This window comes from Haliotis asinina, chromosome 16, assembly GCF_037392515.1.
Source record: "Haliotis asinina isolate JCU_RB_2024 chromosome 16, JCU_Hal_asi_v2, whole genome shotgun sequence".
NCBI lineage: Eukaryota > Metazoa > Mollusca > Gastropoda > Lepetellida > Haliotidae > Haliotis > Haliotis asinina.
The window spans coordinates 47,372,095-47,513,177 of NC_090295.1; positions in this window are offsets into that span (position 1 = coordinate 47,372,095).

The following is a 141,083-nucleotide window of genomic DNA, read 5'->3' on the forward strand; positions in this document are numbered from 1 at the left end:
ATGTGCCGATGCCGCAAGCGCAAAAAACCGCATGCTGGGCACATATTTGGGCACGTTATGGCCTATGTCGGCAGCCTAGGGTTAGGGTTAGATTTTCAGCTAACGGATACTGTTAGGGTAAGAGCTAGGGTTAGGGTTTATTTCCAGCCTGATGGTAGATTTGGGTGCAGATTTCGTTTCTGCGTGTCTGGGGCTTGTGTGCGGAGGTGATCAGCACAAAAAACCGCTTGTTGGGCACTTAACTAGGAACGCTAGGGTTAGGGTTAGAGTTCACCTAGGGTTAGCGTGATTTGGACTAAGTCCACGGCACTTAGTATGACGGGGCAGGGAAGGAGTGTTGGGAGGGGTGCGCTTTTCGTTTGTGCGTGTGCAGGGGCTATGTGCCGATGCCGCAAGCGCAAAAAACCGCATGCTGGGCCCATATTTGGGCACGTTATGGCCTATGTCGGCAGCCTAGGGTTAGGGTTAGATTTTCAGCTAACGGATACTGTTAGGGTAAGAGCTAGGGTTAGGGTTTATTTCCAGCCTGATGGTAGATTTGGGTGCAGATTTCGTTTCTGCGTGTCTGGGGCTTGTGTGCGGAGGTGATCAGCACAAAAAACCGCTTGTTGGGCACTTAACTAGGAACGCTAGGGTTAGGGTTAGAGTGCACCTAGGGTTAGCGTGATTTGGACTAAGTCCACGGCACTTAGTATGACGGGGCAGGGAAGGAGTGTTGGGAGGGGTGTGCTTTTCGTTTGTGCGTGTGCAGGGGCTATGTGCCGATGCCGCAAGCGCAAAAAACCGCATGCTGGGCACATATTTGGGCACGTTATGGCCTATGTCGGCAGCCTAGGGTTAGGGTTAGATTTTCAGCTAACGGATACTGTTAGGGTAAGAGCTAGGGTTAGGGTTTATTTCCAACCTGATGGTAGATTTGGGTGCAGATTTCGTTTGTGCGTGTCTGGGGCTTGTGTGCGGAGGTGATCAGCACAAAAAACCGCTTGTTGGGCACTTAACTAGGAACGCTAGGGTTAGGGTTAGAGTGCACCTAGGGTTAGCGTGATTTGGACTAAGTCCACGGCACTTAGTATGACGGGGCAGGGAAGGAGTGTTGGGAGGGGTGTGCTTTTCGTTTGTGCGTGTGCAGGGGCTATGTGCCGATGCCGCAAGCGCAAAAAACCGCATGCTGGGCACATATTTGGGCACGTTATGGCCTATGTCGGCAGCCTAGGGTTAGGGTTAGATTTTCAGCTAACGGATACTGTTAGGGTAAGAGCTAGGGTTAGGGTTTATTTCCAACCTGATGGTAGATTTGGGTGCAGATTTCGTTTGTGCGTGTCTGGGGCTTGTGTGCGGAGGTGATCAGCACAAAAAACCGCTTGTTGGGCACTTAACTAGGAACGCTAGGGTTAGGGTTAGAGTGCACCTAGGGTTAGCGTGATTTGGACTAAGTCCACGGCACTTAGTATGACGGGGCAGGGAAGGAGTGTTGGGAGGGGTGTGCTTTTCGTTTGTGCGTGTGCAGGGGCTATGTGCCGATGCCGCAAGCGCAAAAAACCGCATGCTGGGCACATATTTGGGCACGTTATGGCCTATGTCGGCAGCCTAGGGTTAGGGTTAGATTTTCAGCTAACGGATACTGTTAGGGTAAGAGCTAGGGTTAGGGTTTATTTCCAACCTGATGGTAGATTTGGGTGCAGATTTCGTTTGTGCGTGTCTGGGGCTTGTGTGCGGAGGTGATCAGCACAAAAAACCGCTTGTTGGGCACTTAACTAGGAACGCTAGGGTTAGGGTTAGAGTGCACCTAGGGTTAGCGTGATTTGGACTAAGTCCACGGCACTTAGTATGACGGGGCAGGGAAGGAGTGTTGGGAGGGGTGTGCTTTTCGTTTGTGCGTGTGCAGGGGCTATGTGCCGATGCCGCAAGCGCAAAAAACCGCATGCTGGGCACATATTTGGGCACGTTATGGCCTATGTCGGCAGCCTAGGGTTAGGGTTAGATTTTCAGCTAACGGATACTGTTAGGGTAAGAGCTAGGGTTAGGGTTTATTTCCAACCTGATGGTAGATTTGGGTGCAGATTTCGTTTGTGCGTGTCTGGGGCTTGTGTGCGGAGGTGATCAGCACAAAAAACCGCTTGTTGGGCACTTAACTAGGAACGCTAGGGTTAGGGTTAGAGTGCACCTAGGGTTAGCGTGATTTGGACTGTCCACGGCACTTAGTATGACGGGGCAGGGAAGGAGTGTTGGGAGGGGTGTGCTTTTCGTTTGTGCGTGTGCAGGGGCTATGTGCCGATGCCGCAAGCGCAAAAAACCGCATGCTGGGCACATATTTGGGCACGTTATGGCCTATGTCGGCAGCCTAGGGTTAGGGTTAGATTTTCAGCTAACGGATACTGTTAGGGTAAGAGCTAGGGTTAGGGTTTATTTCCAGCCTGATGGTAGATTTGGGTGCAGATTTCGTTTCTGCGTGTCTGGGGCTTGTGTGCGGAGGTGATCAGCACAAAAAACCGCTTGTTGGGCACTTAACTAGGAACGCTAGGGTTAGGGTTAGAGTTCACCTAGGGTTAGCGTGATTTGGACTAAGTCCACGGCACTTAGTATGACGGGGCAGGGAAGGAGTGTTGGGAGGGGTGCGCTTTTCGTTTGTGCGTGTGCAGGGGCTATGTGCCGATGCCGCAAGCGCAAAAAACCGCATGCTGGGCCCATATTTGGGCACGTTATGGCCTATGTCGGCAGCCTAGGGTTAGGGTTAGATTTTCAGCTAACGGATACTGTTAGGGTAAGAGCTAGGGTTAGGGTTTATTTCCAGCCTGATGGTAGATTTGGGTGCAGATTTCGTTTCTGCGTGTCTGGGGCTTGTGTGCGGAGGTGATCAGCACAAAAAACCGCTTGTTGGGCACTTAACTAGGAACGCTAGGGTTAGGGTTAGAGTGCACCTAGGGTTAGCGTGATTTGGACTAAGTCCACGGCACTTAGTATGACGGGGCAGGGAAGGAGTGTTGGGAGGGGTGTGCTTTTCGTTTGTGCGTGTGCAGGGGCTATGTGCCGATGCCGCAAGCGCAAAAAACCGCATGCTGGGCACATATTTGGGCACGTTATGGCCTATGTCGGCAGCCTAGGGTTAGGGTTAGATTTTCAGCTAACGGATACTGTTAGGGTAAGAGCTAGGGTTAGGGTTTATTTCCAACCTGATGGTAGATTTGGGTGCAGATTTCGTTTGTGCGTGTCTGGGGCTTGTGTGCGGAGGTGATCAGCACAAAAAACCGCTTGTTGGGCACTTAACTAGGAACGCTAGGGTTAGGGTTAGAGTGCACCTAGGGTTAGCGTGATTTGGACTAAGTCCACGGCACTTAGTATGACGGGGCAGGGAAGGAGTGTTGGGAGGGGTGTGCTTTTCGTTTGTGCGTGTGCAGGGGCTATGTGCCGATGCCGCAAGCGCAAAAAACCGCATGCTGGGCACATATTTGGGCACGTTATGGCCTATGTCGGCAGCCTAGGGTTAGGGTTAGATTTTCAGCTAACGGATACTGTTAGGGTAAGAGCTAGGGTTAGGGTTTATTTCCAACCTGATGGTAGATTTGGGTGCAGATTTCGTTTGTGCGTGTCTGGGGCTTGTGTGCGGAGGTGATCAGCACAAAAAACCGCTTGTTGGGCACTTAACTAGGAACGCTAGGGTTAGGGTTAGAGTGCACCTAGGGTTAGCGTGATTTGGAAGTCCACGGCACTTAGTATGACGGGGCAGGGAAGGAGTGTTGGGAGGGGTGCGCTTTTCGTTTGTGCGTGTGCAGGGGCTATGTGCCGATGCCGCAAGCGCAAAAAACCGCATGCTGGGCCCATATTTGGGCACGTTATGGCCTATGTCGGCAGCCTAGGGTTAGGGTTAGATTTTCAGCTAACGGATACTGTTAGGGTAAGAGCTAGGGTTAGGGTTTATTTCCAACCTGATGGTAGATTTGGGTGCAGATTTCGTTTGTGCGTGTCTGGGGCTTGTGTGCGGAGGTGATCAGCACAAAAAACCGCTTGTTGGGCACTTAACTAGGAACGCTAGGGTTAGGGTTAGAGTGCACCTAGGGTTAGCGTGATTTGGACTAAGTCCACGGCACTTATTATGACGGGGCAGGGAAGGAGTGTTGAGAGGGGTGCGCTTTTCGTTTGTGCGTGTGCAGGGGCTATGTGCCGATGCCGCAAGCGCAAAAAACCGCATGCTGGGCCCATATTTGGGCACGTTATGGCCTATGTCGGCAGCCTAGGGTTAGGGTTAGATTTTCAGCTAACGGATACTGTTAGGGTAAGAGCTAGGGTTAGGGTTTATTTCCAACCTGATGGTAGATTTGGGTGCAGATTTCGTTTGTGCGTGTCTGGGGCTTGTGTGCGGAGGTGATCAGCACAAAAAACCGCTTGTTGGGCACTTAACTAGGAACGCTAGGGTTAGGGTATGACGGGGCAGGGAAGGAGTGTTGGGAGGGGTGCGCTTTTCGTTTGTGCGTGTGCAGGGGCTATGTGCCGATGCCGCAAGCGCAAAAAACCGCATGCTGGGCCCATATTTGGGCACGTTATGGCCTATGTCGGCAGCCTAGGGTTAGGGTTAGATTTTCAGCTAACGGATACTGTTAGGGTAAGAGCTAGGGTTAGGGTTTATTTCCAACCTGATGGTAGATTTGGGTGCAGATTTCGTTTGTGCGTGTCTGGGGCTTGTGTGCGGAGGTGATCAGCACAAAAAACCGCTTGTTGGGCACTTAACTAGGAACGCTAGGGTTAGGGTTAGAGTGCACCTAGGGTTAGCGTGATTTGGACTAAGTCCACGGCACTTATTATGACGGGGCAGGGAAGGAGTGTTGAGAGGGGTGCGCTTTTCGTTTGTGCGTGTGCAGGGGCTATATGCCGATGCCGCAAGCGCAAAAAACCGCATGCTGGGCCCATATTTGGGCACGTTATGGCCTATGTCGGCAGCCTAGGGTTAGGGTTAGATTTTCAGCTAACGGATACTGTTAGGGTAAGAGCTAGGGTTAGGGTTTATTTCCAACCTGATGGTAGATTTGGGTGCAGATTTCGTTTGTGCGTGTCTGGGGCTTGTGTGCGGAGGTGATCAGCACAAAAAACCGCTTGTTGGGCACTTAACTAGGAACGCTAGGGTTAGGGTATGACGGGGCAGGGAAGGAGTGTTGGGAGGGGTGCGCTTTTCGTTTGTGCGTGTGCAGGGGCTATGTGCCGATGCCGCAAGCGCAAAAAACCGCATGCTGGGCCCATATTTGGGCACGTTATGGCCTATGTCGGCAGCCTAGGGTTAGGGTTAGATTTTCAGCTAACGGATACTGTTAGGGTAAGAGCTAGGGTTAGGGTTTATTTCCAACCTGATGGTAGATTTGGGTGCAGATTTCGTTTGTGCGTGTCTGGGGCTTGTGTGCGGAGGTGATCAGCACAAAAAACCGCTTGTTGGGCACTTAACTAGGAACGCTAGGGTTAGGGTTAGAGTGCACCTAGGGTTAGCGTGATTTGGAAGTCCACGGCACTTAGTATGACGGGGCAGGGAAGGAGTGTTGGGAGGGGTGCGCTTTTCGTTTGTGCGTGTGCAGGGGCTATGTGCCGATGCCGCAAGCGCAAAAAACCGCATGCTGGGCCCATATTTGGGCACGTTATGGCCTATGTCGGCAGCCTAGGGTTAGGGTTAGATTTTCAGCTAACGGATACTGTTAGGGTAAGAGCTAGGGTTAGGGTTTATTTCCAACCTGATGGTAGATTTGGGTGCAGATTTCGTTTGTGCGTGTCTGGGGCTTGTGTGCGGAGGTGATCAGCACAAAAAACCGCTTGTTGGGCACTTAACTAGGAACGCTAGGGTTAGGGTTAGAGTGCACCTAGGGTTAGCGTGATTTGGACTAAGTCCACGGCACTTAGTATGACGGGGCAGGGAAGGAGTGTTGGGAGGGGTGCGCTTTTCGTTTGTGCGTGTGCAGGGGCTATGTGCCGATGCCGCAAGCGCAAAAAACCGCATGCTGGGCACATATTTGGGCACGTTATGGCCTATGTCGGCAGCCTAGGGTTAGGGTTAGATTTTCAGCTAACGGATACTGTTAGGGTAAGAGCTAGGGTTAGGGTTTATTTCCAACCTGATGGTAGATTTGGGTGCAGATTTCGTTTGTGCGTGTCTGGGGCTTGTGTGCGGAGGTGATCAGCACAAAAAACCGCTTGTTGGGCACTTAACTAGGAACGCTAGGGTTAGGGTATGACGGGGCAGGGAAGGAGTGTTGGGAGGGGTGTGCTTTTCGTTTGTGCGTGTGCAGGGGCTATGTGCCGATGCCGCAAGCGCAAAAAACCGCATGCTGGGCACATATTTGGGCACGTTATGGCCTATGTCGGCAGCCTAGGGTTAGGGTTAGATTTTCAGCTAACGGATACTGTTAGGGTAAGAGCTAGGGTTAGGGTTTATTTCCAACCTGATGGTAGATTTGGGTGCAGATTTCGTTTGTGCGTGTCTGGGGCTTGTGTGCGGAGGTGATCAGCACAAAAAACCGCTTGTTGGGCACTTAACTAGGAACGCTAGGGTTAGGGTTAGAGTGCACCTAGGGTTAGCGTGATTTGGACTAAGTCCACGGCACTTAATATGACGGGGCAGGGAAGGAGTGTTGGGAGGGGTGCGCTTTTCGTTTGTGCGTGTGCAGGGGCTATGTGCCGATGCCGCAAGCGCAAAAAACCGTATGCTGGGCACATATTTGGGCACGTTATGGCCTATGTCGGCAGCCTAGGGTTAGGGTTAGATTTTCAGCTAACGGATACTGTTAGGGTAAGAGCTAGGGTTAGGGTTTATTTCCAAGCTGATGGTAGATTTGGGTGCAGATTTCGTTTGTGCGTGTCTGGGGCTTGGTTGCGGAGGTGATCAGCACAAAAAACCGCTTGTTGGGCACTTAACTAGGAACGCTAGGGTTAGGGTTAGAGTGCACCTAGGGTTAGCGTGATTTGGACTAAGTCCACGGCACTTAGTATGACGGGGCAGGGAAGGAGTGTTGGGAGGGGTGCGCTTTTCGTTTGTGCGTGTGCAGGGGCTATGTGCCGATGCCGCAAGCGCAAAAAAACCGCATGCTGGGCACATATTTGGGCACGTTATGGCCTATGTCGGCAGCCTAGGGTTAGGGTTAGATTTTCAGCTAACGGATACTGTTAGGGTAAGAGCTAGGGTTAGGGTTTATTTCCAACCTGATGGTAGATTTGGGTGCAGATTTCGTTTGTGCGTGTCTGGGGCTTGTGTGCGGAGGTGATCAGCACAAAAAACCGCTTGTTGGGCACTTAACTAGGAACGCTAGGGTTAGGGTTAGAGTGCACCTAGGGTTAGCGTGATTTGGACTAAGTCCACGGCACTTAGTATGACGGGGCAGGGAAGGAGTGTTGGGAGGGGTGCGCTTTTCGTTTGTGCGTGTGCAGGGGCTATGTGCCGATGCCGCAAGCGCAAAAAACCGCATGCTGGGCACATATTTGGGCACGTTATGGCCTATGTCGGCAGCCTAGGGTTAGGGTTAGATTTTCAGCTAACGGATACTGTTAGGGTAAGAGCTAGGGTTAATGTTTATTTCCAACCTGATGGTAGATTTGGGTGCAGATTTCGTTTGTGCGTGTCTGGGGCTTATGTGTGGAGGTGATCAGCACAAAAAACCGCTTGTTGGGCACTTAACTAGGAACGCTAGGGTTAGGGTTAGAGTGCACCTAGGGTTAGCGTGATTTGGACTAAGTCCACGGCACTTAGTATGACGGGGCAGGGAAGGAGTGTTGGGAGGGGTGTGCTTTTCGTTTGTGCGTGTGCAGGGGCTATGTGCCGATGCCGCAAGCGCAAAAAACCGCATGCTGGGCACATATTTGGGCACGTTATGGCCTATGTCGGCAGCCTAGGGTTAGGGTTAGATTTTCAGCTAACGGATACTGTTAGGGTAAGAGCTAGGGTTAGGGTTTATTTCCAACCTGATGGTAGATTTGGGTGCAGATTTCGTTTGTGCGTGTCTGGGGCTTGTGTGCGGAGGTGATCAGGACAAAAAACCGCTTGTTGGGCACTTAACTAGGAACGCTAGGGTTAGGGTTAGAGTGCACCTAGGGTTAGCGTGATTTGGACTAAGTCCACGGCACTTAGTATGACGGGGCAGGGAAGGAGTGTTGGGAGGGGTGCGCTTTTCGTTTGTGCGTGTGCAGGGGCTATGTGCCGATGCCGCAAGCGCAAAAAACCGCATGCTGGGCACATATTTGGGCACGTTATGGCCTATGTCGGCAGCCTAGGGTTAGGGTTAGATTTTCAGCTAACGGATACTGTTAGGGTAAGAGCTAGGGTTAGGGTTTATTTCCAACCTGATGGTACATCTGGGTGCAGATTTCGTTTGTGCGTGTCTGGGGCTTGTGTGCGGAGGTGATCAGCACAAAAAACCGCTTGTTGGGCACTTAACTAGGAACGCTAGGGTTAGGGTTAGAGTGCACCTAGGGTTAGCGTGATTTGGACTAAGTCCACGGCACTTAATATGACGGGGCAGGGAAGGAGTGTTGGGAGGGGTGCGCTTTTCGTTTGTGCGTGTGCAGGGGCTATGTGCCGATGCCGCAAGCGCAAAAAACCGTATGCTGGGCACATATTTGGGCACGTTATGGCCTATGTCGGCAGCCTAGGGTTAGGGTTAGATTTTCAGCTAACGGATACTGTTAGGGTAAGAGCTAGGGTTAAGGTTTATTTCCAAGCTGATGGTAGATTTGGGTGCAGATTTCGTTTGTGCGTGTCTGGGGCTTGTGTGCGGAGGTGATCAGCACAAAAAACCGCTTGTTGGGCACTTAACTAGGAACGCTAGGGTTAGGGTATGACGGGGCAGGGAAGGAGTGTTGGGAGGGGTGCGCTTTTCGTTTGTGCGTGTGCAGGGGCTATGTGCCGATGCCGCAAGCGCAAAAAACCGCATGCTGGGCCCATATTTGGGCACGTTATGGCCTATGTCGGCAGCCTAGGGTTAGGGTTAGATTTTCAGCTAACGGATACTGTTAGGGTAAGAGCTAGGGTTAGGGTTTATTTCCAACCTGATGGTAGATTTGGGTGCAGATTTCGTTTGTGCGTGTCTGGGGCTTGTGTGCGGAGGTGATCAGCACAAAAAACCGCTTGTTGGGCACTTAACTAGGAACGCTAGGGTTAGGGTTAGAGTGCACCTAGGGTTAGCGTGATTTGGACTAAGTCCACGGCACTTAATATGACGGGGCAGGGAAGGAGTGTTGGGAGGGGTGCGCTTTTCGTTTGTGCGTGTGCAGGGGCTATGTGCCGATGCCGCAAGCGCAAAAAACCGTATGCTGGGCACATATTTGGGCACGTTATGGCCTATGTCGGCAACCTAGGGTTAGGGTTAGATTTTCAGCTAACGGATACTGTTAGGGTAAGAGCTAGGGTTAGGGTTTATTTCCAAGCTGATGGTAGATTTGGGTGCAGATTTCGTTTGTGCGTGTCTGGGGCTTGTGTGCGGAGGTGATCAGCACAAAAAACCGCTTGTTGGGCACTTAACTAGGAACGCTAGGGTTAGGGTTAGAGTGCACCTAGGGTTAGCGTGATTTGGACTAAGTCCACGGCACTTAATATGACGGGGCAGGGAAGGAGTGTTGGGAGGGGTGCGCTTTTCGTTTGTGCGTGTGCAGGGGCTATGTGCCGATGCCGCAAGCGCAAAAAACCGTATGCTGGGCACATATTTGGGCACGTTATGGCCTATGTCGGCAGCCTAGGGTTAGGGTTAGATTTTCAGCTAACGGATACTGTTAGGGTAAGAGCTAGGGTTAAGGTTTATTTCCAACCTGATGGTAGATTTGGGTGCAGATTTCGTTTGTGCGTGTCTGGGGCTTGTGTGCGGAGGTGATCAGCACAAAAAACCGCTTGTTGGGCACTTAACTAGGAACGCTAGGGTTAGGGTTAGAGTGCACCTAGGGTTAGCGTGATTTGGACTAAGTCCACGGCACTTAGTATGACGGGGCAGGGAAGGAGTGTTGGAAGGGGTGCGCTTTTCGTTTGTGCGTGTGCAGGGGCTATGTGCCGATGCCGCAAGCGCAAAAAACCGCATGCTGGGCACATATTTGGGCACGTTATGGCCTATGTCGGCAGCCTAGGGTTAGGGTTAGATTTTCAGCTAACGGATACTGTTAGGGTAAGAGCTAGGGTTAGGGTTTATTTCCAACCTGATGGTAGATCTGGGTGCAGATTTCGTTTGTGCGTGTCTGGGGCTTGTGTGCGGAGGTGATCAGCACAAAAAACCGCTTGTTGGGCACTTAACTAGGAACGCTAGGGTTAGGGTTAGAGTGCACCTAGGGTTAGCGTGATTTGGACTAAGTCCACGGCACTTAATATGACGGGGCAGGGAAGGAGTGTTGGGAGGGGTGCGCTTTTCGTTTGTGCGTGTGCAGGGGCTATGTGCCGATGCCGCAAGCGCAAAAAACCGTATGCTGGGCACATATTTGGGCACGTTATGGCCTATGTCGGCAGCCTAGGGTTAGGGTTAGATTTTCAGCTAACGGATACTGTTAGGGTAAGAGCTAGGGTTAAGGTTTATTTCCAAGCTGATGGTAGATTTGGGTGCAGATTTCGTTTGTGCGTGTCTGGGGCTTGTGTGCGGAGGTGATCAGCACAAAAAACCGCTTGTTGGGCACTTAACTAGGAACGCTAGGGTTAGGGTATGACGGGGCAGGGAAGGAGTGTTGGGAGGGGTGCGCTTTTCGTTTGTGCGTGTGCAGGGGCTATGTGCCGATGCCGCAAGCGCAAAAAACCGCATGCTGGGCCCATATTTGGGCACGTTATGGCCTATGTCGGCAGCCTAGGGTTAGGGTTAGATTTTCAGCTAACGGATACTGTTAGGGTAAGAGCTAGGGTTAGGGTTTATTTCCAACCTGATGGTAGATTTGGGTGCAGATTTCGTTTGTGCGTGTCTGGGGCTTGTGTGCGGAGGTGATCAGCACAAAAAACCGCTTGTTGGGCACTTAACTAGGAACGCTAGGGTTAGGGTTAGAGTGCACCTAGGGTTAGCGTGATTTGGACTAAGTCCACGGCACATAATATGACGGGGCAGGGAAGGAGTGTTGGGAGGGGTGTGCTTTTCGTTTGTGCGTGTGCAGGGGCTATGTGCCGATGCCGCAAGCGCAAAAAACCGTATGCTTGGCACATATTTGGGCACGTTATGGCCTATGTCGGCAACCTAGGGTTAGGGTTAGATTTTCAGCTAACGGATACTGTTAGGGTAAGAGCTAGGGTTAGGGTTTATTTCCAAGCTGATGGTAGATTTGGGTGCAGATTTCGTTTGTGCGTGTCTGGGGCTTGTGTGCGGAGGTGATCAGCACAAAAAACCGCTTGTTGGGCACTTAACTAGGAACGCTAGGGTTAGGGTTAGAGTGCACCTAGGGTTAGCGTGATTTGGACTAAGTCCACGGCACTTAATATGACGGGGCAGGGAAGGAGTGTTGGGAGGGGTGCGCTTTTCGTTTGTGCGTGTGCAGGGGCTATGTGCCGATGCCGCAAGCGCAAAAAACCGTATGCTGGGCACATATTTGGGCACGTTATGGCCTATGTCGGCAGCCTAGGGTTAGGGTTAGATTTTCAGCTAACGGATACTGTTAGGGTAAGAGCTAGGGTTAAGGTTTATTTCCAACCTGATGGTAGATTTGGGTGCAGATTTCGTTTGTGCGTGTCTGGGGCTTGTGTGCGGAGGTGATCAGCACAAAAAACCGCTTGTTGGGCACTTAACTAGGAACGCTAGGGTTAGGGTTAGAGTGCACCTAGGGTTAGCGTGATTTGGACTAAGTCCACGGCACTTAGTATGACGGGGCAGGGAAGGAGTGTTGGGAGGGGTGCGCTTTTCGTTTGTGCGTGTGCAGGGGCTATGTGCCGATGCCGCAAGCGCAAAAAACCGCATGCTGGGCACATATTTGGGCACGTTATGGCCTATGTCGGCAGCCTAGGGTTAGGGTTAGATTTTCAGCTAACGGATACTGTTAGGGTAAGAGCTAGGGTTAGGGTTTATTTCCAAGCTGATGGTAGATTTGGGTGCAGATTTCGTTTGTGCGTGTCTGGGGCTTGTGTGCGGAGGTGATCAGCACAAAAAACCGCTTGTTGGGCACTTAACTAGGAACGCTAGGGTTAGGGTTAGAGTGCACCTAGGGTTAGCGTGATTTGGACTAAGTCCACGGCACTTATTATGACGGGGCAGGGAAGGAGTGTTGAGAGGGGTGCGCTTTTCGTTTGTGCGTGTGCAGGGGCTATGTGCCGATGCCGCAAGCGCAAAAAACCGCATGCTGGGCCCATATTTGGGCACGTTATGGCCTATGTCGGCAGCCTAGGGTTAGGGTTAGATTTTCAGCTAACGGATACTGTTAGGGTAAGAGCTAGGGTTAAGGTTTATTTCCAACCTGATGGTAGATTTGGGTGCAGATTTCGTTTGTGCGTGTCTGGGGCTTGTGTGCGGAGGTGATCAGCACAAAAAACCGCTTGTTGGGCACTTAACTAGGAACGCTAGGGTTAGGGTATGACGGGGCAGGGAAGGAGTGTTGGGAGGGGTGCGCTTTTCGTTTGTGCGTGTGCAGGGGCTATGTGCCGATGCCGCAAGCGCAAAAAACCGCATGCTGGGCCCATATTTGGGCACGTTATGGCCTATGTCGGCAGCCTAGGGTTAGGGTTAGATTTTCAGCTAACGGATACTGTTAGGGTAAGAGCTAGGGTTAGGGTTTATTTCCAACCTGATGGTAGATTTGGGTGCAGATTTCGTTTGTGCGTGTCTGGGGCTTGTGTGCGGAGGTGATCAGCACAAAAAACCGCTTGTTGGGCACTTAACTAGGAACGCTAGGGTTAGGGTTAGAGTGCACCTAGGGTTAGCGTGATTTGGAAGTCCACGGCACTTAGTATGACGGGGCAGGGAAGGAGTGTTGGGAGGGGTGCGCTTTTCGTTTGTGCGTGTGCAGGGGCTATGTGCCGATGCCGCAAGCGCAAAAAACCGCATGCTGGGCCCATATTTGGGCACGTTATGGCCTATGTCGGCAGCCTAGGGTTAGGGTTAGATTTTCAGCTAACGGATACTGTTAGGGTAAGAGCTAGGGTTAGGGTTTATTTCCAACCTGATGGTAGATTTGGGTGCAGATTTCGTTTGTGCGTGTCTGGGGCTTGTGTGCAGAGGTGATCAGCACAAAAAACCGCTTGTTGGGCACTTAACTAGGAACACTAGGGTTAGGGTTAGAGTTCACCTAGGGTTAGCGTGATTTGGACTAAGTCCACGGCACTTAGTATGACGGGGCAGGGAAGGAGTGTTGGGAGGGGTGCGCTTTTCGTTTGTGCGTGTGCAGGGGCTATGTGCCGATGCCGCAAGCGCAAAAAACCGCATGCTGGGCCCATATTTGGGCACGTTATGGCCTATGTCGGCAGCCTAGGGTTAGGGTTAGATTTTCAGCTAACGGATACTGTTAGGGTAAGAGCTAGGGTTAGGGTTTATTTCCAACCTGATGGTAGATTTGGGTGCAGATTTCGTTTGTGCGTGTCTGGGGCTTGTGTGCGGAGGTGATCAGCACAAAAAACCGCTTGTTGGGCACTTAACTAGGAACGCTAGGGTTAGGGTTAGAGTGCACCTAGGGTTAGCGTGATTTGGACTAAGTCCACGGCACTTAGTATGACGGGGCAGGGAAGGAGTGTTGGGAGGGGTGCGCTTTTCGTTTGTGCGTGTGCAGGGGCTATGTGCCGATGCCGCAAGCGCAAAAAACCGCATGCTGGGCCCATATTTGGGCACGTTATGGCCTATGTCGGCAGCCTAGGGTTAGGGTTAGATTTTCAGCTAACGGATACTGTTAGGGTAAGAGCTAGGGTTAGGGTTTATTTCCAACCTGATGGTAGATTTGGGTGCAGATTTCGTTTGTGCGTGTCTGGGGCTTGTGTGTGGAGGTGATCAGCACAAAAAACCGCTTGTTGGGCACTTAACTAGGAACGCTAGGGTTAGGGTTAGAGTGCACCTAGGGTTAGCGTGATTTGGACTAAGTCCACGGCACTTAGTATGACGGGGCAGGGAAGGAGTGTTGGGAGGGGTGCGCTTTTCGTTTGTGCGTGTGCAGGGGCTATGTGCCGATGCCGCAAGCGCAAAAAACCGCATGCTGGGCACATATTTGGGCACGTTATGGCCTATGTCGGCAGCCTAGGGTTAGGGTTAGATTTTCAGCTAACGGATACTGTTAGGGTAAGAGCTAGGGTTAGGGTTTATTTCCAAGCTGATGGTAGATTTGGGTGCAGATTTCGTTTGTGCGTGTCTGGGGCTTGTGTGCGGAGGTGATCAGCACAAAAAACCGCTTGTTGGGCACTTAACTAGGAACGCTAGGGTTAGGGTTAGAGTGCACCTAGGGTTAGCGTGATTTGGACTAAGTCCACGGCACTTAGTATGACGGGGCAGGGAAGGAGTGTTGGGAGGGGTGTGCTTTTCGTTTGTGCGTGTGCAGGGGCTATGTGCCGATGCCGCAAGCGCAAAAAACCGCATGCTGGGCACATATTTGGGCACGTTATGGCCTATGTCGGCAGCCTAGGGTTAGGGTTAGATTTTCAGCTAACGGATACTGTTAGGGTAAGAGCTAGGGTTAGGGTTTATTTCCAACCTGATGGTAGATTTGGGTGCAGATTTCGTTTGTGCGTGTCTGGGGCTTGTGTGCGGAGGTGATCAGCACAAAAAACCGCTTGTTGGGCACTTAACTAGGAACGCTAGGGTTAGGGTTAGAGTGCACCTAGGGTTAGCGTGATTTGGACTAAGTCCACGGCACTTAGTATGACGGGGCAGGGAAGGAGTGTTGGGAGGGGTGTGCTTTTCGTTTGTGCGTGTGCAGGGGCTATGTGCCGATGCCGCAAGCGCAAAAAACCGCATGCTGGGCACATATTTGGGCACGTTATGGCCTATGTCGGCAGCCTAGGGTTAGGGTTAGATTTTCAGCTAACGGATACTGTTAGGGTAAGAGCTAGGGTTAGGGTTTATTTCCAACCTGATGGTAGATTTGGGTGCAGATTTCGTTTGTGCGTGTCTGGGGCTTGTGTGCGGAGGTGATCAGCACAAAAAACCGCTTGTTGGGCACTTAACTAGGAACGCTAGGGTTAGGGTTAGAGTGCACCTAGGGTTAGCGTGATTTGGACTGTCCACGGCACTTAGTATGACGGGGCAGGGAAGGAGTGTTGGGAGGGGTGTGCTTTTCGTTTGTGCGTGTGCAGGGGCTATGTGCCGATGCCGCAAGCGCAAAAAACCGTATGCTGGGCACATATTTGGGCACGTTATGGCCTATGTCGGCAGCCTAGGGTTAGGGTTAGATTTTCAGCTAACGGATACTGTTAGGGTAAGAGCTAGGGTTAGGGTTTATTTCCAGCCTGATGGTAGATTTGGGTGCAGATTTCGTTTCTGCGTGTCTGGGGCTTGTGTGCGGAGGTGATCAGCACAAAAAACCGCTTGTTGGGCACTTAACTAGGAACGCTAGGGTTAGGGTTAGAGTTCACCTAGGGTTAGCGTGATTTGGACTAAGTCCACGGCACTTAGTATGACGGGGCAGGGAAGGAGTGTTGGGAGGGGTGCGCTTTTCGTTTGTGCGTGTGCAGGGGCTATGTGCCGATGCCGCAAGCGCAAAAAACCGCATGCTGGGCCCATATTTGGGCACGTTATGGCCTATGTCGGCAGCCTAGGGTTAGGGTTAGATTTTCAGCTAACGGATACTGTTAGGGTAAGAGCTAGGGTTAGGGTTTATTTCCAGCCTGATGGTAGATTTGGGTGCAGATTTCGTTTCTGCGTGTCTGGGGCTTGTGTGCGGAGGTGATCAGCACAAAAAACCGCTTGTTGGGCACTTAACTAGGAACGCTAGGGTTAGGGTTAGAGTGCACCTAGGGTTAGCGTGATTTGGACTAAGTCCACGGCACTTAGTATGACGGGGCAGGGAAGGAGTGTTGGGAGGGGTGTGCTTTTCGTTTGTGCGTGTGCAGGGGCTATGTGCCGATGCCGCAAGCGCAAAAAACCGCATGCTGGGCACATATTTGGGCACGTTATGGCCTATGTCGGCAGCCTAGGGTTAGGGTTAGATTTTCAGCTAACGGATACTGTTAGGGTAAGAGCTAGGGTTAGGGTTTATTTCCAACCTGATGGTAGATTTGGGTGCAGATTTCGTTTGTGCGTGTCTGGGGCTTGTGTGCGGAGGTGATCAGCACAAAAAACCGCTTGTTGGGCACTTAACTAGGAACGCTAGGGTTAGGGTTAGAGTGCACCTAGGGTTAGCGTGATTTGGACTAAGTCCACGGCACTTAGTATGACGGGGCAGGGAAGGAGTGTTGGGAGGGGTGTGCTTTTCGTTTGTGCGTGTGCAGGGGCTATGTGCCGATGCCGCAAGCGCAAAAAACCGCATGCTGGGCACATATTTGGGCACGTTATGGCCTATGTCGGCAGCCTAGGGTTAGGGTTAGATTTTCAGCTAACGGATACTGTTAGGGTAAGAGCTAGGGTTAGGGTTTATTTCCAACCTGATGGTAGATTTGGGTGCAGATTTCGTTTGTGCGTGTCTGGGGCTTGTGTGCGGAGGTGATCAGCACAAAAAACCGCTTGTTGGGCACTTAACTAGGAACGCTAGGGTTAGGGTTAGAGTGCACCTAGGGTTAGCGTGATTTGGACTGTCCACGGCACTTAGTATGACGAGGCAGGGAAGGAGTGTTGGGAGGGGTGTGCTTTTCGTTTGTGCGTGTGCAGGGGCTATGTGCCGATGCCGCAAGCGCAAAAAACCGCATGCTGGGCACATATTTGGGCACGTTATGGCCTATGTCGGCAGCCTAGGGTTAGGGTTAGATTTTCAGCTAACGGATACTGTTAGGGTAAGAGCTAGGGTTAGGGTTTATTTCCAGCCTGATGGTAGATTTGGGTGCAGATTTCGTTTCTGCGTGTCTGGGGCTTGTGTGCGGAGGTGATCAGCACAAAAAACCGCTTGTTGGGCACTTAACTAGGAACGCTAGGGTTAGGGTTAGAGTTCACCTAGGGTTAGCGTGATTTGGACTAAGTCCACGGCACTTAGTATGACGGGGCAGGGAAGGAGTGTTGGGAGGGGTGCGCTTTTCGTTTGTGCGTGTGCAGGGGCTATGTGCCGATGCCGCAAGCGCAAAAAACCGCATGCTGGGCCCATATTTGGGCACGTTATGGCCTATGTCGGCAGCCTAGGGTTAGGGTTAGATTTTCAGCTAACGGATACTGTTAGGGTAAGAGCTAGGGTTAGGGTTTATTTCCAAGCTGATGGTAGATTTGGGTGCAGATTTCGTTTGTGCGTGTCTGGGGCTTGTGTGCGGAGGTGATCAGCACAAAAAACCGCTTGTTGGGCACTTAACTAGGAACGCTAGGGTTAGGGTTAGAGTGCACCTAGGGTTAGCGTGATTTGGACTAAGTCCACGGCACTTAGTATGACGGGGCAGGGAAGGAGTGTTGGGAGGGGTGCGCTTTTCGTTTGTGCGTGTGCAGGGGCTATGTGCCGATGCCGCAAGCGCAAAAAACCGCATGCTGGGCCCATATTTGGGCACGTTATGGCCTATGTCGGCAGCCTAGGGTTAGGGTTAGATTTTCAGCTAACGGATACTGTTAGGGTAAGAGCTAGGGTTAGGGTTTATTTCCAACCTGATGGTAGATTTGGGTGCAGATTTCGTTTGTGCGTGTCTGGGGCTTGTGTGCGGAGGTGATCAGCACAAAAAACCGCTTGTTGGGCACTTAACTAGGAACGCTAGGGTTAGGGTTAGAGTGCACCTAGGGTTAGCGTGATTTGGACTGTCCACGGCACTTAGTATGACGGGGCAGGGAAGGAGTGTTGGGAGGGGTGTGCTTTTCGTTTGTGCGTGTGCAGGGGCTATGTGCCGATGCCGCAAGCGCAAAAAACCGCATGCTGGGCACATATTTGGGCACGTTATGGCCTATGTCGGCAGCCTAGGGTTAGGGTTAGATTTTCAGCTAACGGATACTGTTAGGGTAAGAGCTAGGGTTAGGGTTTATTTCCAGCCTGATGGTAGATTTGGGTGCAGATTTCGTTTCTGCGTGTCTGGGGCTTGTGTGCGGAGGTGATCAGCACAAAAAACCGCTTGTTGGGCACTTAACTAGGAACGCTAGGGTTAGGGTTAGAGTTCACCTAGGGTTAGCGTGATTTGGACTAAGTCCACGGCACTTAGTATGACGGGGCAGGGAAGGAGTGTTGGGAGGGGTGCGCTTTTCGTTTGTGCGTGTGCAGGGGCTATGTGCCGATGCCGCAAGCGCAAAAAACCGTATGCTGGGCACATATTTGGGCACGTTATGGCCTATGTCGGCAGCCTAGGGTTAGGGTTAGATTTTCAGCTAACGGATACTGTTAGGGTAAGAGCTAGGGTTAAGGTTTATTTCCAACCTGATGGTAGATTTGGGTGCAGATTTCGTTTGTGCGTGTCTGGGGCTTGTGTGCGGAGGTGATCAGCACAAAAAACCGCTTGTTGGGCACTTAACTAGGAACGCTAGGGTTAGGGTTAGAGTGCACCTAGGGTTAGCGTGATTTGGACTAAGTCCACGGCACTTAGTATGACGGGGCAGGGAAGGAGTGTTGGGAGGGGTGCGCTTTTCGTTTGTGCGTGTGCAGGGGCTATGTGCCGATGCCGCAAGCGCAAAAAACCGCATGCTGGGCACATATTTGGGCACGTTATGGCCTATGTCGGCAGCCTAGGGTTAGGGTTAGATTTTCAGCTAACGGATACTGTTAGGGTAAGAGCTAGGGTTAGGGTTTATTTCCAAGCTGATGGTAGATTTGGGTGCAGATTTCGTTTGTGCGTGTCTGGGGCTTGTGTGCGGAGGTGATCAGCACAAAAAACCGCTTGTTGGGCACTTAACTAGGAACGCTAGGGTTAGGGTTAGAGTGCACCTAGGGTTAGCGTGATTTGGACTAAGTCCACGGCACTTATTATGACGGGGCAGGGAAGGAGTGTTGAGAGGGGTGCGCTTTTCGTTTGTGCGTGTGCAGGGGCTATGTGCCGATGCCGCAAGCGCAAAAAACCGCATGCTGGGCCCATATTTGGGCACGTTATGGCCTATGTCGGCAGCCTAGGGTTAGGGTTAGATTTTCAGCTAACGGATACTGTTAGGGTAAGAGCTAGGGTTAAGGTTTATTTCCAACCTGATGGTAGATTTGGGTGCAGATTTCGTTTGTGCGTGTCTGGGGCTTGTGTGCGGAGGTGATCAGCACAAAAAACCGCTTGTTGGGCACTTAACTAGGAACGCTAGGGTTAGGGTATGACGGGGCAGGGAAGGAGTGTTGGGAGGGGTGCGCTTTTCGTTTGTGCGTGTGCAGGGGCTATGTGCCGATGCCGCAAGCGCAAAAAACCGCATGCTGGGCCCATATTTGGGCACGTTATGGCCTATGTCGGCAGCCTAGGGTTAGGGTTAGATTTTCAGCTAACGGATACTGTTAGGGTAAGAGCTAGGGTTAGGGTTTATTTCCAACCTGATGGTAGATTTGGGTGCAGATTTCGTTTGTGCGTGTCTGGGGCTTGTGTGCGGAGGTGATCAGCACAAAAAACCGCTTGTTGGGCACTTAACTAGGAACGCTAGGGTTAGGGTTAGAGTGCACCTAGGGTTAGCGTGATTTGGAAGTCCACGGCACTTAGTATGACGGGGCAGGGAAGGAGTGTTGGGAGGGGTGCGCTTTTCGTTTGTGCGTGTGCAGGGGCTATGTGCCGATGCCGCAAGCGCAAAAAACCGCATGCTGGGCCCATATTTGGGCACGTTATGGCCTATGTCGGCAGCCTAGGGTTAGGGTTAGATTTTCAGCTAACGGATACTGTTAGGGTAAGAGCTAGGGTTAGGGTTTATTTCCAACCTGATGGTAGATTTGGGTGCAGATTTCGTTTGTGCGTGTCTGGGGCTTGTGTGCAGAGGTGATCAGCACAAAAAACCGCTTGTTGGGCACTTAACTAGGAACACTAGGGTTAGGGTTAGAGTTCACCTAGGGTTAGCGTGATTTGGACTAAGTCCACGGCACTTAGTATGACGGGGCAGGGAAGGAGTGTTGGGAGGGGTGCGCTTTTCGTTTGTGCGTGTGCAGGGGCTATGTGCCGATGCCGCAAGCGCAAAAAACCGCATGCTGGGCCCATATTTGGGCACGTTATGGCCTATGTCGGCAGCCTAGGGTTAGGGTTAGATTTTCAGCTAACGGATACTGTTAGGGTAAGAGCTAGGGTTAGGGTTTATTTCCAACCTGATGGTAGATTTGGGTGCAGATTTCGTTTGTGCGTGTCTGGGGCTTGTGTGCGGAGGTGATCAGCACAAAAAACCGCTTGTTGGGCACTTAACTAGGAACGCTAGGGTTAGGGTTAGAGTGCACCTAGGGTTAGCGTGATTTGGACTAAGTCCACGGCACTTAGTATGACGGGGCAGGGAAGGAGTGTTGGGAGGGGTGCGCTTTTCGTTTGTGCGTGTGCAGGGGCTATGTGCCGATGCCGCAAGCGCAAAAAACCGCATGCTGGGCCCATATTTGGGCACGTTATGGCCTATGTCGGCAGCCTAGGGTTAGGGTTAGATTTTCAGCTAACGGATACTGTTAGGGTAAGAGCTAGGGTTAGGGTTTATTTCCAACCTGATGGTAGATTTGGGTGCAGATTTCGTTTGTGCGTGTCTGGGGCTTGTGTGTGGAGGTGATCAGCACAAAAAACCGCTTGTTGGGCACTTAACTAGGAACGCTAGGGTTAGGGTTAGAGTGCACCTAGGGTTAGCGTGATTTGGACTAAGTCCACGGCACTTAGTATGACGGGGCAGGGAAGGAGTGTTGGGAGGGGTGCGCTTTTCGTTTGTGCGTGTGCAGGGGCTATGTGCCGATGCCGCAAGCGCAAAAAACCGCATGCTGGGCACATATTTGGGCACGTTATGGCCTATGTCGGCAGCCTAGGGTTAGGGTTAGATTTTCAGCTAACGGATACTGTTAGGGTAAGAGCTAGGGTTAGGGTTTATTTCCAAGCTGATGGTAGATTTGGGTGCAGATTTCGTTTGTGCGTGTCTGGGGCTTGTGTGCGGAGGTGATCAGCACAAAAAACCGCTTGTTGGGCACTTAACTAGGAACGCTAGGGTTAGGGTTAGAGTGCACCTAGGGTTAGCGTGATTTGGACTAAGTCCACGGCACTTAGTATGACGGGGCAGGGAAGGAGTGTTGGGAGGGGTGTGCTTTTCGTTTGTGCGTGTGCAGGGGCTATGTGCCGATGCCGCAAGCGCAAAAAACCGCATGCTGGGCACATATTTGGGCACGTTATGGCCTATGTCGGCAGCCTAGGGTTAGGGTTAGATTTTCAGCTAACGGATACTGTTAGGGTAAGAGCTAGGGTTAGGGTTTATTTCCAACCTGATGGTAGATTTGGGTGCAGATTTCGTTTGTGCGTGTCTGGGGCTTGTGTGCGGAGGTGATCAGCACAAAAAACCGCTTGTTGGGCACTTAACTAGGAACGCTAGGGTTAGGGTTAGAGTGCACCTAGGGTTAGCGTGATTTGGACTAAGTCCACGGCACTTAGTATGACGGGGCAGGGAAGGAGTGTTGGGAGGGGTGTGCTTTTCGTTTGTGCGTGTGCAGGGGCTATGTGCCGATGCCGCAAGCGCAAAAAACCGCATGCTGGGCACATATTTGGGCACGTTATGGCCTATGTCGGCAGCCTAGGGTTAGGGTTAGATTTTCAGCTAACGGATACTGTTAGGGTAAGAGCTAGGGTTAGGGTTTATTTCCAACCTGATGGTAGATTTGGGTGCAGATTTCGTTTGTGCGTGTCTGGGGCTTGTGTGCGGAGGTGATCAGCACAAAAAACCGCTTGTTGGGCACTTAACTAGGAACGCTAGGGTTAGGGTTAGAGTGCACCTAGGGTTAGCGTGATTTGGACTGTCCACGGCACTTAGTATGACGGGGCAGGGAAGGAGTGTTGGGAGGGGTGTGCTTTTCGTTTGTGCGTGTGCAGGGGCTATGTGCCGATGCCGCAAGCGCAAAAAACCGCATGCTGGGCACATATTTGGGCACGTTATGGCCTATGTCGGCAGCCTAGGGTTAGGGTTAGATTTTCAGCTAACGGATACTGTTAGGGTAAGAGCTAGGGTTAGGGTTTATTTCCAGCCTGATGGTAGATTTGGGTGCAGATTTCGTTTCTGCGTGTCTGGGGCTTGTGTGCGGAGGTGATCAGCACAAAAAACCGCTTGTTGGGCACTTAACTAGGAACGCTAGGGTTAGGGTTAGAGTTCACCTAGGGTTAGCGTGATTTGGACTAAGTCCACGGCACTTAGTATGACGGGGCAGGGAAGGAGTGTTGGGAGGGGTGCGCTTTTCGTTTGTGCGTGTGCAGGGGCTATGTGCCGATGCCGCAAGCGCAAAAAACCGCATGCTGGGCCCATATTTGGGCACGTTATGGCCTATGTCGGCAGCCTAGGGTTAGGGTTAGATTTTCAGCTAACGGATACTGTTAGGGTAAGAGCTAGGGTTAGGGTTTATTTCCAGCCTGATGGTAGATTTGGGTGCAGATTTCGTTTCTGCGTGTCTGGGGCTTGTGTGCGGAGGTGATCAGCACAAAAAACCGCTTGTTGGGCACTTAACTAGGAACGCTAGGGTTAGGGTTAGAGTGCACCTAGGGTTAGCGTGATTTGGACTAAGTCCACGGCACTTAGTATGACGGGGCAGGGAAGGAGTGTTGGGAGGGGTGTGCTTTTCGTTTGTGCGTGTGCAGGGGCTATGTGCCGATGCCGCAAGCGCAAAAAACCGCATGCTGGGCACATATTTGGGCACGTTATGGCCTATGTCGGCAGCCTAGGGTTAGGGTTAGATTTTCAGCTAACGGATACTGTTAGGGTAAGAGCTAGGGTTAGGGTTTATTTCCAACCTGATGGTAGATTTGGGTGCAGATTTCGTTTGTGCGTGTCTGGGGCTTGTGTGCGGAGGTGATCAGCACAAAAAACCGCTTGTTGGGCACTTAACTAGGAACGCTAGGGTTAGGGTTAGAGTGCACCTAGGGTTAGCGTGATTTGGACTAAGTCCACGGCACTTAGTATGACGGGGCAGGGAAGGAGTGTTGGGAGGGGTGTGCTTTTCGTTTGTGCGTGTGCAGGGGCTATGTGCCGATGCCGCAAGCGCAAAAAACCGCATGCTGGGCACATATTTGGGCACGTTATGGCCTATGTCGGCAGCCTAGGGTTAGGGTTAGATTTTCAGCTAACGGATACTGTTAGGGTAAGAGCTAGGGTTAGGGTTTATTTCCAACCTGATGGTAGATTTGGGTGCAGATTTCGTTTGTGCGTGTCTGGGGCTTGTGTGCGGAGGTGATCAGCACAAAAAACCGCTTGTTGGGCACTTAACTAGGAACGCTAGGGTTAGGGTTAGAGTGCACCTAGGGTTAGCGTGATTTGGACTAAGTCCACGGCACTTAGTATGACGGGGCAGGGAAGGAGTGTTGGGAGGGGTGTGCTTTTCGTTTGTGCGTGTGCAGGGGCTATGTGCCGATGCCGCAAGCGCAAAAAACCGCATGCTGGGCACATATTTGGGCACGTTATGGCCTATGTCGGCAGCCTAGGGTTAGGGTTAGATTTTCAGCTAACGGATACTGTTAGGGTAAGAGCTAGGGTTAGGGTTTATTTCCAACCTGATGGTAGATTTGGGTGCAGATTTCGTTTGTGCGTGTCTGGGGCTTGTGTGCGGAGGTGATCAGCACAAAAAACCGCTTGTTGGGCACTTAACTAGGAACGCTAGGGTTAGGGTTAGAGTGCACCTAGGGTTAGCGTGATTTGGACTAAGTCCACGGCACTTAGTATGACGGGGCAGGGAAGGAGTGTTGGGAGGGGTGTGCTTTTCGTTTGTGCGTGTGCAGGGGCTATGTGCCGATGCCGCAAGCGCAAAAAACCGCATGCTGGGCACATATTTGGGCACGTTATGGCCTATGTCGGCAGCCTAGGGTTAGGGTTAGATTTTCAGCTAACGGATACTGTTAGGGTAAGAGCTAGGGTTAGGGTTTATTTCCAACCTGATGGTAGATTTGGGTGCAGATTTCGTTTGTGCGTGTCTGGGGCTTGTGTGCGGAGGTGATCAGCACAAAAAACCGCTTGTTGGGCACTTAACTAGGAACGCTAGGGTTAGGGTTAGAGTGCACCTAGGGTTAGCGTGATTTGGACTGTCCACGGCACTTAGTATGACGGGGCAGGGAAGGAGTGTTGGGAGGGGTGTGCTTTTCGTTTGTGCGTGTGCAGGGGCTATGTGCCGATGCCGCAAGCGCAAAAAACCGCATGCTGGGCACATATTTGGGCACGTTATGGCCTATGTCGGCAGCCTAGGGTTAGGGTTAGATTTTCAGCTAACGGATACTGTTAGGGTAAGAGCTAGGGTTAGGGTTTATTTCCAGCCTGATGGTAGATTTGGGTGCAGATTTCGTTTCTGCGTGTCTGGGGCTTGTGTGCGGAGGTGATCAGCACAAAAAACCGCTTGTTGGGCACTTAACTAGGAACGCTAGGGTTAGGGTTAGAGTTCACCTAGGGTTAGCGTGATTTGGACTAAGTCCACGGCACTTAGTATGACGGGGCAGGGAAGGAGTGTTGGGAGGGGTGCGCTTTTCGTTTGTGCGTGTGCAGGGGCTATGTGCCGATGCCGCAAGCGCAAAAAACCGCATGCTGGGCCCATATTTGGGCACGTTATGGCCTATGTCGGCAGCCTAGGGTTAGGGTTAGATTTTCAGCTAACGGATACTGTTAGGGTAAGAGCTAGGGTTAGGGTTTATTTCCAGCCTGATGGTAGATTTGGGTGCAGATTTCGTTTCTGCGTGTCTGGGGCTTGTGTGCGGAGGTGATCAGCACAAAAAACCGCTTGTTGGGCACTTAACTAGGAACGCTAGGGTTAGGGTTAGAGTGCACCTAGGGTTAGCGTGATTTGGACTAAGTCCACGGCACTTAGTATGACGGGGCAGGGAAGGAGTGTTGGGAGGGGTGTGCTTTTCGTTTGTGCGTGTGCAGGGGCTATGTGCCGATGCCGCAAGCGCAAAAAACCGCATGCTGGGCACATATTTGGGCACGTTATGGCCTATGTCGGCAGCCTAGGGTTAGGGTTAGATTTTCAGCTAACGGATACTGTTAGGGTAAGAGCTAGGGTTAGGGTTTATTTCCAACCTGATGGTAGATTTGGGTGCAGATTTCGTTTGTGCGTGTCTGGGGCTTGTGTGCGGAGGTGATCAGCACAAAAAACCGCTTGTTGGGCACTTAACTAGGAACGCTAGGGTTAGGGTTAGAGTGCACCTAGGGTTAGCGTGATTTGGACTAAGTCCACGGCACTTAGTATGACGGGGCAGGGAAGGAGTGTTGGGAGGGGTGTGCTTTTCGTTTGTGCGTGTGCAGGGGCTATGTGCCGATGCCGCAAGCGCAAAAAACCGCATGCTGGGCACATATTTGGGCACGTTATGGCCTATGTCGGCAGCCTAGGGTTAGGGTTAGATTTTCAGCTAACGGATACTGTTAGGGTAAGAGCTAGGGTTAGGGTTTATTTCCAACCTGATGGTAGATTTGGGTGCAGATTTCGTTTGTGCGTGTCTGGGGCTTGTGTGCGGAGGTGATCAGCACAAAAAACCGCTTGTTGGGCACTTAACTAGGAACGCTAGGGTTAGGGTTAGAGTGCACCTAGGGTTAGCGTGATTTGGAAGTCCACGGCACTTAGTATGACGGGGCAGGGAAGGAGTGTTGGGAGGGGTGCGCTTTTCGTTTGTGCGTGTGCAGGGGCTATGTGCCGATGCCGCAAGCGCAAAAAACCGCATGCTGGGCCCATATTTGGGCACGTTATGGCCTATGTCGGCAGCCTAGGGTTAGGGTTAGATTTTCAGCTAACGGATACTGTTAGGGTAAGAGCTAGGGTTAGGGTTTATTTCCAACCTGATGGTAGATTTGGGTGCAGATTTCGTTTGTGCGTGTCTGGGGCTTGTGTGCGGAGGTGATCAGCACAAAAAACCGCTTGTTGGGCACTTAACTAGGAACGCTAGGGTTAGGGTTAGAGTGCACCTAGGGTTAGCGTGATTTGGACTAAGTCCACGGCACTTATTATGACGGGGCAGGGAAGGAGTGTTGAGAGGGGTGCGCTTTTCGTTTGTGCGTGTGCAGGGGCTATGTGCCGATGCCGCAAGCGCAAAAAACCGCATGCTGGGCCCATATTTGGGCACGTTATGGCCTATGTCGGCAGCCTAGGGTTAGGGTTAGATTTTCAGCTAACGGATACTGTTAGGGTAAGAGCTAGGGTTAGGGTTTATTTCCAACCTGATGGTAGATTTGGGTGCAGATTTCGTTTGTGCGTGTCTGGGGCTTGTGTGCGGAGGTGATCAGCACAAAAAACCGCTTGTTGGGCACTTAACTAGGAACGCTAGGGTTAGGGTATGACGGGGCAGGGAAGGAGTGTTGGGAGGGGTGCGCTTTTCGTTTGTGCGTGTGCAGGGGCTATGTGCCGATGCCGCAAGCGCAAAAAACCGCATGCTGGGCCCATATTTGGGCACGTTATGGCCTATGTCGGCAGCCTAGGGTTAGGGTTAGATTTTCAGCTAACGGATACTGTTAGGGTAAGAGCTAGGGTTAGGGTTTATTTCCAACCTGATGGTAGATTTGGGTGCAGATTTCGTTTGTGCGTGTCTGGGGCTTGTGTGCGGAGGTGATCAGCACAAAAAACCGCTTGTTGGGCACTTAACTAGGAACGCTAGGGTTAGGGTTAGAGTGCACCTAGGGTTAGCGTGATTTGGACTAAGTCCACGGCACTTATTATGACGGGGCAGGGAAGGAGTGTTGAGAGGGGTGCGCTTTTCGTTTGTGCGTGTGCAGGGGCTATATGCCGATGCCGCAAGCGCAAAAAACCGCATGCTGGGCCCATATTTGGGCACGTTATGGCCTATGTCGGCAGCCTAGGGTTAGGGTTAGATTTTCAGCTAACGGATACTGTTAGGGTAAGAGCTAGGGTTAGGGTTTATTTCCAACCTGATGGTAGATTTGGGTGCAGATTTCGTTTGTGCGTGTCTGGGGCTTGTGTGCGGAGGTGATCAGCACAAAAAACCGCTTGTTGGGCACTTAACTAGGAACGCTAGGGTTAGGGTATGACGGGGCAGGGAAGGAGTGTTGGGAGGGGTGCGCTTTTCGTTTGTGCGTGTGCAGGGGCTATGTGCCGATGCCGCAAGCGCAAAAAACCGCATGCTGGGCCCATATTTGGGCACGTTATGGCCTATGTCGGCAGCCTAGGGTTAGGGTTAGATTTTCAGCTAACGGATACTGTTAGGGTAAGAGCTAGGGTTAGGGTTTATTTCCAACCTGATGGTAGATTTGGGTGCAGATTTCGTTTGTGCGTGTCTGGGGCTTGTGTGCGGAGGTGATCAGCACAAAAAACCGCTTGTTGGGCACTTAACTAGGAACGCTAGGGTTAGGGTTAGAGTGCACCTAGGGTTAGCGTGATTTGGAAGTCCACGGCACTTAGTATGACGGGGCAGGGAAGGAGTGTTGGGAGGGGTGCGCTTTTCGTTTGTGCGTGTGCAGGGGCTATGTGCCGATGCCGCAAGCGCAAAAAACCGCATGCTGGGCCCATATTTGGGCACGTTATGGCCTATGTCGGCAGCCTAGGGTTAGGGTTAGATTTTCAGCTAACGGATACTGTTAGGGTAAGAGCTAGGGTTAGGGTTTATTTCCAACCTGATGGTAGATTTGGGTGCAGATTTCGTTTGTGCGTGTCTGGGGCTTGTGTGCGGAGGTGATCAGCACAAAAAACCGCTTGTTGGGCACTTAACTAGGAACGCTAGGGTTAGGGTTAGAGTGCACCTAGGGTTAGCGTGATTTGGACTAAGTCCACGGCACTTAGTATGACGGGGCAGGGAAGGAGTGTTGGGAGGGGTGCGCTTTTCGTTTGTGCGTGTGCAGGGGCTATGTGCCGATGCCGCAAGCGCAAAAAACCGCATGCTGGGCACATATTTGGGCACGTTATGGCCTATGTCGGCAGCCTAGGGTTAGGGTTAGATTTTCAGCTAACGGATACTGTTAGGGTAAGAGCTAGGGTTAGGGTTTATTTCCAACCTGATGGTAGATTTGGGTGCAGATTTCGTTTGTGCGTGTCTGGGGCTTGTGTGCGGAGGTGATCAGCACAAAAAACCGCTTGTTGGGCACTTAACTAGGAACGCTAGGGTTAGGGTATGACGGGGCAGGGAAGGAGTGTTGGGAGGGGTGTGCTTTTCGTTTGTGCGTGTGCAGGGGCTATGTGCCGATGCCGCAAGCGCAAAAAACCGCATGCTGGGCACATATTTGGGCACGTTATGGCCTATGTCGGCAGCCTAGGGTTAGGGTTAGATTTTCAGCTAACGGATACTGTTAGGGTAAGAGCTAGGGTTAGGGTTTATTTCCAACCTGATGGTAGATTTGGGTGCAGATTTCGTTTGTGCGTGTCTGGGGCTTGTGTGCGGAGGTGATCAGCACAAAAAACCGCTTGTTGGGCACTTAACTAGGAACGCTAGGGTTAGGGTTAGAGTGCACCTAGGGTTAGCGTGATTTGGACTAAGTCCACGGCACTTAATATGACGGGGCAGGGAAGGAGTGTTGGGAGGGGTGCGCTTTTCGTTTGTGCGTGTGCAGGGGCTATGTGCCGATGCCGCAAGCGCAAAAAACCGTATGCTGGGCACATATTTGGGCACGTTATGGCCTATGTCGGCAGCCTAGGGTTAGGGTTAGATTTTCAGCTAACGGATACTGTTAGGGTAAGAGCTAGGGTTAGGGTTTATTTCCAAGCTGATGGTAGATTTGGGTGCAGATTTCGTTTGTGCGTGTCTGGGGCTTGGTTGCGGAGGTGATCAGCACAAAAAACCGCTTGTTGGGCACTTAACTAGGAACGCTAGGGTTAGGGTTAGAGTGCACCTAGGGTTAGCGTGATTTGGACTAAGTCCACGGCACTTAGTATGACGGGGCAGGGAAGGAGTGTTGGGAGGGGTGCGCTTTTCGTTTGTGCGTGTGCAGGGGCTATGTGCCGATGCCGCAAGCGCAAAAAAACCGCATGCTGGGCACATATTTGGGCACGTTATGGCCTATGTCGGCAGCCTAGGGTTAGGGTTAGATTTTCAGCTAACGGATACTGTTAGGGTAAGAGCTAGGGTTAGGGTTTATTTCCAACCTGATGGTAGATTTGGGTGCAGATTTCGTTTGTGCGTGTCTGGGGCTTGTGTGCGGAGGTGATCAGCACAAAAAACCGCTTGTTGGGCACTTAACTAGGAACGCTAGGGTTAGGGTTAGAGTGCACCTAGGGTTAGCGTGATTTGGACTAAGTCCACGGCACTTAGTATGACGGGGCAGGGAAGGAGTGTTGGGAGGGGTGCGCTTTTCGTTTGTGCGTGTGCAGGGGCTATGTGCCGATGCCGCAAGCGCAAAAAACCGCATGCTGGGCACATATTTGGGCACGTTATGGCCTATGTCGGCAGCCTAGGGTTAGGGTTAGATTTTCAGCTAACGGATACTGTTAGGGTAAGAGCTAGGGTTAATGTTTATTTCCAACCTGATGGTAGATTTGGGTGCAGATTTCGTTTGTGCGTGTCTGGGGCTTATGTGTGGAGGTGATCAGCACAAAAAACCGCTTGTTGGGCACTTAACTAGGAACGCTAGGGTTAGGGTTAGAGTGCACCTAGGGTTAGCGTGATTTGGACTAAGTCCACGGCACTTAGTATGACGGGGCAGGGAAGGAGTGTTGGGAGGGGTGTGCTTTTCGTTTGTGCGTGTGCAGGGGCTATGTGCCGATGCCGCAAGCGCAAAAAACCGCATGCTGGGCACATATTTGGGCACGTTATGGCCTATGTCGGCAGCCTAGGGTTAGGGTTAGATTTTCAGCTAACGGATACTGTTAGGGTAAGAGCTAGGGTTAGGGTTTATTTCCAACCTGATGGTAGATTTGGGTGCAGATTTCGTTTGTGCGTGTCTGGGGCTTGTGTGCGGAGGTGATCAGGACAAAAAACCGCTTGTTGGGCACTTAACTAGGAACGCTAGGGTTAGGGTTAGAGTGCACCTAGGGTTAGCGTGATTTGGACTAAGTCCACGGCACTTAGTATGACGGGGCAGGGAAGGAGTGTTGGGAGGGGTGCGCTTTTCGTTTGTGCGTGTGCAGGGGCTATGTGCCGATGCCGCAAGCGCAAAAAACCGCATGCTGGGCACATATTTGGGCACGTTATGGCCTATGTCGGCAGCCTAGGGTTAGGGTTAGATTTTCAGCTAACGGATACTGTTAGGGTAAGAGCTAGGGTTAGGGTTTATTTCCAACCTGATGGTACATCTGGGTGCAGATTTCGTTTGTGCGTGTCTGGGGCTTGTGTGCGGAGGTGATCAGCACAAAAAACCGCTTGTTGGGCACTTAACTAGGAACGCTAGGGTTAGGGTTAGAGTGCACCTAGGGTTAGCGTGATTTGGACTAAGTCCACGGCACTTAATATGACGGGGCAGGGAAGGAGTGTTGGGAGGGGTGCGCTTTTCGTTTGTGCGTGTGCAGGGGCTATGTGCCGATGCCGCAAGCGCAAAAAACCGTATGCTGGGCACATATTTGGGCACGTTATGGCCTATGTCGGCAGCCTAGGGTTAGGGTTAGATTTTCAGCTAACGGATACTGTTAGGGTAAGAGCTAGGGTTAAGGTTTATTTCCAAGCTGATGGTAGATTTGGGTGCAGATTTCGTTTGTGCGTGTCTGGGGCTTGTGTGCGGAGGTGATCAGCACAAAAAACCGCTTGTTGGGCACTTAACTAGGAACGCTAGGGTTAGGGTATGACGGGGCAGGGAAGGAGTGTTGGGAGGGGTGCGCTTTTCGTTTGTGCGTGTGCAGGGGCTATGTGCCGATGCCGCAAGCGCAAAAAACCGCATGCTGGGCCCATATTTGGGCACGTTATGGCCTATGTCGGCAGCCTAGGGTTAGGGTTAGATTTTCAGCTAACGGATACTGTTAGGGTAAGAGCTAGGGTTAGGGTTTATTTCCAACCTGATGGTAGATTTGGGTGCAGATTTCGTTTGTGCGTGTCTGGGGCTTGTGTGCGGAGGTGATCAGCACAAAAAACCGCTTGTTGGGCACTTAACTAGGAACGCTAGGGTTAGGGTTAGAGTGCACCTAGGGTTAGCGTGATTTGGACTAAGTCCACGGCACTTAATATGACGGGGCAGGGAAGGAGTGTTGGGAGGGGTGCGCTTTTCGTTTGTGCGTGTGCAGGGGCTATGTGCCGATGCCGCAAGCGCAAAAAACCGTATGCTGGGCACATATTTGGGCACGTTATGGCCTATGTCGGCAACCTAGGGTTAGGGTTAGATTTTCAGCTAACGGATACTGTTAGGGTAAGAGCTAGGGTTAGGGTTTATTTCCAAGCTGATGGTAGATTTGGGTGCAGATTTCGTTTGTGCGTGTCTGGGGCTTGTGTGCGGAGGTGATCAGCACAAAAAACCGCTTGTTGGGCACTTAACTAGGAACGCTAGGGTTAGGGTTAGAGTGCACCTAGGGTTAGCGTGATTTGGACTAAGTCCACGGCACTTAATATGACGGGGCAGGGAAGGAGTGTTGGGAGGGGTGCGCTTTTCGTTTGTGCGTGTGCAGGGGCTATGTGCCGATGCCGCAAGCGCAAAAAACCGTATGCTGGGCACATATTTGGGCACGTTATGGCCTATGTCGGCAGCCTAGGGTTAGGGTTAGATTTTCAGCTAACGGATACTGTTAGGGTAAGAGCTAGGGTTAAGGTTTATTTCCAACCTGATGGTAGATTTGGGTGCAGATTTCGTTTGTGCGTGTCTGGGGCTTGTGTGCGGAGGTGATCAGCACAAAAAACCGCTTGTTGGGCACTTAACTAGGAACGCTAGGGTTAGGGTTAGAGTGCACCTAGGGTTAGCGTGATTTGGACTAAGTCCACGGCACTTAGTATGACGGGGCAGGGAAGGAGTGTTGGAAGGGGTGCGCTTTTCGTTTGTGCGTGTGCAGGGGCTATGTGCCGATGCCGCAAGCGCAAAAAACCGCATGCTGGGCACATATTTGGGCACGTTATGGCCTATGTCGGCAGCCTAGGGTTAGGGTTAGATTTTCAGCTAACGGATACTGTTAGGGTAAGAGCTAGGGTTAGGGTTTATTTCCAACCTGATGGTAGATCTGGGTGCAGATTTCGTTTGTGCGTGTCTGGGGCTTGTGTGCGGAGGTGATCAGCACAAAAAACCGCTTGTTGGGCACTTAACTAGGAACGCTAGGGTTAGGGTTAGAGTGCACCTAGGGTTAGCGTGATTTGGACTAAGTCCACGGCACTTAATATGACGGGGCAGGGAAGGAGTGTTGGGAGGGGTGCGCTTTTCGTTTGTGCGTGTGCAGGGGCTATGTGCCGATGCCGCAAGCGCAAAAAACCGTATGCTGGGCACATATTTGGGCACGTTATGGCCTATGTCGGCAGCCTAGGGTTAGGGTTAGATTTTCAGCTAACGGATACTGTTAGGGTAAGAGCTAGGGTTAAGGTTTATTTCCAAGCTGATGGTAGATTTGGGTGCAGATTTCGTTTGTGCGTGTCTGGGGCTTGTGTGCGGAGGTGATCAGCACAAAAAACCGCTTGTTGGGCACTTAACTAGGAACGCTAGGGTTAGGGTATGACGGGGCAGGGAAGGAGTGTTGGGAGGGGTGCGCTTTTCGTTTGTGCGTGTGCAGGGGCTATGTGCCGATGCCGCAAGCGCAAAAAACCGCATGCTGGGCCCATATTTGGGCACGTTATGGCCTATGTCGGCAGCCTAGGGTTAGGGTTAGATTTTCAGCTAACGGATACTGTTAGGGTAAGAGCTAGGGTTAGGGTTTATTTCCAACCTGATGGTAGATTTGGGTGCAGATTTCGTTTGTGCGTGTCTGGGGCTTGTGTGCGGAGGTGATCAGCACAAAAAACCGCTTGTTGGGCACTTAACTAGGAACGCTAGGGTTAGGGTTAGAGTGCACCTAGGGTTAGCGTGATTTGGACTAAGTCCACGGCACATAATATGACGGGGCAGGGAAGGAGTGTTGGGAGGGGTGTGCTTTTCGTTTGTGCGTGTGCAGGGGCTATGTGCCGATGCCGCAAGCGCAAAAAACCGTATGCTTGGCACATATTTGGGCACGTTATGGCCTATGTCGGCAACCTAGGGTTAGGGTTAGATTTTCAGCTAACGGATACTGTTAGGGTAAGAGCTAGGGTTAGGGTTTATTTCCAAGCTGATGGTAGATTTGGGTGCAGATTTCGTTTGTGCGTGTCTGGGGCTTGTGTGCGGAGGTGATCAGCACAAAAAACCGCTTGTTGGGCACTTAACTAGGAACGCTAGGGTTAGGGTTAGAGTGCACCTAGGGTTAGCGTGATTTGGACTAAGTCCACGGCACTTAATATGACGGGGCAGGGAAGGAGTGTTGGGAGGGGTGCGCTTTTCGTTTGTGCGTGTGCAGGGGCTATGTGCCGATGCCGCAAGCGCAAAAAACCGTATGCTGGGCACATATTTGGGCACGTTATGGCCTATGTCGGCAGCCTAGGGTTAGGGTTAGATTTTCAGCTAACGGATACTGTTAGGGTAAGAGCTAGGGTTAAGGTTTATTTCCAACCTGATGGTAGATTTGGGTGCAGATTTCGTTTGTGCGTGTCTGGGGCTTGTGTGCGGAGGTGATCAGCACAAAAAACCGCTTGTTGGGCACTTAACTAGGAACGCTAGGGTTAGGGTTAGAGTGCACCTAGGGTTAGCGTGATTTGGACTAAGTCCACGGCACTTAGTATGACGGGGCAGGGAAGGAGTGTTGGGAGGGGTGCGCTTTTCGTTTGTGCGTGTGCAGGGGCTATGTGCCGATGCCGCAAGCGCAAAAAACCGCATGCTGGGCACATATTTGGGCACGTTATGGCCTATGTCGGCAGCCTAGGGTTAGGGTTAGATTTTCAGCTAACGGATACTGTTAGGGTAAGAGCTAGGGTTAGGGTTTATTTCCAAGCTGATGGTAGATTTGGGTGCAGATTTCGTTTGTGCGTGTCTGGGGCTTGTGTGCGGAGGTGATCAGCACAAAAAACCGCTTGTTGGGCACTTAACTAGGAACGCTAGGGTTAGGGTTAGAGTGCACCTAGGGTTAGCGTGATTTGGACTAAGTCCACGGCACTTATTATGACGGGGCAGGGAAGGAGTGTTGAGAGGGGTGCGCTTTTCGTTTGTGCGTGTGCAGGGGCTATGTGCCGATGCCGCAAGCGCAAAAAACCGCATGCTGGGCCCATATTTGGGCACGTTATGGCCTATGTCGGCAGCCTAGGGTTAGGGTTAGATTTTCAGCTAACGGATACTGTTAGGGTAAGAGCTAGGGTTAAGGTTTATTTCCAACCTGATGGTAGATTTGGGTGCAGATTTCGTTTGTGCGTGTCTGGGGCTTGTGTGCGGAGGTGATCAGCACAAAAAACCGCTTGTTGGGCACTTAACTAGGAACGCTAGGGTTAGGGTATGACGGGGCAGGGAAGGAGTGTTGGGAGGGGTGCGCTTTTCGTTTGTGCGTGTGCAGGGGCTATGTGCCGATGCCGCAAGCGCAAAAAACCGCATGCTGGGCCCATATTTGGGCACGTTATGGCCTATGTCGGCAGCCTAGGGTTAGGGTTAGATTTTCAGCTAACGGATACTGTTAGGGTAAGAGCTAGGGTTAGGGTTTATTTCCAACCTGATGGTAGATTTGGGTGCAGATTTCGTTTGTGCGTGTCTGGGGCTTGTGTGCGGAGGTGATCAGCACAAAAAACCGCTTGTTGGGCACTTAACTAGGAACGCTAGGGTTAGGGTTAGAGTGCACCTAGGGTTAGCGTGATTTGGAAGTCCACGGCACTTAGTATGACGGGGCAGGGAAGGAGTGTTGGGAGGGGTGCGCTTTTCGTTTGTGCGTGTGCAGGGGCTATGTGCCGATGCCGCAAGCGCAAAAAACCGCATGCTGGGCCCATATTTGGGCACGTTATGGCCTATGTCGGCAGCCTAGGGTTAGGGTTAGATTTTCAGCTAACGGATACTGTTAGGGTAAGAGCTAGGGTTAGGGTTTATTTCCAACCTGATGGTAGATTTGGGTGCAGATTTCGTTTGTGCGTGTCTGGGGCTTGTGTGCAGAGGTGATCAGCACAAAAAACCGCTTGTTGGGCACTTAACTAGGAACACTAGGGTTAGGGTTAGAGTTCACCTAGGGTTAGCGTGATTTGGACTAAGTCCACGGCACTTAGTATGACGGGGCAGGGAAGGAGTGTTGGGAGGGGTGCGCTTTTCGTTTGTGCGTGTGCAGGGGCTATGTGCCGATGCCGCAAGCGCAAAAAACCGCATGCTGGGCCCATATTTGGGCACGTTATGGCCTATGTCGGCAGCCTAGGGTTAGGGTTAGATTTTCAGCTAACGGATACTGTTAGGGTAAGAGCTAGGGTTAGGGTTTATTTCCAACCTGATGGTAGATTTGGGTGCAGATTTCGTTTGTGCGTGTCTGGGGCTTGTGTGCGGAGGTGATCAGCACAAAAAACCGCTTGTTGGGCACTTAACTAGGAACGCTAGGGTTAGGGTTAGAGTGCACCTAGGGTTAGCGTGATTTGGACTAAGTCCACGGCACTTAGTATGACGGGGCAGGGAAGGAGTGTTGGGAGGGGTGCGCTTTTCGTTTGTGCGTGTGCAGGGGCTATGTGCCGATGCCGCAAGCGCAAAAAACCGCATGCTGGGCCCATATTTGGGCACGTTATGGCCTATGTCGGCAGCCTAGGGTTAGGGTTAGATTTTCAGCTAACGGATACTGTTAGGGTAAGAGCTAGGGTTAGGGTTTATTTCCAACCTGATGGTAGATTTGGGTGCAGATTTCGTTTGTGCGTGTCTGGGGCTTGTGTGTGGAGGTGATCAGCACAAAAAACCGCTTGTTGGGCACTTAACTAGGAACGCTAGGGTTAGGGTTAGAGTGCACCTAGGGTTAGCGTGATTTGGACTAAGTCCACGGCACTTAGTATGACGGGGCAGGGAAGGAGTGTTGGGAGGGGTGCGCTTTTCGTTTGTGCGTGTGCAGGGGCTATGTGCCGATGCCGCAAGCGCAAAAAACCGCATGCTGGGCACATATTTGGGCACGTTATGGCCTATGTCGGCAGCCTAGGGTTAGGGTTAGATTTTCAGCTAACGGATACTGTTAGGGTAAGAGCTAGGGTTAGGGTTTATTTCCAAGCTGATGGTAGATTTGGGTGCAGATTTCGTTTGTGCGTGTCTGGGGCTTGTGTGCGGAGGTGATCAGCACAAAAAACCGCTTGTTGGGCACTTAACTAGGAACGCTAGGGTTAGGGTTAGAGTGCACCTAGGGTTAGCGTGATTTGGACTAAGTCCACGGCACTTAGTATGACGGGGCAGGGAAGGAGTGTTGGGAGGGGTGTGCTTTTCGTTTGTGCGTGTGCAGGGGCTATGTGCCGATGCCGCAAGCGCAAAAAACCGCATGCTGGGCACATATTTGGGCACGTTATGGCCTATGTCGGCAGCCTAGGGTTAGGGTTAGATTTTCAGCTAACGGATACTGTTAGGGTAAGAGCTAGGGTTAGGGTTTATTTCCAACCTGATGGTAGATTTGGGTGCAGATTTCGTTTGTGCGTGTCTGGGGCTTGTGTGCGGAGGTGATCAGCACAAAAAACCGCTTGTTGGGCACTTAACTAGGAACGCTAGGGTTAGGGTTAGAGTGCACCTAGGGTTAGCGTGATTTGGACTAAGTCCACGGCACTTAGTATGACGGGGCAGGGAAGGAGTGTTGGGAGGGGTGTGCTTTTCGTTTGTGCGTGTGCAGGGGCTATGTGCCGATGCCGCAAGCGCAAAAAACCGCATGCTGGGCACATATTTGGGCACGTTATGGCCTATGTCGGCAGCCTAGGGTTAGGGTTAGATTTTCAGCTAACGGATACTGTTAGGGTAAGAGCTAGGGTTAGGGTTTATTTCCAACCTGATGGTAGATTTGGGTGCAGATTTCGTTTGTGCGTGTCTGGGGCTTGTGTGCGGAGGTGATCAGCACAAAAAACCGCTTGTTGGGCACTTAACTAGGAACGCTAGGGTTAGGGTTAGAGTGCACCTAGGGTTAGCGTGATTTGGACTGTCCACGGCACTTAGTATGACGGGGCAGGGAAGGAGTGTTGGGAGGGGTGTGCTTTTCGTTTGTGCGTGTGCAGGGGCTATGTGCCGATGCCGCAAGCGCAAAAAACCGTATGCTGGGCACATATTTGGGCACGTTATGGCCTATGTCGGCAGCCTAGGGTTAGGGTTAGATTTTCAGCTAACGGATACTGTTAGGGTAAGAGCTAGGGTTAGGGTTTATTTCCAGCCTGATGGTAGATTTGGGTGCAGATTTCGTTTCTGCGTGTCTGGGGCTTGTGTGCGGAGGTGATCAGCACAAAAAACCGCTTGTTGGGCACTTAACTAGGAACGCTAGGGTTAGGGTTAGAGTTCACCTAGGGTTAGCGTGATTTGGACTAAGTCCACGGCACTTAGTATGACGGGGCAGGGAAGGAGTGTTGGGAGGGGTGCGCTTTTCGTTTGTGCGTGTGCAGGGGCTATGTGCCGATGCCGCAAGCGCAAAAAACCGCATGCTGGGCCCATATTTGGGCACGTTATGGCCTATGTCGGCAGCCTAGGGTTAGGGTTAGATTTTCAGCTAACGGATACTGTTAGGGTAAGAGCTAGGGTTAGGGTTTATTTCCAGCCTGATGGTAGATTTGGGTGCAGATTTCGTTTCTGCGTGTCTGGGGCTTGTGTGCGGAGGTGATCAGCACAAAAAACCGCTTGTTGGGCACTTAACTAGGAACGCTAGGGTTAGGGTTAGAGTGCACCTAGGGTTAGCGTGATTTGGACTAAGTCCACGGCACTTAGTATGACGGGGCAGGGAAGGAGTGTTGGGAGGGGTGTGCTTTTCGTTTGTGCGTGTGCAGGGGCTATGTGCCGATGCCGCAAGCGCAAAAAACCGCATGCTGGGCACATATTTGGGCACGTTATGGCCTATGTCGGCAGCCTAGGGTTAGGGTTAGATTTTCAGCTAACGGATACTGTTAGGGTAAGAGCTAGGGTTAGGGTTTATTTCCAACCTGATGGTAGATTTGGGTGCAGATTTCGTTTGTGCGTGTCTGGGGCTTGTGTGCGGAGGTGATCAGCACAAAAAACCGCTTGTTGGGCACTTAACTAGGAACGCTAGGGTTAGGGTTAGAGTGCACCTAGGGTTAGCGTGATTTGGACTAAGTCCACGGCACTTAGTATGACGGGGCAGGGAAGGAGTGTTGGGAGGGGTGTGCTTTTCGTTTGTGCGTGTGCAGGGGCTATGTGCCGATGCCGCAAGCGCAAAAAACCGCATGCTGGGCACATATTTGGGCACGTTATGGCCTATGTCGGCAGCCTAGGGTTAGGGTTAGATTTTCAGCTAACGGATACTGTTAGGGTAAGAGCTAGGGTTAGGGTTTATTTCCAACCTGATGGTAGATTTGGGTGCAGATTTCGTTTGTGCGTGTCTGGGGCTTGTGTGCGGAGGTGATCAGCACAAAAAACCGCTTGTTGGGCACTTAACTAGGAACGCTAGGGTTAGGGTTAGAGTGCACCTAGGGTTAGCGTGATTTGGACTGTCCACGGCACTTAGTATGACGAGGCAGGGAAGGAGTGTTGGGAGGGGTGTGCTTTTCGTTTGTGCGTGTGCAGGGGCTATGTGCCGATGCCGCAAGCGCAAAAAACCGCATGCTGGGCACATATTTGGGCACGTTATGGCCTATGTCGGCAGCCTAGGGTTAGGGTTAGATTTTCAGCTAACGGATACTGTTAGGGTAAGAGCTAGGGTTAGGGTTTATTTCCAGCCTGATGGTAGATTTGGGTGCAGATTTCGTTTCTGCGTGTCTGGGGCTTGTGTGCGGAGGTGATCAGCACAAAAAACCGCTTGTTGGGCACTTAACTAGGAACGCTAGGGTTAGGGTTAGAGTTCACCTAGGGTTAGCGTGATTTGGACTAAGTCCACGGCACTTAGTATGACGGGGCAGGGAAGGAGTGTTGGGAGGGGTGCGCTTTTCGTTTGTGCGTGTGCAGGGGCTATGTGCCGATGCCGCAAGCGCAAAAAACCGCATGCTGGGCCCATATTTGGGCACGTTATGGCCTATGTCGGCAGCCTAGGGTTAGGGTTAGATTTTCAGCTAACGGATACTGTTAGGGTAAGAGCTAGGGTTAGGGTTTATTTCCAAGCTGATGGTAGATTTGGGTGCAGATTTCGTTTGTGCGTGTCTGGGGCTTGTGTGCGGAGGTGATCAGCACAAAAAACCGCTTGTTGGGCACTTAACTAGGAACGCTAGGGTTAGGGTTAGAGTGCACCTAGGGTTAGCGTGATTTGGACTAAGTCCACGGCACTTAGTATGACGGGGCAGGGAAGGAGTGTTGGGAGGGGTGCGCTTTTCGTTTGTGCGTGTGCAGGGGCTATGTGCCGATGCCGCAAGCGCAAAAAACCGCATGCTGGGCCCATATTTGGGCACGTTATGGCCTATGTCGGCAGCCTAGGGTTAGGGTTAGATTTTCAGCTAACGGATACTGTTAGGGTAAGAGCTAGGGTTAGGGTTTATTTCCAACCTGATGGTAGATTTGGGTGCAGATTTCGTTTGTGCGTGTCTGGGGCTTGTGTGCGGAGGTGATCAGCACAAAAAACCGCTTGTTGGGCACTTAACTAGGAACGCTAGGGTTAGGGTTAGAGTGCACCTAGGGTTAGCGTGATTTGGACTGTCCACGGCACTTAGTATGACGGGGCAGGGAAGGAGTGTTGGGAGGGGTGTGCTTTTCGTTTGTGCGTGTGCAGGGGCTATGTGCCGATGCCGCAAGCGCAAAAAACCGCATGCTGGGCACATATTTGGGCACGTTATGGCCTATGTCGGCAGCCTAGGGTTAGGGTTAGATTTTCAGCTAACGGATACTGTTAGGGTAAGAGCTAGGGTTAGGGTTTATTTCCAGCCTGATGGTAGATTTGGGTGCAGATTTCGTTTCTGCGTGTCTGGGGCTTGTGTGCGGAGGTGATCAGCACAAAAAACCGCTTGTTGGGCACTTAACTAGGAACGCTAGGGTTAGGGTTAGAGTTCACCTAGGGTTAGCGTGATTTGGACTAAGTCCACGGCACTTAGTATGACGGGGCAGGGAAGGAGTGTTGGGAGGGGTGCGCTTTTCGTTTGTGCGTGTGCAGGGGCTATGTGCCGATGCCGCAAGCGCAAAAAACCGCATGCTGGGCCCATATTTGGGCACGTTATGGCCTATGTCGGCAGCCTAGGGTTAGGGTTAGATTTTCAGCTAACGGATACTGTTAGGGTAAGAGCTAGGGTTAGGGTTTATTTCCAGCCTGATGGTAGATTTGGGTGCAGATTTCGTTTCTGCGTGTCTGGGGCTTGTGTGCGGAGGTGATCAGCACAAAAAACCGCTTGTTGGGCACTTAACTAGGAACGCTAGGGTTAGGGTTAGAGTGCACCTAGGGTTAGCGTGATTTGGACTAAGTCCACGGCACTTAGTATGACGGGGCAGGGAAGGAGTGTTGGGAGGGGTGTGCTTTTCGTTTGTGCGTGTGCAGGGGCTATGTGCCGATGCCGCAAGCGCAAAAAACCGCATGCTGGGCACATATTTGGGCACGTTATGGCCTATGTCGGCAGCCTAGGGTTAGGGTTAGATTTTCAGCTAACGGATACTGTTAGGGTAAGAGCTAGGGTTAGGGTTTATTTCCAACCTGATGGTAGATTTGGGTGCAGATTTCGTTTGTGCGTGTCTGGGGCTTGTGTGCGGAGGTGATCAGCACAAAAAACCGCTTGTTGGGCACTTAACTAGGAACGCTAGGGTTAGGGTTAGAGTGCACCTAGGGTTAGCGTGATTTGGACTAAGTCCACGGCACTTAGTATGACGGGGCAGGGAAGGAGTGTTGGGAGGGGTGTGCTTTTCGTTTGTGCGTGTGCAGGGGCTATGTGCCGATGCCGCAAGCGCAAAAAACCGCATGCTGGGCACATATTTGGGCACGTTATGGCCTATGTCGGCAGCCTAGGGTTAGGGTTAGATTTTCAGCTAACGGATACTGTTAGGGTAAGAGCTAGGGTTAGGGTTTATTTCCAACCTGATGGTAGATTTGGGTGCAGATTTCGTTTGTGCGTGTCTGGGGCTTGTGTGCGGAGGTGATCAGCACAAAAAACCGCTTGTTGGGCACTTAACTAGGAACGCTAGGGTTAGGGTTAGAGTGCACCTAGGGTTAGCGTGATTTGGACTGTCCACGGCACTTAGTATGACGAGGCAGGGAAGGAGTGTTGGGAGGGGTGTGCTTTTCGTTTGTGCGTGTGCAGGGGCTATGTGCCGATGCCGCAAGCGCAAAAAACCGCATGCTGGGCACATATTTGGGCACGTTATGGCCTATGTCGGCAGCCTAGGGTTAGGGTTAGATTTTCAGCTAACGGATACTGTTAGGGTAAGAGCTAGGGTTAGGGTTTATTTCCAGCCTGATGGTAGATTTGGGTGCAGATTTCGTTTCTGCGTGTCTGGGGCTTGTGTGCGGAGGTGATCAGCACAAAAAACCGCTTGTTGGGCACTTAACTAGGAACGCTAGGGTTAGGGTTAGAGTTCACCTAGGGTTAGCGTGATTTGGACTAAGTCCACGGCACTTAGTATGACGGGGCAGGGAAGGAGTGTTGGGAGGGGTGCGCTTTTCGTTTGTGCGTGTGCAGGGGCTATGTGCCGATGCCGCAAGCGCAAAAAACCGCATGCTGGGCCCATATTTGGGCACGTTATGGCCTATGTCGGCAGCCTAGGGTTAGGGTTAGATTTTCAGCTAACGGATACTGTTAGGGTAAGAGCTAGGGTTAGGGTTTATTTCCAAGCTGATGGTAGATTTGGGTGCAGATTTCGTTTGTGCGTGTCTGGGGCTTGTGTGCGGAGGTGATCAGCACAAAAAACCGCTTGTTGGGCACTTAACTAGGAACGCTAGGGTTAGGGTTAGAGTGCACCTAGGGTTAGCGTGATTTGGACTAAGTCCACGGCACTTAGTATGACGGGGCAGGGAAGGAGTGTTGGGAGGGGTGCGCTTTTCGTTTGTGCGTGTGCAGGGGCTATGTGCCGATGCCGCAAGCGCAAAAAACCGCATGCTGGGCCCATATTTGGGCACGTTATGGCCTATGTCGGCAGCCTAGGGTTAGGGTTAGATTTTCAGCTAACGGATACTGTTAGGGTAAGAGCTAGGGTTAGGGTTTATTTCCAACCTGATGGTAGATTTGGGTGCAGATTTCGTTTGTGCGTGTCTGGGGCTTGTGTGCAGAGGTGATCAGCACAAAAAACCGCTTGTTGGGCACTTAACTAGGAACACTAGGGTTAGGGTTAGAGTTCACCTAGGGTTAGCGTGATTTGGACTAAGTCCACGGCACTTAGTATGACGGGGCAGGGAAGGAGTGTTGGGAGGGGTGCGCTTTTCGTTTGTGCGTGTGCAGGGGCTATGTGCCGATGCCGCAAGCGCAAAAAACCGCATGCTGGGCCCATATTTGGGCACGTTATGGCCTATGTCGGCAGCCTAGGGTTAGGGTTAGATTTTCAGCTAACGGATACTGTTAGGGTAAGAGCTAGGGTTAGGGTTTATTTCCAACCTGATGGTAGATTTGGGTGCAGATTTCGTTTGTGCGTGTCTGGGGCTTGTGTGCGGAGGTGATCAGCACAAAAAACCGCTTGTTGGGCACTTAACTAGGAACGCTAGGGTTAGGGTTAGAGTGCACCTAGGGTTAGCGTGATTTGGACTAAGTCCACGGCACTTAGTATGACGGGGCAGGGAAGGAGTGTTGGGAGGGGTGCGCTTTTCGTTTGTGCGTGTGCAGGGGCTATGTGCCGATGCCGCAAGCGCAAAAAACCGCATGCTGGGCCCATATTTGGGCACGTTATGGCCTATGTCGGCAGCCTAGGGTTAGGGTTAGATTTTCAGCTAACGGATACTGTTAGGGTAAGAGCTAGGGTTAGGGTTTATTTCCAACCTGATGGTAGATTTGGGTGCAGATTTCGTTTGTGCGTGTCTGGGGCTTGTGTGCGGAGGTGATCAGGACAAAAAACCGCTTGTTGGGCACTTAACTAGGAACGCTAGGGTTAGGGTTAGAGTGCACCTAGGGTTAGCGTGATTTGGACTAAGTCCACGGCACTTAGTATGACGGGGCAGGGAAGGAGTGTTGGGAGGGGTGCGCTTTTCGTTTGTGCGTGTGCAGGGGCTATGTGCCGATGCCGCAAGCGCAAAAAACCGCATGCTGGGCCCATATTTGGGCACGTTATGGCCTATGTCGGCAGCCTAGGGTTAGGGTTAGATTTTCAGCTAACGGATACTGTTAGGGTAAGAGCTAGGGTTAGGGTTTATTTCCAACCTGATGGTAGATTTGGGTGCAGATTTCGTTTGTGCGTGTCTGGGGCTTGTGTGCGGAGGTGATCAGGACAAAAAACCGCTTGTTGGGCACTTAACTAGGAACGCTAGGGTTAGGGTTAGAGTGCACCTAGGGTTAGCGTGATTTGGACTGTCCACGGCACTTAGTATGACGGGGCAGGGAAGGAGTGTTGGGAGGGGTGTGCTTTTCGTTTGTGCGTGTGCAGGGGCTATGTGCCGATGCCGCAAGCGCAAAAAACCGCATGCTGGGCACATATTTGGGCACGTTATGGCCTATGTCGGCAGCCTAGGGTTAGGGTTAGATTTTCAGCTAACGGATACTGTTAGGGTAAGAGCTAGGGTTAGGGTTTATTTCCAGCCTGATGGTAGATTTGGGTGCAGATTTCGTTTCTGCGTGTCTGGGGCTTGTGTGCGGAGGTGATCAGCACAAAAAACCGCTTGTTGGGCACTTAACTAGGAACGCTAGGGTTAGGGTTAGAGTGCACCTAGGGTTAGCGTGATTTGGACTAAGTCCACGGCACTTAGTATGACGGGGCAGGGAAGAAGTGTTGGGAGGGGTGTGCTTTTCGTTTGTGCGTGTGCAGGGGCTATGTGCCGATGCCGCAAGCGCAAAAAACCGCATGCTGGGCACATATTTGGGCACGTTATGGCCTATGTCGGCAGCCTAGGGTTAGGGTTAGATTTTCAGCTAACGGATACTGTTAGGGTAAGAGCTAGGGTTAGGGTTTATTTCCAACCTGATGGTAGATTTGGGTGCAGATTTCGTTTGTGCGTGTCTGGGGCTTGTGTGCGGAGGTGATCAGGACAAAAAACCGCTTGTTGGGCACTTAACTAGGAACGCTAGGGTTAGGGTTAGAGTGCACCTAGGGTTAGCGTGATTTGGACTAAGTCCACGGCACTTAGTATGACGGGGCAGGGAAGGAGTGTTGGGAGGGGTGCGCTTTTCGTTTGTGCGTGTGCAGGGGCTATGTGCCGATGCCGCAAGCGCAAAAAACCGCATGCTGGGCACATATTTGGGCACGTTATGGCCTATGTCGGCAGCCTAGGGTTAGGGTTAGATTTTCAGCTAACGGATACTGTTAGGGTAAGAGCTAGGGTTAGGGTTTATTTCCAACCTGATGGTAGATCTGGGTGCAGATTTCGTTTGTGCGTGTCTGGGGCTTGTGTGCGGAGGTGATCAGCACAAAAAACCGCTTGTTGGGCACTTAACTAGGAACGCTAGGGTTAGGGTTAGAGTGCACCTAGGGTTAGCGTGATTTGGACTAAGTCCACGGCACTTAATATGACGGGGCAGGGAAGGAGTGTTGGGAGGGGTGCGCTTTTCGTTTGTGCGTGTGCAGGGGCTATGTGCCGATGCCGCAAGCGCAAAAAACCGTATGCTGGGCACATATTTGGGCACGTTATGGCCTATGTCGGCAGCCTAGGGTTAGGGTTAGATTTTCAGCTAACGGATACTGTTAGGGTAAGAGCTAGGGTTAAGGTTTATTTCCAAGCTGATGGTAGATTTGGGTGCAGATTTCGTTTGTGCGTGTCTGGGGCTTGTGTGCGGAGGTGATCAGCACAAAAAACCGCTTGTTGGGCACTTAACTAGGAACGCTAGGGTTAGGGTATGACGGGGCAGGGAAGGAGTGTTGGGAGGGGTGCGCTTTTCGTTTGTGCGTGTGCAGGGGCTATGTGCCGATGCCGCAAGCGCAAAAAACCGCATGCTGGGCCCATATTTGGGCACGTTATGGCCTATGTCGGCAGCCTAGGGTTAGGGTTAGATTTTCAGCTAACGGATACTGTTAGGGTAAGAGCTAGGGTTAGGGTTTATTTCCAACCTGATGGTAGATTTGGGTGCAGATTTCGTTTGTGCGTGTCTGGGGCTTGTGTGCGGAGGTGATCAGCACAAAAAACCGCTTGTTGGGCACTTAACTAGGAACGCTAGGGTTAGGGTTAGAGTGCACCTAGGGTTAGCGTGATTTGGACTAAGTCCACGGCACTTAATATGACGGGGCAGGGAAGGAGTGTTGGGAGGGGTGCGCTTTTCGTTTGTGCGTGTGCAGGGGCTATGTGCCGATGCCGCAAGCGCAAAAAACCGTATGCTGGGCACATATTTGGGCACGTTATGGCCTATGTCGGCAACCTAGGGTTAGGGTTAGATTTTCAGCTAACGGATACTGTTAGGGTAAGAGCTAGGGTTAGGGTTTATTTCCAAGCTGATGGTAGATTTGGGTGCAGATTTCGTTTGTGCGTGTCTGGGGCTTGTGTGCGGAGGTGATCAGCACAAAAAACCGCTTGTTGGGCACTTAACTAGGAACGCTAGGGTTAGGGTTAGAGTGCACCTAGGGTTAGCGTGATTTGGACTAAGTCCACGGCACTTAATATGACGGGGCAGGGAAGGAGTGTTGGGAGGGGTGCGCTTTTCGTTTGTGCGTGTGCAGGGGCTATGTGCCGATGCCGCAAGCGCAAAAAACCGTATGCTGGGCACATATTTGGGCACGTTATGGCCTATGTCGGCAGCCTAGGGTTAGGGTTAGATTTTCAGCTAACGGATACTGTTAGGGTAAGAGCTAGGGTTAGGGTTTATTTCCAAGCTGATGGTAGATTTGGGTGCAGATTTCGTTTGTGCGTGTCTGGGGCTTGTGTGCGGAGGTGATCAGCACAAAAAACCGCTTGTTGGGCACTTAACTAGGAACGCTAGGGTTAGGGTTAGAGTGCACCTAGGGTTAGCGTGATTTGGACTAAGTCCACGGCACTTAATATGACGGGGCAGGGAAGGAGTGTTGGGAGGGGTGCGCTTTTCGTTTGTGCGTGTGCAGGGGCTATGTGCCGATGCCGCAAGCGCAAAAAACCGTATGCTGGGCACATATTTGGGCACGTTATGGCCTATGTCGGCAACCTAGGGTTAGGGTTAGATTTTCAGCTAACGGATACTGTTAGGGTAAGAGCTAGGGTTAGGGTTTATTTCCAAGCTGATGGTAGATTTGGGTGCAGATTTCGTTTGTGCGTGTCTGGGGCTTGTGTGCGGAGGTGATCAGCACAAAAAACCGCTTGTTGGGCACTTAACTAGGAACGCTAGGGTTAGGGTTAGAGTGCACCTAGGGTTAGCGTGATTTGGACTAAGTCCACGGCACTTAATATGACGGGGCAGGGAAGGAGTGTTGGGAGGGGTGCGCTTTTCGTTTGTGCGTGTGCAGGGGCTATGTGCCGATGCCGCAAGCGCAAAAAACCGTATGCTGGGCACATATTTGGGCACGTTATGGCCTATGTCGGCAGCCTAGGGTTAGGGTTAGATTTTCAGCTAACGGATACTGTTAGGGTAAGAGCTAGGGTTAGGGTTTATTTCCAAGCTGATGGTAGATTTGGGTGCAGATTTCGTTTGTGCGTGTCTGGGGCTTGTGTGCGGAGGTGATCAGCACAAAAAACCGCTTGTTGGGCACTTAACTAGGAACGCTAGGGTTAGGGTTAGAGTGCACCTAGGGTTAGCGTGATTTGGACTAAGTCCACGGCACTTATTATGACGGGGCAGGGAAGGAGTGTTGAGAGGGGTGCGCTTTTCGTTTGTGCGTGTGCAGGGGCTATGTGCCGATGCCGCAAGCGCAAAAAACCGCATGCTGGGCCCATATTTGGGCACGTTATGGCCTATGTCGGCAGCCTAGGGTTAGGGTTAGATTTTCAGCTAACGGATACTGTTAGGGTAAGAGCTAGGGTTAAGGTTTATTTCCAACCTGATGGTAGATTTGGGTGCAGATTTCGTTTGTGCGTGTCTGGGGCTTGTGTGCGGAGGTGATCAGCACAAAAAACCGCTTGTTGGGCACTTAACTAGGAACGCTAGGGTTAGGGTATGACGGGGCAGGGAAGGAGTGTTGGGAGGGGTGCGCTTTTCGTTTGTGCGTGTGCAGGGGCTATGTGCCGATGCCGCAAGCGCAAAAAACCGCATGCTGGGCCCATATTTGGGCACGTTATGGCCTATGTCGGCAGCCTAGGGTTAGGGTTAGATTTTCAGCTAACGGATACTGTTAGGGTAAGAGCTAGGGTTAGGGTTTATTTCCAACCTGATGGTAGATTTGGGTGCAGATTTCGTTTGTGCGTGTCTGGGGCTTGTGTGCGGAGGTGATCAGCACAAAAAACCGCTTGTTGGGCACTTAACTAGGAACGCTAGGGTTAGGGTTAGAGTGCACCTAGGGTTAGCGTGATTTGGAAGTCCACGGCACATAGTATGACGGGGCAGGGAAGGAGTGTTGGGAGGGGTGCGCTTTTCGTTTGTGCGTGTGCAGGGGCTATGTGCCGATGCCGCAAGCGCAAAAAACCGCATGCTGGGCCCATATTTGGGCACGTTATGGCCTATGTCGGCAGCCTAGGGTTAGGGTTAGATTTTCAGCTAACGGATACTGTTAGGGTAAGAGCTAGGGTTAGGGTTTATTTCCAACCTGATGGTAGATTTGGGTGCAGATTTCGTTTGTGCGTGTCTGGGGCTTGTGTGCAGAGGTGATCAGCACAAAAAACCGCTTGTTGGGCACTTAACTAGGAACACTAGGGTTAGGGTTAGAGTTCACCTAGGGTTAGCGTGATTTGGACTAAGTCCACGGCACTTAGTATGACGGGGCAGGGAAGGAGTGTTGGGAGGGGTGCGCTTTTCGTTTGTGCGTGTGCAGGGGCTATGTGCCGATGCCGCAAGCGCAAAAAACCGCATGCTGGGCCCATATTTGGGCACGTTATGGCCTATGTCGGCAGCCTAGGGTTAGGGTTAGATTTTCAGCTAACGGATACTGTTAGGGTAAGAGCTAGGGTTAGGGTTTATTTCCAACCTGATGGTAGATTTGGGTGCAGATTTCGTTTGTGCGTGTCTGGGGCTTGTGTGCGGAGGTGATCAGCACAAAAAACCGCTTGTTGGGCACTTAACTAGGAACGCTAGGGTTAGGGTTAGAGTGCACCTAGGGTTAGCGTGATTTGGACTAAGTCCACGGCACTTAGTATGACGGGGCAGGGAAGGAGTGTTGGGAGGGGTGCGCTTTTCGTTTGTGCGTGTGCAGGGGCTATGTGCCGATGCCGCAAGCGCAAAAAACCGCATGCTGGGCCCATATTTGGGCACGTTATGGCCTATGTCGGCAGCCTAGGGTTAGGGTTAGATTTTCAGCTAACGGATACTGTTAGGGTAAGAGCTAGGGTTAGGGTTTATTTCCAACCTGATGGTAGATTTGGGTGCAGATTTCGTTTGTGCGTGTCTGGGGCTTGTGTGCGGAGGTGATCAGGACAAAAAACCGCTTGTTGGGCACTTAACTAGGAACGCTAGGGTTAGGGTTAGAGTGCACCTAGGGTTAGCGTGATTTGGACTAAGTCCACGGCACTTAGTATGACGGGGCAGGGAAGGAGTGTTGGGAGGGGTGCGCTTTTCGTTTGTGCGTGTGCAGGGGCTATGTGCCGATGCCGCAAGCGCAAAAAACCGCATGCTGGGCACATATTTGGGCACGTTATGGCCTATGTCGGCAGCCTAGGGTTAGGGTTAGATTTTCAGCTAACGGATACTGTTAGGGTAAGAGCTAGGGTTAGGGTTTATTTCCAACCTGATGGTAGATTTGGGTGCAGATTTCGTTTGTGCGTGTCTGGGGCTTGTGTGCGGAGGTGATCAGGACAAAAAACCGCTTGTTGGGCACTTAACTAGGAACGCTAGGGTTAGGGTTAGAGTGCACCTAGGGTTAGCGTGATTTGGACTAAGTCCACGGCACTTAGTATGACGGGGCAGGGAAGGAGTGTTGGGAGGGGTGCGCTTTTCGTTTGTGCGTGTGCAGGGGCTATGTGCCGATGCCGCAAGCGCAAAAAACCGCATGCTGGGCACATATTTGGGCACGTTATGGCCTATGTCGGCAGCCTAGGGTTAGGGTTAGATTTTCAGCTAACGGATACTGTTAGGGTAAGAGCTAGGGTTAGGGTTTATTTCCAACCTGATGGTAGATCTGGGTGCAGATTTCGTTTGTGCGTGTCTGGGGCTTGTGTGCGGAGGTGATCAGCACAAAAAACCGCTTGTTGGGCACTTAACTAGGAACGCTAGGGTTAGGGTTAGAGTGCACCTAGGGTTAGGGTTTATTTCCAACCTGATGGTAGATTTGGGTGCAGATTTCGTTTGTGCGTGTCTGGGGCTTGTGTGCGGAGGTGATCAGCACAAAAAAACCGCTTGTTGGGCACTTAACTAGGAACGCTAGGGTTAGGGTTAGAGTGCACCTAGGGTTAGCGGGATTTGGACTAAGTCCACGGCACTTAGTATGACGGGGCAGGGAAGGAGTGTTGGGAGGGGTGCGCTTTTCGTTTGTGCGTGTGCAGGGGCTATGTGCCGATGCCGCAAGCGCAAAAAACCGCATGCTGGGCACATATTTGGGCACGTTATGGCCTATGTCGGCAGCCTAGGGTTAGATTTTCAGCTAACGGATACTGTTAGGGTAAGAGCTAGGGTTAGGGTTTATTTCCAACCTGATGGTAGATTTGGGTGCAGATTTCGTTTGTGCGTGTCTGGGGCTTGTGTGCGGAGGTGATCAGCACAAAAAACCGCTTGTTGGGCACTTAACTAGGAACGCTAGGGTTAGGGTTAGAGTGCACCTAGGGTTAGGGTTTATTTCCAACCTGATGGTAGATTTGGGTGCAGATTTCGTTTGTGCGTGTCTGGGGCTTGTGTGCGGAGGTGATCAGCACAAAAAAACCGCTTGTTGGGCACTTAACTAGGAACGCTAGGGTTAGGGTTAGAGTGCACCTAGGGTTAGCGTGATTTGGACTAAGTCCACGGCACTTAGTATGACGGGGCAGGGAAGGAGTGTTGGGAGGGGTGCGCTTTTCGTTTGTGCGTGTGCAGGGGCTATGTGCCGATGCCGCAAGCGCAAAAAACCGCATGCTGGGCACATATTTGGGCACGTTATGGCCTATGTCGGCAGCCTAGGGTTAGGGTTAGATTTTCAGCTAACGGATACTGTTAGGGTAAGAGCTAGGGTTAGGGTTTATTTCCAACCTGATGGTAGATTTGGGTGCAGATTTCGTTTGTGCGTGTCTGGGGCTTGTGTGCGGAGGTGATCAGCACAAAAAAACCGCTTGTTGGGCACTTAACTAGGAACGCTAGGGTTAGGGTTAGAGTGCACCTAGGGTTAGCGTGATTTGGACTAAGTCCACGGCACTTAGTATGACGGGGCAGGGAAGGAGTGTTGGGAGGGGTGTGCTTTTCGTTTGTGCGTGTGCAGGGGCTATGTGCCGATGCCGCAAGCGCAAAAAACCGCATGCTGGGCACATATTTGGGCACGTTATGGCCTATGTCGGCAGCCTAGGGTTAGGGTTAGATTTTCAGCTAACGGATACTGTTAGGGTAAGAGCTAGGGTTAGGGTTTATTTCCAACCTGATGGTAGATTTGGGTGCAGATTTCGTTTGTGCGTGTCTGGGGCTTGTGTGCGGAGGTGATCAGCACAAAAAACCGCTTGTTGGGCACTTAACTAGGAACGCTAGGGTTAGGGTTAGAGTGCACCTAGGGTTAGCGTGATTTGGACTAAGTCCACGGCACTTAGTATGACGGGGCAGGGAAGGAGTGTTGGGAGGGGTGCGCTTTTCGTTTGTGCGTGTGCAGGGGCTATGTGCCGATGCCGCAAGCGCAAAAAACCGCATGCTGGGCACATATTTGGGCACGTTATGGCCTATGTCGGCAGCCTAGGGTTAGGGTTAGATTTTCAGCTAACGGATACTGTTAGGGTAAGAGCTAGGGTTAGGGTTTATTTCCAACCTGATGGTAGATTTGGGTGCAGATTTCGTTTGTGCGTGTCTGGGGCTTGTGTGCGGAGGTGATCAGCACAAAAAAACCGCTTGTTGGGCACTTAACTAGGAACGCTAGGGTTAGGGTTAGAGTGCACCTAGGGTTAGCGTGATTTGGACTAAGTCCACGGCACTTAGTATGACGGGGCAGGGAAGGAGTGTTGGGAGGGGTGTGCTTTTCGTTTGTGCGTGTGCAGGGGCTATGTGCCGATGCCGCAAGCGCAAAAAACCGCATGCTGGGCACATATTTGGGCACGTTATGGCCTATGTCGGCAGCCTAGGGTTAGGGTTAGATTTTCAGCTAACGGATACTGTTAGGGTAAGAGCTAGGGTTAGGGTTTATTTCCAACCTGATGGTAGATTTGGGTGCAGATTTCGTTTGTGCGTGTCTGGGGCTTGTGTGCGGAGGTGATCAGCACAAAAAACCGCTTGTTGGGCACTTAACTAGGAACGCTAGGGTTAGGGTTAGAGTGCACCTAGGGTTAGCGTGATTTGGACTAAGTCCACGGCACTTAGTATGATGGGGCAGGGAAGGAGTGTTGGGAGGGGTGTGCTTTTCGTTTGTGCGTGTGCAGGGGCTATGTGCCGATGCCGCAAGCGCAAAAAACCGCATGCTGGGCACATATTTGGGCACGTTATGGCCTATGTCGGCAGCCTAGGGTTAGGGTTAGATTTTCAGCTAACGGATACTGTTAGGGTAAGAGCTAGGGTTAGGGTTTATTTCCAACCTGATGGTAGATTTGGGTGCAGATTTCGTTTGTGCGTGTCTGGGGCTTGTGTGCGGAGGTGATCAGCACAAAAAACCGCTTGTTGGGCACTTAACTAGGAACACTAGGGTTAGGGTTAGAGTGCACCTAGGGTTAGGGTTTATTTCCAACCTGATGGTAGATTTGGGTGCAGATTTCGTTTGTGCGTGTCTGGGGCTTGTGTGCGGAGGTGATCAGCACAAAAAAAACCGCTTGTTGGGCACTTAACTAGGAACGCTAGGGTTAGGGTTAGAGTGCACCTAGGGTTAGCGTGATTTGGACTAAGTCCACGGCACTTAGTATGACGGGGCAGGGAAGGAGTGTTGGGAGGGGTGCGCTTTTCGTTTGTGCGTGTGCAGGGGCTATGTGCCGATGCCGCAAGCGCAAAAAACCGCATGCTGGGCACATATTTGGGCACGTTATGGCCTATGTCGGCAGCCTAGGGTTAGGGTTAGATTTTCAGCTAACGGATACTGTTAGGGTAAGAGCTAGGGTTAGGGTTTATTTCCAACCTGATGGTAGATTTGGGTGCAGATTTCGTTTGTGCGTGTCTGGGGCTTGTGTGCGGAGGTGATCAGCACAAAAAACCGCTTGTTGGGCACTTAACTAGGAACGCTAGGGTTAGGGTTAGAGTGCACCTAGGGTTAGCGTGATTTGGACTAAGTCCACTGCACTTAGTATGATGGGACAGGGAAGGAGTGTTGGGAGGGGTGTGCTTTTCGTTTGTGCGTGTGCAGGGGCTATGTGCCGATGCCGCAAGCGCAAAAAACCGCATGCTGGGCACATATTTGGGCACGTTATGGCCTATGTCGGCAGCCTAGGGTTAGGGTTAGATTTTCAGCTAACGGATACTGTTAGGGTAAGAGCTAGGGTTAGGGTTTATTTCCAACCTGATGGTAGATTTGGGTGCAGATTTCGTTTGTGCGTGTCTGGGGCTTGTGTGCGGAGGTGATCAGCACAAAAAACCGCTTGTTGGGCACTTAACTAGGAACGCTAGGGTTAGGGTTAGAGTGCACCTAGGGTTAGGGTTTATTTCCAACCTGATGGTAGATTTGGGTGCAGATTTCGTTTGTGCGTGTCTGGGGCTTGTGTGCGGAGGTGATCAGCACAAAAAAACCGCTTGTTGGGCACTTAACTAGGAACGCTAGGGTTAGGGTTAGAGTGCACCTAGGGTTAGCGTGATTTGGCATTTAGTATGACGGGGCAGGGAAGGAGTGTTGGGAGGGGTGTGCTTTTCGTTTGTGCGTGTGCAGGGGCTATGTGCCGATGCCGCAAGCGCAAAAAACCGCATGCTGGGCACATATTTGGGCACGTTATGGCCTATGTCGGCAGCCTAGGGTTAGGGTTAGATTTTCAGCTAACGGATACTGTTAGGGTAAGAGCTAGGGTTAGGGTTTATTTCCAACCTGATGGTAGATTTGGGTGCAGATTTCGTTTGTGCGTGTCTGGGGCTTGTGTGCGGAGGTGATCAGCACAAAAAACCGCTTGTTGGGCACTTAACTAGGAACGCTAGGGTTAGGGTTAGAGTGCACCTAGGGTTAGCGTGATTTGGACTAAGTCCACGGCACTTAGTATGACGGGGCAGGGAAGGAGTGTTGGGAGGGGTGCGCTTTTCGTTTGTGCGTGTGCAGGGGCTATGTGTCGATGCCGCAAGCGCAAAAAAACCGCATGCTGGGCACATATTTGGGCACGTTGTGGCCTATGTCGGCAGCCTAGGGTTAGGGTTAGATTTTCAGCTAACGGATACTGTTAGGGTAAGAGCTAGGGTTAGGGTTTATTTCCAACCTGATGGTAGATTTGGGTGCAGTTTTCGTTTGTGCGTGTCTGGGGCTTGTGTGCGGAGGTGATCAGCACAAAAAACCGCTTGTTGGGCACTTAACTAGGAACGCTAGGGTTAGGGTTAGAGTGCACCTAGGGTTAGCGTGATTTGGACTAAGTCCACGGCACTTAGTATGACGGGGCAGGGAAGGAGTGTTGGGAGGGGTGTGCTTTTCGTTTGTGCGTGTGCAGGGGCTATGTGCCGATGCCGCAAGCGCAAAAAACCGCATGCTGGGCACATATTTGGGCACGTTATGGCCTATGTCGGCAGCCTAGGGTTAGGGTTAGATTTTCAGCTAACGGATACTGTTAGGGTAAGAGCTAGGGTTAGGGTTTATTTCCAGCCTGATGGTAGATTTGGGTGCAGATTTCGTTTGTGCGTGTCTGGGGCTTGTGTGCGGAGGTGATCAGCACAAAAAACCGCTTGTTGGGCACTTAACTAGGAACGCTAGGGTTAGGGTTAGAGTGCACCTAGGGTTAGGGTTTATTTCCAACCTGATGGTAGATTTGGGTGCAGATTTCGTTTGTGCGTGTCTGGGGCTTGTGTGCGGAGGTGATCAGCACAAAAAACCGCTTGTTGGGCACTTAACTAGGAACGCTAGGGTTAGGGTTAGAGTGCACCTAGGGTTAGCGTGATTTGGACTAAGTCCACGGCACTTAGTATGACGGGGCAGGGAAGGAGTGTTGGGAGGGGTGTGCTTTTCGTTTGTGCGTGTGCAGGGGCTATGTGCCGATGCCGCAAGCGCAAAAAACCGCATGCTGGGCACATATTTGGGCACGTTATGGCCTATGTCGGCAGCCTAGGGTTAGGGTTAGATTTTCAGCTAACGGATACTGTTAGGGTAAGAGCTAGGGTTAGGGTTTATTTCCAACCTGATGGTAGATTTGGGTGCAGATTTCGTTTGTGCGTGTCTGGGGCTTGTGTGCGGAGGTGATCAGCACAAAAAACCGCTTGTTGGGCACTTAACTAGGAACGCTAGGGTTAGGGTTAGAGTGCACCTAGGGTTAGGGTTTATTTCCAACCTGATGGTAGATTTGGGTGCAGATTTCGTTTGTGCGTGTCTGGGGCTTGTGTGCGGAGGTGATCAGCACAAAAAAACCGCTTGTTGGGCACTTAACTAGGAACGCTAGGGTTAGGGTTAGAGTGCACCTAGGGTTAGCGGGATTTGGACTAAGTCCACGGCACTTAGTATGACGGGGCAGGGAAGGAGTGTTGGGAGGGGTGCGCTTTTCGTTTGTGCGTGTGCAGGGGCTATGTGCCGATGCCGCAAGCGCAAAAAACCGCATGCTGGGCACATATTTGGGCACGTTATGGCCTATGTCGGCAGCCTAGGGTTAGATTTTCAGCTAACGGATACTGTTAGGGTAAGAGCTAGGGTTAGGGTTTATTTCCAACCTGATGGTAGATTTGGGTGCAGATTTCGTTTGTGCGTGTCTGGGGCTTGTGTGCGGAGGTGATCAGCACAAAAAACCGCTTGTTGGGCACTTAACTAGGAACACTAGGGTTAGGGTTAGAGTGCACCTAGGGTTAGGGTTTATTTCCAACCTGATGGTAGATTTGGGTGCAGATTTCGTTTGTGCGTGTCTGGGGCTTGTGTGCGGAGGTGATCAGCACAAAAAAACCGCTTGTTGGGCACTTAACTAGGAACGCTAGGGTTAGGGTTAGAGTGCACCTAGGGTTAGCGTGATTTGGACTAAGTCCACGGCACTTAGTATGACGGGGCAGGGAAGGAGTGTTGGGAGGGGTGCGCTTTTCGTTTGTGCGTGTGCAGGGGCTATGTGCCGATGCCGCAAGCGCAAAAAACCGCATGCTGGGCACATATTTGGGCACGTTATGGCCTATGTCGGCAGCCTAGGGTTAGGGTTAGATTTTCAGCTAACGGATACTGTTAGGGTAAGAGCTAGGGTTAGGGTTTATTTCCAACCTGATGGTAGATTTGGGTGCAGATTTCGTTTGTGCGTGTCTGGGGCTTGTGTGCGGAGGTGATCAGCACAAAAAAACCGCTTGTTGGGCACTTAACTAGGAACGCTAGGGTTAGGGTTAGAGTGCACCTAGGGTTAGCGTGATTTGGACTAAGTCCACGGCACTTAGTATGACGGGGCAGGGAAGGAGTGTTGGGAGGGGTGTGCTTTTCGTTTGTGCGTGTGCAGGGGCTATGTGCCGATGCCGCAAGCGCAAAAAACCGCATGCTGGGCACATATTTGGGCACGTTATGGCCTATGTCGGCAGCCTAGGGTTAGGGTTAGATTTTCAGCTAACGGATACTGTTAGGGTAAGAGCTAGGGTTAGGGTTTATTTCCAACCTGATGGTAGATTTGGGTGCAGATTTCGTTTGTGCGTGTCTGGGGCTTGTGTGCGGAGGTGATCAGCACAAAAAACCGCTTGTTGGGCACTTAACTAGGAACGCTAGGGTTAGGGTTAGAGTGCACCTAGGGTTAGCGTGATTTGGACTAAGTCCACGGCACTTAGTATGATGGGGCAGGGAAGGAGTGTTGGGAGGGGTGTGCTTTTCGTTTGTGCGTGTGCAGGGGCTATGTGCCGATGCCGCAAGCGCAAAAAACCGCATGCTGGGCACATATTTGGGCACGTTATGGCCTATGTCGGCAGCCTAGGGTTAGGGTTAGATTTTCAGCTAACGGATACTGTTAGGGTAAGAGCTAGGGTTAGGGTTTATTTCCAACCTGATGGTAGATTTGGGTGCAGATTTCGTTTGTGCGTGTCTGGGGCTTGTGTGCGGAGGTGATCAGCACAAAAAACCGCTTGTTGGGCACTTAACTAGGAACACTAGGGTTAGGGTTAGAGTGCACCTAGGGTTAGGGTTTATTTCCAACCTGATGGTAGATTTGGGTGCAGATTTCGTTTGTGCGTGTCTGGGGCTTGTGTGCGGAGGTGATCAGCACAAAAAAACCGCTTGTTGGGCACTTAACTAGGAACGCTAGGGTTAGGGTTAGAGTGCACCTAGGGTTAGCGTGATTTGGACTAAGTCCACGGCACTTAGTATGACGGGGCAGGGAAGGAGTGTTGGGAGGGGTGCGCTTTTCGTTTGTGCGTGTGCAGGGGCTATGTGCCGATGCCGCAAGCGCAAAAAACCGCATGCTGGGCACATATTTGGGCACGTTATGGCCTATGTCGGCAGCCTAGGGTTAGGGTTAGATTTTCAGCTAACGGATACTGTTAGGGTAAGAGCTAGGGTTAGGGTTTATTTCCAACCTGATGGTAGATTTGGGTGCAGTTTTCGTTTGTGCGTGTCTGGGGCTTGTGTGCGGAGGTGATCAGCACAAAAAACCGCTTGTTGGGCACTTAACTAGGAACGCTAGGGTTAGGGTTAGAGTGCACCTAGGGTTAGCGTGATTTGGACTAAGTCCACGGCACTTAGTATGACGGGGCAGGGAAGGAGTGTTGGGAGGGGTGTGCTTTTCGTTTGTGCGTGTGCAGGGGCTATGTGCCGATGCCGCAAGCGCAAAAAACCGCATGCTGGGCACATATTTGGGCACGTTATGGCCTATGTCGGCAGCCTAGGGTTAGGGTTAGATTTTCAGCTAACGGATACTGTTAGGGTAAGAGCTAGGGTTAGGGTTTATTTCCAGCCTGATGGTAGATTTGGGTGCAGATTTCGTTTGTGCGTGTCTGGGGCTTGTGTGCGGAGGTGATCAGCACAAAAAACCGCTTGTTGGGCACTTAACTAGGAACGCTAGGGTTAGGGTTAGAGTGCACCTAGGGTTAGGGTTTATTTCCAACCTGATGGTAGATTTGGGTGCAGATTTCGTTTGTGCGTGTCTGGGGCTTGTGTGCGGAGGTGATCAGCACAAAAAACCGCTTGTTGGGCACTTAACTAGGAACGCTAGGGTTAGGGTTAGAGTGCACCTAGGGTTAGCGTGATTTGGACTAAGTCCACGGCACTTAGTATGACGGGGCAGGGAAGGAGTGTTGGGAGGGGTGTGCTTTTCGTTTGTGCGTGTGCAGGGGCTATGTGCCGATGCCGCAAGCGCAAAAAACCGCATGCTGGGCACATATTTGGGCACGTTATGGCCTATGTCGGCAGCCTAGGGTTAGGGTTAGATTTTCAGCTAACGGATACTGTTAGGGTAAGAGCTAGGGTTAGGGTTTATTTCCAACCTGATGGTAGATTTGGGTGCAGATTTCGTTTGTGCGTGTCTGGGGCTTGTGTGCGGAGGTGATCAGCACAAAAAACCGCTTGTTGGGCACTTAACTAGGAACGCTAGGGTTAGGGTTAGAGTGCACCTAGGGTTAGCGTGATTTGGACTAAGTCCACGGCACTTAGTATGATGGGGCAGGGAAGGAGTGTTGGGAGGGGTGCGCTTTTCGTTTGTGCGTGTGCAGGGGCTATGTGCCGATGCCGCAAGCGCAAAAAACCGCATGCTGGGCACATATTTGGGCACGTTATGGCCTATGTCGGCAGCCTAGGGTTAGGGTTAGATTTTCAGCTAACGGATACTGTTAGGGTAAGAGCTAGGGTTAGGGTTTATTTCCAACCTGATGGTAGATTTGGGTGCAGATTTCGTTTGTGCGTGTCTGGGGCTTGTGTGCGGAGGTGATCAGCACAAAAAACCGCTTGTTGGGCACTTAACTAGGAACGCTAGGGTTAGGGTTAGAGTGCACCTAGGGTTAGGGTTTATTTCCAACCTGATGGTAGATTTGGGTGCAGATTTCGTTTGTGCGTGTCTGGGGCTTGTGTGCGGAGGTGATCAGCACAAAAAAACCGCTTGTTGGGCACTTAACTAGGAACGCTAGGGTTAGGGTTAGAGTGCACCTAGGGTTAGCGGGATTTGGACTAAGTCCACGGCACTTAGTATGACGGGGCAGGGAAGGAGTGTTGGGAGGGGTGCGCTTTTCGTTTGTGCGTGTGCAGGGGCTATGTGCCGATGCCGCAAGCGCAAAAAACCGCATGCTGGGCACATATTTGGGCACGTTATGGCCTATGTCGGCAGCCTAGGGTTAGATTTTCAGCTAACGGATACTGTTAGGGTAAGAGCTAGGGTTAGGGTTTATTTCCAACCTGATGGTAGATTTGGGTGCAGATTTCGTTTGTGCGTGTCTGGGGCTTGTGTGCGGAGGTGATCAGCACAAAAAACCGCTTGTTGGGCACTTAACTAGGAACACTAGGGTTAGGGTTAGAGTGCACCTAGGGTTAGGGTTTATTTCCAACCTGATGGTAGATTTGGGTGCAGATTTCGTTTGTGCGTGTCTGGGGCTTGTGTGCGGAGGTGATCAGCACAAAAAAACCGCTTGTTGGGCACTTAACTAGGAACGCTAGGGTTAGGGTTAGAGTGCACCTAGGGTTAGCGTGATTTGGACTAAGTCCACGGCACTTAGTATGACGGGGCAGGGAAGGAGTGTTGGGAGGGGTGCGCTTTTCGTTTGTGCGTGTGCAGGGGCTATGTGCCGATGCCGCAAGCGCAAAAAACCGCATGCTGGGCACATATTTGGGCACGTTATGGCCTATGTCGGCAGCCTAGGGTTAGGGTTAGATTTTCAGCTAACGGATACTGTTAGGGTAAGAGCTAGGGTTAGGGTTTATTTCCAACCTGATGGTAGATTTGGGTGCAGATTTCGTTTGTGCGTGTCTGGGGCTTGTGTGCGGAGGTGATCAGCACAAAAAAACCGCTTGTTGGGCACTTAACTAGGAACGCTAGGGTTAGGGTTAGAGTGCACCTAGGGTTAGCGTGATTTGGACTAAGTCCACGGCACTTAGTATGACGGGGCAGGGAAGGAGTGTTGGGAGGGGTGTGCTTTTCGTTTGTGCGTGTGCAGGGGCTATGTGCCGATGCCGCAAGCGCAAAAAACCGCATGCTGGGCACATATTTGGGCACGTTATGGCCTATGTCGGCAGCCTAGGGTTAGGGTTAGATTTTCAGCTAACGGATACTGTTAGGGTAAGAGCTAGGGTTAGGGTTTATTTCCAACCTGATGGTAGATTTGGGTGCAGATTTCGTTTGTGCGTGTCTGGGGCTTGTGTGCGGAGGTGATCAGCACAAAAAACCGCTTGTTGGGCACTTAACTAGGAACGCTAGGGTTAGGGTTAGAGTGCACCTAGGGTTAGCGTGATTTGGACTAAGTCCACGGCACTTAGTATGATGGGGCAGGGAAGGAGTGTTGGGAGGGGTGTGCTTTTCGTTTGTGCGTGTGCAGGGGCTATGTGCCGATGCCGCAAGCGCAAAAAACCGCATGCTGGGCACATATTTGGGCACGTTATGGCCTATGTCGGCAGCCTAGGGTTAGGGTTAGATTTTCAGCTAACGGATACTGTTAGGGTAAGAGCTAGGGTTAGGGTTTATTTCCAACCTGATGGTAGATTTGGGTGCAGATTTCGTTTGTGCGTGTCTGGGGCTTGTGTGCGGAGGTGATCAGCACAAAAAACCGCTTGTTGGGCACTTAACTAGGAACACTAGGGTTAGGGTTAGAGTGCACCTAGGGTTAGGGTTTATTTCCAACCTGATGGTAGATTTGGGTGCAGATTTCGTTTGTGCGTGTCTGGGGCTTGTGTGCGGAGGTGATCAGCACAAAAAAACCGCTTGTTGGGCACTTAACTAGGAACGCTAGGGTTAGGGTTAGAGTGCACCTAGGGTTAGCGTGATTTGGACTAAGTCCACGGCACTTAGTATGACGGGGCAGGGAAGGAGTGTTGGGAGGGGTGCGCTTTTCGTTTGTGCGTGTGCAGGGGCTATGTGCCGATGCCGCAAGCGCAAAAAACCGCATGCTGGGCACATATTTGGGCACGTTATGGCCTATGTCGGCAGCCTAGGGTTAGGGTTAGATTTTCAGCTAACGGATACTGTTAGGGTAAGAGCTAGGGTTAGGGTTTATTTCCAACCTGATGGTAGATTTGGGTGCAGTTTTCGTTTGTGCGTGTCTGGGGCTTGTGTGCGGAGGTGATCAGCACAAAAAACCGCTTGTTGGGCACTTAACTAGGAACGCTAGGGTTAGGGTTAGAGTGCACCTAGGGTTAGCGTGATTTGGACTAAGTCCACGGCACTTAGTATGACGGGGCAGGGAAGGAGTGTTGGGAGGGGTGTGCTTTTCGTTTGTGCGTGTGCAGGGGCTATGTGCCGATGCCGCAAGCGCAAAAAACCGCATGCTGGGCACATATTTGGGCACGTTATGGCCTATGTCGGCAGCCTAGGGTTAGGGTTAGATTTTCAGCTAACGGATACTGTTAGGGTAAGAGCTAGGGTTAGGGTTTATTTCCAGCCTGATGGTAGATTTGGGTGCAGATTTCGTTTGTGCGTGTCTGGGGCTTGTGTGCGGAGGTGATCAGCACAAAAAACCGCTTGTTGGGCACTTAACTAGGAACGCTAGGGTTAGGGTTAGAGTGCACCTAGGGTTAGGGTTTATTTCCAACCTGATGGTAGATTTGGGTGCAGATTTCGTTTGTGCGTGTCTGGGGCTTGTGTGCGGAGGTGATCAGCACAAAAAACCGCTTGTTGGGCACTTAACTAGGAACGCTAGGGTTAGGGTTAGAGTGCACCTAGGGTTAGCGTGATTTGGACTAAGTCCACGGCACTTAGTATGACGGGGCAGGGAAGGAGTGTTGGGAGGGGTGTGCTTTTCGTTTGTGCGTGTGCAGGGGCTATGTGCCGATGCCGCAAGCGCAAAAAACCGCATGCTGGGCACATATTTGGGCACGTTATGGCCTATGTCGGCAGCCTAGGGTTAGGGTTAGATTTTCAGCTAACGGATACTGTTAGGGTAAGAGCTAGGGTTAGGGTTTATTTCCAACCTGATGGTAGATTTGGGTGCAGATTTCGTTTGTGCGTGTCTGGGGCTTGTGTGCGGAGGTGATCAGCACAAAAAACCGCTTGTTGGGCACTTAACTAGGAACGCTAGGGTTAGGGTTAGAGTGCACCTAGGGTTAGCGTGATTTGGACTAAGTCCACGGCACTTAGTATGATGGGGCAGGGAAGGAGTGTTGGGAGGGGTGCGCTTTTCGTTTGTGCGTGTGCAGGGGCTATGTGCCGATGCCGCAAGCGCAAAAAACCGCATGCTGGGCACATATTTGGGCACGTTATGGCCTATGTCGGCAGCCTAGGGTTAGGGTTAGATTTTCAGCTAACGGATACTGTTAGGGTAAGAGCTAGGGTTAGGGTTTATTTCCAACCTGATGGTAGATTTGGGTGCAGATTTCGTTTGTGCGTGTCTGGGGCTTGTGTGCGGAGGTGATCAGCACAAAAAACCGCTTGTTGGGCACTTAACTAGGAACGCTAGGGTTAGGGTTAGAGTGCACCTAGGGTTAGGGTTTATTTCCAACCTGATGGTAGATTTGGGTGCAGATTTCGTTTGTGCGTGTCTGGGGCTTGTGTGCGGAGGTGATCAGCACAAAAGAACCGCTTGTTGGGCACTTAACTAGGAACGCTAGGGTTAGGGTTAGAGTGCACCTAGGGTTAGCGGGATTTGGACTAAGTCCACGGCACTTAGTATGACGGGGCAGGGAAGGAGTGTTGGGAGGGGTGCGCTTTTCGTTTGTGCGTGTGCAGGGGCTATGTGCCGATGCCGCAAGCGCAAAAAACCGCATGCTGGGCACATATTTGGGCACGTTATGGCCTATGTCGGCAGCCTAGGGTTAGATTTTCAGCTAACGGATACTGTTAGGGTAAGAGCTAGGGTTAGGGTTTATTTCCAACCTGATGGTAGATTTGGGTGCAGATTTCGTTTGTGCGTGTCTGGGGCTTGTGTGCGGAGGTGATCAGCACAAAAAACCGCTTGTTGGGCACTTAACTAGGAACGCTAGGGTTAGGGTTAGAGTGCACCTAGGGTTAGGGTTTATTTCCAACCTGATGGTAGATTTGGGTGCAGATTTCGTTTGTGCGTGTCTGGGGCTTGTGTGCGGAGGTGATCAGCACAAAAAAACCGCTTGTTGGGCACTTAACTAGGAACGCTAGGGTTAGGGTTAGAGTGCACCTAGGGTTAGCGTGATTTGGACTAAGTCCACGGCACTTAGTATGACGGGGCAGGGAAGGAGTGTTGGGAGGGGTGCGCTTTTCGTTTGTGCGTGTGCAGGGGCTATGTGCCGATGCCGCAAGCGCAAAAAACCGCATGCTGGGCACATATTTGGGCACGTTATGGCCTATGTCGGCAGCCTAGGGTTAGGGTTAGATTTTCAGCTAACGGATACTGTTAGGGTAAGAGCTAGGGTTAGGGTTTATTTCCAACCTGATGGTAGATTTGGGTGCAGATTTCGTTTGTGCGTGTCTGGGGCTTGTGTGCGGAGGTGATCAGCACAAAAAAACCGCTTGTTGGGCACTTAACTAGGAACGCTAGGGTTAGGGTTAGAGTGCACCTAGGGTTAGCGTGATTTGGACTAAGTCCACGGCACTTAGTATGACGGGGCAGGGAAGGAGTGTTGGGAGGGGTGTGCTTTTCGTTTGTGCGTGTGCAGGGGCTATGTGCCGATGCTGCAAGCGCAAAAAACCGCATGCTGGGCACATATTTGGGCACGTTATGGCCTATGTCGGCAGCCTAGGGTTAGGGTTAGATTTTCAGCTAACGGATACTGTTAGGGTAAGAGCTAGGGTTAGGGTTTATTTCCAACCTGATGGTAGATTTGGGTGCAGATTTCGTTTGTGCGTGTCTGGGGCTTGTGTGCGGAGGTGATCAGCACAAAAAACCGCTTGTTGGGCACTTAACTAGGAACGCTAGGGTTAGGGTTAGAGTGCACCTAGGGTTAGCGTGATTTGGACTAAGTCCACGGCACTTAGTATGATGGGGCAGGGAAGGAGTGTTGGGAGGGGTGTGCTTTTCGTTTGTGCGTGTGCAGGGGCTATGTGCCGATGCCGCAAGCGCAAAAAACCGCATGCTGGGCACATATTTGGGCACGTTATGGCCTATGTCGGCAGCCTAGGGTTAGGGTTAGATTTTCAGCTAACGGATACTGTTAGGGTAAGAGCTAGGGTTAGGGTTTATTTCCAACCTGATGGTAGATTTGGGTGCAGATTTCGTTTGTGCGTGTCTGGGGCTTGTGTGCGGAGGTGATCAGCACAAAAAACCGCTTGTTGGGCACTTAACTAGGAACACTAGGGTTAGGGTTAGAGTGCACCTAGGGTTAGGGTTTATTTCCAACCTGATGGTAGATTTGGGTGCAGATTTCGTTTGTGCGTGTCTGGGGCTTGTGTGCGGAGGTGATCAGCACAAAAAAAACCGCTTGTTGGGCACTTAACTAGGAACGCTAGGGTTAGGGTTAGAGTGCACCTAGGGTTAGCGTGATTTGGACTAAGTCCACGGCACTTAGTATGACGGGGCAGGGAAGGAGTGTTGGGAGGGGTGCGCTTTTCGTTTGTGCGTGTGCAGGGGCTATGTGCCGATGCCGCAAGCGCAAAAAACCGCATGCTGGGCACATATTTGGGCACGTTATGGCCTATGTCGGCAGCCTAGGGTTAGGGTTAGATTTTCAGCTAACGGATACTGTTAGGGTAAGAGCTAGGGTTAGGGTTTATTTCCAACCTGATGGTAGATTTGGGTGCAGATTTCGTTTGTGCGTGTCTGGGGCTTGTGTGCGGAGGTGATCAGCACAAAAAACCGCTTGTTGGGCACTTAACTAGGAACGCTAGGGTTAGGGTTAGAGTGCACCTAGGGTTAGCGTGATTTGGACTAAGTCCACGGCACTTAGTATGATGGGACAGGGAAGGAGTGTTGGGAGGGGTGTGCTTTTCGTTTGTGCGTGTGCAGGGGCTATGTGCCGATGCCGCAAGCGCAAAAAACCGCATGCTGGGCACATATTTGGGCACGTTATGGCCTATGTCGGCAGCCTAGGGTTAGGGTTAGATTTTCAGCTAACGGATACTGTTAGGGTAAGAGCTAGGGTTAGGGTTTATTTCCAACCTGATGGTAGATTTGGGTGCAGATTTCGTTTGTGCGTGTCTGGGGCTTGTGTGCGGAGGTGATCAGCACAAAAAACCGCTTGTTGGGCACTTAACTAGGAACGCTAGGGTTAGGGTTAGAGTGCACCTAGGGTTAGGGTTTATTTCCAACCTGATGGTAGATTTGGGTGCAGATTTCGTTTGTGCGTGTCTGGGGCTTGTGTGCGGAGGTGATCAGCACAAAAAAACCGCTTGTTGGGCACTTAACTAAGAACGCTAGGGTTAGGGTTAGAGTGCACCTAGGGTTAGCGTGATTTGGACTAAGTCCACGGCACTTAGTATGACGGGGCAGGGAAGGAGTGTTGGGAGGGGTGTGCTTTTCGTTTGTGCGTGTGCAGGGGCTATGTGCCGATGCCGCAAGCGCAAAAAACCGCATGCTGGGCACATATTTGGGCACGTTATGGCCTATGTCGGCAGCCTAGGGTTAGGGTTAGATTTTCAGCTAACGGATACTGTTAGGGTAAGAGCTAGGGTTAGGGTTTATTTCCAACCTGATGGTAGATTTGGGTGCAGATTTCGTTTGTGCGTGTCTGGGGCTTGTGTGCGGAGGTGATCAGCACAAAAAACCGCTTGTTGGGCACTTAACTAGGAACGCTAGGGTTAGGGTTAGAGTGCACCTAGGGTTAGGGTTTATTTCCAACCTGATGGTAGATTTGGGTGCAGATTTCGTTTGTGCGTGTCTGGGGCTTGTGTGCGGAGGTGATCAGCACAAAAGAACCGCTTGTTGGGCACTTAACTAGGAACGCTAGGGTTAGGGTTAGAGTGCACCTAGGGTTAGCGGGATTTGGACTAAGTCCACGGCACTTAGTATGACGGGGCAGGGAAGGAGTGTTGGGAGGGGTGCGCTTTTCGTTTGTGCGTGTGCAGGGGCTATGTGCCGATGCCGCAAGCGCAAAAAACCGCATGCTGGGCACATATTTGGGCACGTTATGGCCTATGTCGGCAGCCTAGGGTTAGATTTTCAGCTAACGGATACTGTTAGGGTAAGAGCTAGGGTTAGGGTTTATTTCCAACCTGATGGTAGATTTGGGTGCAGATTTCGTTTGTGCGTGTCTGGGGCTTGTGTGCGGAGGTGATCAGCACAAAAAACCGCTTGTTGGGCACTTAACTAGGAACGCTAGGGTTAGGGTTAGAGTGCACCTAGGGTTAGGGTTTATTTCCAACCTGATGGTAGATTTGGGTGCAGATTTCGTTTGTGCGTGTCTGGGGCTTGTGTGCGGAGGTGATCAGCACAAAAAAACCGCTTGTTGGGCACTTAACTAGGAACGCTAGGGTTAGGGTTAGAGTGCACCTAGGGTTAGCGTGATTTGGACTAAGTCCACGGCACTTAGTATGACGGGGCAGGGAAGGAGTGTTGGGAGGGGTGCGCTTTTCGTTTGTGCGTGTGCAGGGGCTATGTGCCGATGCCGCAAGCGCAAAAAACCGCATGCTGGGCACATATTTGGGCACGTTATGGCCTATGTCGGCAGCCTAGGGTTAGGGTTAGATTTTCAGCTAACGGATACTGTTAGGGTAAGAGCTAGGGTTAGGGTTTATTTCCAACCTGATGGTAGATTTGGGTGCAGATTTCGTTTGTGCGTGTCTGGGGCTTGTGTGCGGAGGTGATCAGCACAAAAAAACCGCTTGTTGGGCACTTAACTAGGAACGCTAGGGTTAGGGTTAGAGTGCACCTAGGGTTAGCGTGATTTGGACTAAGTCCACGGCACTTAGTATGACGGGGCAGGGAAGGAGTGTTGGGAGGGGTGTGCTTTTCGTTTGTGCGTGTGCAGGGGCTATGTGCCGATGCCGCAAGCGCAAAAAACCGCATGCTGGGCACATATTTGGGCACGTTATGGCCTATGTCGGCAGCCTAGGGTTAGGGTTAGATTTTCAGCTAACGGATACTGTTAGGGTAAGAGCTAGGGTTAGGGTTTATTTCCAACCTGATGGTAGATTTGGGTGCAGATTTCGTTTGTGCGTGTCTGGGGCTTGTGTGCGGAGGTGATCAGCACAAAAAACCGCTTGTTGGGCACTTAACTAGGAACGCTAGGGTTAGGGTTAGAGTGCACCTAGGGTTAGCGTGATTTGGACTAAGTCCACGGCACTTAGTATGATGGGGCAGGGAAGGAGTGTTGGGAGGGGTGTGCTTTTCGTTTGTGCGTGTGCAGGGGCTATGTGCCGATGCCGCAAGCGCAAAAAACCGCATGCTGGGCACATATTTGGGCACGTTATGGCCTATGTCGGCAGCCTAGGGTTAGGGTTAGATTTTCAGCTAACGGATACTGTTAGGGTAAGAGCTAGGGTTAGGGTTTATTTCCAACCTGATGGTAGATTTGGGTGCAGATTTCGTTTGTGCGTGTCTGGGGCTTGTGTGCGGAGGTGATCAGCACAAAAAACCGCTTGTTGGGCACTTAACTAGGAACACTAGGGTTAGGGTTAGAGTGCACCTAGGGTTAGGGTTTATTTCCAACCTGATGGTAGATTTGGGTGCAGATTTCGTTTGTGCGTGTCTGGGGCTTGTGTGCGGAGGTGATCAGCACAAAAAAAACCGCTTGTTGGGCACTTAACTAGGAACGCTAGGGTTAGGGTTAGAGTGCACCTAGGGTTAGCGTGATTTGGACTAAGTCCACGGCACTTAGTATGACGGGGCAGGGAAGGAGTGTTGGGAGGGGTGCGCTTTTCGTTTGTGCGTGTGCAGGGGCTATGTGCCGATGCCGCAAGCGCAAAAAACCGCATGCTGGGCACATATTTGGGCACGTTATGGCCTATGTCGGCAGCCTAGGGTTAGGGTTAGATTTTCAGCTAACGGATACTGTTAGGGTAAGAGCTAGGGTTAGGGTTTATTTCCAACCTGATGGTAGATTTGGGTGCAGTTTTCGTTTGTGCGTGTCTGGGGCTTGTGTGCGGAGGTGATCAGCACAAAAAACCGCTTGTTGGGCACTTAACTAGGAACGCTAGGGTTAGGGTTAGAGTGCACCTAGGGTTAGCGTGATTTGGACTAAGTCCACGGCACTTAGTATGACGGGGCAGGGAAGGAGTGTTGGGAGGGGTGTGCTTTTCGTTTGTGCGTGTGCAGGGGCTATGTGCCGATGCCGCAAGCGCAAAAAACCGCATGCTGGGCACATATTTGGGCACGTTATGGCCTATGTCGGCAGCCTAGGGTTAGGGTTAGATTTTCAGCTAACGGATACTGTTAGGGTAAGAGCTAGGGTTAGGGTTTATTTCCAGCCTGATGGTAGATTTGGGTGCAGATTTCGTTTGTGCGTGTCTGGGGCTTGTGTGCGGAGGTGATCAGCACAAAAAACCGCTTGTTGGGCACTTAACTAGGAACGCTAGGGTTAGGGTTAGAGTGCACCTAGGGTTAGGGTTTATTTCCAACCTGATGGTAGATTTGGGTGCAGATTTCGTTTGTGCGTGTCTGGGGCTTGTGTGCGGAGGTGATCAGCACAAAAAAACCGCTTGTTGGGCACTTAACTAGGAACGCTAGGGTTAGGGTTAGAGTGCACCTAGGGTTAGCGGGATTTGGACTAAGTCCACGGCACTTAGTATGACGGGGCAGGGAAGGAGTGTTGGGAGGGGTGCGCTTTTCGTTTGTGCGTGTGCAGGGGCTATGTGCCGATGCCGCAAGCGCAAAAAACCGCATGCTGGGCACATATTTGGGCACGTTATGGCCTATGTCGGCAGCCTAGGGTTAGATTTTCAGCTAACGGATACTGTTAGGGTAAGAGCTAGGGTTAGGGTTTATTTCCAACCTGATGGTAGATTTGGGTGCAGATTTCGTTTGTGCGTGTCTGGGGCTTGTGTGCGGAGGTGATCAGCACAAAAAACCGCTTGTTGGGCACTTAACTAGGAACACTAGGGTTAGGGTTAGAGTGCACCTAGGGTTAGGGTTTATTTCCAACCTGATGGTAGATTTGGGTGCAGATTTCGTTTGTGCGTGTCTGGGGCTTGTGTGCGGAGGTGATCAGCACAAAAAAACCGCTTGTTGGGCACTTAACTAGGAACGCTAGGGTTAGGGTTAGAGTGCACCTAGGGTTAGCGTGATTTGGACTAAGTCCACGGCACTTAGTATGACGGGGCAGGGAAGGAGTGTTGGGAGGGGTGCGCTTTTCGTTTGTGCGTGTGCAGGGGCTATGTGCCGATGCCGCAAGCGCAAAAAACCGCATGCTGGGCACATATTTGGGCACGTTATGGCCTATGTCGGCAGCCTAGGGTTAGGGTTAGATTTTCAGCTAACGGATACTGTTAGGGTAAGAGCTAGGGTTAGGGTTTATTTCCAACCTGATGGTAGATTTGGGTGCAGATTTCGTTTGTGCGTGTCTGGGGCTTGTGTGCGGAGGTGATCAGCACAAAAAAACCGCTTGTTGGGCACTTAACTAGGAACGCTAGGGTTAGGGTTAGAGTGCACCTAGGGTTAGCGTGATTTGGACTAAGTCCACGGCACTTAGTATGACGGGGCAGGGAAGGAGTGTTGGGAGGGGTGTGCTTTTCGTTTGTGCGTGTGCAGGGGCTATGTGCCGATGCCGCAAGCGCAAAAAACCGCATGCTGGGCACATATTTGGGCACGTTATGGCCTATGTCGGCAGCCTAGGGTTAGGGTTAGATTTTCAGCTAACGGATACTGTTAGGGTAAGAGCTAGGGTTAGGGTTTATTTCCAACCTGATGGTAGATTTGGGTGCAGATTTCGTTTGTGCGTGTCTGGGGCTTGTGTGCGGAGGTGATCAGCACAAAAAACCGCTTGTTGGGCACTTAACTAGGAACGCTAGGGTTAGGGTTAGAGTGCACCTAGGGTTAGCGTGATTTGGACTAAGTCCACGGCACTTAGTATGATGGGGCAGGGAAGGAGTGTTGGGAGGGGTGTGCTTTTCGTTTGTGCGTGTGCAGGGGCTATGTGCCGATGCCGCAAGCGCAAAAAACCGCATGCTGGGCACATATTTGGGCACGTTATGGCCTATGTCGGCAGCCTAGGGTTAGGGTTAGATTTTCAGCTAACGGATACTGTTAGGGTAAGAGCTAGGGTTAGGGTTTATTTCCAACCTGATGGTAGATTTGGGTGCAGATTTCGTTTGTGCGTGTCTGGGGCTTGTGTGCGGAGGTGATCAGCACAAAAAACCGCTTGTTGGGCACTTAACTAGGAACACTAGGGTTAGGGTTAGAGTGCACCTAGGGTTAGGGTTTATTTCCAACCTGATGGTAGATTTGGGTGCAGATTTCGTTTGTGCGTGTCTGGGGCTTGTGTGCGGAGGTGATCAGCACAAAAAAACCGCTTGTTGGGCACTTAACTAGGAACGCTAGGGTTAGGGTTAGAGTGCACCTAGGGTTAGCGTGATTTGGACTAAGTCCACGGCACTTAGTATGACGGGGCAGGGAAGGAGTGTTGGGAGGGGTGCGCTTTTCGTTTGTGCGTGTGCAGGGGCTATGTGCCGATGCCGCAAGCGCAAAAAACCGCATGCTGGGCACATATTTGGGCACGTTATGGCCTATGTCGGCAGCCTAGGGTTAGGGTTAGATTTTCAGCTAACGGATACTGTTAGGGTAAGAGCTAGGGTTAGGGTTTATTTCCAACCTGATGGTAGATTTGGGTGCAGTTTTCGTTTGTGCGTGTCTGGGGCTTGTGTGCGGAGGTGATCAGCACAAAAAACCGCTTGTTGGGCACTTAACTAGGAACGCTAGGGTTAGGGTTAGAGTGCACCTAGGGTTAGCGTGATTTGGACTAAGTCCACGGCACTTAGTATGACGGGGCAGGGAAGGAGTGTTGGGAGGGGTGTGCTTTTCGTTTGTGCGTGTGCAGGGGCTATGTGCCGATGCCGCAAGCGCAAAAAACCGCATGCTGGGCACATATTTGGGCACGTTATGGCCTATGTCGGCAGCCTAGGGTTAGGGTTAGATTTTCAGCTAACGGATACTGTTAGGGTAAGAGCTAGGGTTAGGGTTTATTTCCAGCCTGATGGTAGATTTGGGTGCAGATTTCGTTTGTGCGTGTCTGGGGCTTGTGTGCGGAGGTGATCAGCACAAAAAACCGCTTGTTGGGCACTTAACTAGGAACGCTAGGGTTAGGGTTAGAGTGCACCTAGGGTTAGGGTTTATTTCCAACCTGATGGTAGATTTGGGTGCAGATTTCGTTTGTGCGTGTCTGGGGCTTGTGTGCGGAGGTGATCAGCACAAAAAACCGCTTGTTGGGCACTTAACTAGGAACGCTAGGGTTAGGGTTAGAGTGCACCTAGGGTTAGCGTGATTTGGACTAAGTCCACGGCACTTAGTATGACGGGGCAGGGAAGGAGTGTTGGGAGGGGTGTGCTTTTCGTTTGTGCGTGTGCAGGGGCTATGTGCCGATGCCGCAAGCGCAAAAAACCGCATGCTGGGCACATATTTGGGCACGTTATGGCCTATGTCGGCAGCCTAGGGTTAGGGTTAGATTTTCAGCTAACGGATACTGTTAGGGTAAGAGCTAGGGTTAGGGTTTATTTCCAACCTGATGGTAGATTTGGGTGCAGATTTCGTTTGTGCGTGTCTGGGGCTTGTGTGCGGAGGTGATCAGCACAAAAAACCGCTTGTTGGGCACTTAACTAGGAACGCTAGGGTTAGGGTTAGAGTGCACCTAGGGTTAGCGTGATTTGGACTAAGTCCACGGCACTTAGTATGATGGGGCAGGGAAGGAGTGTTGGGAGGGGTGCGCTTTTCGTTTGTGCGTGTGCAGGGGCTATGTGCCGATGCCGCAAGCGCAAAAAACCGCATGCTGGGCACATATTTGGGCACGTTATGGCCTATGTCGGCAGCCTAGGGTTAGGGTTAGATTTTCAGCTAACGGATACTGTTAGGGTAAGAGCTAGGGTTAGGGTTTATTTCCAACCTGATGGTAGATTTGGGTGCAGATTTCGTTTGTGCGTGTCTGGGGCTTGTGTGCGGAGGTGATCAGCACAAAAAACCGCTTGTTGGGCACTTAACTAGGAACGCTAGGGTTAGGGTTAGAGTGCACCTAGGGTTAGGGTTTATTTCCAACCTGATGGTAGATTTGGGTGCAGATTTCGTTTGTGCGTGTCTGGGGCTTGTGTGCGGAGGTGATCAGCACAAAAGAACCGCTTGTTGGGCACTTAACTAGGAACGCTAGGGTTAGGGTTAGAGTGCACCTAGGGTTAGCGGGATTTGGACTAAGTCCACGGCACTTAGTATGACGGGGCAGGGAAGGAGTGTTGGGAGGGGTGCGCTTTTCGTTTGTGCGTGTGCAGGGGCTATGTGCCGATGCCGCAAGCGCAAAAAACCGCATGCTGGGCACATATTTGGGCACGTTATGGCCTATGTCGGCAGCCTAGGGTTAGATTTTCAGCTAACGGATACTGTTAGGGTAAGAGCTAGGGTTAGGGTTTATTTCCAACCTGATGGTAGATTTGGGTGCAGATTTCGTTTGTGCGTGTCTGGGGCTTGTGTGCGGAGGTGATCAGCACAAAAAACCGCTTGTTGGGCACTTAACTAGGAACGCTAGGGTTAGGGTTAGAGTGCACCTAGGGTTAGGGTTTATTTCCAACCTGATGGTAGATTTGGGTGCAGATTTCGTTTGTGCGTGTCTGGGGCTTGTGTGCGGAGGTGATCAGCACAAAAAAACCGCTTGTTGGGCACTTAACTAGGAACGCTAGGGTTAGGGTTAGAGTGCACCTAGGGTTAGCGTGATTTGGACTAAGTCCACGGCACTTAGTATGACGGGGCAGGGAAGGAGTGTTGGGAGGGGTGCGCTTTTCGTTTGTGCGTGTGCAGGGGCTATGTGCCGATGCCGCAAGCGCAAAAAACCGCATGCTGGGCACATATTTGGGCACGTTATGGCCTATGTCGGCAGCCTAGGGTTAGGGTTAGATTTTCAGCTAACGGATACTGTTAGGGTAAGAGCTAGGGTTAGGGTTTATTTCCAACCTGATGGTAGATTTGGGTGCAGATTTCGTTTGTGCGTGTCTGGGGCTTGTGTGCGGAGGTGATCAGCACAAAAAAACCGCTTGTTGGGCACTTAACTAGGAACGCTAGGGTTAGGGTTAGAGTGCACCTAGGGTTAGCGTGATTTGGACTAAGTCCACGGCACTTAGTATGACGGGGCAGGGAAGGAGTGTTGGGAGGGGTGTGCTTTTCGTTTGTGCGTGTGCAGGGGCTATGTGCCGATGCTGCAAGCGCAAAAAACCGCATGCTGGGCACATATTTGGGCACGTTATGGCCTATGTCGGCAGCCTAGGGTTAGGGTTAGATTTTCAGCTAACGGATACTGTTAGGGTAAGAGCTAGGGTTAGGGTTTATTTCCAACCTGATGGTAGATTTGGGTGCAGATTTCGTTTGTGCGTGTCTGGGGCTTGTGTGCGGAGGTGATCAGCACAAAAAACCGCTTGTTGGGCACTTAACTAGGAACGCTAGGGTTAGGGTTAGAGTGCACCTAGGGTTAGCGTGATTTGGACTAAGTCCACGGCACTTAGTATGATGGGGCAGGGAAGGAGTGTTGGGAGGGGTGTGCTTTTCGTTTGTGCGTGTGCAGGGGCTATGTGCCGATGCCGCAAGCGCAAAAAACCGCATGCTGGGCACATATTTGGGCACGTTATGGCCTATGTCGGCAGCCTAGGGTTAGGGTTAGATTTTCAGCTAACGGATACTGTTAGGGTAAGAGCTAGGGTTAGGGTTTATTTCCAACCTGATGGTAGATTTGGGTGCAGATTTCGTTTGTGCGTGTCTGGGGCTTGTGTGCGGAGGTGATCAGCACAAAAAACCGCTTGTTGGGCACTTAACTAGGAACACTAGGGTTAGGGTTAGAGTGCACCTAGGGTTAGGGTTTATTTCCAACCTGATGGTAGATTTGGGTGCAGATTTCGTTTGTGCGTGTCTGGGGCTTGTGTGCGGAGGTGATCAGCACAAAAAAAACCGCTTGTTGGGCACTTAACTAGGAACGCTAGGGTTAGGGTTAGAGTGCACCTAGGGTTAGCGTGATTTGGACTAAGTCCACGGCACTTAGTATGACGGGGCAGGGAAGGAGTGTTGGGAGGGGTGCGCTTTTCGTTTGTGCGTGTGCAGGGGCTATGTGCCGATGCCGCAAGCGCAAAAAACCGCATGCTGGGCACATATTTGGGCACGTTATGGCCTATGTCGGCAGCCTAGGGTTAGGGTTAGATTTTCAGCTAACGGATACTGTTAGGGTAAGAGCTAGGGTTAGGGTTTATTTCCAACCTGATGGTAGATTTGGGTGCAGATTTCGTTTGTGCGTGTCTGGGGCTTGTGTGCGGAGGTGATCAGCACAAAAAACCGCTTGTTGGGCACTTAACTAGGAACGCTAGGGTTAGGGTTAGAGTGCACCTAGGGTTAGCGTGATTTGGACTAAGTCCACGGCACTTAGTATGATGGGACAGGGAAGGAGTGTTGGGAGGGGTGTGCTTTTCGTTTGTGCGTGTGCAGGGGCTATGTGCCGATGCCGCAAGCGCAAAAAACCGCATGCTGGGCACATATTTGGGCACGTTATGGCCTATGTCGGCAGCCTAGGGTTAGGGTTAGATTTTCAGCTAACGGATACTGTTAGGGTAAGAGCTAGGGTTAGGGTTTATTTCCAACCTGATGGTAGATTTGGGTGCAGATTTCGTTTGTGCGTGTCTGGGGCTTGTGTGCGGAGGTGATCAGCACAAAAAACCGCTTGTTGGGCACTTAACTAGGAACGCTAGGGTTAGGGTTAGAGTGCACCTAGGGTTAGGGTTTATTTCCAACCTGATGGTAGATTTGGGTGCAGATTTCGTTTGTGCGTGTCTGGGGCTTGTGTGCGGAGGTGATCAGCACAAAAAAACCGCTTGTTGGGCACTTAACTAGGAACGCTAGGGTTAGGGTTAGAGTGCACCTAGGGTTAGCGTGATTTGGACTAAGTCCACGGCACTTAGTATGACGGGGCAGGGAAGGAGTGTTGGGAGGGGTGTGCTTTTCGTTTGTGCGTGTGCAGGGGCTATGTGCCGATGCCGCAAGCGCAAAAAACCGCATGCTGGGCACATATTTGGGCACGTTATGGCCTATGTCGGCAGCCTAGGGTTAGGGTTAGATTTTCAGCTAACGGATACTGTTAGGGTAAGAGCTAGGGTTAGGGTTTATTTCCAACCTGATGGTAGATTTGGGTGCAGATTTCGTTTGTGCGTGTCTGGGGCTTGTGTGCGGAGGTGATCAGCACAAAAAACCGCTTGTTGGGCACTTAACTAGGAACGCTAGGGTTAGGGTTAGAGTGCACCTAGGGTTAGGGTTTATTTCCAACCTGATGGTAGATTTGGGTGCAGATTTCGTTTGTGCGTGTCTGGGGCTTGTGTGCGGAGGTGATCAGCACAAAAGAACCGCTTGTTGGGCACTTAACTAGGAACGCTAGGGTTAGGGTTAGAGTGCACCTAGGGTTAGCGGGATTTGGACTAAGTCCACGGCACTTAGTATGACGGGGCAGGGAAGGAGTGTTGGGAGGGGTGCGCTTTTCGTTTGTGCGTGTGCAGGGGCTATGTGCCGATGCCGCAAGCGCAAAAAACCGCATGCTGGGCCCATATTTGGGCACGTTATGGCCTATGTCGGCAGCCTAGGGTTAGATTTTCAGCTAACGGATACTGTTAGGGTAAGAGCTAGGGTTAGGGTTTATTTCCAACCTGATGGTAGATTTGGGTGCAGATTTCGTTTGTGCGTGTCTGGGGCTTGTGTGCGGAGGTGATCAGCACAAAAAACCGCTTGTTGGGCACTTAACTAGGAACGCTAGGGTTAGGGTTAGAGTGCACCTAGGGTTAGGGTTTATTTCCAACCTGATGGTAGATTTGGGTGCAGATTTCGTTTGTGCGTGTCTGGGGCTTGTGTGCGGAGGTGATCAGCACAAAAAAACCGCTTGTTGGGCACTTAACTAGGAACGCTAGGGTTAGGGTTAGAGTGCACCTAGGGTTAGCGTGATTTGGACTAAGTCCACGGCACTTAGTATGACGGGGCAGGGAAGGAGTGTTGGGAGGGGTGCGCTTTTCGTTTGTGCGTGTGCAGGGGCTATGTGCCGATGCCGCAAGCGCAAAAAACCGCATGCTGGGCACATATTTGGGCACGTTATGGCCTATGTCGGCAGCCTAGGGTTAGGGTTAGATTTTCAGCTAACGGATACTGTTAGGGTAAGAGCTAGGGTTAGGGTTTATTTCCAACCTGATGGTAGATTTGGGTGCAGATTTCGTTTGTGCGTGTCTGGGGCTTGTGTGCGGAGGTGATCAGCACAAATAACCGCTTGTTGGGCACTTAACTAGGAACGCTAGGGTTAGGGTTAGAGTGCACCTAGGGTTAGGGTTTATTTCCAACCTGATGGTAGATTTGGGTGCAGATTTCGTTTGTGCGTGTCTGGGGCTTGTGTGCGGAGGTGATCAGCACAAAAAAACCGCTTGTTGGGCACTTAACTAGGAACGCTAGGGTTAGGGTTAGAGTGCACCTAGGGTTAGCGTGATTTGGACTAAGTCCACGGCACTTAGTATGACGGGGCAGGGAAGGAGTGTTGGGAGGGGTGTGCTTTTCGTTTGTGCGTGTGCAGGGGCTATGTGCCGATGCCGCAAGCGCAAAAAACCGCATGCTGGGCACATATTTGGGCACGTTATGGCCTATGTCGGCAGCCTAGGGTTAGGGTTAGATTTTCAGCTAACGGATACTGTTAGGGTAAGAGCTAGGGTTAGGGTTTATTTCCAACCTGATGGTAGATTTGGGTGCAGATTTCGTTTGTGCGTGTCTGGGGCTTGTGTGCGGAGGTGATCAGCACAAAAAACCGCTTGTTGGGCACTTAACTAGGAACGCTAGGGTTAGGGTTAGAGTGCACCTAGGGTTAGGGTTTATTTCCAACCTGATGGTAGATTTGGGTGCAGATTTCGTTTGTGCGTGTCTGGGGCTTGTGTGCGGAGGTGATCAGCACAAAAGAACCGCTTGTTGGGCACTTAACTAGGAACGCTAGGGTTAGGGTTAGAGTGCACCTAGGGTTAGCGGGATTTGGACTAAGTCCACGGCACTTAGTATGACGGGGCAGGGAAGGAGTGTTGGGAGGGGTGCGCTTTTCGTTTGTGCGTGTGCAGGGGCTATGTGCCGATGCCGCAAGCGCAAAAAACCGCATGCTGGGCACATATTTGGGCACGTTATGGCCTATGTCGGCAGCCTAGGGTTAGATTTTCAGCTAACGGATACTGTTAGGGTAAGAGCTAGGGTTAGGGTTTATTTCCAACCTGATGGTAGATTTGGGTGCAGATTTCGTTTGTGCGTGTCTGGGGCTTGTGTGCGGAGGTGATCAGCACAAAAAACCGCTTGTTGGGCACTTAACTAGGAACGCTAGGGTTAGGGTTAGAGTGCACCTAGGGTTAGGGTTTATTTCCAACCTGATGGTAGATTTGGGTGCAGATTTCGTTTGTGCGTGTCTGGGGCTTGTGTGCGGAGGTGATCAGCACAAAAAAACCGCTTGTTGGGCACTTAACTAGGAACGCTAGGGTTAGGGTTAGAGTGCACCTAGGGTTAGCGTGATTTGGACTAAGTCCACGGCACTTAGTATGACGGGGCAGGGAAGGAGTGTTGGGAGGGGTGCGCTTTTCGTTTGTGCGTGTGCAGGGGCTATGTGCCGATGCCGCAAGCGCAAAAAACCGCATGCTGGGCACATATTTGGGCACGTTATGGCCTATGTCGGCAGCCTAGGGTTAGGGTTAGATTTTCAGCTAACGGATACTGTTAGGGTAAGAGCTAGGGTTAGGGTTTATTTCCAACCTGATGGTAGATTTGGGTGCAGATTTCGTTTGTGCGTGTCTGGGGCTTGTGTGCGGAGGTGATCAGCACAAAAAAACCGCTTGTTGGGCACTTAACTAGGAACGCTAGGGTTAGGGTTAGAGTGCACCTAGGGTTAGCGTGATTTGGACTAAGTCCACGGCACTTAGTATGACGGGGCAGGGAAGGAGTGTTGGGAGGGGTGTGCTTTTCGTTTGTGCGTGTGCAGGGGCTATGTGCCGATGCCGCAAGCGCAAAAAACCGCATGCTGGGCACATATTTGGGCACGTTATGGCCTATGTCGGCAGCCTAGGGTTAGGGTTAGATTTTCAGCTAACGGATACTGTTAGGGTAAGAGCTAGGGTTAGGGTTTATTTCCAACCTGATGGTAGATTTGGGTGCAGATTTCGTTTGTGCGTGTCTGGGGCTTGTGTGCGGAGGTGATCAGCACAAAAAACCGCTTGTTGGGCACTTAACTAGGAACGCTAGGGTTAGGGTTAGAGTGCACCTAGGGTTAGCGTGATTTGGACTAAGTCCACGGCACTTAGTATGATGGGGCAGGGAAGGAGTGTTGGGAGGGGTGTGCTTTTCGTTTGTGCGTGTGCAGGGGCTATGTGCCGATGCCGCAAGCGCAAAAAACCGCATGCTGGGCACATATTTGGGCACGTTATGGCCTATGTCGGCAGCCTAGGGTTAGGGTTAGATTTTCAGCTAACGGATACTGTTAGGGTAAGAGCTAGGGTTAGGGTTTATTTCCAACCTGATGGTAGATTTGGGTGCAGATTTCGTTTGTGCGTGTCTGGGGCTTGTGTGCGGAGGTGATCAGCACAAAAAACCGCTTGTTGGGCACTTAACTAGGAACACTAGGGTTAGGGTTAGAGTGCACCTAGGGTTAGGGTTTATTTCCAACCTGATGGTAGATTTGGGTGCAGATTTCGTTTGTGCGTGTCTGGGGCTTGTGTGCGGAGGTGATCAGCACAAAAAAAACCGCTTGTTGGGCACTTAACTAGGAACGCTAGGGTTAGGGTTAGAGTGCACCTAGGGTTAGCGTGATTTGGACTAAGTCCACGGCACTTAGTATGACGGGGCAGGGAAGGAGTGTTGGGAGGGGTGCGCTTTTCGTTTGTGCGTGTGCAGGGGCTATGTGCCGATGCCGCAAGCGCAAAAAACCGCATGCTGGGCACATATTTGGGCACGTTATGGCCTATGTCGGCAGCCTAGGGTTAGGGTTAGATTTTCAGCTAACGGATACTGTTAGGGTAAGAGCTAGGGTTAGGGTTTATTTCCAACCTGATGGTAGATTTGGGTGCAGATTTCGTTTGTGCGTGTCTGGGGCTTGTGTGCGGAGGTGATCAGCACAAAAAACCGCTTGTTGGGCACTTAACTAGGAACGCTAGGGTTAGGGTTAGAGTGCACCTAGGGTTAGCGTGATTTGGACTAAGTCCACGGCACTTAGTATGATGGGACAGGGAAGGAGTGTTGGGAGGGGTGTGCTTTTCGTTTGTGCGTGTGCAGGGGCTATGTGCCGATGCCGCAAGCGCAAAAAACCGCATGCTGGGCACATATTTGGGCACGTTATGGCCTATGTCGGCAGCCTAGGGTTAGGGTTAGATTTTCAGCTAACGGATACTGTTAGGGTAAGAGCTAGGGTTAGGGTTTATTTCCAACCTGATGGTAGATTTGGGTGCAGATTTCGTTTGTGCGTGTCTGGGGCTTGTGTGCGGAGGTGATCAGCACAAAAAACCGCTTGTTGGGCACTTAACTAGGAACGCTAGGGTTAGGGTTAGAGTGCACCTAGGGTTAGGGTTTATTTCCAACCTGATGGTAGATTTGGGTGCAGATTTCGTTTGTGCGTGTCTGGGGCTTGTGTGCGGAGGTGATCAGCACAAAAAAACCGCTTGTTGGGCACTTAACTAGGAACGCTAGGGTTAGGGTTAGAGTGCACCTAGGGTTAGCGTGATTTGGCATTTAGTATGACGGGGCAGGGAAGGAGTGTTGGGAGGGGTGTGCTTTTCGTTTGTGCGTGTGCAGGGGCTATGTGCCGATGCCGCAAGCGCAAAAAACCGCATGCTGGGCACATATTTGGGCACGTTATGGCCTATGTCGGCAGCCTAGGGTTAGGGTTAGATTTTCAGCTAACGGATACTGTTAGGGTAAGAGCTAGGGTTAGGGTTTATTTCCAACCTGATGGTAGATTTGGGTGCAGATTTCGTTTGTGCGTGTCTGGGGCTTGTGTGCGGAGGTGATCAGCACAAAAAACCGCTTGTTGGGCACTTAACTAGGAACGCTAGGGTTAGGGTTAGAGTGCACCTAGGGTTAGCGTGATTTGGACTAAGTCCACGGCACTTAGTATGACGGGGCAGGGAAGGAGTGTTGGGAGGGGTGCGCTTTTCGTTTGTGCGTGTGCAGGGGCTATGTGCCGATGCCGCAAGCGCAAAAAAACCGCATGCTGGGCACATATTTGGGCACGTTATGGCCTATGTCGGCAGCCTAGGGTTAGGGTTAGATTTTCAGCTAACGGATACTGTTAGGGTAAGAGCTAGGGTTAGGGTTTATTTCCAACCTGATGGTAGATTTGGGTGCAGATTTCGTTTGTGCGTGTCTGGGGCTTGTGTGCGGAGGTGATCAGCACAAAAAACCGCTTGTTGGGCACTTAACTAGGAACACTAGGGTTAGGGTTAGAGTGCACCTAGGGTTAGGGTTTATTTCCAACCTGATGGTAGATTTGGGTGCAGATTTCGTTTGTGCGTGTCTGGGGCTTGTGTGCGGAGGTGATCAGCACAAAAAAAACCGCTTGTTGGGCACTTAACTAGGAACGCTAGGGTTAGGGTTAGAGTGCACCTAGGGTTAGCGTGATTTGGACTAAGTCCACGGCACTTAGTATGACGGGGCAGGGAAGGAGTGTTGGGAGGGGTGCGCTTTTCGTTTGTGCGTGTGCAGGGGCTATGTGCCGATGCCGCAAGCGCAAAAAACCGCATGCTGGGCACATATTTGGGCACGTTATGGCCTATGTCGGCAGCCTAGGGTTAGGGTTAGATTTTCAGCTAACGGATACTGTTAGGGTAAGAGCTAGGGTTAGGGTTTATTTCCAACCTGATGGTAGATTTGGGTGCAGATTTCGTTTGTGCGTGTCTGGGGCTTGTGTGCGGAGGTGATCAGCACAAAAAACCGCTTGTTGGGCACTTAACTAGGAACGCTAGGGTTAGGGTTAGAGTGCACCTAGGGTTAGCGTGATTTGGACTAAGTCCACGGCACTTAGTATGATGGGACAGGGAAGGAGTGTTGGGAGGGGTGTGCTTTTCGTTTGTGCGTGTGCAGGGGCTATGTGCCGATGCCGCAAGCGCAAAAAACCGCATGCTGGGCACATATTTGGGCACGTTATGGCCTATGTCGGCAGCCTAGGGTTAGGGTTAGATTTTCAGCTAACGGATACTGTTAGGGTAAGAGCTAGGGTTAGGGTTTATTTCCAACCTGATGGTAGATTTGGGTGCAGATTTCGTTTGTGCGTGTCTGGGGCTTGTGTGCGGAGGTGATCAGCACAAAAAACCGCTTGTTGGGCACTTAACTAGGAACGCTAGGGTTAGGGTTAGAGTGCACCTAGGGTTAGGGTTTATTTCCAACCTGATGGTAGATTTGGGTGCAGATTTCGTTTGTGCGTGTCTGGGGCTTGTGTGCGGAGGTGATCAGCACAAAAAAACCGCTTGTTGGGCACTTAACTAGGAACGCTAGGGTTAGGGTTAGAGTGCACCTAGGGTTAGCGTGATTTGGCATTTAGTATGACGGGGCAGGGAAGGAGTGTTGGGAGGGGTGTGCTTTTCGTTTGTGCGTGTGCAGGGGCTATGTGCCGATGCCGCAAGCGCAAAAAACCGCATGCTGGGCACATATTTGGGCACGTTATGGCCTATGTCGGCAGCCTAGGGTTAGGGTTAGATTTTCAGCTAACGGATACTGTTAGGGTAAGAGCTAGGGTTAGGGTTTATTTCCAACCTGATGGTAGATTTGGGTGCAGATTTCGTTTGTGCGTGTCTGGGGCTTGTGTGCGGAGGTGATCAGCACAAAAAACCGCTTGTTGGGCACTTAACTAGGAACGCTAGGGTTAGGGTTAGAGTGCACCTAGGGTTAGCGTGATTTGGACTAAGTCCACGGCACTTAGTATGACGGGGCAGGGAAGGAGTGTTGGGAGGGGTGCGCTTTTCGTTTGTGCGTGTGCAGGGGCTATGTGCCGATGCCGCAAGCGCAAAAAAACCGCATGCTGGGCACATATTTGGGCACGTTATGGCCTATGTCGGCAGCCTAGGGTTAGGGTTAGATTTTCAGCTAACGGATACTGTTAGGGTAAGAGCTAGGGTTAGGGTTTATTTCCAACCTGATGGTAGATTTGGGTGCAGATTTCGTTTGTGCGTGTCTGGGGCTTTGTTGCGGAGGTGATCAGCACAAAAAACCGCTTGTTGGGCACTTAACTAGGAACGCTAGGGTTAGGGTTAGAGTGCACCTAGGGTTAGCGTGATTTGGACTGTCCACGGCACTTAGTATGACGGGGCAGGGAAGGAGTGTTGGGAGGGGTGCGCTTTTCGTTTGTGCGTGTGCAGGGGCTATGTGCCGATGCCGCAAGCGCAAAAAACCGCATGCTGGGCACATATTTGGGCACGTTATGGCCTATGTCGGCAGCCTAGGGTTAGGGTTAGATTTTCAGCTAACGGATACTGTTAGGGTAAGAGCTAGGGTTAGGGTTTATTTCCAACCTGATGGTAGATTTGGGTGCAGATTTCGTTTGTGCGTGTCTGGGGCTTGTGTGCGGAGGTGATCAGCACAAAAAACCGCTTGTTGGGCACTTAACTAGGAACGCTAGGGTTAGGGTTAGAGTGCACCTAGGGTTAGCGTGATTTGGACTAAGTCCACGGCACTTAGTATGATGGGGCAGGGAAGGAGTGTTGGGAGGGGTGCGCTTTTCGTTTGTGCGTGTGCAGGGGCTATGTGCCGATGCCGCAAGCGCAAAAAACCGCATGCTGGGCACATATTTGGGCACGTTATGGCCTATGTCGGCAGCCTAGGGTTAGGGTTAGATTTTCAGCTAACGGATACTGTTAGGGTAAGAGCTAGGGTTAGGGTTTATTTCCAACCTGATGGTAGATTTGGGTGCAGATTTCGTTTGTGCGTGTCTGGGGCTTGTGTGCGGAGGTGATCAGCACAAAAAACCGCTTGTTGGGCACTTAACTAGGAACGCTAGGGTTAGGGTTAGAGTGCACCTAGGGTTAGGGTTTATTTCCAACCTGATGGTAGATTTGGGTGCAGATTTCGTTTGTGCGTGTCTGGGGCTTGTGTGCGGAGGTGATCAGCACAAAAGAACCGCTTGTTGGGCACTTAACTAGGAACGCTAGGGTTAGGGTTAGAGTGCACCTAGGGTTAGCGGGATTTGGACTAAGTCCACGGCACTTAGTATGACGGGGCAGGGAAGGAGTGTTGGGAGGGGTGCGCTTTTCGTTTGTGCGTGTGCAGGGGCTATGTGCCGATGCCGCAAGCGCAAAAAACCGCATGCTGGGCACATATTTGGGCACGTTATGGCCTATGTCGGCAGCCTAGGGTTAGATTTTCAGCTAACGGATACTGTTAGGGTAAGAGCTAGGGTTAGGGTTTATTTCCAACCTGATGGTAGATTTGGGTGCAGATTTCGTTTGTGCGTGTCTGGGGCTTGTGTGCGGAGGTGATCAGCACAAAAAACCGCTTGTTGGGCACTTAACTAGGAACGCTAGGGTTAGGGTTAGAGTGCACCTAGGGTTAGGGTTTATTTCCAACCTGATGGTAGATTTGGGTGCAGATTTCGTTTGTGCGTGTCTGGGGCTTGTGTGCGGAGGTGATCAGCACAAAAAAACCGCTTGTTGGGCACTTAACTAGGAACGCTAGGGTTAGGGTTAGAGTGCACCTAGGGTTAGCGTGATTTGGACTAAGTCCACGGCACTTAGTATGACGGGGCAGGGAAGGAGTGTTGGGAGGGGTGCGCTTTTCGTTTGTGCGTGTGCAGGGGCTATGTGCCGATGCCGCAAGCGCAAAAAACCGCATGCTGGGCACATATTTGGGCACGTTATGGCCTATGTCGGCAGCCTAGGGTTAGGGTTAGATTTTCAGCTAACGGATACTGTTAGGGTAAGAGCTAGGGTTAGGGTTTATTTCCAACCTGATGGTAGATTTGGGTGCAGATTTCGTTTGTGCGTGTCTGGGGCTTGTGTGCGGAGGTGATCAGCACAAAAAAACCGCTTGTTGGGCACTTAACTAGGAACGCTAGGGTTAGGGTTAGAGTGCACCTAGGGTTAGCGTGATTTGGACTAAGTCCACGGCACTTAGTATGACGGGGCAGGGAAGGAGTGTTGGGAGGGGTGTGCTTTTCGTTTGTGCGTGTGCAGGGGCTATGTGCCGATGCCGCAAGCGCAAAAAACCGCATGCTGGGCACATATTTGGGCACGTTATGGCCTATGTCGGCAGCCTAGGGTTAGGGTTAGATTTTCAGCTAACGGATACTGTTAGGGTAAGAGCTAGGGTTAGGGTTTATTTCCAACCTGATGGTAGATTTGGGTGCAGATTTCGTTTGTGCGTGTCTGGGGCTTGTGTGCGGAGGTGATCAGCACAAAAAACCGCTTGTTGGGCACTTAACTAGGAACGCTAGGGTTAGGGTTAGAGTGCACCTAGGGTTAGCGTGATTTGGACTAAGTCCACGGCACTTAGTATGATGGGGCAGGGAAGGAGTGTTGGGAGGGGTGTGCTTTTCGTTTGTGCGTGTGCAGGGGCTATGTGCCGATGCCGCAAGCGCAAAAAACCGCATGCTGGGCACATATTTGGGCACGTTATGGCCTATGTCGGCAGCCTAGGGTTAGGGTTAGATTTTCAGCTAACGGATACTGTTAGGGTAAGAGCTAGGGTTAGGGTTTATTTCCAACCTGATGGTAGATTTGGGTGCAGATTTCGTTTGTGCGTGTCTGGGGCTTGTGTGCGGAGGTGATCAGCACAAAAAACCGCTTGTTGGGCACTTAACTAGGAACACTAGGGTTAGGGTTAGAGTGCACCTAGGGTTAGGGTTTATTTCCAACCTGATGGTAGATTTGGGTGCAGATTTCGTTTGTGCGTGTCTGGGGCTTGTGTGCGGAGGTGATCAGCACAAAAAAAACCGCTTGTTGGGCACTTAACTAGGAACGCTAGGGTTAGGGTTAGAGTGCACCTAGGGTTAGCGTGATTTGGACTAAGTCCACGGCACTTAGTATGATGGGGCAGGGAAGGAGTGTTGGGAGGGGTGTGCTTTTCGTTTGTGCGTGTGCAGGGGCTATGTGCCGATGCCGCAAGCGCAAAAAACCGCATGCTGGGCACATATTTGGGCACGTTATGGCCTATGTCGGCAGCCTAGGGTTAGGGTTAGATTTTCAGCTAACGGATACTGTTAGGGTAAGAGCTAGGGTTAGGGTTTATTTCCAACCTGATGGTAGATTTGGGTGCAGATTTCGTTTGTGCGTGTCTGGGGCTTGTGTGCGGAGGTGATCAGCACAAAAAACCGCTTGTTGGGCACTTAACTAGGAACACTAGGGTTAGGGTTAGAGTGCACCTAGGGTTAGGGTTTATTTCCAACCTGATGGTAGATTTGGGTGCAGATTTCGTTTGTGCGTGTCTGGGGCTTGTGTGCGGAGGTGATCAGCACAAAAAAAACCGCTTGTTGGGCACTTAACTAGGAACGCTAGGGTTAGGGTTAGAGTGCACCTAGGGTTAGCGTGATTTGGACTAAGTCCACGGCACTTAGTATGACGGGGCAGGGAAGGAGTGTTGGGAGGGGTGCGCTTTTCGTTTGTGCGTGTGCAGGGGCTATGTGCCGATGCCGCAAGCGCAAAAAACCGCATGCTGGGCACATATTTGGGCACGTTATGGCCTATGTCGGCAGCCTAGGGTTAGGGTTAGATTTTCAGCTAACGGATACTGTTAGGGTAAGAGCTAGGGTTAGGGTTTATTTCCAACCTGATGGTAGATTTGGGTGCAGATTTCGTTTGTGCGTGTCTGGGGCTTGTGTGCGGAGGTGATCAGCACAAAAAACCGCTTGTTGGGCACTTAACTAGGAACGCTAGGGTTAGGGTTAGAGTGCACCTAGGGTTAGCGTGATTTGGACTAAGTCCACGGCACTTAGTATGATGGGGCAGGGAAGGAGTGTTGGGAGGGGTGCGCTTTTCGTTTGTGCGTGTGCAGGGGCTATGTGCCGATGCCGCAAGCGCAAAAAACCGCATGCTGGGCACATATTTGGGCACGTTATGGCCTATGTCGGCAGCCTAGGGTTAGGGTTAGATTTTCAGCTAACGGATACTGTTAGGGTAAGAGCTAGGGTTAGGGTTTATTTCCAACCTGATGGTAGATTTGGGTGCAGATTTCGTTTGTGCGTGTCTGGGGCTTGTGTGCGGAGGTGATCAGCACAAAAAACCGCTTGTTGGGCACTTAACTAGGAACGCTAGGGTTAGGGTTAGAGTGCACCTAGGGTTAGGGTTTATTTCCAACCTGATGGTAGATTTGGGTGCAGATTTCGTTTGTGCGTGTCTGGGGCTTGTGTGCGGAGGTGATCAGCACAAAAGAACCGCTTGTTGGGCACTTAACTAGGAACGCTAGGGTTAGGGTTAGAGTGCACCTAGGGTTAGCGGGATTTGGACTAAGTCCACGGCACTTAGTATGACGGGGCAGGGAAGGAGTGTTGGGAGGGGTGCGCTTTTCGTTTGTGCGTGTGCAGGGGCTATGTGCCGATGCCGCAAGCGCAAAAAACCGCATGCTGGGCACATATTTGGGCACGTTATGGCCTATGTCGGCAGCCTAGGGTTAGATTTTCAGCTAACGGATACTGTTAGGGTAAGAGCTAGGGTTAGGGTTTATTTCCAACCTGATGGTAGATTTGGGTGCAGATTTCGTTTGTGCGTGTCTGGGGCTTGTGTGCGGAGGTGATCAGCACAAAAAACCGCTTGTTGGGCACTTAACTAGGAACGCTAGGGTTAGGGTTAGAGTGCACCTAGGGTTAGGGTTTATTTCCAACCTGATGGTAGATTTGGGTGCAGATTTCGTTTGTGCGTGTCTGGGGCTTGTGTGCGGAGGTGATCAGCACAAAAAAACCGCTTGTTGGGCACTTAACTAGGAACGCTAGGGTTAGGGTTAGAGTGCACCTAGGGTTAGCGTGATTTGGACTAAGTCCACGGCACTTAGTATGACGGGGCAGGGAAGGAGTGTTGGGAGGGGTGCGCTTTTCGTTTGTGCGTGTGCAGGGGCTATGTGCCGATGCCGCAAGCGCAAAAAACCGCATGCTGGGCACATATTTGGGCACGTTATGGCCTATGTCGGCAGCCTAGGGTTAGGGTTAGATTTTCAGCTAACGGATACTGTTAGGGTAAGAGCTAGGGTTAGGGTTTATTTCCAACCTGATGGTAGATTTGGGTGCAGATTTCGTTTGTGCGTGTCTGGGGCTTGTGTGCGGAGGTGATCAGCACAAAAAAACCGCTTGTTGGGCACTTAACTAGGAACGCTAGGGTTAGGGTTAGAGTGCACCTAGGGTTAGCGTGATTTGGACTAAGTCCACGGCACTTAGTATGACGGGGCAGGGAAGGAGTGTTGGGAGGGGTGTGCTTTTCGTTTGTGCGTGTGCAGGGGCTATGTGCCGATGCCGCAAGCGCAAAAAACCGCATGCTGGGCACATATTTGGGCACGTTATGGCCTATGTCGGCAGCCTAGGGTTAGGGTTAGATTTTCAGCTAACGGATACTGTTAGGGTAAGAGCTAGGGTTAGGGTTTATTTCCAACCTGATGGTAGATTTGGGTGCAGATTTCGTTTGTGCGTGTCTGGGGCTTGTGTGCGGAGGTGATCAGCACAAAAAACCGCTTGTTGGGCACTTAACTAGGAACACTAGGGTTAGGGTTAGAGTGCACCTAGGGTTAGGGTTTATTTCCAACCTGATGGTAGATTTGGGTGCAGATTTCGTTTGTGCGTGTCTGGGGCTTGTGTGCGGAGGTGATCAGCACAAAAAAAACCGCTTGTTGGGCACTTAACTAGGAACGCTAGGGTTAGGGTTAGAGTGCACCTAGGGTTAGCGTGATTTGGACTAAGTCCACGGCACTTAGTATGACGGGGCAGGGAAGGAGTGTTGGGAGGGGTGCGCTTTTCGTTTGTGCGTGTGCAGGGGCTATGTGCCGATGCCGCAAGCGCAAAAAACCGCATGCTGGGCACATATTTGGGCACGTTATGGCCTATGTCGGCAGCCTAGGGTTAGGGTTAGATTTTCAGCTAACGGATACTGTTAGGGTAAGAGCTAGGGTTAGGGTTTATTTCCAACCTGATGGTAGATTTGGGTGCAGATTTCGTTTGTGCGTGTCTGGGGCTTGTGTGCGGAGGTGATCAGCACAAAAAACCGCTTGTTGGGCACTTAACTAGGAACGCTAGGGTTAGGGTTAGAGTGCACCTAGGGTTAGCGTGATTTGGACTAAGTCCACGGCACTTAGTATGATGGGACAGGGAAGGAGTGTTGGGAGGGGTGTGCTTTTCGTTTGTGCGTGTGCAGGGGCTATGTGCCGATGCCGCAAGCGCAAAAAACCGCATGCTGGGCACATATTTGGGCACGTTATGGCCTATGTCGGCAGCCTAGGGTTAGGGTTAGATTTTCAGCTAACGGATACTGTTAGGGTAAGAGCTAGGGTTAGGGTTTATTTCCAACCTGATGGTAGATTTGGGTGCAGATTTCGTTTGTGCGTGTCTGGGGCTTGTGTGCGGAGGTGATCAGCACAAAAAACCGCTTGTTGGGCACTTAACTAGGAACGCTAGGGTTAGGGTTAGAGTGCACCTAGGGTTAGGGTTTATTTCCAACCTGATGGTAGATTTGGGTGCAGATTTCGTTTGTGCGTGTCTGGGGCTTGTGTGCGGAGGTGATCAGCACAAAAAAACCGCTTGTTGGGCACTTAACTAGGAACGCTAGGGTTAGGGTTAGAGTGCACCTAGGGTTAGCGTGATTTGGCATTTAGTATGACGGGGCAGGGAAGGAGTGTTGGGAGGGGTGTGCTTTTCGTTTGTGCGTGTGCAGGGGCTATGTGCCGATGCCGCAAGCGCAAAAAACCGCATGCTGGGCACATATTTGGGCACGTTATGGCCTATGTCGGCAGCCTAGGGTTAGGGTTAGATTTTCACCTAACGGATACTGTTAGGGTAAGAGCTAGGGTTAGGGTTTATTTCCAACCTGATGGTAGATTTGGGTGCAGATTTCGTTTGTGCGTGTCTGGGGCTTGTGTGCGGAGGTGATCAGCACAAAAAACCGCTTGTTGGGCACTTAACTAGGAACGCTAGGGTTAGGGTTAGAGTGCACCTAGGGTTAGCGTGATTTGGACTAAGTCCACGGCACTTAGTATGACGGGGCAGGGAAGGAGTGTTGGGAGGGGTGCGCTTTTCGTTTGTGCGTGTGCAGGGGCTATGTGCCGATGCCGCAAGCGCAAAAAAACCGCATGCTGGGCCCATATTTGGGCACGTTATGGCCTATGTCGGCAGCCTAGGGTTAGGGTTAGATTTTCAGCTAACGGATACTGTTAGGGTAAGAGCTAGGGTTAGGGTTTATTTCCAACCTGATGGTAGATTTGGGTGCAGATTTCGTTTGTGCGTGTCTGGGGCTTTGTTGCGGAGGTGATCAGCACAAAAAACCGCTTGTTGGGCACTTAACTAGGAACGCTAGGGTTAGGGTTAGAGTGCACCTAGGGTTAGCGTGATTTGGACTGTCCACGGCACTTAGTATGACGGGGCAGGGAAGGAGTGTTGGGAGGGGTGCGCTTTTCGTTTGTGCGTGTGCAGGGGCTATGTGCCGATGCCGCAAGCGCAAAAAACCGCATGCTGGGCACATATTTGGGCACGTTATGGCCTATGTCGGCAGCCTAGGGTTAGGGTTAGATTTTCAGCTAACGGATACTGTTAGGGTAAGAGCTAGGGTTAGGGTTTATTTCCAACCTGATGGTAGATTTGGGTGCAGATTTCGTTTGTGCGTGTCTGGGGCTTGTGTGCGGAGGTGATCAGCACAAAAAACCGCTTGTTGGGCACTTAACTAGGAACGCTAGGGTTAGGGTTAGAGTGCACCTAGGGTTAGCGTGATTTGGACTAAGTCCACGGCACTTAGTATGATGGGGCAGGGAAGGAGTGTTGGGAGGGGTGCGCTTTTCGTTTGTGCGTGTGCAGGGGCTATGTGCCGATGCCGCAAGCGCAAAAAACCGCATGCTGGGCACATATTTGGGCACGTTATGGCCTATGTCGGCAGCCTAGGGTTAGGGTTAGATTTTCAGCTAACGGATACTGTTAGGGTAAGAGCTAGGGTTAGGGTTTATTTCCAACCTGATGGTAGATTTGGGTGCAGATTTCGTTTGTGCGTGTCTGGGGCTTGTGTGCGGAGGTGATCAGCACAAAAAACCGCTTGTTGGGCACTTAACTAGGAACGCTAGGGTTAGGGTTAGAGTGCACCTAGGGTTAGGGTTTATTTCCAACCTGATGGTAGATTTGGGTGCAGATTTCGTTTGTGCGTGTCTGGGGCTTGTGTGCGGAGGTGATCAGCACAAAAGAACCGCTTGTTGGGCACTTAACTAGGAACGCTAGGGTTAGGGTTAGAGTGCACCTAGGGTTAGCGGGATTTGGACTAAGTCCACGGCACTTAGTATGACGGGGCAGGGAAGGAGTGTTGGGAGGGGTGCGCTTTTCGTTTGTGCGTGTGCAGGGGCTATGTGCCGATGCCGCAAGCGCAAAAAACCGCATGCTGGGCACATATTTGGGCACGTTATGGCCTATGTCGGCAGCCTAGGGTTAGATTTTCAGCTAACGGATACTGTTAGGGTAAGAGCTAGGGTTAGGGTTTATTTCCAACCTGATGGTAGATTTGGGTGCAGATTTCGTTTGTGCGTGTCTGGGGCTTGTGTGCGGAGGTGATCAGCACAAAAAACCGCTTGTTGGGCACTTAACTAGGAACGCTAGGGTTAGGGTTAGAGTGCACCTAGGGTTAGGGTTTATTTCCAACCTGATGGTAGATTTGGGTGCTGATTTCGTTTGTGCGTGTCTGGGGCTTGTGTGCGGAGGTGATCAGCACAAAAAAACCGCTTGTTGGGCACTTAACTAGGAACGCTAGGGTTAGGGTTAGAGTGCACCTAGGGTTAGCGTGATTTGGACTAAGTCCACGGCACTTAGTATGACGGGGCAGGGAAGGAGTGTTGGGAGGGGTGCGCTTTTCGTTTGTGCGTGTGCAGGGGCTATGTGCCGATGCCGCAAGCGCAAAAAACCGCATGCTGGGCACATATTTGGGCACGTTATGGCCTATGTCGGCAGCCTAGGGTTAGGGTTAGATTTTCAGCTAACGGATACTGTTAGGGTAAGAGCTAGGGTTAGGGTTTATTTCCAACCTGATGGTAGATTTGGGTGCAGATTTCGTTTGTGCGTGTCTGGGGCTTGTGTGCGGAGGTGATCAGCACAAAAAAACCGCTTGTTGGGCACTTAACTAGGAACGCTAGGGTTAGGGTTAGAGTGCACCTAGGGTTAGCGTGATTTGGACTAAGTCCACGGCACTTAGTATGACGGGGCAGGGAAGGAGTGTTGGGAGGGGTGTGCTTTTCGTTTGTGCGTGTGCAGGGGCTATGTGCCGATGCCGCAAGCGCAAAAAACCGCATGCTGGGCACATATTTGGGCACGTTATGGCCTATGTCGGCAGCCTAGGGTTAGGGTTAGATTTTCAGCTAACGGATACTGTTAGGGTAAGAGCTAGGGTTAGGGTTTATTTCCAACCTGATGGTAGATTTGGGTGCAGATTTCGTTTGTGCGTGTCTGGGGCTTGTGTGCGGAGGTGATCAGCACAAAAAACCGCTTGTTGGGCACTTAACTAGGAACGCTAGGGTTAGGGTTAGAGTGCACCTAGGGTTAGCGTGATTTGGACTAAGTCCACGGCACTTAGTATGATGGGGCAGGGAAGGAGTGTTGGGAGGGGTGTGCTTTTCGTTTGTGCGTGTGCAGGGGCTATGTGCCGATGCCGCAAGCGCAAAAAACCGCATGCTGGGCACATATTTGGGCACGTTATGGCCTATGTCGGCAGCCTAGGGTTAGGGTTAGATTTTCAGCTAACGGATACTGTTAGGGTAAGAGCTAGGGTTAGGGTTTATTTCCAACCTGATGGTAGATTTGGGTGCAGATTTCGTTTGTGCGTGTCTGGGGCTTGTGTGCGGAGGTGATCAGCACAAAAAACCGCTTGTTGGGCACTTAACTAGGAACACTAGGGTTAGGGTTAGAGTGCACCTAGGGTTAGGGTTTATTTCCAACCTGATGGTAGATTTGGGTGCAGATTTCGTTTGTGCGTGTCTGGGGCTTGTGTGCGGAGGTGATCAGCACAAAAAAAACCGCTTGTTGGGCACTTAACTAGGAACGCTAGGGTTAGGGTTAGAGTGCACCTAGGGTTAGCGTGATTTGGACTAAGTCCACGGCACTTAGTATGACGGGGCAGGGAAGGAGTGTTGGGAGGGGTGCGCTTTTCGTTTGTGCGTGTGCAGGGGCTATGTGCCGATGCCGCAAGCGCAAAAAACCGCATGCTGGGCACATATTTGGGCACGTTATGGCCTATGTCGGCAGCCTAGGGTTAGGGTTAGATTTTCAGCTAACGGATACTGTTAGGGTAAGAGCTAGGGTTAGGGTTTATTTCCAACCTGATGGTAGATTTGGGTGCAGATTTCGTTTGTGCGTGTCTGGGGCTTGTGTGCGGAGGTGATCAGCACAAAAAACCGCTTGTTGGGCACTTAACTAGGAACGCTAGGGTTAGGGTTAGAGTGCACCTAGGGTTAGCGTGATTTGGACTAAGTCCACGGCACTTAGTATGATGGGACAGGGAAGGAGTGTTGGGAGGGGTGTGCTTTTCGTTTGTGCGTGTGCAGGGGCTATGTGCCGATGCCGCAAGCGCAAAAAACCGCATGCTGGGCACATATTTGGGCACGTTATGGCCTATGTCGGCAGCCTAGGGTTAGGGTTAGATTTTCAGCTAACGGATACTGTTAGGGTAAGAGCTAGGGTTAGGGTTTATTTCCAACCTGATGGTAGATTTGGGTGCAGATTTCGTTTGTGCGTGTCTGGGGCTTGTGTGCGGAGGTGATCAGCACAAAAAACCGCTTGTTGGGCACTTAACTAGGAACACTAGGGTTAGGGTTAGAGTGCACCTAGGGTTAGGGTTTATTTCCAACCTGATGGTAGATTTGGGTGCAGATTTCGTTTGTGCGTGTCTGGGGCTTGTGTGCGGAGGTGATCAGCACAAAAAAAACCGCTTGTTGGGCACTTAACTAGGAACGCTAGGGTTAGGGTTAGAGTGCACCTAGGGTTAGCGTGATTTGGACTAAGTCCACGGCACTTAGTATGACGGGGCAGGGAAGGAGTGTTGGGAGGGGTGCGCTTTTCGTTTGTGCGTGTGCAGGGGCTATGTGCCGATGCCGCAAGCGCAAAAAACCGCATGCTGGGCACATATTTGGGCACGTTATGGCCTATGTCGGCAGCCTAGGGTTAGGGTTAGATTTTCAGCTAACGGATACTGTTAGGGTAAGAGCTAGGGTTAGGGTTTATTTCCAACCTGATGGTAGATTTGGGTGCAGATTTCGTTTGTGCGTGTCTGGGGCTTGTGTGCGGAGGTGATCAGCACAAAAAACCGCTTGTTGGGCACTTAACTAGGAACGCTAGGGTTAGGGTTAGAGTGCACCTAGGGTTAGCGTGATTTGGACTAAGTCCACGGCACTTAGTATGATGGGACAGGGAAGGAGTGTTGGGAGGGGTGTGCTTTTCGTTTGTGCGTGTGCAGGGGCTATGTGCCGATGCCGCAAGCGCAAAAAACCGCATGCTGGGCACATATTTGGGCACGTTATGGCCTATGTCGGCAGCCTAGGGTTAGGGTTAGATTTTCAGCTAACGGATACTGTTAGGGTAAGAGCTAGGGTTAGGGTTTATTTCCAACCTGATGGTAGATTTGGGTGCAGATTTCGTTTGTGCGTGTCTGGGGCTTGTGTGCGGAGGTGATCAGCACAAAAAACCGCTTGTTGGGCACTTAACTAGGAACGCTAGGGTTAGGGTTAGAGTGCACCTAGGGTTAGGGTTTATTTCCAACCTGATGGTAGATTTGGGTGCAGATTTCGTTTGTGCGTGTCTGGGGCTTGTGTGCGGAGGTGATCAGCACAAAAAAACCGCTTGTTGGGCACTTAACTAGGAACGCTAGGGTTAGGGTTAGAGTGCACCTAGGGTTAGCGTGATTTGGCATTTAGTATGACGGGGCAGGGAAGGAGTGTTGGGAGGGGTGTGCTTTTCGTTTGTGCGTGTGCAGGGGCTATGTGCCGATGCCGCAAGCGCAAAAAACCGCATGCTGGGCACATATTTGGGCACGTTATGGCCTATGTCGGCAGCCTAGGGTTAGGGTTAGATTTTCAGCTAACGGATACTGTTAGGGTAAGAGCTAGGGTTAGGGTTTATTTCCAACCTGATGGTAGATTTGGGTGCAGATTTCGTTTGTGCGTGTCTGGGGCTTGTGTGCGGAGGTGATCAGCACAAAAAACCGCTTGTTGGGCACTTAACTAGGAACGCTAGGGTTAGGGTTAGAGTGCACCTAGGGTTAGCGTGATTTGGACTAAGTCCACGGCACTTAGTATGACGGGGCAGGGAAGGAGTGTTGGGAGGGGTGCGCTTTTCGTTTGTGCGTGTGCAGGGGCTATGTGCCGATGCCGCAAGCGCAAAAAAACCGCATGCTGGGCACATATTTGGGCACGTTATGGCCTATGTCGGCAGCCTAGGGTTAGGGTTAGATTTTCAGCTAACGGATACTGTTAGGGTAAGAGCTAGGGTTAGGGTTTATTTCCAACCTGATGGTAGATTTGGGTGCAGATTTCGTTTGTGCGTGTCTGGGGCTTTGTTGCGGAGGTGATCAGCACAAAAAACCGCTTGTTGGGCACTTAACTAGGAACGCTAGGGTTAGGGTTAGAGTGCACCTAGGGTTAGCGTGATTTGGACTGTCCACGGCACTTAGTATGACGGGGCAGGGAAGGAGTGTTGGGAGGGGTGCGCTTTTCGTTTGTGCGTGTGCAGGGGCTATGTGCCGATGCCGCAAGCGCAAAAAACCGCATGCTGGGCACATATTTGGGCACGTTATGGCCTATGTCGGCAGCCTAGGGTTAGGGTTAGATTTTCAGCTAACGGATACTGTTAGGGTAAGAGCTAGGGTTAGGGTTTATTTCCAACCTGATGGTAGATTTGGGTGCAGATTTCGTTTGTGCGTGTCTGGGGCTTGTGTGCGGAGGTGATCAGCACAAAAAACCGCTTGTTGGGCACTTAACTAGGAACGCTAGGGTTAGGGTTAGAGTGCACCTAGGGTTAGCGTGATTTGGACTAAGTCCACGGCACTTAGTATGACGGGGCAGGGAAGGAGTGTTGGGAGGGGTGCGCTTTTCGTTTGTGCGTGTGCAGGGGCTATGTGCCGATGCCGCAAGCGCAAAAAAACCGCATGCTGGGCACATATTTGGGCACGTTATGGCCTATGTCGGCAGCCTAGGGTTAGGGTTAGATTTTCAGCTAACGGATACTGTTAGGGTAAGAGCTAGGGTTAGGGTTTATTTCCAACCTGATGGTAGATCTGGGTGCAGATTTCGTTTGTGCGTGTCTGGGGCTTGCGTGCGGAGGTGATCAGCACAAAAAACCGCTTGTTGGGCACTTAACTAGGAACGCTAGGGTTAGGGTTAGAGTGCACCTAGGGTTAGCGTGATTTTTCTGTCCACGGCACTTAGTATGACGGGGCAGGGAGTTAGTGTTGGGAGGGGTGTGCTTTTCGTTTGTGCGTGTGCAGGGGCTATGTGCAGGGTTTAGGGTTTATTTCCAACCTGATGGTAGATTTGGGTGCAGTTTTCGTTTGTGCGTGTCTGGGGCTTGTGTGTGGGGGTGATAAGCGCAAAAAAGCGCTTGTTGGGCACTTAACTGCGAAAGTTTGGGTTAGGGTTAGAGTGCACCTAGGGTTAGCGTGATTTGGACTAAGTCCACGGCACTTAGTATGACGGGGCAGGGAAGGAGTGTTGGGAGGGGTGTGCTTTTCGTTTGTGCGTGTGCAGGGGCTATGTGCCGATGCCGCAAGCGCAAAAAACCGCATGCTGGGCACATATTTGGGCACGTTATGGCCTATGTCGGCAGCCTAGGGTTAGGGTTAGATTTTCAGCTAACGGATACTGTTAGGGTAAGAGCTAGGATTAGGGTTTATTTCCAACCTGATGGTAGATTTGGGTGCAGATTTCGTTTGTGCGTGTCTGGGGCTTGTGTGCGGAGGTGATCAGCACAAAAAACCGCTTGTTGGGCACTTAACTAGGAACGCTAGGGTTAGGGTTAGAGTGCACCTAGGGTTAGCGTGATTTGGACTAAGTCCACGGCACTTAGTATGACGGGGCAGGGAAGGAGTGTTGGGAGGGGTGCGCTTTTCGTTTGTGCGTGTGCAGGGGCTATGTGCCGATGCCGCAAGCGCAAAAAACCGCATGCTGGGCACATATTTGGGCACGTTATGGCCTATGTCGGCAGCCTAGGGTTAGGGTTAGATTTTCAGCTAACGGATACTGTTAGGGTAAGAGCTAGGGTTAGGGTTTATTTCCAGCCTGATGGTAGATTTGGGTGCAGATTTCGTTTGTGCGTGTCTGGGGCTTGTGTGTGGAGGTGATCAGCACAAAAAACCGCTTGTTGGGCACTTAACTAGGAACGCTAGGGTTAGGGTTAGAGTGCACCTAGGGTTAGCGTGATTTGGACTAAGTCCACGGCACTTAGTATGACGGGGCAGGGAAGGAGTGTTGGGAGGGGTGCGCTTTTCGTTTGTGCGTGTGCAGGGGCTATGTGCCGATGCCGCAAGCGCAAAAAAACCGCATGCTGGGCACATATTTGGGCACGTTATGGCCTATGTCGGCAGCCTAGGGTTAGGGTTAGATTTTCAGCTAACGGATACTGTTAGGGTAAGAGCCAGGGTTAGGGTTTATTTCCAACCTGATGGTAGATTTGGGTGCAGATTTCGTTTGTGCGTGTCTGGGGGTTGTGTGCGGAGGTGATCAGCACAAAAAACCGCTTGTTGGGCACTTAACTAGGAACGCTAGGGTTAGGGTTAGAGTGCACCTAGGGTTAGCGTGATTTGGACTAAGTCCACGGCACTTAGTATGACGGGGCAGGGAAGGAGTGTTGGGAGGGGTGTGCTTTTCGTTTGTGCGTGTGCAGGGGCTATGTGCCGATGCCGCAAGCGCAAAAAACCGCATGCTGGGCACATATTTGGGCACGTTATGGCCTATGTCGGCAGCCTAGGGTTAGGGTTAGATTTTCAGCTAACGGATACTGTTAGGGTAAGAGCTAGGGTTAGGGTTTATTTCCAACCTGATGGTAGATTTGGGTGCAGATTTCGTTTGTGCGTGTCTGGGGCTTGTGTGCGGAGGTGATCAGCACAAAAAACCGCTTGTTGGGCACTTAACTAGGAACGCTAGGGTTAGGGTTAGAGTGCACCTAGGGTTAGCGTGATTTGGACTAAGTCCACGGCACTTAGTATGACGGGGCAGGGAAGGAGTGTTGGGAGGGGTGCGCTTTTCGTTTGTGCGTGTGCAGGGGCTATGTGCCGATGCCGCAAGCGCAAAAAAACGCATGCTGGGCACATATTTGGGCACGTTATGGCCTATGTCGGCAGCCTAGGGTTAGGGTTAGATTTTCAGCTAACGGATACTGTTAGGGTAAGAGCTAGGGTTAGGGTTTATTTCCAGCCTGATGGTAGATTTGGGTGCAGATTTCGTTTGTGCGTGTCTGGGGCTTGTGTGCGGAGGTGATCAGCACAAAAAACCGCTTGTTGGGCACTTAACTAGGAACTCTAGGGTTAGGGTTAGAGTGCACCTAGGGTTAGCGTGATTTGGACTAAGTCCACGGCACTTAGTATGACGGGGCAGGGAAGGAGTGTTGGGAGGGGTGTGCTTTTCGTTTGTGCGTGTGCAGGGGCTATGTGCCGATGCCGCAAGCGCAAAAAAACCGCATGCTGGGCACATATTTGGGCACGTTATGGCCTATGTCGGCAGCCTAGGGTTAGGGTTAGATTTTCAGCTAACGGATACTGTTAGGGTAAGAGCTAGGATTAGGGTTTATTTCCAACCTGATGGTAGATTTGGGTGCAGATTTCGTTTGTGCGTGTCTGGGGCTTGTGTGTGGAGGTGATCAGCACAAAAAACCGCTTGTTGGGCACTTAACTAGGAACGCTAGGGTTAGGGTTAGAGTGCACCCAGGGTTAGCGTGATTTGGACGGCACTTAGTATGACGGGGCAGGGAAGGAGTGTTGGGAGGGGTGCGCTTTTCGTTTGTGCGTGTGCAGGGGCTATGTGCCGATGCCGCAAGCGCAAAAAAACCGCATGCTGGGCACATATTTGGGCACGTTATGGCCTATGTCGGCAGCCTAGGGTTAGGGTTAGATTTTCAGCTAACGGATACTGTTAGGGTAAGAGCCAGGGTTAGGGTTTATTTCCAACCTGATGGTAGATTTGGGTGCAGATTTCGTTTGTGCGTGTCTGGGGCTTGTGTGCGGAGGTGATCAGCACAAAAAACCGCTTGTTGGGCACTTAACTAGAAACGCTAGGGTTAGGGTTAGAGTGCACCTAGGGTTAGCGTGATTTGGACTAAGTCCACGGCACTTAGTATGACGGGGCAGGGAAGGAGTGTTGGGAGGGGTGTGCTTTTCGTTTGTGCGTGTGCAGGGGCTATGTGCCGATGCCGCAAGCGCAAAAAACCGCATGCTGGGCACATATTTGGGCACGTTATGGCCTATGTCGGCAGCCTAGGGTTAGGGTTAGATTTTCAGCTAACGGATACTGTTAGGGTAAGAGCTAGGGTTAGGGTTTATTTCCAACCTGATGGTAGATTTGGGTGCAGATTTCGTTTGTGCGTGTCTGGGGCTTGTGTGCGGAGGTGATCAGCACAAAAAACCGCTTGTTGGGCACTTAACTAGGAACGCTAGGGTTAGGGTTAGAGTGCACCTAGGGTTAGCGTGATTTGGACTAAGTCCACGGCACTTAGTATGACGGGGCAGGGAAGGAGTGTTGGGAGGGGTGCGCTTTTCGTTTGTGCGTGTGCAGGGGCTATGTGCCGATGCCGCAAGCGCAAAAAAACGCATGCTGGGCACATATTTGGGCACGTTATGGCCTATGTCGGCAGCCTAGGGTTAGGGTTAGATTTTCAGCTAACGGATACTGTTAGGGTAAGAGCTAGGGTTAGGGTTTATTTCCAGCCTGATGGTAGATTTGGGTGCAGATTTCGTTTGTGCGTGTCTGGGGCTTGTGTGCGGAGGTGATCAGCACAAAAAACCGCTTGTTGGGCACTTAACTAGGAACGCTAGGGTTAGGGTTAGAGTGCACCTAGGGTTAGCGTGATTTGGACTAAGTCCACGGCACTTAGTATGACGGGGCAGGGAAGGAGTGTTGGGAGGGGTGTGCTTTTCGTTTGTGCGTGTGCAGGGGCTATGTGCCGATGCCGCAAGCGCAAAAAACCGCATGCTGGGCACATATTTGGGCACGTTATGGCCTATGTCGGCAGCCTAGGGTTAGGGTTAGATTTTCAGCTAACGGATACTGTTAGGGTAAGAGCTAGGATTAGGGTTTATTTCCAACCTGATGGTAGATTTGGGTGCAGATTTCGTTTGTGCGTGTCTGGGGCTTGTGTGCGGAGGTGATCAGCACAAAAAACCGCTTGTTGGGCACTTAACTAGGAACGCTAGGGTTAGGGTTAGAGTGCACCTAGGGTTAGCGTGATTTGGACTAAGTCCACGGCACTTAGTATGACGGGGCAGGGAAGGAGTGTTGGGAGGGGTGCGCTTTTCGTTTGTGCGTGTGCAGGGGCTATGTGCCGATGCCGCAAGCGCAAAAAACCGCATGCTGGGCACATATTTGGGCACGTTATGGCCTATGTCGGCAGCCTAGGGTTAGGGTTAGATTTTCAGCTAACGGATACTGTTAGGGTAAGAGCTAGGGTTAGGGTTTATTTCCAGCCTGATGGTAGATTTGGGTGCAGATTTCGTTTGTGCGTGTCTGGGGCTTGTGTGCGGAGGTGATCAGCACAAAAAACCGCTTGTTGGGCACTTAACTAGGAACGCTAGGGTTAGGGTTAGAGTGCACCTAGGGTTAGCGTGATTTGGACTAAGTCCACGGCACTTAGTATGACGGGGCAGGGAAGGAGTGTTGGGAGGGGTGCGCTTTTCGTTTGTGCGTGTGCAGGGGCTATGTGCCGATGCCGCAAGCGCAAAAAAACCGCATGCTGGGCACATATTTGGGCACGTTATGGCCTATGTCGGCAGCCTAGGGTTAGGGTTAGATTTTCAGCTAACGGATACTGTTAGGGTAAGAGCCAGGGTTAGGGTTTATTTCCAACCTGATGGTAGATTTGGGTGCAGATTTCGTTTGTGCGTGTCTGGGGCTTGTGTGCGGAGGTGATCAGCACAAAAAACCGCTTGTTGGGCACTTAACTAGAAACGCTAGGGTTAGGGTTAGAGTGCACCTAGGGTTAGCGTGATTTGGACTAAGTCCACGGCACTTAGTATGACGGGGCAGGGAAGGAGTGTTGGGAGGGGTGTGCTTTTCGTTTGTGCGTGTGCAGGGGCTATGTGCCGATGCCGCAAGCGCAAAAAACCGCATGCTGGGCACATATTTGGGCACGTTATGGCCTATGTCGGCAGCCTAGGGTTAGGGTTAGATTTTCAGCTAACGGATACTGTTAGGGTAAGAGCTAGGGTTAGGGTTTATTTCCAACCTGATGGTAGATTTGGGTGCAGATTTCGTTTGTGCGTGTCTGGGGCTTGTGTGCGGAGGTGATCAGCACAAAAAACCGCTTGTTGGGCACTTAACTAGGAACGCTAGGGTTAGGGTTAGAGTGCACCTAGGGTTAGCGTGATTTGGACTAAGTCCACGGCACTTAGTATGACGGGGCAGGGAAGGAGTGTTGGGAGGGGTGCGCTTTTCGTTTGTGCGTGTGCAGGGGCTATGTGCCGATGCCGCAAGCGCAAAAAAACGCATGCTGGGCACATATTTGGGCACGTTATGGCCTATGTCGGCAGCCTAGGGTTAGGGTTAGATTTTCAGCTAACGGATACTGTTAGGGTAAGAGCTAGGGTTAGGGTTTATTTCCAGCCTGATGGTAGATTTGGGTGCAGATTTCGTTTGTGCGTGTCTGGGGCTTGTGTGCGGAGGTGATCAGCACAAAAAACCGCTTGTTGGGCACTTAACTAGGAACGCTAGGGTTAGGGTTAGAGTGCACCTAGGGTTAGCGTGATTTGGACTAAGTCCACGGCACTTAGTATGACGGGGCAGGGAAGGAGTGTTGGGAGGGGTGTGCTTTTCGTTTGTGCGTGTGCAGGGGCTATGTGCCGATGCCGCAAGCGCAAAAAACCGCATGCTGGGCACATATTTGGGCACGTTATGGCCTATGTCGGCAGCCTAGGGTTAGGGTTAGATTTTCAGCTAACGGATACTGTTAGCGTAAGAGCTAGGATTAGGGTTTATTTCCAACCTGATGGTAGATTTGGGTGCAGATTTCGTTTGTGCGTGTCTGGGGCTTGTGTGCGGAGGTGATCAGCACAAAAAACCGCTTGTTGGGCACTTAACTAGGAACGCTAGGGTTAGGGTTAGAGTGCACCTAGGGTTAGCGTGATTTGGACTAAGTCCACGGCACTTAGTATGACGGGGCAGGGAAGGAGTGTTGGGAGGGGTGCGCTTTTCGTTTGTGCGTGTGCAGGGGCTATGTGCCGATGCCGCAAGCGCAAAAAACCGCATGCTGGGCACATATTTGGGCACGTTATGGCCTATGTCGGCAGCCTAGGGTTAGGGTTAGATTTTCAGCTAACGGATACTGTTAGGGTAAGAGCTAGGGTTAGGGTTTATTTCCAGCCTGATGGTAGATTTGGGTGCAGATTTCGTTTGTGCGTGTCTGGGGCTTGTGTGTGGAGGTGATCAGCACAAAAAACCGCTTGTTGGGCACTTAACTAGGAACGCTAGGGTTAGGGTTAGAGTGCACCTAGGGTTAGCGTGATTTGGACTAAGTCCACGGCACTTAGTATGACGGGGCAGGGAAGGAGTGTTGGGAGGGGTGCGCTTTTCGTTTGTGCGTGTGCAGGGGCTATGTGCCGATGCCGCAAGCGCAAAAAAACCGCATGCTGGGCACATATTTGGGCACGTTATGGCCTATGTCGGCAGCCTAGGGTTAGGGTTAGATTTTCAGCTAACGGATACTGTTAGGGTAAGAGCTAGGGTTAGGGTTTATTTCCAGCCTGATGGTAGATTTGGGTGCAGATTTCGTTTGTGCGTGTCTGGGGCTTGTGTGCGGAGGTGATCAGCACAAAAAACCGCTTGTTGGGCACTTAAATAGGAACGCTAGGGTTAGGGTTAGAGTGCACCTAGGGTTAGGGTTTATTTCCAACCTGATGGTAGATTTGGGTGCAGATTTCGTTTGTGCGTGTCTGGGGCTTGTGTGCGGAGGTGATCAGCACAAAAAACCGCTTGTTGGGCACTTAACTAGGAACGCTAGGGTTAGGGTTAGAGTGCACCTAGGGTTAGCGTGATTTGGACTAAGTCCACGGCACTTAGTATGACGGGGCAGGGAAGGAGTGTTGGGAGGGGTGTGCTTTTCGTTTGTGCGTGTGCAGGGGCTATGTGCCGATGCCGCAAGCGCAAAAAACCGCATGCTGGGCACATATTTGGGCACGTTATGGCCTATGTCGGCAGCCTAGGGTTAGGGTTAGATTTTCAGCTAACGGATACTGTTAGGGTAAGAGCTAGGGTTAGGGTTTATTTCCAACCTGATGGTAGATTTGGGTGCAGATTTCGTTTGTGCGTGTCTGGGGCTTGTGTGCGGAGGTGATCAGCACAAAAAACCGCTTGTTGGGCACTTAACTAGGAACGCTAGGGTTAGGGTTAGAGTGCACCTAGGGTTAGCGTGATTTGGACTGTCCACGGCACTTAGTATGATGGGGCAGGGAAGGAGTGTTGGGAGGGGTGCGCTTTTCGTTTGTGCGTGTGCAGGGGCTATGTGCCGATGCCGCAAGCGCAAAAAACCGCATGCTGGGCACATATTTGGGCACGTTATGGCCTATGTCGGCAGCCTAGGGTTAGGGTTAGATTTTCAGCTAACGGATACTGTTAGGGTAAGAGCTAGGGTTAGGGTTTATTTCCAACCTGATGGTAGATTTGGGTGCAGATTTCGTTTGTGCGTGTCTGGGGCTTGTGTGCGGAGGTGATCAGCACAAAAAACCGCTTGTTGGGCACTTAACTAGGAACGCTAGGGTTAGGGTTAGAGTGCACCTAGGGTTAGGGTTTATTTCCAACCTGATGGTAGATTTGGGTGCAGATTTCGTTTGTGCGTGTCTGGGGCTTGTGTGCGGAGGTGATCAGCACAAAAAAACCGCTTGTTGGGCACTTAACTAGGAACGCTAGGGTTAGGGTTAGAGTGCACCTAGGGTTAGCGTGATTTGGACTAAGTCCACGGCACTTAGTATGACGGGGCAGGGAAGGAGTGTTGGGAGGGGTGCGCTTTTCGTTTGTGCGTGTGCAGGGGCTATGTGCCGATGCCGCAAGCGCAAAAAACCGCATGCTGGGCACATATTTGGGCACGTTATGGCCTATGTCGGCAGCCTAGGGTTAGATTTTCAGCTAATGGATACTGTTAGGGTAAGAGCTAGGGTTAGGGTTTATTTCCAACCTGATGGTAGATTTGGGTGCAGATTTCGTTTGTGCGTGTCTGGGGCTTGTGTGCGGAGGTGATCAGCACAAAAAACCGCTTGTTGGGCACTTAACTAGGAACGCTAGGGTTAGGGTTAGAGTGCACCTAGGGTTAGGGTTTATTTCCAACCTGATGGTAGATTTGGGTGCAGATTTCGTTTGTGCGTGTCTGGGGCTTGTGTGCGGAGGTGATCAGCACAAAAAAACCGCTTGTTGGGCACTTAACTAGGAACGCTAGGGTTAGGGTTAGAGTGCACCTAGGGTTAGCGTGATTTGGACTAAGTCCACGGCACTTAGTATGACGGGGCAGGGAAGGAGTGTTGGGAGGGGTGCGCTTTTCGTTTGTGCGTGTGCAGGGGCTATGTGCCGATGCCGCAAGCGCAAAAAAACCGCATGCTGGGCACATATTTGGGCACGTTATGGCCTATGTCGGCAGCCTAGGGTTAGGGTTAGATTTTCAGCCAACGGATACTGTTAGGGTAAGAGCTAGGGTTAGGGTTTATTTCCAGCCTGATGGTAGATTTGGGTGCAGATTTCGTTTGTGCGTGTCTGGGGCTTGTGTGCGGAGGTGATCAGCACAAAAAACCGCTTGTTGGGCACTTAACTAGGAACGCTAGGGTTAGGGTTAGAGTGCACCTAGGGTTAGCGTGATTTGGACTAAGTCCACGGCACTTAGTATGACGGGGCAGGGAAGGAGTGTTGGGAGGGGTGCGCTTTTCGTTTGTGCGTGTGCAGGGGCTATGTGCCGATGCCGCAAGCGCAAAAAAACGCATGCTGGGCACATATTTGGGCACGTTATGGCCTATGTCGGCAGCCTAGGGTTAGGGTTAGATTTTCAGCTAACGGATACTGTTAGGGTAAGAGCTAGGGTTAGGGTTTATTTCCAGCCTGATGGTAGATTTGGGTGCAGATTTCGTTTGTGCGTGTCTGGGGCTTGTGTGCGGAGGTGATCAGCACAAAAAACCGCTTGTTGGGCACTTAACTAGGAACTCTAGGGTTAGGGTTAGAGTGCACCTAGGGTTAGCGTGATTTGGACTAAGTCCACGGCACTTAGTATGACGGGGCAGGGAAGGAGTGTTGGGAGGGGTGTGCTTTTCGTTTGTGCGTGTGCAGGGGCTATGTGCCGATGCCGCAAGCGCAAAAAAACCGCATGCTGGGCACATATTTGGGCACGTTATGGCCTATGTCGGCAGCCTAGGGTTAGGGTTAGATTTTCAGCTAACGGATACTGTTAGGGTAAGAGCTAGGATTAGGGTTTATTTCCAACCTGATGGTAGATTTGGGTGCAGATTTCGTTTGTGCGTGTCTGGGGCTTGTGTGTGGAGGTGATCAGCACAAAAAACCGCTTGTTGGGCACTTAACTAGGAACGCTAGGGTTAGGGTTAGAGTGCACCCAGGGTTAGCGTGATTTGGACGGCACTTAGTATGACGGGGCAGGGAAGGAGTGTTGGGAGGGGTGCGCTTTTCGTTTGTGCGTGTGCAGGGGCTATGTGCCGATGCCGCAAGCGCAAAAAAACCGCATGCTGGGCACATATTTGGGCACGTTATGGCCTATGTCGGCAGCCTAGGGTTAGGGTTAGATTTTCAGCTAACGGATACTGTTAGGGTAAGAGCCAGGGTTAGGGTTTATTTCCAACCTGATGGTAGATTTGGGTGCAGATTTCGTTTGTGCGTGTCTGGGGCTTGTGTGCGGAGGTGATCAGCACAAAAAACCGCTTGTTGGGCACTTAACTAGAAACGCTAGGGTTAGGGTTAGAGTGCACCTAGGGTTAGCGTGATTTGGACTAAGTCCACGGCACTTAGTATGACGGGGCAGGGAAGGAGTGTTGGGAGGGGTGTGCTTTTCGTTTGTGCGTGTGCAGGGGCTATGTGCCGATGCCGCAAGCGCAAAAAACCGCATGCTGGGCACATATTTGGGCACGTTATGGCCTATGTCGGCAGCCTAGGGTTAGGGTTAGATTTTCAGCTAACGGATACTGTTAGGGTAAGAGCTAGGGTTAGGGTTTATTTCCAACCTGATGGTAGATTTGGGTGCAGATTTCGTTTGTGCGTGTCTGGGGCTTGTGTGCGGAGGTGATCAGCACAAAAAACCGCTTGTTGGGCACTTAACTAGGAACGCTAGGGTTAGGGTTAGAGTGCACCTAGGGTTAGCGTGATTTGGACTAAGTCCACGGCACTTAGTATGACGGGGCAGGGAAGGAGTGTTGGGAGGGGTGCGCTTTTCGTTTGTGCGTGTGCAGGGGCTATGTGCCGATGCCGCAAGCGCAAAAAAACGCATGCTGGGCACATATTTGGGCACGTTATGGCCTATGTCGGCAGCCTAGGGTTAGGGTTAGATTTTCAGCTAACGGATACTGTTAGGGTAAGAGCTAGGGTTAGGGTTTATTTCCAGCCTGATGGTAGATTTGGGTGCAGATTTCGTTTGTGCGTGTCTGGGGCTTGTGTGCGGAGGTGATCAGCACAAAAAACCGCTTGTTGGGCACTTAACTAGGAACGCTAGGGTTAGGGTTAGAGTGCACCTAGGGTTAGCGTGATTTGGACTAAGTCCACGGCACTTAGTATGACGGGGCAGGGAAGGAGTGTTGGGAGGGGTGTGCTTTTCGTTTGTGCGTGTGCAGGGGCTATGTGCCGATGCCGCAAGCGCAAAAAACCGCATGCTGGGCACATATTTGGGCACGTTATGGCCTATGTCGGCAGCCTAGGGTTAGGGTTAGATTTTCAGCTAACGGATACTGTTAGGGTAAGAGCTAGGATTAGGGTTTATTTCCAACCTGATGGTAGATTTGGGTGCAGATTTCGTTTGTGCGTGTCTGGGGCTTGTGTGCGGAGGTGATCAGCACAAAAAACCGCTTGTTGGGCACTTAACTAGGAACGCTAGGGTTAGGGTTAGAGTGCACCTAGGGTTAGCGTGATTTGGACTAAGTCCACGGCACTTAGTATGACGGGGCAGGGAAGGAGTGTTGGGAGGGGTGCGCTTTTCGTTTGTGCGTGTGCAGGGGCTATGTGCCGATGCCGCAAGCGCAAAAAACCGCATGCTGGGCACATATTTGGGCACGTTATGGCCTATGTCGGCAGCCTAGGGTTAGGGTTAGATTTTCAGCTAACGGATACTGTTAGGGTAAGAGCTAGGGTTAGGGTTTATTTCCAGCCTGATGGTAGATTTGGGTGCAGATTTCGTTTGTGCGTGTCTGGGGCTTGTGTGTGGAGGTGATCAGCACAAAAAACCGCTTGTTGGGCACTTAACTAGGAACGCTAGGGTTAGGGTTAGAGTGCACCTAGGGTTAGCGTGATTTGGACTAAGTCCACGGCACTTAGTATGACGGGGCAGGGAAGGAGTGTTGGGAGGGGTGCGCTTTTCGTTTGTGCGTGTGCAGGGGCTATGTGCCGATGCCGCAAGCGCAAAAAAACCGCATGCTGGGCACATATTTGGGCACGTTATGGCCTATGTCGGCAGCCTAGGGTTAGGGTTAGATTTTCAGCTAACGGATACTGTTAGGGTAAGAGCCAGGGTTAGGGTTTATTTCCAACCTGATGGTAGATTTGGGTGCAGATTTCGTTTGTGCGTGTCTGGGGCTTGTGTGCGGAGGTGATCAGCACAAAAAACCGCTTGTTGGGCACTTAACTAGAAACGCTAGGGTTAGGGTTAGAGTGCACCTAGGGTTAGCGTGATTTGGACTAAGTCCACGGCACTTAGTATGACGGGGCAGGGAAGGAGTGTTGGGAGGGGTGTGCTTTTCGTTTGTGCGTGTGCAGGGGCTATGTGCCGATGCCGCAAGCGCAAAAAACCGCATGCTGGGCACATATTTGGGCACGTTATGGCCTATGTCGGCAGCCTAGGGTTAGGGTTAGATTTTCAGCTAACGGATACTGTTAGGGTAAGAGCTAGGGTTAGGGTTTATTTCCAAGCTGATGGTAGATTTGGGTGCAGATTTCGTTTGTGCGTGTCTGGGGCTTGTGTGCGGAGGTGATCAGCACAAAAAACCGCTTGTTGGGCACTTAACTAGGAACGCTAGGGTTAGGGTTAGAGTGCACCTAGGGTTAGCGTGATTTGGACTAAGTCCACGGCACTTAGTATGACGGGGCAGGGAAGGAGTGTTGGGAGGGGTGCGCTTTTCGTTTGTGCGTGTGCAGGGGCTATGTGCCGATGCCGCAAGCGCAAAAAAACGCATGCTGGGCACATATTTGGGCACGTTATGGCCTATGTCGGCAGCCTAGGGTTAGGGTTAGATTTTCAGCTAACGGATACTGTTAGGGTAAGAGCTAGGGTTAGGGTTTATTTCCAGCCTGATGGTAGATTTGGGTGCAGATTTCGTTTGTGCGTGTCTGGGGCTTGTGTGCGGAGGTGATCAGCACAAAAAACCGCTTGTTGGGCACTTAACTAGGAACGCTAGGGTTAGGGTTAGAGTGCACCTAGGGTTAGCGTGATTTGGACTAAGTCCACGGCACTTAGTATGACGGGGCAGGGAAGGAGTGTTGGGAGGGGTGTGCTTTTCGTTTGTGCGTGTGCAGGGGCTATGTGCCGATGCCGCAAGCGCAAAAAACCGCATGCTGGGCACATATTTGGGCACGTTATGGCCTATGTCGGCAGCCTAGGGTTAGGGTTAGATTTTCAGCTAACGGATACTGTTAGCGTAAGAGCTAGGATTAGGGTTTATTTCCAACCTGATGGTAGATTTGGGTGCAGATTTCGTTTGTGCGTGTCTGGGGCTTGTGTGCGGAGGTGATCAGCACAAAAAACCGCTTGTTGGGCACTTAACTAGGAACGCTAGGGTTAGGGTTAGAGTGCACCTAGGGTTAGCGTGATTTGGACTAAGTCCACGGCACTTAGTATGACGGGGCAGGGAAGGAGTGTTGGGAGGGGTGCGCTTTTCGTTTGTGCGTGTGCAGGGGCTATGTGCCGATGCCGCAAGCGCAAAAAACCGCATGCTGGGCACATATTTGGGCACGTTATGGCCTATGTCGGCAGCCTAGGGTTAGGGTTAGATTTTCAGCTAACGGATACTGTTAGGGTAAGAGCTAGGGTTAGGGTTTATTTCCAGCCTGATGGTAGATTTGGGTGCAGATTTCGTTTGTGCGTGTCTGGGGCTTGTGTGTGGAGGTGATCAGCACAAAAAACCGCTTGTTGGGCACTTAACTAGGAACGCTAGGGTTAGGGTTAGAGTGCACCTAGGGTTAGCGTGATTTGGACTAAGTCCACGGCACTTAGTATGACGGGGCAGGGAAGGAGTGTTGGGAGGGGTGCGCTTTTCGTTTGTGCGTGTGCAGGGGCTATGTGCCGATGCCGCAAGCGCAAAAAAACCGCATGCTGGGCACATATTTGGGCACGTTATGGCCTATGTCGGCAGCCTAGGGTTAGGGTTAGATTTTCAGCTAACGGATACTGTTAGGGTAAGAGCTAGGGTTAGGGTTTATTTCCAGCCTGATGGTAGATTTGGGTGCAGATTTCGTTTGTGCGTGTCTGGGGCTTGTGTGCGGAGGTGATCAGCACAAAAAACCGCTTGTTGGGCACTTAAATAGGAACGCTAGGGTTAGGGTTAGAGTGCACCTAGGGTTAGGGTTTATTTCCAACCTGATGGTAGATTTGGGTGCAGATTTCGTTTGTGCGTGTCTGGGGCTTGTGTGCGGAGGTGATCAGCACAAAAAACCGCTTGTTGGGCACTTAACTAGGAACGCTAGGGTTAGGGTTAGAGTGCACCTAGGGTTAGCGTGATTTGGACTAAGTCCACGGCACTTAGTATGACGGGGCAGGGAAGGAGTGTTGGGAGGGGTGTGCTTTTCGTTTGTGCGTGTGCAGGGGCTATGTGCCGATGCCGCAAGCGCAAAAAACCGCATGCTGGGCACATATTTGGGCACGTTATGGCCTATGTCGGCAGCCTAGGGTTAGGGTTAGATTTTCAGCTAACGGATACTGTTAGGGTAAGAGCTAGGGTTAGGGTTTATTTCCAACCTGATGGTAGATTTGGGTGCAGATTTCGTTTGTGCGTGTCTGGGGCTTGTGTGCGGAGGTGATCAGCACAAAAAACCGCTTGTTGGGCACTTAACTAGGAACGCTAGGGTTAGGGTTAGAGTGCACCTAGGGTTAGCGTGATTTGGACTAAGTCCACGGCACTTAGTATGATGGGGCAGGGAAGGAGTGTTGGGAGGGGTGCGCTTTTCGTTTGTGCGTGTGCAGGGGCTATGTGCCGATGCCGCAAGCGCAAAAAACCGCATGCTGGGCACATATTTGGGCACGTTATGGCCTATGTCGGCAGCCTAGGGTTAGGGTTAGATTTTCAGCTAACGGATACTGTTAGGGTAAGAGCTAGGGTTAGGGTTTATTTCCAAGCTGATGGTAGATTTGGGTGCAGATTTCGTTTGTGCGTGTCTGGGGCTTGTGTGCGGAGGTGATCAGCACAAAAAACCGCTTGTTGGGCACTTAACTAGGAACGCTAGGGTTAGGGTTAGAGTGCACCTAGGGTTAGGGTTTATTTCCAACCTGATGGTAGATTTGGGTGCAGATTTCGTTTGTGCGTGTCTGGGGCTTGTGTGCGGAGGTGATCAGCACAAAAAAACCGCTTGTTGGGCACTTAACTAGGAACGCTAGGGTTAGGGTTAGAGTGCACCTAGGGTTAGCGTGATTTGGACTAAGTCCACGGCACTTAGTATGACGGGGCAGGGAAGGAGTGTTGGGAGGGGTGCGCTTTTCGTTTGTGCGTGTGCAGGGGCTATGTGCCGATGCCGCAAGCGCAAAAAACCGCATGCTGGGCACATATTTGGGCACGTTATGGCCTATGTCGGCAGCCTAGGGTTAGATTTTCAGCTAATGGATACTGTTAGGGTAAGAGCTAGGGTTAGGGTTTATTTCCAACCTGATGGTAGATTTGGGTGCAGATTTCGTTTGTGCGTGTCTGGGGCTTGTGTGCGGAGGTGATCAGCACAAAAAACCGCTTGTTGGGCACTTAACTAGGAACGCTAGGGTTAGGGTTAGAGTGCACCTAGGGTTAGGGTTTATTTCCAACCTGATGGTAGATTTGGGTGCAGATTTCGTTTGTGCGTGTCTGGGGCTTGTGTGCGGAGGTGATCAGCACAAAAAAACCGCTTGTTGGGCACTTAACTAGGAACGCTAGGGTTAGGGTTAGAGTGCACCTAGGGTTAGCGTGATTTGGACTAAGTCCACGGCACTTAGTATGACGGGGCAGGGAAGGATTGTTGGGAGGGGTGCGCTTTTCGTTTGTGCGTGTGCAGGGGCTATGTGCCGATGCCGCAAGCGCAAAAAAACCGCATGCTGGGCACATATTTGGGCACGTTATGGCCTATGTCGGCAGCCTAGGGTTAGGGTTAGATTTTCAGCTAACGGATACTGTTAGGGTAAGAGCTAGGGTTAGGGTTTATTTCCAGCCTGATGGTAGATTTGGGTGCAGATTTCGTTTGTGCGTGTCTGGGGCTTGTGTGCGGAGGTGATCAGCACAAAAAACCGCTTGTTGGGCACTTAAATAGGAACGCTAGGGTTAGGGTTAGAGTGCACCTAGGGTTAGGGTTTATTTCCAACCTGATGGTAGATTTGGGTGCAGATTTCGTTTGTGCGTGTCTGGGGCTTGTGTGCGGAGGTGATCAGCACAAAAAACCGCTTGTTGGGCACTTAACTAGGAACGCTAGGGTTAGGGTTAGAGTGCACCTAGGGTTAGCGTGATTTGGACTAAGTCCACGGCACTTAGTATGACGGGGCAGGGAAGGAGTGTTGGGAGGGGTGTGCTTTTCGTTTGTGCGTGTGCAGGGGCTATGTGCCGATGCCGCAAGCGCAAAAAACCGCATGCTGGGCACATATTTGGGCACGTTATGGCCTATGTCGGCAGCCTAGGGTTAGGGTTAGATTTTCAGCTAACGGATACTGTTAGGGTAAGAGCTAGGGTTAGGGTTTATTTCCAACCTGATGGTAGATTTGGGTGCAGATTTCGTTTGTGCGTGTCTGGGGCTTGTGTGCGGAGGTGATCAGCACAAAAAACCGCTTGTTGGGCACTTAACTAGGAACGCTAGGGTTAGGGTTAGAGTGCACCTAGGGTTAGCGTGATTTGGACTGTCCACGGCACTTAGTATGATGGGGCAGGGAAGGAGTGTTGGGAGGGGTGCGCTTTTCGTTTGTGCGTGTGCAGGGGCTATGTGCCGATGCCGCAAGCGCAAAAAACCGCATGCTGGGCACATATTTGGGCACGTTATGGCCTATGTCGGCAGCCTAGGGTTAGGGTTAGATTTTCAGCTAACGGATACTGTTAGGGTAAGAGCTAGGGTTAGGGTTTATTTCCAACCTGATGGTAGATTTGGGTGCAGATTTCGTTTGTGCGTGTCTGGGGCTTGTGTGCGGAGGTGATCAGCACAAAAAACCGCTTGTTGGGCACTTAACTAGGAACGCTAGGGTTAGGGTTAGAGTGCACCTAGGGTTAGGGTTTATTTCCAACCTGATGGTAGATTTGGGTGCAGATTTCGTTTGTGCGTGTCTGGGGCTTGTGTGCGGAGGTGATCAGCACAAAAAAACCGCTTGTTGGGCACTTAACTAGGAACGCTAGGGTTAGGGTTAGAGTGCACCTAGGGTTAGCGTGATTTGGACTAAGTCCACGGCACTTAGTATGACGGGGCAGGGAAGGAGTGTTGGGAGGGGTGCGCTTTTCGTTTGTGCGTGTGCAGGGGCTATGTGCCGATGCCGCAAGCGCAAAAAACCGCATGCTGGGCACATATTTGGGCACGTTATGGCCTATGTCGGCAGCCTAGGGTTAGATTTTCAGCTAATGGATACTGTTAGGGTAAGAGCTAGGGTTAGGGTTTATTTCCAACCTGATGGTAGATTTGGGTGCAGATTTCGTTTGTGCGTGTCTGGGGCTTGTGTGCGGAGGTGATCAGCACAAAAAACCGCTTGTTGGGCACTTAACTAGGAACGCTAGGGTTAGGGTTAGAGTGCACCTAGGGTTAGGGTTTATTTCCAACCTGATGGTAGATTTGGGTGCAGATTTCGTTTGTGCGTGTCTGGGGCTTGTGTGCGGAGGTGATCAGCACAAAAAAACCGCTTGTTGGGCACTTAACTAGGAACGCTAGGGTTAGGGTTAGAGTGCACCTAGGGTTAGCGTGATTTGGACTAAGTCCACGGCACTTAGTATGACGGGGCAGGGAAGGAGTGTTGGGAGGGGTGCGCTTTTCGTTTGTGCGTGTGCAGGGGCTATGTGCCGATGCCGCAAGCGCAAAAAAACCGCATGCTGGGCACATATTTGGGCACGTTATGGCCTATGTCGGCAGCCTAGGGTTAGGGTTAGATTTTCAGCCAACGGATACTGTTAGGGTAAGAGCTAGGGTTAGGGTTTATTTCCAGCCTGATGGTAGATTTGGGTGCAGATTTCGTTTGTGCGTGTCTGGGGCTTGTGTGCGGAGGTGATCAGCACAAAAAACCGCTTGTTGGGCACTTAAATAGGAACGCTAGGGTTAGGGTTAGAGTGCACCTAGGGTTAGGGTTTATTTCCAACCTGATGGTAGATTTGGGTGCAGATTTCGTTTGTGCGTGTCTGGGGCTTGTGTGCGGAGGTGATCAGCACAAAAAACCGCTTGTTGGGCACTTAACTAGGAACGCTAGGGTTAGGGTTAGAGTGCACCTAGGGTTAGCGTGATTTGGACTAAGTCCACGGCACTTAGTATGACGGGGCAGGGAAGGAGTGTTGGGAGGGGTGTGCTTTTCGTTTGTGCGTGTGCAGGGGCTATGTGCCGATGCCGCAAGCGCAAAAAACCGCATGCTGGGCACATATTTGGGCACGTTATGGCCTATGTCGGCAGCCTAGGGTTAGGGTTAGATTTTCAGCTAACGGATACTGTTAGGGTAAGAGCTAGGGTTAGGGTTTATTTCCAACCTGATGGTAGATTTGGGTGCAGATTTCGTTTGTGCGTGTCTGGGGCTTGTGTGCGGAGGTGATCAGCACAAAAAACCGCTTGTTGGGCACTTAACTAGGAACGCTAGGGTTAGGGTTAGAGTGCACCTAGGGTTAGCGTGATTTGGACTAAGTCCACGGCACTTAGTATGATGGGGCAGGGAAGGAGTGTTGGGAGGGGTGCGCTTTTCGTTTGTGCGTGTGCAGGGGCTATGTGCCGATGCCGCAAGCGCAAAAAACCGCATGCTGGGCACATATTTGGGCACGTTATGGCCTATGTCGGCAGCCTAGGGTTAGGGTTAGATTTTCAGCTAACGGATACTGTTAGGGTAAGAGCTAGGGTTAGGGTTTATTTCCAACCTGATGGTAGATTTGGGTGCAGATTTCGTTTGTGCGTGTCTGGGGCTTGTGTGCGGAGGTGATCAGCACAAAAAACCGCTTGTTGGGCACTTAACTAGGAACGCTAGGGTTAGGGTTAGAGTGCACCTAGGGTTAGGGTTTATTTCCAACCTGATGGTAGATTTGGGTGCAGATTTCGTTTGTGCGTGTCTGGGGCTTGTGTGCGGAGGTGATCAGCACAAAAAAACCGCTTGTTGGGCACTTAACTAGGAACGCTAGGGTTAGGGTTAGAGTGCACCTAGGGTTAGCGTGATTTGGACTAAGTCCACGGCACTTAGTATGACGGGGCAGGGAAGGAGTGTTGGGAGGGGTGCGCTTTTCGTTTGTGCGTGTGCAGGGGCTATGTGCCGATGCCGCAAGCGCAAAAAACCGCATGCTGGGCACATATTTGGGCACGTTATGGCCTATGTCGGCAGCCTAGGGTTAGATTTTCAGCTAATGGATACTGTTAGGGTAAGAGCTAGGGTTAGGGTTTATTTCCAACCTGATGGTAGATTTGGGTGCAGATTTCGTTTGTGCGTGTCTGGGGCTTGTGTGCGGAGGTGATCAGCACAAAAAACCGCTTGTTGGGCACTTAACTAGGAACGCTAGGGTTAGGGTTAGAGTGCACCTAGGGTTAGGGTTTATTTCCAACCTGATGGTAGATTTGGGTGCAGATTTCGTTTGTGCGTGTCTGGGGCTTGTGTGCGGAGGTGATCAGCACAAAAAAACCGCTTGTTGGGCACTTAACTAGGAACGCTAGGGTTAGGGTTAGAGTGCACCTAGGGTTAGCGTGATTTGGACTAAGTCCACGGCACTTAGTATGACGGGGCAGGGAAGGAGTGTTGGGAGGGGTGCGCTTTTCGTTTGTGCGTGTGCAGGGGCAATGTGCCGATGCCGCAAGCGCAAAAAACCGCATGCTGGGCACATATTTGGGCACGTTATGGCCTATGTCGGCAGCCTAGGGTTAGGGTTAGATTTTCAGCTAACGGATACTGTTAGGGTAAGAGCTAGGGTTAGGGTTTATTTCCAACCTGATGGTAGATTTGGGTGCAGATTTCGTTTGTGCGTGTCTGGGGCTTGTGTGCGGAGGTGATCAGCACAAAAAAACCGCTTGTTGGGCACTTAACTAGGAACGCTAGGGTTAGGGTTAGAGTGCACCTAGGGTTAGCGTGATTTGGACTAAGTCCACGGCACTTAGTATGACGGGGCAGGGAAGGAGTGTTGGGAGGGGTGTGCTTTTCGTTTGTGCGTGTGCAGGGGCTATGTGCCGATGCCGCAAGCGCAAAAAACCGCATGCTGGGCACATATTTGGGCACGTTATGGCCTATGTCGGCAGCCTAGGGTTAGGGTTAGATTTTCAGCTAACGGATACTGTTAGGGTAAGAGCTAGGGTTAGGGTTTATTTCCAACCTGATGGTAGATTTGGGTGCAGATTTCGTTTGTGCGTGTCTGGGGCTTGTGTGCGGAGGTGATCAGCACAAAAAACCGCTTGTTGGGCACTTAACTAGGAACGCTAGGGTTAGGGTTAGAGTGCACCTAGGGTTAGCGTGATTTGGACTGTCCACGGCACTTAGTATGACGGGGCAGGGAAGGAGTGTTGGGAGGGGTGTGCTTTTCGTTTGTGCGTGTGCAGGGGCTATGTGCCGATGCCGCAAGCGCAAAAAACCGCATGCTGGGCACATATTTGGGCACGTTATGGCCTATGTCGGCAGCCTAGGGTTAGGGTTAGATTTTCAGCTAACGGATACTGTTAGGGTAAGAGCTAGGGTTAGGGTTTATTTCCAACCTGATGGTAGATTTGGGTGCAGATTTCGTTTGTGCGTGTCTGGGGCTTGTGTGCGGAGGTGATCAGCACAAAAAACCGCTTGTTGGGCACTTAACTAGGAACACTAGGGTTAGGGTTAGAGTGCACCTAGGGTTAGGGTTTATTTCCAGCCTGATGGTAGATTTGGGTGCAGATTTCGTTTGTGCGTGTCTGGGGCTTGTGTGCGGAGGTGATCAGCACAAAAAAAAACGCTTGTTGGGCACTTAACTAGGAACGCTAGGGTTAGGGTTAGAGTGCACCTAGGGTTAGCGTGATTTGGACTAAGTCCACGGCACTTAGTATGACGGGGCAGGGAAGGAGTGTTGGGAGGGGTGCGCTTTTCGTTTGTGCGTGTGCAGGGGCTATGTGCCGATGCCGCAAGCGCAAAAAACCGCATGCTGGGCACATATTTGGGCACGTTATGGCCTATGTCGGCAGCCTAGGGTTAGGGTTAGATTTTCAGCTAACGGATACTGTTAGGGTAAGAGCTAGGGTTAGGGTTTATTTCCAACCTGATGGTAGATTTGGGTGCAGATTTCGTTTGTGCGTGTCTGGGGCTTGTGTGCGGAGGTGATCAGCACAAAAAACCGCTTGTTGGGCACTTAACTAGGAACGCTAGGGTTAGGGTTAGAGTGCACCTAGGGTTAGCGTGATTTGGACTAAGTCCACGGCACTTAGTATGATGGGACAGGGAAGGAGTGTTGGGAGGGGTGTGCTTTTCGTTTGTGCGTGTGCAGGGGCTATGTGCCGATGCCGCAAGCGCAAAAAACCGCATGCTGGGCACATATTTGGGCACGTTATGGCCTATGTCGGCAGCCTAGGGTTAGGGTTAGATTTTCAGCTAACGGATACTGTTAGGGTAAGAGCTAGGGTTAGGGTTTATTTCCAACCTGATGGTAGATTTGGGTGCAGATTTCGTTTGTGCGTGTCTGGGGCTTGTGTGCGGAGGTGATCAGCACAAAAAACCGCTTGTTGGGCACTTAACTAGGAACGCTAGGGTTAGGGTTAGAGTGCACCTAGGGTTAGGGTTTATTTCCAACCTGATGGTAGATTTGGGTGCAGATTTCGTTTGTCCGTGTCTGGGGCTTGTGTGCGGAGGTGATCAGCACAAAAAAACCGCTTGTTGGGCACTTAACTAGGAACGCTAGGGTTAGGGTTAGAGTGCACCTAGGGTTAGCGTGATTTGGACTAAGTCCACGGCACTTAGTATGACGGGGCAGGGAAGGAGTGTTGGGAGGGGTGCGCTTTTCGTTTGTGCGTGTGCAGGGGCTATGTGCCGATGCCGCAAGCGCAAAAAACCGCATGCTGGGCACATATTTGGGCACGTTATGGCCTATGTCGGCAGCCTAGGGTTAGATTTTCAGCTAACGGATACTGTTAGGGTAAGAGCTAGGGTTAGGGTTTATTTCCAACCTGATGGTAGATTTGGGTGCAGATTTCGTTTGTGCGTGTCTGGGGCTTGTGTGCGGAGGTGATCAGCACAAAAAACCGCTTGTTGGGCACTTAACTAGGAACGCTAGGGTTAGGGTTAGAGTGCACCTAGGGTTAGGGTTTATTTCCAACCTGATGGTAGATTTGGGTGCAGATTTCGTTTGTGCGTGTCTGGGGCTTGTGTGCGGAGGTGATCAGCACAAAAAAACCGCTTGTTGGGCACTTAACTAGGAACGCTAGGGTTAGGGTTAGAGTGCACCTAGGGTTAGCGTGATTTGGACTAAGTCCACGGCACTTAGTATGACGGGGCAGGGAAGGAGTGTTGGGAGGGGTGCGCTTTTCGTTTGTGCGTGTGCAGGGGCTATGTGCCGATGCCGCAAGCGCAAAAAACCGCATGCTGGGCACATATTTGGGCACGTTATGGCCTATGTCGGCAGCCTAGGGTTAGGGTTAGATTTTCAGCTAACGGATACTGTTAGGGTAAGAGCTAGGGTTAGGGTTTATTTCCAACCTGATGGTAGATTTGGGTGCAGATTTCGTTTGTGCGTGTCTGGGGCTTGTGTGCGGAGGTGATCAGCACAAAAAAACCGCTTGTTGGGCACTTAACTAGGAACGCTAGGGTTAGGGTTAGAGTGCACCTAGGGTTAGCGTGATTTGGACTAAGTCCACGGCACTTAGTATGACGGGGCAGGGAAGGAGTGTTGGGAGGGGTGTGCTTTTCGTTTGTGCGTGTGCAGGGGCTATGTGCCGATGCCGCAAGCGCAAAAAACCGCATGCTGGGCACATATTTGGGCACGTTATGGCCTATGTCGGCAGCCTAGGGTTAGGGTTAGATTTTCAGCTAACGGATACTGTTAGGGTAAGAGCTAGGGTTAGGGTTTATTTCCAACCTGATGGTAGATTTGGGTGCAGATTTCGTTTGTGCGTGTCTGGGGCTTGTGTGCGGAGGTGATCAGCACAAAAAACCGCTTGTTGGGCACTTAACTAGGAACGCTAGGGTTAGGGTTAGAGTGCACCTAGGGTTAGCGTGATTTGGACTAAGTCCACGGCACTTAGTATGACGGGGCAGGGAAGGAGTGTTGGGAGGGGTGTGCTTTTCGTTTGTGCGTGTGCAGGGGCTATGTGCCGATGCCGCAAGCGCAAAAAACCGCATGCTGGGCACATATTTGGGCACGTTATGGCCTATGTCGGCAGCCTAGGGTTAGGGTTAGATTTTCAGCTAACGGATACTGTTAGGGTAAGAGCTAGGGTTAGGGTTTATTTCCAACCTGATGGTAGATTTGGGTGCAGATTTCGTTTGTGCGTGTCTGGGGCTTGTGTGCGGAGGTGATCAGCACAAAAAACCGCTTGTTGGGCACTTAACTAGGAACGCTAGGGTTAGGGTTAGAGTGCACCTAGGGTTAGCGTGATTTGGACTAAGTCCACGGCACTTAGTATGATGGGGCAGGGAAGGAGTGTTGGGAGGGGTGCGCTTTTCGTTTGTGCGTGTGCAGGGGCTATGTGCCGATGCCGCAAGCGCAAAAAACCGCATGCTGGGCACATATTTGGGCACGTTATGGCCTATGTCGGCAGCCTAGGGTTAGGGTTAGATTTTCAGCTAACGGATACTGTTAGGGTAAGAGCTAGGGTTAGGGTTTATTTCCAACCTGATGGTAGATTTGGGTGCAGATTTCGTTTGTGCGTGTCTGGGGCTTGTGTGCGGAGGTGATCAGCACAAAAAACCGCTTGTTGGGCACTTAACTAGGAACGCTAGGGTTAGGGTTAGAGTGCACCTAGGGTTAGGGTTTATTTCCAACCTGATGGTAGATTTGGGTGCAGATTTCGTTTGTGCGTGTCTGGGGCTTGTGTGCGGAGGTGATCAGCACAAAAAAACCGCTTGTTGGGCACTTAACTAGGAACGCTAGGGTTAGGGTTAGAGTGCACCTAGGGTTAGCGTGATTTGGACTAAGTCCACGGCACTTAGTATGACGGGGCAGGGAAGGAGTGTTGGGAGGGGTGCGCTTTTCGTTTGTGCGTGTGCAGGGGCTATGTGCCGATGCCGCAAGCGCAAAAAACCGCATGCTGGGCACATATTTGGGCACGTTATGGCCTATGTCGGCAGCCTAGGGTTAGATTTTCAGCTAATGGATACTGTTAGGGTAAGAGCTAGGGTTAGGGTTTATTTCCAACCTGATGGTAGATTTGGGTGCAGATTTCGTTTGTGCGTGTCTGGGGCTTGTGTGCGGAGGTGATCAGCACAAAAAACCGCTTGTTGGGCACTTAACTAGGAACGCTAGGGTTAGGGTTAGAGTGCACCTAGGGTTAGGGTTTATTTCCAACCTGATGGTAGATTTGGGTGCAGATTTCGTTTGTGCGTGTCTGGGGCTTGTGTGCGGAGGTGATCAGCACAAAAAAACCGCTTGTTGGGCACTTAACTAGGAACGCTAGGGTTAGGGTTAGAGTGCACCTAGGGTTAGCGTGATTTGGACTAAGTCCACGGCACTTAGTATGACGGGGCAGGGAAGGAGTGTTGGGAGGGGTGCGCTTTTCGTTTGTGCGTGTGCAGGGGCTATGTGCCGATGCCGCAAGCGCAAAAAACCGCATGCTGGGCACATATTTGGGCACGTTATGGCCTATGTCGGCAGCCTAGGGTTAGGGTTAGATTTTCAGCTAACGGATACTGTTAGGGTAAGAGCTAGGGTTAGGGTTTATTTCCAACCTGATGGTAGATTTGGGTGCAGATTTCGTTTGTGCGTGTCTGGGGCTTGTGTGCGGAGGTGATCAGCACAAAAAAACCGCTTGTTGGGCACTTAACTAGGAACGCTAGGGTTAGGGTTAGAGTGCACCTAGGGTTAGCGTGATTTGGACTAAGTCCACGGCACTTAGTATGACGGGGCAGGGAAGGAGTGTTGGGAGGGGTGTGCTTTTCGTTTGTGCGTGTGCAGGGGCTATGTGCCGATGCCGCAAGCGCAAAAAACCGCATGCTGGGCACATATTTGGGCACGTTATGGCCTATGTCGGCAGCCTAGGGTTAGGGTTAGATTTTCAGCTAACGGATACTGTTAGGGTAAGAGCTAGGGTTAGGGTTTATTTCCAACCTGATGGTAGATTTGGGTGCAGATTTCGTTTGTGCGTGTCTGGGGCTTGTGTGCGGAGGTGATCAGCACAAAAAACCGCTTGTTGGGCACTTAACTAGGAACGCTAGGGTTAGGGTTAGAGTGCACCTAGGGTTAGCGTGATTTGGACTAAGTCCACGGCACTTAGTATGACGGGGCAGGGAAGGAGTGTTGGGAGGGGTGTGCTTTTCGTTTGTGCGTGTGCAGGGGCTATGTGCCGATGCCGCAAGCGCAAAAAACCGCATGCTGGGCACATATTTGGGCACGTTATGGCCTATGTCGGCAGCCTAGGGTTAGGGTTAGATTTTCAGCTAACGGATACTGTTAGGGTAAGAGCTAGGGTTAGGGTTTATTTCCAACCTGATGGTAGATTTGGGTGCAGATTTCGTTTGTGCGTGTCTGGGGCTTGTGTGCGGAGGTGATCAGCACAAAAAACCGCTTGTTGGGCACTTAACTAGGAACACTAGGGTTAGGGTTAGAGTGCACCTAGGGTTAGGGTTTATTTCCAGCCTGATGGTAGATTTGGGTGCAGATTTCGTTTGTGCGTGTCTGGGGCTTGTGTGCGGAGGTGATCAGCACAAAAAAAACCGCTTGTTGGGCACTTAACTAGGAACGCTAGGGTTAGGGTTAGAGTGCACCTAGGGTTAGCGTGATTTGGACTAAGTCCACGGCACTTAGTATGACGGGGCAGGGAAGGAGTGTTGGGAGGGGTGCGCTTTTCGTTTGTGCGTGTGCAGGGGCTATGTGCCGATGCCGCAAGCGCAAAAAACCGCATGCTGGGCACATATTTGGGCACGTTATGGCCTATGTCGGCAGCCTAGGGTTAGGGTTAGATTTTCAGCTAACGGATACTGTTAGGGTAAGAGCTAGGGTTAGGGTTTATTTCCAACCTGATGGTAGATTTGGGTGCAGATTTCGTTTGTGCGTGTCTGGGGCTTGTGTGCGGAGGTGATCAGCACAAAAAACCGCTTGTTGGGCACTTAACTAGGAACGCTAGGGTTAGGGTTAGAGTGCACCTAGGGTTAGCGTGATTTGGACTAAGTCCACGGCACTTAGTATGATGGGACAGGGAAGGAGTGTTGGGAGGGGTGTGCTTTTCGTTTGTGCGTGTGCAGGGGCTATGTGCCGATGCCGCAAGCGCAAAAAACCGCATGCTGGGCACATATTTGGGCACGTTATGGCCTATGTCGGCAGCCTAGGGTTAGGGTTAGATTTTCAGCTAACGGATACTGTTAGGGTAAGAGCTAGGGTTAGGGTTTATTTCCAACCTGATGGTAGATTTGGGTGCAGATTTCGTTTGTGCGTGTCTGGGGCTTGTGTGCGGAGGTGATCAGCACAAAAAACCGCTTGTTGGGCACTTAACTAGGAACGCTAGGGTTAGGGTTAGAGTGCACCTAGGGTTAGCGTGATTTGGACTAAGTCCACGGCACTTAGTATGATGGGACAGGGAAGGAGTGTTGGGAGGGGTGTGCTTTTCGTTTGTGCGTGTGCAGGGGCTATGTGCCGATGCCGCAAGCGCAAAAAACCGCATGCTGGGCACATATTTGGGCACGTTATGGCCTATGTCGGCAGCCTAGGGTTAGGGTTAGATTTTCAGCTAACGGATACTGTTAGGGTAAGAGCTAGGGTTAGGGTTTATTTCCAACCTGATGGTAGATTTGGGTGCAGATTTCGTTTGTGCGTGTCTGGGGCTTGTGTGCGGAGGTGATCAGCACAAAAAACCGCTTGTTGGGCACTTAACTAGGAACGCTAGGGTTAGGGTTAGAGTGCACCTAGGGTTAGGGTTTATTTCCAACCTGATGGTAGATTTGGGTGCAGATTTCGTTTGTCCGTGTCTGGGGCTTGTGTGCGGAGGTGATCAGCACAAAAAAACCGCTTGTTGGGCACTTAACTAGGAACGCTAGGGTTAGGGTTAGAGTGCACCTAGGGTTAGCGTGATTTGGACTAAGTCCACGGCACTTAGTATGACGGGGCAGGGAAGGAGTGTTGGGAGGGGTGCGCTTTTCGTTTGTGCGTGTGCAGGGGCTATGTGCCGATGCCGCAAGCGCAAAAAACCGCATGCTGGGCACATATTTGGGCACGTTATGGCCTATGTCGGCAGCCTAGGGTTAGATTTTCAGCTAACGGATACTGTTAGGGTAAGAGCTAGGGTTAGGGTTTATTTCCAACCTGATGGTAGATTTGGGTGCAGATTTCGTTTGTGCGTGTCTGGGGCTTGTGTGCGGAGGTGATCAGCACAAAAAACCGCTTGTTGGGCACTTAACTAGGAACGCTAGGGTTAGGGTTAGAGTGCACCTAGGGTTAGGGTTTATTTCCAACCTGATGGTAGATTTGGGTGCAGATTTCGTTTGTGCGTGTCTGGGGCTTGTGTGCGGAGGTGATCAGCACAAAAAAACCGCTTGTTGGGCACTTAACTAGGAACGCTAGGGTTAGGGTTAGAGTGCACCTAGGGTTAGCGTGATTTGGACTAAGTCCACGGCACTTAGTATGACGGGGCAGGGAAGGAGTGTTGGGAGGGGTGCGCTTTTCGTTTGTGCGTGTGCAGGGGCTATGTGCCGATGCCGCAAGCGCAAAAAACCGCATGCTGGGCACATATTTGGGCACGTTATGGCCTATGTCGGCAGCCTAGGGTTAGGGTTAGATTTTCAGCTAACGGATACTGTTAGGGTAAGAGCTAGGGTTAGGGTTTATTTCCAACCTGATGGTAGATTTGGGTGCAGATTTCGTTTGTGCGTGTCTGGGGCTTGTGTGCGGAGGTGATCAGCACAAAAAACCGCTTGTTGGGCACTTAACTAGGAACGCTAGGGTTAGGGTTAGAGTGCACCTAGGGTTAGCGTGATTTGGACTAAGTCCACGGCACTTAGTATGATGGGACAGGGAAGGAGTGTTGGGAGGGGTGTGCTTTTCGTTTGTGCGTGTGCAGGGGCTATGTGCCGATGCCGCAAGCGCAAAAAACCGCATGCTGGGCACATATTTGGGCACGTTATGGCCTATGTCGGCAGCCTAGGGTTAGGGTTAGATTTTCAGCTAACGGATACTGTTAGGGTAAGAGCTAGGGTTAGGGTTTATTTCCAACCTGATGGTAGATTTGGGTGCAGATTTCGTTTGTGCGTGTCTGGGGCTTGTGTGCGGAGGTGATCAGCACAAAAAACCGCTTGTTGGGCACTTAACTAGGAACGCTAGGGTTAGGGTTAGAGTGCACCTAGGGTTAGGGTTTATTTCCAACCTGATGGTAGATTTGGGTGCAGATTTCGTTTGTCCGTGTCTGGGGCTTGTGTGCGGAGGTGATCAGCACAAAAAAACCGCTTGTTGGGCACTTAACTAGGAACGCTAGGGTTAGGGTTAGAGTGCACCTAGGGTTAGCGTGATTTGGACTAAGTCCACGGCACTTAGTATGACGGGGCAGGGAAGGAGTGTTGGGAGGGGTGCGCTTTTCGTTTGTGCGTGTGCAGGGGCTATGTGCCGATGCCGCAAGCGCAAAAAACCGCATGCTGGGCACATATTTGGGCACGTTATGGCCTATGTCGGCAGCCTAGGGTTAGATTTTCAGCTAACGGATACTGTTAGGGTAAGAGCTAGGGTTAGGGTTTATTTCCAACCTGATGGTAGATTTGGGTGCAGATTTCGTTTGTGCGTGTCTGGGGCTTGTGTGCGGAGGTGATCAGCACAAAAAACCGCTTGTTGGGCACTTAACTAGGAACGCTAGGGTTAGGGTTAGAGTGCACCTAGGGTTAGGGTTTATTTCCAACCTGATGGTAGATTTGGGTGCAGATTTCGTTTGTGCGTGTCTGGGGCTTGTGTGCGGAGGTGATCAGCACAAAAAAACCGCTTGTTGGGCACTTAACTAGGAACGCTAGGGTTAGGGTTAGAGTGCACCTAGGGTTAGCGTGATTTGGACTAAGTCCACGGCACTTAGTATGACGGGGCAGGGAAGGAGTGTTGGGAGGGGTGCGCTTTTCGTTTGTGCGTGTGCAGGGGCTATGTGCCGATGCCGCAAGCGCAAAAAACCGCATGCTGGGCACATATTTGGGCACGTTATGGCCTATGTCGGCAGCCTAGGGTTAGGGTTAGATTTTCAGCTAACGGATACTGTTAGGGTAAGAGCTAGGGTTAGGGTTTATTTCCAACCTGATGGTAGATTTGGGTGCAGATTTCGTTTGTGCGTGTCTGGGGCTTGTGTGCGGAGGTGATCAGCACAAAAAAACCGCTTGTTGGGCACTTAACTAGGAACGCTAGGGTTAGGGTTAGAGTGCACCTAGGGTTAGCGTGATTTGGACTAAGTCCACGGCACTTAGTATGACGGGGCAGGGAAGGAGTGTTGGGAGGGTGTGCTTTTCGTTTGTGCGTGTGCAGGGGCTATGTGCCGATGCCGCAAGCGCAAAAAACCGCATGCTGGGCACATATTTGGGCACGTTATGGCCTATGTCGGCAGCCTAGGGTTAGGGTTAGATTTTCAGCTAACGGATACTGTTAGGGTAAGAGCTAGGGTTAGGGTTTATTTCCAACCTGATGGTAGATTTGGGTGCAGATTTCGTTTGTGCGTGTCTGGGGCTTGTGTGCGGAGGTGATCAGCACAAAAAACCGCTTGTTGGGCACTTAACTAGGAACGCTAGGGTTAGGGTTAGAGTGCACCTAGGGTTAGCGTGATTTGGACTAAGTCCACGGCACTTAGTATGACGGGGCAGGGAAGGAGTGTTGGGAGGGGTGTGCTTTTCGTTTGTGCGTGTGCAGGGGCTATGTGCCGATGCCGCAAGCGCAAAAAACCGCATGCTGGGCACATATTTGGGCACGTTATGGCCTATGTCGGCAGCCTAGGGTTAGGGTTAGATTTTCAGCTAACGGATACTGTTAGGGTAAGAGCTAGGGTTAGGGTTTATTTCCAACCTGATGGTAGATTTGGGTGCAGATTTCGTTTGTGCGTGTCTGGGGCTTGTGTGCGGAGGTGATCAGCACAAAAAACCGCTTGTTGGGCACTTAACTAGGAACGCTAGGGTTAGGGTTAGAGTGCACCTAGGGTTAGCGTGATTTGGACTAAGTCCACGGCACTTAGTATGATGGGGCAGGGAAGGAGTGTTGGGAGGGGTGCGCTTTTCGTTTGTGCGTGTGCAGGGGCTATGTGCCGATGCCGCAAGCGCAAAAAACCGCATGCTGGGCACATATTTGGGCACGTTATGGCCTATGTCGGCAGCCTAGGGTTAGGGTTAGATTTTCAGCTAACGGATACTGTTAGGGTAAGAGCTAGGGTTAGGGTTTATTTCCAACCTGATGGTAGATTTGGGTGCAGATTTCGTTTGTGCGTGTCTGGGGCTTGTGTGCGGAGGTGATCAGCACAAAAAACCGCTTGTTGGGCACTTAACTAGGAACGCTAGGGTTAGGGTTAGAGTGCACCTAGGGTTAGGGTTTATTTCCAACCTGATGGTAGATTTGGGTGCAGATTTCGTTTGTGCGTGTCTGGGGCTTGTGTGCGGAGGTGATCAGCACAAAAAAACCGCTTGTTGGGCACTTAACTAGGAACGCTAGGGTTAGGGTTAGAGTGCACCTAGGGTTAGCGTGATTTGGACTAAGTCCACGGCACTTAGTATGACGGGGCAGGGAAGGAGTGTTGGGAGGGGTGCGCTTTTCGTTTGTGCGTGTGCAGGGGCTATGTGCCGATGCCGCAAGCGCAAAAAACCGCATGCTGGGCACATATTTGGGCACGTTATGGCCTATGTCGGCAGCCTAGGGTTAGATTTTCAGCTAATGGATACTGTTAGGGTAAGAGCTAGGGTTAGGGTTTATTTCCAACCTGATGGTAGATTTGGGTGCAGATTTCGTTTGTGCGTGTCTGGGGCTTGTGTGCGGAGGTGATCAGCACAAAAAACCGCTTGTTGGGCACTTAACTAGGAACGCTAGGGTTAGGGTTAGAGTGCACCTAGGGTTAGGGTTTATTTCCAACCTGATGGTAGATTTGGGTGCAGATTTCGTTTGTGCGTGTCTGGGGCTTGTGTGCGGAGGTGATCAGCACAAAAAAACCGCTTGTTGGGCACTTAACTAGGAACGCTAGGGTTAGGGTTAGAGTGCACCTAGGGTTAGCGTGATTTGGACTAAGTCCACGGCACTTAGTATGACGGGGCAGGGAAGGAGTGTTGGGAGGGGTGCGCTTTTCGTTTGTGCGTGTGCAGGGGCTATGTGCCGATGCCGCAAGCGCAAAAAACCGCATGCTGGGCACATATTTGGGCACGTTATGGCCTATGTCGGCAGCCTAGGGTTAGGGTTAGATTTTCAGCTAACGGATACTGTTAGGGTAAGAGCTAGGGTTAGGGTTTATTTCCAACCTGATGGTAGATTTGGGTGCAGATTTCGTTTGTGCGTGTCTGGGGCTTGTGTGCGGAGGTGATCAGCACAAAAAAACCGCTTGTTGGGCACTTAACTAGGAACGCTAGGGTTAGGGTTAGAGTGCACCTAGGGTTAGCGTGATTTGGACTAAGTCCACGGCACTTAGTATGACGGGGCAGGGAAGGAGTGTTGGGAGGGGTGTGCTTTTCGTTTGTGCGTGTGCAGGGGCTATGTGCCGATGCCGCAAGCGCAAAAAACCGCATGCTGGGCACATATTTGGGCACGTTATGGCCTATGTCGGCAGCCTAGGGTTAGGGTTAGATTTTCAGCTAACGGATACTGTTAGGGTAAGAGCTAGGGTTAGGGTTTATTTCCAACCTGATGGTAGATTTGGGTGCAGATTTCGTTTGTGCGTGTCTGGGGCTTGTGTGCGGAGGTGATCAGCACAAAAAACCGCTTGTTGGGCACTTAACTAGGAACGCTAGGGTTAGGGTTAGAGTGCACCTAGGGTTAGCGTGATTTGGACTAAGTCCACGGCACTTAGTATGACGGGGCAGGGAAGGAGTGTTGGGAGGGGTGTGCTTTTCGTTTGTGCGTGTGCAGGGGCTATGTGCCGATGCCGCAAGCGCAAAAAACCGCATGCTGGGCACATATTTGGGCACGTTATGGCCTATGTCGGCAGCCTAGGGTTAGGGTTAGATTTTCAGCTAACGGATACTGTTAGGGTAAGAGCTAGGGTTAGGGTTTATTTCCAACCTGATGGTAGATTTGGGTGCAGATTTCGTTTGTGCGTGTCTGGGGCTTGTGTGCGGAGGTGATCAGCACAAAAAACCGCTTGTTGGGCACTTAACTAGGAACACTAGGGTTAGGGTTAGAGTGCACCTAGGGTTAGGGTTTATTTCCAGCCTGATGGTAGATTTGGGTGCAGATTTCGTTTGTGCGTGTCTGGGGCTTGTGTGCGGAGGTGATCAGCACAAAAAAAACCGCTTGTTGGGCACTTAACTAGGAACGCTAGGGTTAGGGTTAGAGTGCACCTAGGGTTAGCGTGATTTGGACTAAGTCCACGGCACTTAGTATGACGGGGCAGGGAAGGAGTGTTGGGAGGGGTGCGCTTTTCGTTTGTGCGTGTGCAGGGGCTATGTGCCGATGCCGCAAGCGCAAAAAACCGCATGCTGGGCACATATTTGGGCACGTTATGGCCTATGTCGGCAGCCTAGGGTTAGGGTTAGATTTTCAGCTAACGGATACTGTTAGGGTAAGAGCTAGGGTTAGGGTTTATTTCCAACCTGATGGTAGATTTGGGTGCAGATTTCGTTTGTGCGTGTCTGGGGCTTGTGTGCGGAGGTGATCAGCACAAAAAACCGCTTGTTGGGCACTTAACTAGGAACGCTAGGGTTAGGGTTAGAGTGCACCTAGGGTTAGCGTGATTTGGACTAAGTCCACGGCACTTAGTATGATGGGACAGGGAAGGAGTGTTGGGAGGGGTGTGCTTTTCGTTTGTGCGTGTGCAGGGGCTATGTGCCGATGCCGCAAGCGCAAAAAACCGCATGCTGGGCACATATTTGGGCACGTTATGGCCTATGTCGGCAGCCTAGGGTTAGGGTTAGATTTTCAGCTAACGGATACTGTTAGGGTAAGAGCTAGGGTTAGGGTTTATTTCCAACCTGATGGTAGATTTGGGTGCAGATTTCGTTTGTGCGTGTCTGGGGCTTGTGTGCGGAGGTGATCAGCACAAAAAACCGCTTGTTGGGCACTTAACTAGGAACGCTAGGGTTAGGGTTAGAGTGCACCTAGGGTTAGCGTGATTTGGACTAAGTCCACGGCACTTAGTATGATGGGACAGGGAAGGAGTGTTGGGAGGGGTGTGCTTTTCGTTTGTGCGTGTGCAGGGGCTATGTGCCGATGCCGCAAGCGCAAAAAACCGCATGCTGGGCACATATTTGGGCACGTTATGGCCTATGTCGGCAGCCTAGGGTTAGGGTTAGATTTTCAGCTAACGGATACTGTTAGGGTAAGAGCTAGGGTTAGGGTTTATTTCCAACCTGATGGTAGATTTGGGTGCAGATTTCGTTTGTGCGTGTCTGGGGCTTGTGTGCGGAGGTGATCAGCACAAAAAACCGCTTGTTGGGCACTTAACTAGGAACGCTAGGGTTAGGGTTAGAGTGCACCTAGGGTTAGGGTTTATTTCCAACCTGATGGTAGATTTGGGTGCAGATTTCGTTTGTCCGTGTCTGGGGCTTGTGTGCGGAGGTGATCAGCACAAAAAAACCGCTTGTTGGGCACTTAACTAGGAACGCTAGGGTTAGGGTTAGAGTGCACCTAGGGTTAGCGTGATTTGGACTAAGTCCACGGCACTTAGTATGACGGGGCAGGGAAGGAGTGTTGGGAGGGGTGCGCTTTTCGTTTGTGCGTGTGCAGGGGCTATGTGCCGATGCCGCAAGCGCAAAAAACCGCATGCTGGGCACATATTTGGGCACGTTATGGCCTATGTCGGCAGCCTAGGGTTAGATTTTCAGCTAACGGATACTGTTAGGGTAAGAGCTAGGGTTAGGGTTTATTTCCAACCTGATGGTAGATTTGGGTGCAGATTTCGTTTGTGCGTGTCTGGGGCTTGTGTGCGGAGGTGATCAGCACAAAAAACCGCTTGTTGGGCACTTAACTAGGAACGCTAGGGTTAGGGTTAGAGTGCACCTAGGGTTAGGGTTTATTTCCAACCTGATGGTAGATTTGGGTGCAGATTTCGTTTGTGCGTGTCTGGGGCTTGTGTGCGGAGGTGATCAGCACAAAAAAACCGCTTGTTGGGCACTTAACTAGGAACGCTAGGGTTAGGGTTAGAGTGCACCTAGGGTTAGCGTGATTTGGACTAAGTCCACGGCACTTAGTATGACGGGGCAGGGAAGGAGTGTTGGGAGGGGTGCGCTTTTCGTTTGTGCGTGTGCAGGGGCTATGTGCCGATGCCGCAAGCGCAAAAAACCGCATGCTGGGCACATATTTGGGCACGTTATGGCCTATGTCGGCAGCCTAGGGTTAGGGTTAGATTTTCAGCTAACGGATACTGTTAGGGTAAGAGCTAGGGTTAGGGTTTATTTCCAACCTGATGGTAGATTTGGGTGCAGATTTCGTTTGTGCGTGTCTGGGGCTTGTGTGCGGAGGTGATCAGCACAAAAAAACCGCTTGTTGGGCACTTAACTAGGAACGCTAGGGTTAGGGTTAGAGTGCACCTAGGGTTAGCGTGATTTGGACTAAGTCCACGGCACTTAGTATGACGGGGCAGGGAAGGAGTGTTGGGAGGGGTGTGCTTTTCGTTTGTGCGTGTGCAGGGGCTATGTGCCGATGCCGCAAGCGCAAAAAACCGCATGCTGGGCACATATTTGGGCACGTTATGGCCTATGTCGGCAGCCTAGGGTTAGGGTTAGATTTTCAGCTAACGGATACTGTTAGGGTAAGAGCTAGGGTTAGGGTTTATTTCCAACCTGATGGTAGATTTGGGTGCAGATTTCGTTTGTGCGTGTCTGGGGCTTGTGTGCGGAGGTGATCAGCACAAAAAACCGCTTGTTGGGCACTTAACTAGGAACGCTAGGGTTAGGGTTAGAGTGCACCTAGGGTTAGCGTGATTTGGACTAAGTCCACGGCACTTAGTATGACGGGGCAGGGAAGGAGTGTTGGGAGGGGTGTGCTTTTCGTTTGTGCGTGTGCAGGGGCTATGTGCCGATGCCGCAAGCGCAAAAAACCGCATGCTGGGCACATATTTGGGCACGTTATGGCCTATGTCGGCAGCCTAGGGTTAGGGTTAGATTTTCAGCTAACGGATACTGTTAGGGTAAGAGCTAGGGTTAGGGTTTATTTCCAACCTGATGGTAGATTTGGGTGCAGATTTCGTTTGTGCGTGTCTGGGGCTTGTGTGCGGAGGTGATCAGCACAAAAAACCGCTTGTTGGGCACTTAACTAGGAACGCTAGGGTTAGGGTTAGAGTGCACCTAGGGTTAGCGTGATTTGGACTAAGTCCACGGCACTTAGTATGATGGGGCAGGGAAGGAGTGTTGGGAGGGGTGCGCTTTTCGTTTGTGCGTGTGCAGGGGCTATGTGCCGATGCCGCAAGCGCAAAAAACCGCATGCTGGGCACATATTTGGGCACGTTATGGCCTATGTCGGCAGCCTAGGGTTAGGGTTAGATTTTCAGCTAACGGATACTGTTAGGGTAAGAGCTAGGGTTAGGGTTTATTTCCAACCTGATGGTAGATTTGGGTGCAGATTTCGTTTGTGCGTGTCTGGGGCTTGTGTGCGGAGGTGATCAGCACAAAAAACCGCTTGTTGGGCACTTAACTAGGAACGCTAGGGTTAGGGTTAGAGTGCACCTAGGGTTAGGGTTTATTTCCAACCTGATGGTAGATTTGGGTGCAGATTTCGTTTGTGCGTGTCTGGGGCTTGTGTGCGGAGGTGATCAGCACAAAAAAACCGCTTGTTGGGCACTTAACTAGGAACGCTAGGGTTAGGGTTAGAGTGCACCTAGGGTTAGCGTGATTTGGACTAAGTCCACGGCACTTAGTATGACGGGGCAGGGAAGGAGTGTTGGGAGGGGTGCGCTTTTCGTTTGTGCGTGTGCAGGGGCTATGTGCCGATGCCGCAAGCGCAAAAAACCGCATGCTGGGCACATATTTGGGCACGTTATGGCCTATGTCGGCAGCCTAGGGTTAGATTTTCAGCTAATGGATACTGTTAGGGTAAGAGCTAGGGTTAGGGTTTATTTCCAACCTGATGGTAGATTTGGGTGCAGATTTCGTTTGTGCGTGTCTGGGGCTTGTGTGCGGAGGTGATCAGCACAAAAAACCGCTTGTTGGGCACTTAACTAGGAACGCTAGGGTTAGGGTTAGAGTGCACCTAGGGTTAGGGTTTATTTCCAACCTGATGGTAGATTTGGGTGCAGATTTCGTTTGTGCGTGTCTGGGGCTTGTGTGCGGAGGTGATCAGCACAAAAAAACCGCTTGTTGGGCACTTAACTAGGAACGCTAGGGTTAGGGTTAGAGTGCACCTAGGGTTAGCGTGATTTGGACTAAGTCCACGGCACTTAGTATGACGGGGCAGGGAAGGAGTGTTGGGAGGGGTGCGCTTTTCGTTTGTGCGTGTGCAGGGGCTATGTGCCGATGCCGCAAGCGCAAAAAACCGCATGCTGGGCACATATTTGGGCACGTTATGGCCTATGTCGGCAGCCTAGGGTTAGGGTTAGATTTTCAGCTAACGGATACTGTTAGGGTAAGAGCTAGGGTTAGGGTTTATTTCCAACCTGATGGTAGATTTGGGTGCAGATTTCGTTTGTGCGTGTCTGGGGCTTGTGTGCGGAGGTGATCAGCACAAAAAAACCGCTTGTTGGGCACTTAACTAGGAACGCTAGGGTTAGGGTTAGAGTGCACCTAGGGTTAGCGTGATTTGGACTAAGTCCACGGCACTTAGTATGACGGGGCAGGGAAGGAGTGTTGGGAGGGGTGTGCTTTTCGTTTGTGCGTGTGCAGGGGCTATGTGCCGATGCCGCAAGCGCAAAAAACCGCATGCTGGGCACATATTTGGGCACGTTATGGCCTATGTCGGCAGCCTAGGGTTAGGGTTAGATTTTCAGCTAACGGATACTGTTAGGGTAAGAGCTAGGGTTAGGGTTTATTTCCAACCTGATGGTAGATTTGGGTGCAGATTTCGTTTGTGCGTGTCTGGGGCTTGTGTGCGGAGGTGATCAGCACAAAAAACCGCTTGTTGGGCACTTAACTAGGAACGCTAGGGTTAGGGTTAGAGTGCACCTAGGGTTAGCGTGATTTGGACTAAGTCCACGGCACTTAGTATGATGGGACAGGGAAGGAGTGTTGGGAGGGGTGTGCTTTTCGTTTGTGCGTGTGCAGGGGCTATGTGCCGATGCCGCAAGCGCAAAAAACCGCATGCTGGGCACATATTTGGGCACGTTATGGCCTATGTCGGCAGCCTAGGGTTAGGGTTAGATTTTCAGCTAACGGATACTGTTAGGGTAAGAGCTAGGGTTAGGGTTTATTTCCAACCTGATGGTAGATTTGGGTGCAGATTTCGTTTGTGCGTGTCTGGGGCTTGTGTGCGGAGGTGATCAGCACAAAAAACCGCTTGTTGGGCACTTAACTAGGAACGCTAGGGTTAGGGTTAGAGTGCACCTAGGGTTAGCGTGATTTGGACTAAGTCCACGGCACTTAGTATGATGGGACAGGGAAGGAGTGTTGGGAGGGGTGTGCTTTTCGTTTGTGCGTGTGCAGGGGCTATGTGCCGATGCCGCAAGCGCAAAAAACCGCATGCTGGGCACATATTTGGGCACGTTATGGCCTATGTCGGCAGCCTAGGGTTAGGGTTAGATTTTCAGCTAACGGATACTGTTAGGGTAAGAGCTAGGGTTAGGGTTTATTTCCAACCTGATGGTAGATTTGGGTGCAGATTTCGTTTGTGCGTGTCTGGGGCTTGTGTGCGGAGGTGATCAGCACAAAAAACCGCTTGTTGGGCACTTAACTAGGAACGCTAGGGTTAGGGTTAGAGTGCACCTAGGGTTAGGGTTTATTTCCAACCTGATGGTAGATTTGGGTGCAGATTTCGTTTGTCCGTGTCTGGGGCTTGTGTGCGGAGGTGATCAGCACAAAAAAACCGCTTGTTGGGCACTTAACTAGGAACGCTAGGGTTAGGGTTAGAGTGCACCTAGGGTTAGCGTGATTTGGACTAAGTCCACGGCACTTAGTATGACGGGGCAGGGAAGGAGTGTTGGGAGGGGTGCGCTTTTCGTTTGTGCGTGTGCAGGGGCTATGTGCCGATGCCGCAAGCGCAAAAAACCGCATGCTGGGCACATATTTGGGCACGTTATGGCCTATGTCGGCAGCCTAGGGTTAGATTTTCAGCTAACGGATACTGTTAGGGTAAGAGCTAGGGTTAGGGTTTATTTCCAACCTGATGGTAGATTTGGGTGCAGATTTCGTTTGTGCGTGTCTGGGGCTTGTGTGCGGAGGTGATCAGCACAAAAAACCGCTTGTTGGGCACTTAACTAGGAACGCTAGGGTTAGGGTTAGAGTGCACCTAGGGTTAGGGTTTATTTCCAACCTGATGGTAGATTTGGGTGCAGATTTCGTTTGTGCGTGTCTGGGGCTTGTGTGCGGAGGTGATCAGCACAAAAAAACCGCTTGTTGGGCACTTAACTAGGAACGCTAGGGTTAGGGTTAGAGTGCACCTAGGGTTAGCGTGATTTGGACTAAGTCCACGGCACTTAGTATGACGGGGCAGGGAAGGAGTGTTGGGAGGGGTGCGCTTTTCGTTTGTGCGTGTGCAGGGGCTATGTGCCGATGCCGCAAGCGCAAAAAACCGCATGCTGGGCACATATTTGGGCACGTTATGGCCTATGTCGGCAGCCTAGGGTTAGGGTTAGATTTTCAGCTAACGGATACTGTTAGGGTAAGAGCTAGGGTTAGGGTTTATTTCCAACCTGATGGTAGATTTGGGTGCAGATTTCGTTTGTGCGTGTCTGGGGCTTGTGTGCGGAGGTGATCAGCACAAAAAAACCGCTTGTTGGGCACTTAACTAGGAACGCTAGGGTTAGGGTTAGAGTGCACCTAGGGTTAGCGTGATTTGGACTAAGTCCACGGCACTTAGTATGACGGGGCAGGGAAGGAGTGTTGGGAGGGGTGTGCTTTTCGTTTGTGCGTGTGCAGGGGCTATGTGCCGATGCCGCAAGCGCAAAAAACCGCATGCTGGGCACATATTTGGGCACGTTATGGCCTATGTCGGCAGCCTAGGGTTAGGGTTAGATTTTCAGCTAACGGATACTGTTAGGGTAAGAGCTAGGGTTAGGGTTTATTTCCAACCTGATGGTAGATTTGGGTGCAGATTTCGTTTGTGCGTGTCTGGGGCTTGTGTGCGGAGGTGATCAGCACAAAAAACCGCTTGTTGGGCACTTAACTAGGAACGCTAGGGTTAGGGTTAGAGTGCACCTAGGGTTAGCGTGATTTGGACTAAGTCCACGGCACTTAGTATGACGGGGCAGGGAAGGAGTGTTGGGAGGGGTGTGCTTTTCGTTTGTGCGTGTGCAGGGGCTATGTGCCGATGCCGCAAGCGCAAAAAACCGCATGCTGGGCACATATTTGGGCACGTTATGGCCTATGTCGGCAGCCTAGGGTTAGGGTTAGATTTTCAGCTAACGGATACTGTTAGGGTAAGAGCTAGGGTTAGGGTTTATTTCCAACCTGATGGTAGATTTGGGTGCAGATTTCGTTTGTGCGTGTCTGGGGCTTGTGTGCGGAGGTGATCAGCACAAAAAACCGCTTGTTGGGCACTTAACTAGGAACGCTAGGGTTAGGGTTAGAGTGCACCTAGGGTTAGCGTGATTTGGACTAAGTCCACGGCACTTAGTATGATGGGGCAGGGAAGGAGTGTTGGGAGGGGTGCGCTTTTCGTTTGTGCGTGTGCAGGGGCTATGTGCCGATGCCGCAAGCGCAAAAAACCGCATGCTGGGCACATATTTGGGCACGTTATGGCCTATGTCGGCAGCCTAGGGTTAGGGTTAGATTTTCAGCTAACGGATACTGTTAGGGTAAGAGCTAGGGTTAGGGTTTATTTCCAACCTGATGGTAGATTTGGGTGCAGATTTCGTTTGTGCGTGTCTGGGGCTTGTGTGCGGAGGTGATCAGCACAAAAAACCGCTTGTTGGGCACTTAACTAGGAACGCTAGGGTTAGGGTTAGAGTGCACCTAGGGTTAGGGTTTATTTCCAACCTGATGGTAGATTTGGGTGCAGATTTCGTTTGTGCGTGTCTGGGGCTTGTGTGCGGAGGTGATCAGCACAAAAAAACCGCTTGTTGGGCACTTAACTAGGAACGCTAGGGTTAGGGTTAGAGTGCACCTAGGGTTAGCGTGATTTGGACTAAGTCCACGGCACTTAGTATGACGGGGCAGGGAAGGAGTGTTGGGAGGGGTGCGCTTTTCGTTTGTGCGTGTGCAGGGGCTATGTGCCGATGCCGCAAGCGCAAAAAACCGCATGCTGGGCACATATTTGGGCACGTTATGGCCTATGTCGGCAGCCTAGGGTTAGATTTTCAGCTAATGGATACTGTTAGGGTAAGAGCTAGGGTTAGGGTTTATTTCCAACCTGATGGTAGATTTGGGTGCAGATTTCGTTTGTGCGTGTCTGGGGCTTGTGTGCGGAGGTGATCAGCACAAAAAACCGCTTGTTGGGCACTTAACTAGGAACGCTAGGGTTAGGGTTAGAGTGCACCTAGGGTTAGGGTTTATTTCCAACCTGATGGTAGATTTGGGTGCAGATTTCGTTTGTGCGTGTCTGGGGCTTGTGTGCGGAGGTGATCAGCACAAAAAAACCGCTTGTTGGGCACTTAACTAGGAACGCTAGGGTTAGGGTTAGAGTGCACCTAGGGTTAGCGTGATTTGGACTAAGTCCACGGCACTTAGTATGACGGGGCAGGGAAGGAGTGTTGGGAGGGGTGCGCTTTTCGTTTGTGCGTGTGCAGGGGCTATGTGCCGATGCCGCAAGCGCAAAAAACCGCATGCTGGGCACATATTTGGGCACGTTATGGCCTATGTCGGCAGCCTAGGGTTAGGGTTAGATTTTCAGCTAACGGATACTGTTAGGGTAAGAGCTAGGGTTAGGGTTTATTTCCAACCTGATGGTAGATTTGGGTGCAGATTTCGTTTGTGCGTGTCTGGGGCTTGTGTGCGGAGGTGATCAGCACAAAAAAACCGCTTGTTGGGCACTTAACTAGGAACGCTAGGGTTAGGGTTAGAGTGCACCTAGGGTTAGCGTGATTTGGACTAAGTCCACGGCACTTAGTATGACGGGGCAGGGAAGGAGTGTTGGGAGGGGTGTGCTTTTCGTTTGTGCGTGTGCAGGGGCTATGTGCCGATGCCGCAAGCGCAAAAAACCGCATGCTGGGCACATATTTGGGCACGTTATGGCCTATGTCGGCAGCCTAGGGTTAGGGTTAGATTTTCAGCTAACGGATACTGTTAGGGTAAGAGCTAGGGTTAGGGTTTATTTCCAACCTGATGGTAGATTTGGGTGCAGATTTCGTTTGTGCGTGTCTGGGGCTTGTGTGCGGAGGTGATCAGCACAAAAAACCGCTTGTTGGGCACTTAACTAGGAACGCTAGGGTTAGGGTTAGAGTGCACCTAGGGTTAGCGTGATTTGGACTAAGTCCACGGCACTTAGTATGACGGGGCAGGGAAGGAGTGTTGGGAGGGGTGTGCTTTTCGTTTGTGCGTGTGCAGGGGCTATGTGCCGATGCCGCAAGCGCAAAAAACCGCATGCTGGGCACATATTTGGGCACGTTATGGCCTATGTCGGCAGCCTAGGGTTAGGGTTAGATTTTCAGCTAACGGATACTGTTAGGGTAAGAGCTAGGGTTAGGGTTTATTTCCAACCTGATGGTAGATTTGGGTGCAGATTTCGTTTGTGCGTGTCTGGGGCTTGTGTGCGGAGGTGATCAGCACAAAAAACCGCTTGTTGGGCACTTAACTAGGAACACTAGGGTTAGGGTTAGAGTGCACCTAGGGTTAGGGTTTATTTCCAGCCTGATGGTAGATTTGGGTGCAGATTTCGTTTGTGCGTGTCTGGGGCTTGTGTGCGGAGGTGATCAGCACAAAAAAAACCGCTTGTTGGGCACTTAACTAGGAACGCTAGGGTTAGGGTTAGAGTGCACCTAGGGTTAGCGTGATTTGGACTAAGTCCACGGCACTTAGTATGACGGGGCAGGGAAGGAGTGTTGGGAGGGGTGCGCTTTTCGTTTGTGCGTGTGCAGGGGCTATGTGCCGATGCCGCAAGCGCAAAAAACCGCATGCTGGGCACATATTTGGGCACGTTATGGCCTATGTCGGCAGCCTAGGGTTAGGGTTAGATTTTCAGCTAACGGATACTGTTAGGGTAAGAGCTAGGGTTAGGGTTTATTTCCAACCTGATGGTAGATTTGGGTGCAGATTTCGTTTGTGCGTGTCTGGGGCTTGTGTGCGGAGGTGATCAGCACAAAAAACCGCTTGTTGGGCACTTAACTAGGAACGCTAGGGTTAGGGTTAGAGTGCACCTAGGGTTAGCGTGATTTGGACTAAGTCCACGGCACTTAGTATGATGGGACAGGGAAGGAGTGTTGGGAGGGGTGTGCTTTTCGTTTGTGCGTGTGCAGGGGCTATGTGCCGATGCCGCAAGCGCAAAAAACCGCATGCTGGGCACATATTTGGGCACGTTATGGCCTATGTCGGCAGCCTAGGGTTAGGGTTAGATTTTCAGCTAACGGATACTGTTAGGGTAAGAGCTAGGGTTAGGGTTTATTTCCAACCTGATGGTAGATTTGGGTGCAGATTTCGTTTGTGCGTGTCTGGGGCTTGTGTGCGGAGGTGATCAGCACAAAAAACCGCTTGTTGGGCACTTAACTAGGAACGCTAGGGTTAGGGTTAGAGTGCACCTAGGGTTAGGGTTTATTTCCAACCTGATGGTAGATTTGGGTGCAGATTTCGTTTGTCCGTGTCTGGGGCTTGTGTGCGGAGGTGATCAGCACAAAAAAACCGCTTGTTGGGCACTTAACTAGGAACGCTAGGGTTAGGGTTAGAGTGCACCTAGGGTTAGCGTGATTTGGACTAAGTCCACGGCACTTAGTATGACGGGGCAGGGAAGGAGTGTTGGGAGGGGTGCGCTTTTCGTTTGTGCGTGTGCAGGGGCTATGTGCCGATGCCGCAAGCGCAAAAAACCGCATGCTGGGCACATATTTGGGCACGTTATGGCCTATGTCGGCAGCCTAGGGTTAGATTTTCAGCTAACGGATACTGTTAGGGTAAGAGCTAGGGTTAGGGTTTATTTCCAACCTGATGGTAGATTTGGGTGCAGATTTCGTTTGTGCGTGTCTGGGGCTTGTGTGCGGAGGTGATCAGCACAAAAAACCGCTTGTTGGGCACTTAACTAGGAACGCTAGGGTTAGGGTTAGAGTGCACCTAGGGTTAGGGTTTATTTCCAACCTGATGGTAGATTTGGGTGCAGATTTCGTTTGTGCGTGTCTGGGGCTTGTGTGCGGAGGTGATCAGCACAAAAAAACCGCTTGTTGGGCACTTAACTAGGAACGCTAGGGTTAGGGTTAGAGTGCACCTAGGGTTAGCGTGATTTGGACTAAGTCCACGGCACTTAGTATGACGGGGCAGGGAAGGAGTGTTGGGAGGGGTGCGCTTTTCGTTTGTGCGTGTGCAGGGGCTATGTGCCGATGCCGCAAGCGCAAAAAACCGCATGCTGGGCACATATTTGGGCACGTTATGGCCTATGTCGGCAGCCTAGGGTTAGGGTTAGATTTTCAGCTAACGGATACTGTTAGGGTAAGAGCTAGGGTTAGGGTTTATTTCCAACCTGATGGTAGATTTGGGTGCAGATTTCGTTTGTGCGTGTCTGGGGCTTGTGTGCGGAGGTGATCAGCACAAAAAAACCGCTTGTTGGGCACTTAACTAGGAACGCTAGGGTTAGGGTTAGAGTGCACCTAGGGTTAGCGTGATTTGGACTAAGTCCACGGCACTTAGTATGACGGGGCAGGGAAGGAGTGTTGGGAGGGGTGCGCTTTTCGTTTGTGCGTGTGCAGGGGCTATGTGCCGATGCCGCAAGCGCAAAAAACCGCATGCTGGGCACATATTTGGGCACGTTATGGCCTATGTCGGCAGCCTAGGGTTAGGGTTAGATTTTCAGCTAACGGATACTGTTAGGGTAAGAGCTAGGGTTAGGGTTTATTTCCAACCTGATGGTAGATTTGGGTGCAGATTTCGTTTGTGCGTGTCTGGGGCTTGTGTGCGGAGGTGATCAGCACAAAAAAACCGCTTGTTGGGCACTTAACTAGGAACGCTAGGGTTAGGGTTAGAGTGCACCTAGGGTTAGCGTGATTTGGACTAAGTCCACGGCACTTAGTATGACGGGGCAGGGAAGGAGTGTTGGGAGGGGTGTGCTTTTCGTTTGTGCGTGTGCAGGGGCTATGTGCCGATGCCGCAAGCGCAAAAAACCGCATGCTGGGCACATATTTGGGCACGTTATGGCCTATGTCGGCAGCCTAGGGTTAGGGTTAGATTTTCAGCTAACGGATACTGTTAGGGTAAGAGCTAGGGTTAGGGTTTATTTCCAACCTGATGGTAGATTTGGGTGCAGATTTCGTTTGTGCGTGTCTGGGGCTTGTGTGCGGAGGTGATCAGCACAAAAAACCGCTTGTTGGGCACTTAACTAGGAACGCTAGGGTTAGGGTTAGAGTGCACCTAGGGTTAGCGTGATTTGGACTAAGTCCACGGCACTTAGTATGACGGGGCAGGGAAGGAGTGTTGGGAGGGGTGTGCTTTTCGTTTGTGCGTGTGCAGGGGCTATGTGCCGATGCCGCAAGCGCAAAAAACCGCATGCTGGGCACATATTTGGGCACGTTATGGCCTATGTCGGCAGCCTAGGGTTAGGGTTAGATTTTCAGCTAACGGATACTGTTAGGGTAAGAGCTAGGGTTAGGGTTTATTTCCAACCTGATGGTAGATTTGGGTGCAGATTTCGTTTGTGCGTGTCTGGGGCTTGTGTGCGGAGGTGATCAGCACAAAAAACCGCTTGTTGGGCACTTAACTAGGAACACTAGGGTTAGGGTTAGAGTGCACCTAGGGTTAGGGTTTATTTCCAGCCTGATGGTAGATTTGGGTGCAGATTTCGTTTGTGCGTGTCTGGGGCTTGTGTGCGGAGGTGATCAGCACAAAAAAAACCGCTTGTTGGGCACTTAACTAGGAACGCTAGGGTTAGGGTTAGAGTGCACCTAGGGTTAGCGTGATTTGGACTAAGTCCACGGCACTTAGTATGACGGGGCAGGGAAGGAGTGTTGGGAGGGGTGCGCTTTTCGTTTGTGCGTGTGCAGGGGCTATGTGCCGATGCCGCAAGCGCAAAAAACCGCATGCTGGGCACATATTTGGGCACGTTATGGCCTATGTCGGCAGCCTAGGGTTAGGGTTAGATTTTCAGCTAACGGATACTGTTAGGGTAAGAGCTAGGGTTAGGGTTTATTTCCAACCTGATGGTAGATTTGGGTGCAGATTTCGTTTGTGCGTGTCTGGGGCTTGTGTGCGGAGGTGATCAGCACAAAAAACCGCTTGTTGGGCACTTAACTAGGAACGCTAGGGTTAGGGTTAGAGTGCACCTAGGGTTAGCGTGATTTGGACTAAGTCCACGGCACTTAGTATGATGGGACAGGGAAGGAGTGTTGGGAGGGGTGTGCTTTTCGTTTGTGCGTGTGCAGGGGCTATGTGCCGATGCCGCAAGCGCAAAAAACCGCATGCTGGGCACATATTTGGGCACGTTATGGCCTATGTCGGCAGCCTAGGGTTAGGGTTAGATTTTCAGCTAACGGATACTGTTAGGGTAAGAGCTAGGGTTAGGGTTTATTTCCAACCTGATGGTAGATTTGGGTGCAGATTTCGTTTGTGCGTGTCTGGGGCTTGTGTGCGGAGGTGATCAGCACAAAAAACCGCTTGTTGGGCACTTAACTAGGAACACTAGGGTTAGGGTTAGAGTGCACCTAGGGTTAGGGTTTATTTCCAGCCTGATGGTAGATTTGGGTGCAGATTTCGTTTGTGCGTGTCTGGGGCTTGTGTGCGGAGGTGATCAGCACAAAAAAAACCGCTTGTTGGGCACTTAACTAGGAACGCTAGGGTTAGGGTTAGAGTGCACCTAGGGTTAGCGTGATTTGGACTAAGTCCACGGCACTTAGTATGACGGGGCAGGGAAGGAGTGTTGGGAGGGGTGCGCTTTTCGTTTGTGCGTGTGCAGGGGCTATGTGCCGATGCCGCAAGCGCAAAAAACCGCATGCTGGGCACATATTTGGGCACGTTATGGCCTATGTCGGCAGCCTAGGGTTAGGGTTAGATTTTCAGCTAACGGATACTGTTAGGGTAAGAGCTAGGGTTAGGGTTTATTTCCAACCTGATGGTAGATTTGGGTGCAGATTTCGTTTGTGCGTGTCTGGGGCTTGTGTGCGGAGGTGATCAGCACAAAAAACCGCTTGTTGGGCACTTAACTAGGAACGCTAGGGTTAGGGTTAGAGTGCACCTAGGGTTAGCGTGATTTGGACTAAGTCCACGGCACTTAGTATGATGGGACAGGGAAGGAGTGTTGGGAGGGGTGTGCTTTTCGTTTGTGCGTGTGCAGGGGCTATGTGCCGATGCCGCAAGCGCAAAAAACCG